This window comes from Myotis yumanensis, unplaced genomic scaffold (assembly GCF_028538775.1).
Source record: "Myotis yumanensis isolate MYYU_CA2020_CCGP unplaced genomic scaffold, mMyoYum1.0.hap1 SCAF_7, whole genome shotgun sequence".
Taxonomy (NCBI): Eukaryota; Metazoa; Chordata; class Mammalia; order Chiroptera; family Vespertilionidae; genus Myotis; species Myotis yumanensis.
In genome coordinates this window covers 32,531,283-32,660,781 of record NW_027223758.1, presented here as the reverse complement: position 1 = coordinate 32,660,781, position 129,499 = coordinate 32,531,283, and the positions used below count along the sequence as shown (strand labels likewise).

Below are 129,499 nucleotides of genomic sequence, written 5' to 3'. Positions count from 1 at the left end.
GGCTCTGCTGTCCGCTGGTCTGGACCTGGCCCAGCCCTTGGAGAAATGACAAGATGGGGCCCTAAGTCCTGTCTTCTACCCGTCTCTCATTTCCCTCTTTTTCCTATGCAGCCTTGAGAGAGTCACTTTACTTCTGTGTGCCTCCATTTCCCCATCTGTCAAATGAGAGGAAAAGAATGAGTGGAAGGGGGGGGGGGGTCAGGTGTCTGCTCAAAGGCCACCTCCTCAGGGAAGCCTTCCTTCATTGCTCCAGGCAGACTTGGTTAGAGCAACAGCTTAGAGTATCAGGGAGGATAGTGGCATTTGTGTCTTTCATTTCACAGCAATCCACTCAGCAGATTCTTGTTCAGAGTCTACTATGTGCCAGGCACTATGCCCCTCTCAAAACTGACATAGTGGCCAGAATGTAGTTATTCTCTCCGGCTCCAGCAGCTGGCCCAGAGTAGCTGCTAATAAACACTTGCCATGTGGATGAATGAATGAGTGGGTGGATGTTAGAGAAGATGAGGTGCTGCCTCATGGAACCTGCATCACGGGGTGAGGGTGGGAAGTGGACATAAGATGATGTGGGTGAATGGCAACAAGGAACAGTCTATATTCATGGGTCCCGCATCCACAGGTTCGACCAAATGCAGATTTAAAATAATCCAAGAAAGCTGATCCCTAAACAATACGGTATAACAACTAGAGGGTGTCCCAAAAAACGTATACACACTTTGAATAATTATAAAGGCAGTGTTTATTCAAATATATCTCATTTCCAAAATGTAAGAGCTATCAGCTGTTAAAGTATGTATACATTCGTTTGGGGGACACCCTATATTTATGTAGCATTTACATTGTATTAGCAAATTATAAGTGATCCAGAGATGATATGGCAGGATGTCTGTAGGCTGCATGCAAATACTATGCCATTTTATTTAAAGGACTTGGACATCTGAGGATTTGGGTGTCTTCAGGAGTCCTGGAACCAATAGGGGATACTGAGGAGGAGAGTGTGTAATAACAACAAATCCAAAGTGAGAAAGTCATTCTTTTTTCAGAATCTCCCAGTCCTTCCAATGGGCTAAGCAGAAGGTCCCCAATGGTGCCAATAACACCTTTCTAATATCGGGGGGCTTCTCTTTCTCTTCTTTCTTTTTCTAATTTGGAAAAAGCTGGTCTTGGGCTCAGAGTTTCTATAGACAATGGTATCCACCTAGAATCTGAGAATATTATTTTGTTTCCACTTTTTATCTTGGTCAGCTACTTTTTAGTTGTGATAAGAGATCCTGATTCTTCATATATGTTTGGATATTGCTGGGGGGGTTGCCAACTGGTCCTGGAGAATCTCTGGATATGTGTTTGGCACTTTTCGATAAAGTGATTTTTTTGGGGGGGGGTCTAGGGTAGTGATGGGGGCCTGACTGAAAGGGGGCACAAGGACACTTGTGGCAGGTGATGGAAATGCCCTCTGTGTTGATTGAGGTGGTCGTTTTGTGGGTGTGTATATTTGTCAAAATATATTGCACTGTACACTTTAAATAGGTGTATTTTATTGTATGTTAATTAAACCTCAATAAAGTTATGCAAGCACCCAAGGCTGACTTAAGATGTTATATACATATATGTACTTAAGATATTAAGTACAGCCGAGACCGGTTTGGCTCAGTGGATAGAGCGTCAGCCTGCGGACTGAAGGGTCCCAGGTTCGATTCTGGTCAAGGGCATGTACCTGGGTTGCGGGCACATCCCCAGTGGGAGATGTGCAGGAGGCAGCTGATCGATGTTTCTGTCTCATCGATGTTTCTAACTCTCTATCTCTCTCCCTTCCTCTCTGTAAAAAATCAATAAAATATATTAAAAAAAAAAGATATTAAGTACAGGGAGGAGGCGGAGGGTAAGAGATCAACCGAAGGACTTGTGTGCATGCATATAAGCATAACCAATGGACACAAGACACTGGGGGGTAGAGGAGGCCGGGGGAAGGTCAAGGGAGGGGGGGGGGGAAGGAGACATGTGTAATACTCTTTGTAATACTTTAAGCAATAAAACAAAAATTTTAAAAAAAAGATATTAAATACAGATGCCATGAGGGTGTGACCAAAGTATGAGGTTGTCTACTACACAGTAAATTTGGGGAGCACAGAGTCAATGAAAAATGGATAGACAGGAGACAGATTGAATGAACAAATGGGTAAGTGAGCAAGTCAATGAATAGCTACCGCATGTACGGTACTGAGTCGGTCCCACACAGCCCAACACATGGGGTGGTCCTGATCAAGGGTTGTCCTATCTCAGCTTACATAGCACCTGTGAAAGGGTCCTCCCTACCCCATGACATCGTCCTTCCGTTGTCTGATCACTAGGACTGTGTGAAAGACCCTTCCTCGTATTAAGTTCAGCTTCCTCGTGCGCCCCCCCCCCCCCCCAACCCTCTGCAGCTCCACAGACACATGTGCTCCTCTACCTGGGGACAGGCCCTATTTGGGGACAGCCCCTACCTGGGGACAGCCCAAATGCTGCCTCTCCAAGTCTGCCTTCTGCAGGCTCTTCATCCCAGATGCTTAGCTGCTCTGTCCACCAAGTTCTGCATACACAGAGCTTACGTCAAGGTGAGGCAGCAGGACAAAGAACAAGTATACAGGCGAATAAGGAATACAATTATGCCCTAGCCGATTTGGCTCAGTAGATAGAGCGTCGGCCTGCGAACTGAAGGGCCCCGGTTCCGATTCTGGTCAAGGGCACATGCCCAGGTTGTGGGCTTGATCCCTAGCAGGGGGCCTGCAGGAGGCAGCCAATCAATGATTCTCGTCATTGATGTTTCTATCTCTCCCTCTCACTTCCTCTCTGAAATCAATAAAACATATTTTTAAAAAAGAATACAATTATAAGCCACGAAGGGAAAAACAGGGTAAGAAGAGTGGGAAGACCCTGGGAGGGATGAGGAAGCAGGAGAAGCCTAAGGAATTGACATTGAGCTGAGCCCTGGAGAATCTGAAGGAGCCAGAAGAACCAGAGGAAGGGCATTCTAGCAGAGGCAAGAGCCAGTGCAAAGGCCCTGAGGTCAGAAAGCTCTTGGAATCTGAGAGGCAACCAGCCTGGCTGGAGTGGGATGAGCTGAGGAAGAGCAGGTCATTCAGGGCATTGATGATGAGGAGCCTGGAATTGTTTTCTAAACTTGATCCTTAAGCCAGGGATGATGTGATTCCTCTTCAGTTACACCTGGATTCTGACCACTTTTCACCACTCTGGCCCAATCCACCAACTGTCACCTGGGCCTTGGTGACAGCGGCAGCCTCCCCCTTCACCCCTTCCTGTCCCTCTCCACCCAGCAGCCTCACATGTTTCCCAGGTCAGTTGGAGGAAAAGGCAAGTCCTTACCACCTACAAGGCCCCTCCCAAGTTGACGTGCCCACCTCTCCTGCCTTCTCGCCTGCCAGCCCCGGCCCTTGTCCTATCCGGGCTGCCCCACCACACTGACCTCTTTGCTGTTTCTTGGACACTCCCAGCAGGCTCCCACCTCAGGGCTTTTGCATGAGCTAGTCCTTCTGCTTGACACATACTTCCTTCTAAAATCCATGTGGCTTCTTTCCTCTCTGCTCAGATCAATGCTTTCTCCTCACAGAGGCCCAACCGCCTTAACAAAATCGATATTTCCTATCTCATTCTCGCTCTTTCTCTGCTTTTCCCTAAGAGCACTCATCACGGGATATTGTATTTTACATTTTATACATATTTTGTATGTGTGTTTCCTGCCTGTCGCCCCTGAGTGAATGTCAAGAAGATAGGAGTTTTATAGCTGCTTTGTACTCTGATAGCCCCAGTGTCTGGTACAGTGCCTGGCACACAGCAGATGCCCGGTAGCAGTTTATACAGTGAACATCAAGGGAGGTGTGTGGGTGTGTGGAGGGCGGGGTGGTGGTGGCAGACACTCCCAGCCCTCTCTGCGGCCCCTCGGTCCCCTCTCTGGGCATGGCTTCTCTCTCCTCCTGCCCTCACCCCACCAACCCTAATAGGCACCACAGGATAGTGAAACTTCTCTCTCAGGGGGAAGGTTTCCAGCGGCAGGCAGACCCTCCCCCTATTCCTCTCTCCCCTACAAGCCTGATGGGAGCCTCGGAGAGTCCTCAAAAGACAGGGGGCCCTGGGGGCAGAACCACGCTGGGTGTCCCTGGGCAAGCCTGGGACCTGCTCCCAGCCCCTGTGTCCGCATCTGGAAAGATGTAAGACTTTGAATGAGAGTGACCAGCCTTTGGGAAGTTCTATGCTTGTGTCTGTTTCACAGACAAGGAAACAGGCCCGGAGAGGAGGACTTGCCTTCAGGACAGCTGGCGCCGCGGTCCCTCCTCTGTGAAATGAGGACGCACCCCGCCCGCTAAGGCTGGGGGGACTGATGAGTTCGCCTCTGCAGGCACCGGGGGTCCCGCACGCAGCAGGGGCTCAGGACACGCTGCTTTCCACGCGGCTGTTCCAGGGGCGCCCTGACCCGGGGGCCTACAGCCAGCGGGTGGCAGCGCCAGCGTTCCAACCCCGGTCTGTCTGAAAGAGCCTCCCCCACTCCCCCCAAACCAGCACTCATGGCAGCGGCCACAGCAAAGACAGCGGTGACAGTAACCGCACCACCGGCAGCAACAGCGTTTTCCACTCCATCGGGCAGCACCGGGGTTAGCGTCAGGCTGTCCGTGGCCGCACCTGCCGGTGCTCACCCCGGGGCGCGAGCACGGACTCCCCGCCCTCTGCTTCCTCCTCCGCCGGGGCAGGTGGGCAGCCAGCGCCGCCTCCTGCGGGGGCGCCCCGGACCCCGCCGCCTGGGGGGCCGCGCGGGGACCTGGGCGGCCGGGGAGCCCCCCGGGGGAGGCGGGCGGCTGCGGGGTCTGGAAGGAGCTGCGCGGCCTGGAAGACATTACACGGCTGTCGGCCGGGGGCGTCGCCCGCAGTTCCGGAGGGGGTCCCCGCGGCGGACGCGCCGGGCGAGGGGACGGCCCCGCCACAAAGCGCGCTTTGTTCTGCGCTCCCCCCGGGAGCTGGAACCAATGGATTGGCGGCAGCTGAGGTCATCTGTCAGGCAGCGCCGGGGGTCAGGCCCGGGGAAGGGGCCGCCAGGGCGGGCGGGGCGGCTGGGCCGGGGGTCGGTGTGTGCGGGCCCATTAACCAGGCTGCTCTCCCGGGGGCTCTGGGGCAGGGCGCTGCTGCGCTGGAGGCCGCGGTTTGTCCATCTGTCCCACAGGAAAGGTCATGCTGCCCTGTCCGCCTCTCAAGACGAAGGTGTCAGGGATGGAGGCGATGAGGGTGGTGGTGGTGGTGGTGGTGGTGGTGGTGGTGGTGAGTCTCTGTAAGGAGCAGCCCCCACCTTCCTGTTCTGTGGAAGCGCCACAGTCGGGACCCAAAGGCTGGGTCGGACCCAGGAAGCACCTGTGGTTTGGAGCACACGATCCCTGTGCCTGGCCCAGGGGAGTCAGGGCCCTCCCTGGTTCCCTGCTTTGACCCTGGATGCCAGACGCGGGCTGCCTTTTGCCAGAGCTGAGAGGTGGAGCTATCAGCCCTGAGTCCTGGGATTCCTTGAAGACCAATGGGGGAGGGGAGGGAGGGGGGGCTGTTCCAGGGTACAGCAGGGCCAGAACCCCTTTCCCTTCCCCCCTGATAGATGTTTTTTTCTGACTGGAGACAGACCTGGGTCTGAACACTTTCCTCCACCTCCCATAAAACCAGGTCCCATCTATTAATTCATCCACACCCCATCAGCATGGGCCTCAGCGTTCCCATCCATCTCATGAGATGATTAGGCTTCTAAACACTCACCACAGGGTCCCCTGGGTGGGGGGGGGGGGGGGGGGCACGAGGCCATCAAGTCCAGGAGCCCCAGAAATTGCCCCAAGTATGTGTGTGTGTGTATTTCTGGAGAAAGGGCTCATGCCCAGGATTCTCAACAGTCTTCATGACCCTAAAAAGGTGAAGAAGTACTGCCTGGAGTGTAGGGGAGGAAAGCAGCCCCCAAACTGCTGGAGGGAGAGGACTTGGAATAGCCAGTCTGGTGAGCAATTGACTAGTACCTTGGAAGTTGCAAATTGAGCTGTGTGTTGGCCAGACTGTCCACTCCTAGGTGTACGGTGAGAGAACACAGAGAGTGATGGATGAAGGTGTTCACAGCAGCAAAATAACTGTAAACCCTTAAATGTCCATCGACAGGACAATGACTAATACATTGTTGTGTTCAGACCCTGGGATGCCATGCAGCAATGAAAAGAATAAGCTAAACCTATATGGAATTTATTCATTCAACGGGTGTTTATTGAACACTTACTATGCACTACCCATGGTTTTGGCAATGGGCCTACAGGGATATATAAGACAGATCAAGTCCTGTCTCAAGAAGTTACATCTGAGCGGGTGAGATAGTCATAAACAGACATAGAAAGTGATTTTAAGGAGTGTGAGAAAAGCCAAGAAAATAAAACTGAGTAAGGTGATAGAAAGATGGGGAAGGGGCTGTTTTAGGCATTATGGTCAGGGAAGGCCCCTCTGAGGAAGTGACCAGAATGAGAGAGACTCAGGGAGAACAAAGACCCAGTGAGTGGATGGCTAGGGCACACAGACAGGGAAGAAATGCAATCTGAAAAACAATGTATAAAAGAAAAGCATTCTTTACTTGCACACACTAGCACTACCACAAAGTTAGAAAAGGTTCTGGAAGGGTATATGCCAAATTAATGAAGGTAATTATCCCAACTAGGGAGGCCAAGGGACAATCAACACGAGGCCTCATGGTGGACTTCAGGTTCCCTCTAATATTTAGATTTTTAAATATTTAATTACTCAGCATTTTAATATCTCAATGATTTAAAGGTGCATATACTCACATATAACTTGTAAAATTTTTAAAAAGTGTTTAAATCTACCACGATGAAGAGGGTTGGTTCCAGGGCAGTGAGGGGACTTACACACTGCCTTTCATTGAACCCAAGTTCCTGGGGGCAGAGGTTGGTTTGGGGAGAGGACACACTGTTGGATCAGGGGAGCCCAGAAGAGCCATGTAGCTCAGCCTAGAGAATCAGGAAGCTTTTTGGAGGAGGAGCCACCTTTGCTGAGCCACCAGCTGGCTCAGGATCCCCAGAAATCATGATGTGTATGCAAGGACACAAGGCAAGAGTGGTCAGAATAAGGAGAATCTGAACCTACAAACTCCCAGCTGAGTCTCCTGCTCATGTCTGAACCCCTGCTTCCCTGGGCCTCCTCTCAGGCCGGCCCTTCCACCCACCCCATTCCCATAGCTCTGCCGGCTAGAGGCCTGGCTGGCTCCGTCAGGCCAGAAAGCATCGCCACCTGCTGGCGCAATAGGGAAATGCAGCTCTCACTCTCCACTGAGCAACTAGGTTTCACCCTTCAAAACCCACTTCCTCTTCCTTCAGAATGACCAACCCCTCCCACTCCAAGACTGTTCTGCTCTCCCTAAACAGTGCCTGGCAGGGCCCCTAGCGTTGTCTGCTTGAATCGTATCTGCAGGAAGGAAAAGCCCTTTCAGGAAGGGGCAACCATTCTGTCACTCTAGTCAATGGGTGAGGAGATCATTCATTACTCACCTGAAATGGTGGCACCTCCTGGCAGCATAGTCTACAAATCGTGTCTATAGATTCCTGACCCTTGCTACCAACCTTAGGGATAGACAGTCCATTTGACAGCTTGGAAAAGCCCCCAGGGAAGGGCTTGTCCACTGTCACAGTGAAATGTGTGCACAAGCTGGCCCTAGAACACAGATGCCCTAGGAGTCAGCCCAGTGGGGGTACAGGGCGTGTCACCATGTTTGAAAATAATTGATGCAGCCTAGAGCAGTGATTCCCAGCTTTGGTCACTGAACAGCAGCAGCAGCAGCACCTGGGAACTTGTTAGAAAAGCAAATTCTCAGGTCCCACCCCAGACCTACTGAATTAAAAACTGTTTTAATAAGCCAGTTTGAGAACTGAACCATTGGTCTAAAGCAATTCACTCCTCTTTTTATTAAATAAACTTTTATTTCGGAATGATTTTCGATTTACAGAAAAGTTGCCAAGATAGTACGGAGCATCCCCAGCCAACCCAGAGTCAACATCATACCTAGTACTAAGTTGTTACAGCTAAGAGATGACATTGGTGTGTGATTAACTAAAATCCAGGCCTTGTTTAGAGTTCCAGGGTTTCCACTAATGTCCTTTTTTCCCCCAAGATTCAATCCAGGCTATCACACTGCACTTAGGACTACATTCTTTTTAAATTCTATTGCTCACCTTCGTCATCTTTCCCTGGGACAGGGAATGGGTGGGAAAGCTATTGTCTTCATTACTGGGCTTGGGAAACTGGGACTTGAAAATGCCAAGTGACCAAGATCTGTTGGCCCAAACCAGCTCCCTAAGGCAGGCAGGGAGAGCAAGGCTTGCTTCACTCTACACCCTTCCTCTATGTCTTCCCATCCCCCCAGGACTCTTGGCTTTCAGAGCCCCTTTGGAATGTCCCACCTGACCTACCCCATCCCACCAGCGCAGATAATGAAATGTCCCTAGTGGAGGGAGCCCAGCCCTGGGAGAAATCCACCCTGCCCTATCACCTCTTCCCTGAGATTTGAGGCCCAGGACAATGTCTTAGTGACTTCAGCCAGGGCAGAGAGATGCCCTGTGCAAGAGAGTGAGACAGAAACACTGCTATTTGCCTATGCAAATAATTTGTGAGAGATGAAAAATGTCACAAATTATTTTCAGTTTCTCTAAGAGGAATAGACTGTTTCCCCACGCCTTGAATCTGGGCTAGCCTTATGATTTGTTCTGACCAAAAAAACTTAGCAGAAGTGATGTTATACCAATTCTGGGCAGAGAACTCAAGAAGCCTCACAGCTTCTATTCTCATTCTCTTGGAATCCTGAGGCCATCAGGTGATTAAGCCTGAGCCTGCCTGCTGGAGAGGCCACATGGAGGAGAACTAGTCACCCAGGCAACAGCCCACCAACTGACAGACAAGTGAGTTAGACTATCCTAGATCCATCTGAGATGACAGCTGATTGCAAACAGTCCTGGGAATGACTCTAGGCGACATCGGAATTGTCCAGATTACACCCAGTCCAAACTGCCAACCCACAAAATTGTGGGTAAATAAACGACTTGTCTTTAGCTACTAAGTTTGGGGATGGTATGTTACACAGCAAAGACTAGCTGATACAATTGCTCATTTCTCTCTTTGTAGTGGGATTCTGATTTTACTTCAAGAGGCAGTGTGCCAGTCGCAGGAGATGGGATATGATTGGTCTACTCAATTGTGACAATTCTGTTTCCTGCTGTCTTAGCTTTCTTTGCATCTTGGGGTAGCAATGGTAACTGGTTTGGGCCCAGGAGACCTAAGTGGAACTATGCAGGGCAGAGAGCAGGACAAAGGCCTCTGAAAAAGGTCTGACTTTATGATAGAAGTTGACAGGTCCAGCTGGCTCAGCCCTTCCTTCTCCCCCACTACTTTTCTCCTTGAATATAGCCATCTTGTGACCATGAAGTCACAAGCAATGAGGGAAAGACCGAAAGGACCACTGAGATGTGTGGTCTACCTTCGCTGAGTTGTTAAAGCAATACCGTTAGTCATCTGTCTCCAAAATGGATGCTATGTGGAAAAACAAACCTTTCTTTGTTAACCTCGGTTTTCCTTTACTGACAGCTAACTGTATTCCACATAATAGGATATACTAAGACAAAAATGCAGAAGGATCCTTGTTCTTGGGAATCTGGAGCCAGTCACATGTGGTTCTCCAAACCCATTTCCGTTCTCATTTCATCCTCTTAATAATCCCTCAAAAGCAAAGACATGACCCATTTTCACAGCAGTGGGAACTGGGTCCCCTGCCATTCAGTAGTGAGTCCAAGGTCTTGTAGCTAGCAAAGAGGGGGCTTAGAGTCAGACCCTCCTCCTCCAGGTGCAAAGAGAATGCTCCCCTGCTACACCTTCTGCACAGCCCAGCCCACTGGAAACCAGGTATAACTTCTTCTGGGCTCTTAGGAGTGGTGGCAGGTGCCAAAGAGCCTGCTATTGCAAGTCCGGCGTGGAGGAACCCAGGTACACCCTTAGGTCTGAGATGGTGGACTGGACAAGCTTGGCAGGGATGGTCTCTCGCTGTAGCTGCTGGTAAGCTGCGTAACGGTGGCAGCCCCCGAAGGAGTAGAAGTAGTCACCACCCTGGGCTCCTTTGATCCAGAGGACATCAATGGGGGGGATGCTGTCTGGGTTCTCCTGGAGAGAAAGGGGCACAGGGTAAGTGAACATGGAACAATGCCTGACAGTTTGCAAAGCAGACTTTGTTAACCTGTGCTGAGTTCCTACAGGGTGCGCACACTGGTTCATGCTAGCTTGTGAGAAACACTGTCAAATATTTAGGAAGTTTGTGTGTTGGTTGACATCATCCTAGTAACTTGAAATTCAGCCATGGTGAGAGTATTTACACCAGGGAAATGGGCAGATACTACAAAGCAGGGCTTTTCCTCCTTAGAAACCAGGTTGTTAAACATTTATTAACACACCACATGCATAAATACCTACATATACATACAAATACACTATATATCTACCTGGCACTGTTCTAAACTCTGGGAATAAGGTACAGCCGGAATGAGACAGACACAGCCCTTGCCTTTTTGTTATGGACCTGCAGCCTGCTGAAGGGTGGGTGGTCCTCTAAGTGGGGAAAGCCTAAGGCAGGGCTGGGTGGGGAGTAGAGCACACTGGGGAGACCACTTTTGAGTGTGAGCTGCCTGGGAGGCCTCCTGTCACTGGCCCATGGGTTCTCTCTTATTATGCTACTAGAGGCCCGGTGCACAAAAATTTGTGCACTCGGGAGGGTCCCTCAGCCCGGCCTGTGCCCTCTCATAGTCTGGGACCCCTCAGGGGATGACCACCTGCTGGCTTATGCCCGCTCCCTGGGGGATTGGGCCTAAGCTGGCAGTCAGACATCCCTCTGGCAGCCCGGGAGCCCTTGGGGGATGTCCACTTGCCAGCGGGGAGCAGGCCTAGCTGCAGTCGGACATCCTTAGTGCTGCTGAGGAGGCGGGAGAGGCTCCCACCACCACTGCTGTACTGGCAGCCGTCAGCCTGGCTTGTGGCTGAGCAGAGCTCCCCCTGTGGGAGTGCACTGACCACCAGGGGGCAGCTCCTGCATTGAGCATCTGCCCCCTGGTGGTCAGTGTGTGTCATAGTGACCAGTGATTCCCAGTCGCTCTGCTGTTAGAGTCAATTTGCATATTACCATTTTATTATATAGGATAGAGGCCTGGTGCATGGGTGGGGGCCGGCTAGTTTGCCCTGAAGGGTGTCCCGGATCAGGGTGGGGATCCCGCTGGGGTGCCTGGCCAGCCTGAGTGAGGGGCTGAGGGCCATTTTCAGGCTGGCCAAGCCCCCCAGTGGGGACCCTTACCCCATGAGGGTGTGGCCAGCCTGGGTGAGGGGCTGATGGCTGTTTGCAGGCTGGCCACAGCCCCTTCAGGGTGGGGGGTCCTGCTGGGGTGCCTGGCCAGTCTGAGTGAGGGGCTGATGGCTGTTTGCTGGCTGGCCAAGGCCCCCAGTGGGGACCCTCACCCCATGAGGGTGTGGCCATCCTAGGTGAGGGGCTGATGGTTGTTTGCAGGTTGGCCACAGCCCCTTCAGGGTGGGGGTCCCCACTGGGGTGCCTGGCCAGCCTGGGTGAGGGGCTGATGGCTGTTTGCATGTTGGCCACAGCCCCTTCAGGGTGGGGGTCCCCGCTGGGGTGCCTGGCCAGCCTGGGTGAGGGGCTGATGGCTGTTTGCAGTTTGGCCACAGCCCCTTCAGGGTGGGGGTCCCTACTGGGGTGCCTGGCCAGCCTGGGTGAGGGGCTGATGGCTATTTGCAGGCTGGCCAAGGCCCCCAGCAGGGACCCTCACCCCATGAGGGTGTGGCCATCCTGGGTGAGGGGCTGATGGCTGTTTGCAGGCTGGCCACAGCCCCCAGCCACCCAAGCTCCCAGTGGAGGCTGGCTGGAAGCAGGTATCTGGGATTTATTTTTCTTCTATAATTGAAACTTTGTTCAGAAAACTGCCTGTACTGTACTTTATGGGTGATTGAAAGATTTTGGAAAGTTGTGGTTTTTTTTTAATTGTTTATTTTGCCCTAACCCAGTGGTTCTCAACCTTCTGGCCCTTTAAATACAGTTCCTCATGTTGTGACCCAACCATAAAATAATTTTCGTTGCTACTTCATAACTGTAATGTTGCTACAGTTATGAATCGTAATGTAAATATCTGATATGCAGGATAGTCTTAGGCAACCCCTGTGCAAGGGTTGTTCGACCACCAAAGGGGTCGCGACCCACAGGTTGAGAACCGCTGCTCTATGGGGCTGCTGAAAGCTAAGAAGCTGACACAGAGCGCAAATCACAGCCCGCCTGGTGGAGGGGCCCTAACGAGGGGCAGCCATGCTGGGTGCTAATGGCATGATGGTGGGTGGATGGGCAGAATAACAGCTCCCCCAAGTGTCCACATCCTAATCCCTGGAGCCTGTCCATATGTTACCTTAAGTGGCATAAGGGTCTTGGCAGATGCAATTAAGGATCTTGACAGGGGAGAGTATTCTGGCAGCAGAGGAGGTCTGATGTTGCTAGCTTTGAAGATGGAGCAAAGATGCCATGAGCCAGGGAATGTGGTGGCCTCTAAAATGGGGAAGGCAAGGAAATGGAATCTCCCCTAGACACTCCATAAGGGAATGCAGCCCTGCTGACACCTTGATTTTAGCCCAGTGAGGCCCATTCTGGACTTCTAACTATAGAATAACAAATCTGTACTGTTTTAAGCCACTAAGTTCCTGGTACTTTGGTATAGTAGCCATAGTAGAAAATACCTATAGTAAGCAAAGACAGGTCTGGTTCTCGCCCTCACAGAGCATATGGTTCTAACGAGGAAGACAGGTGTCTAAACAGCCCATTAAAACCCAGTGGGATCAGAACTCTGCTGGTGGGCATGCAGGTGGCTAGGGGCCCACGGGAGGCCTCTAACCCAGCAGGGACTGTCAGGGAAGACACTGACCCTGAGACAGGAAGATGGAGGAGTTAGATATAATAAAGAGAGATGGAAGAGTTTTCCTAGCAGGGTAAAAAGCCCGTGCAAAGGCCCAGGGTGACAGCACGCAGGGCTAGATCCTTCACAAACAGCCAGGCACCATGCTGGGAATGGTCCCTGCTCTTGTGGAGTTCACAGGAAATGGAACAGGCAGACAACAAAACACCCACAAATAAATGTATAACATAATCTCAGGTGGACAGAAGTGCTTCCTGGAGAAATAACTCAGCTTAAGGGGACAGATAGTGCGGTGGCCAGGCTCTGACCTTGCAAAAGTTGCTTTACATCCTCCTGTGCCTCAGTTTCCTCATCTGTAAGAGGAGCAACAGAAGTATCTACCGCATTCTGTTGGCATGAAGCAGCTCAGGCACTTACAACTGCTCCTGGGCCCCTGCGAAGTGCTATTTGTTGGCGATCGTTACTTTAATCCTTTCATCAACCCCTACTTGCTCAAGGGAGGAAACAGAGGCTCAGGGAATCCCAGCCAGTTGCTCAAGGTCACACAGCAAAGGCAGTGCTCGGAAGGAGCCGGGAACCAGCCCCCTCTAGCGTCCAGTGCGACCTGCCTCCTCCGGCGCCCTCCCTCCCGCCGGTGTCCCCGGGGCCTCACCCGGATCGTGTCCACCAGGCTCTGTACCTTGGCCGGGTCCAGCACAGACGGCAGCGGCCGGATGAGCACACTCAGTGGCACGTTGTGCACCGCGGCGATGCAGCCCGAGTGGATGCTGCCACCCTGCGCGCCGCCGCCGGGCCCGGGTCCTTCGCGCGCCCCCCGGTCCGCCCCGGCCCTACCCAGCGCTCCTCCCGCGCGCAGCCCCATCGCACCGCCGCCAGCCTGGCCGCCTCCCCCATCCAGACCTTTAACTCGGCCGGGCCGTACCATTCCCGCGGGCGGGAGGGGGGCCCTGGCCAGGGTGCCTTTCTCCCCCGGCCCCTCGGTGGTCCGGTCCCGTCCTGGCGTCCCGAAACCCGACTCCCTCTCGGCTTGCGGGGCGCCGCGGAACCCGCGGGGGGTCTGGCTCTCCGCTGGGGGCGCCTCGCCGGCTCCCCTCGGCGCTTTGGAGTCCCGGGAGTGGAAGCGCCCAGACTGGCTGACTCAGGGTGAGTCTGCAGGTCGTGGGGCGGGAGAGCGCGGGTGACTCACAGCCCGCGGTGACTCAGGCCTGCGGGGTCCGGGGCGGGGACGAGGGGGAGTGGTGGCCGGACCTGTGGGACAAGGATGAGTCTGCAAAACCCACAGTACTTGGCCGTCTGGCGGTCGGAACCCTATAACCCTCGAGTGATAATAATACAGACAACAGTAAAACGACGAATCTGGTGCTGTGTCAGACACTGTTCTAAGCACTTTGCATGTATAACAACTTACTTAAACCTCAAAACAATCCTGCAAGGTAGGTCTGATTATTATTCCCTTTTTACAGATGAGAAAACTGAGGCACAGTGACTTGTCTAGGAAGTGGCTGACGTAGGGTTCAAATGCAGACAGGCTGGCTCTAGGGGGCGCTCTCTACCCCACCGCTGGCTGCCTCCGTTCAGCAAAGGTAACGAACGGTCACCAGGAGCCCTCTGGAATCGTGCTGACAGTGTGTGCGCACTGCCCCGAAGTTCCACACTGTCTCATCACACCCTGACCCCACCTCTAGGGGTTATTGAACAGCTTGTCCAAGGTACAGCAGGTGAAAATGAAAGTCAGGTCACCTGAGCCTAGAACCCTGGGCCGCTTTGCCACAAACACCTGCTTACAGATGTGGACACGGAGCCTTCAGAGGACGATGATAATGACTTAGGTCCAGACATGCTGACTGCCAGGCCCGCTCTCCTGTTTAAAGCCCTCTGTCCCCTTGTGCCCACGTTCAGCACTGAATGTCCTCCGGGGCCAGAGAGAGGTAGGCAGAGGCCCCTGGGTTAAATTCCAGGTATTTATCAGTGTCTTTGTCAACATTAGGGCTTGGGCACAGATTGGCCTGGGTTCGGGTCTCATCTGGCCAATCCCTAGCTATGTGGTCACTGGCACGTTGCTTAACCTCTCTGACCCTCAGCCTTCTCTTCAGTAAAGTAGTTGTGGGGAGGTTGTGGGGGCATTCAGAGATAATGGCTGATGGAGGGCAAGGTGGGGGGTAAATCAGTACATAGTGGTCGGCCAAGTACATAGTGGTAACCAAGGAAGGTGACTGGTTTTATCATGAGCATCCCGAATGCTTAAGGAGAGGCTAAGTTTGAGAGTATCAGGAAAGGCTCCCTGGACAAGGGGCATTCAGGCTGGTAATTGGCTTGGTCCTAGAGAGGGAGAGGGAAGAAGTGGGTGATGGTTTAGAGTGTAGGCTCTGGAATCACTTGAATGGCATGGATTTGAATCCTGGCTCTATCACCACCTACTAGCTGTGGTGCCTGGGGGCGGGAGTGGTACTCCACTTCTCTGTGCCTCAGCTTCTTCCCTGGATTGCCAGGGAGCGTACATGAGGATAACACAGTAAGTGTTTAGAAAGGTACCTGGCACTAGAAATTGCTGGATGAAAGGTAGATGTGAAGGACATTCCAGCCACAGGATCAGCTTGAGCGAAAGCAGGGAGGTGGGACAGTTCCAGATCTGGTTGAAGGCAGGCTTGTCTGGTTTGGTGTCTTCACCCTAATTGGCACCTGCATGGAGAATGCAGTCCCCCTCTCAGCTGGAGAAAAGTAGGAATGGTACCCACCCGGGGGGGGGGGGGGGGGGGGGGGGCGGGGCGGGGCTGCTGCTACATGGGCCAGTAGCTGACACTTTCTGAACTCTCTGCAAAGTGGGGTAATGCTGCCCATCACTCAAAGTTGTTATGAGTGTGAATTGAGAAGATGCACATAATAAGTGCTCAGTGAATTGTGTAACACCCGTTTTACTGTTGAAGAGCATTCGTCTTGGGTTCTTAGTCTCTTGCAAACCATAGAACGCTGAGGCCATCAAAATATAACCCCTGTGGCCCTGACCAGTTTGGCTCAGTAGATAGAGCGTCGGCCTGCAGACTGAAGGGTCCCAGGTTCGATTCCAGTCAAGGGCATGTACCTTGGTTGCGGGCACATCCCCAGTGGGGGGTGTGCAGGAGGCAGCTGATCGATGTTTCTCTCTCATCGATGTTTCTAGCTCTCTATCCCTCTCCCTTCCTCTCTGTAAAAAATCAATAAAATATATTTTAAAAAATATATAACCCTTGTGAGCACCTAAATCATACTTTGTCTCTGGAAGTACAACTGACACCCACACCTCAGCCCCACAATTATTGAGCCATTAGCTGGGAGGTGATTTGATAGCTGGGGCTGGAATCATCTGGAAGGGACTTCATTTACACACCTGGCAGATGGTACTGCCTGTCAGCCAGAATACCTCCATGCGGCCTGGACTTCCTCATAGCATGGCGCTAGCTTCTAAGAGCTACTGCTTCAAGAGAAGCTGGCAGAAGCTTCATGGACTTTCTAGTCTAGTCTTGGAAGTCATATAGAATCATTTTTGCAGCATTCTATTTGCAGGAGATGAGCCAGGCTCAAGGAAAGGGACAAAGACTCCCTTTCTTTCTTTTCTTTTCTTTCTTCTTTCTTCCTTTCTTCCTTTCTTCCTTTCTTCCTTCCTTCCTTCCTTCCTTTCTTTCTTTCTTTCTTTCTTTCTTTCTTTCTTTCTTTCTTTGTTTCTTTCTTTTTCTTTTTTCAAACCAAGTGTTGTTGTTGTTTTTTAAAATATATTTTTATTGATTTCAGAGAGGAAAGAAGAGGGAGAGAGAGATAGAAACATCAATGATGAGAGAGAATCATTGATTGGCTGCCTCCTGCATGCCCCCCACTGGGGATTGAGCCTGAAACCCGGGCATGTGCCCTTGACTGGAATCAAACCCGGGAGCCCTCTGTCCACAGGTTGACGCTCTATCCACTGAGCCAAACCAGCTAGGGCAAGACTCCATTTCTTAATGGTAGAGTAGCAAGATGCTAAAAGAGCTTGTGGGTGGGAAGTATTGTGACCATCTTAGAAGACACATCTGCTGTAGGAGGTGATCCCAGGAAGGACTGGGGAAGGGAGAAGTGGCAATAGAGGGCACACTGATGAGCAGGTTAACTTGGCGGGCAAACTGGGGCTCACACCTGGGGGCTCTTTGAAGAAACATCATGCATCATGTATCAGCATTGTCCCTCTGAGGGCCAGAGGATAAGGGGCTGGGCATTTACTCACTGACTCCTGTCCCTCATTGGTTGCCTGATGTTAACTCTGCCATTTCTGGGCTGCCTGTACTCCAACTGAGCAAGTGTCTGGGGACCCAGAGGATGAATCTGCCTCCTTATAGTGACCTCAGAGGTGGACTAAGGGAATAAGGGCCAGGACATCATACATTCTCTTTTTGTCCAAACCAGCTGGAGTCCCTGTTTGTTGTTTGCAACCAAAGGCCCTAACTACCTATTCTCCCCATCCTTCTCCTGGGCTCCCTGCCCCTCCACTTCTCTTTAATTTTATTTATTTTTAGAGAGAGAGGAAGGAAGGGGAGAGAGAGAGAGAGAGAGAGAGAGAGAGAGAGAGAGAGAGAGAAACAACAATGTGAGAAAACATTGATCAGTTGCCTCCCGTATGCACCCTGACTGGGGATTGAACCTGCAAACTAGGTATATCCCTAACCTGGACTCCAGCCCGAAACCTTTTGGTGTATAGGACGATGCTCCAACCAACTGAGCCACCCGGCCAGGGCTTCTCTTTCATTTTTGACAAAGAATCTAGTACCTCAAGCATTTGAGTGTGCAAAAGACTTTTCTGGGGAGACAAAAGAATTTCTGTGCCACAAAAGGAACATTAAAATGTCACATTCTCCTACCCCCACATTGCTCAAGTCCATTTCTACAGCTTGGCTTCAGGGCTCTGCCATGTTGCTTGGTGCCATTCTTTCTGTTTTCTTCTCCATTTCCTCTTTGTCCCCTCTACCAACCACTAAGTTCCTGTACTTACTTTAGGCAGAAAGTTTGTCATTTTCTTCTGCAGCTTCAGTGACTGCTGAGCATCTCCTTGGGGTCTTGAAGCAACTTCTCACCCTTTTTAAAAATCAGGTTTTTAATGTGTGAAATCTGAATTCTGTCAATGACATGATACATAGCATCATCAACTTTTTAGGTCAAAGTTGTGGCTAAACTCACTTTTAAATTCACAGTTCCAAGCAGCTGAGCCAGCTCTCTCTACCTTGACAGTCTTTCTTCCCAAAGAGATAAGTCTGCTTTAACAATCTGTACTAATTCCATCATAATATGTATCACATTGTATTTTAATTACGAGTTTATGGGTCTCATCAGATTGGGGTTCCTTGAGAGCAGTGACTTTGCCTTGACGTAAGTACCAAATTATTTACTAAATGAGTAATGAATAATATTTCTATTTCAATGGTATGTATCCATAATTGAGCATTAACCTAAAAATTTTCTATAATTTGATTTAAAATCCTCATAATTTAAACCAGAAATGTATACCAAGACTTTGACTTAGTTTGTGCTAAGTCATTTTTAAAATGTGCAGCTTTGGGACATTTTATTATAAAAAGCTGGTTCTCATATACATAACTAACAAGAACTTAAAATTCATCGTACATTTACTTTATTTTTTTTTTTAGCTTGACCTTCTAGTAAATCTTTAGCTTCATTGATTTGGGCTGCTTTATAAGGAGATCCTCCCTTGTCTGGGTGAATTGTGTTGGAGAGTGAAAAACTATATTTCTCAGACTTCCTTGCAGCAAGGGTACTGACAGGGAGTTAGGTTCTGCCAGTTAGGTGCGCTTTTGTGGGGTCTGGGTGGCAGGAGCGGGCAGGGACCATTTCTTGTTGCCTTGTCTGTTACTACGGGCAGGATGGTTGTGGAGGAACTGAGTTTTCCTCTGACAGTGTCCCAGTGTGGAGCCACCGGGGCAGTAGGAGACGCGAGACAGACCGTTACAGGGGCAGTGGCGGAGCCCTCTTGATCCCTGGGTCTCACCTGCTGTGCTGTGTTCTTGCACTCAGCAGTGCAGCCTCCTGACTGGCCCAGTGTGGCTGCGAAAGAGGCAGCAGCTTTGTTGCTGGGCTAGTACTATGGTGATGTTCGGGGGTCCAGCTCTTCTAACAACTTTGTCAGCAGTCAATTCCCTGCGTTAAATACTTTCCACTTCAAAGGGATTTGACATAGGAATTAGATGTTTATAATATACTGATCTAGCGTGGGTTCTTCTCCCTGAGCCTGAAGCAGATGTAACGGATGCAACAGCCAATTAGGAGCAGTGTGTGCAGTAGCCACAGAGGACTGTGTGTTGTTGGCTAGGGAAGGCAGCAGTGCCTGGGCCCCTCAAAATCCCATTGGAGACTTTGTGGGGGTTCCCACATTGCTGTCATTGCTGGAGACACCTAGCACGCAGCTCAGGGTGCAGGTGCCTGTCCAGAGGTGTGTGAAGGGAAAGGTGGACAGGCACGAGGGTCCAAAGGCAGACAGGATGAGGGGCTCACATTGAGGGCGCTGCCCACAAAAGGAGAAAGACTGAAAGGCAGCCCCAAGAGAGATGGGGTTCCAGCCTTCAGCCCCCAGTCGCTTGCCTGGCATCCAGCCCTCAAAGCACACAGGCCCCACCTCTCAAGGAATCTGTGTTGAGGGTTGGAATTAAGTGACGTGGTGCTGGAGATCCCCAGTGAAGTTTCTAGTAAGGCAAGCACAGATTTGTGTTTTGAAGGATCACCAAGACAGCACGGAAGATGGATTGGTTGTCCAATATCTTCCCGAACACCTTTAATGACAGGTAGCTCATGAGCTCTAGGGGCAGTTCACTGTTTTTGGACAATTTTGAGCCAAAGTCAGCTTTTTTGCCTGCATGCACTTGCTGCTTGTGTGATCAGTAGGGCTGGCCAGAAGCCTGACCAGAGTGGTAGAGCGTGTGGTGGGGAAGAATGTAGGGGCTGTAAGCTGGCTGTCAAGGGACAAGTCTGGCCTTTGTTTGATTTGGAGGGGTCACTTGAATTGCAGTTCTTTAAGCGGAGACACATTCTTTCCTGTTAGTCTCAGGCTCCACCAGTCCACAACGCATTAAGGCAACCTGCTTTATTCACCTATGTTATTATTGTGGTTCTTGAACCCTCTGAGTTGGTGACCCCAGTACTTGAGGAATATTTAGGACTGAGGATGTCAAGGGACCCCTGGATGTGTGCGCCCCCTGGTGGCAGCTACTGGCTGGTCAGGCTACAGGGAGGGAAATGGAGTGGGGAAAAAACCAGTTTCCTCTCAGGAGCGCTCCCCACCCTTTGTCCCTCCATCACAAGGGCTAGAGGCGCTGGAGAGTGGCCAAAGTCCCTTTAATATCCCTGAATTGCGTTACAAGTAGTACTGCTGGAGGTGAGGAGGGGATGGGGCGTCTAGGGCAGGAGACGGGGAGGAGAGAGGGGGGAGCGCCAAGCGCTCATACAAAATATGGCCAAAAGGCTTAGCATGCATGGAAAATTATTGCTGTCCGAAGTTCCTATTTACAGGGTCAACACCCTCCGTAATTGTTTCTGTGAACCCTCTCCCTCCCCCATCCCTGCCGCCTCCCTTCCTGGGTGGGCCGGGAGTGGAGAAGCCATAGAGAAGTGTCCCTGCTCCAGCCCCCCCCCCCCCCCCCCCGCCCCGCCTCCCTTGAGGCTCGGGGGAGAGGCGGAGGGTTGGAGGCTCCAGGACTGCTGTCCCCGAGGTGGCGCCTAGCGATGGGGCAGAGTGTGTGCTTGAAGCAGAGAGGGCCGGCCCGTGAGCGTGGAGGTGTGTGCTTCGATCCTCACCCGGGCAAGCCAAAGAGCGGCGGGGGAGGTAGTGGCGGCCAACCGGGCAATGGCAGCCCTGGCCCCTCTGCCCGGGAGAGTTGCATAGATGTGGCTGGGAGGGAGCGCTCCTCCCGGGAGCGAAGCAGACCGAGGCCCCAGCGGGGTCCGGGGCTCAGTCGGTCCCTGGAACCTGGGGTCCCTCGAGAAGAGGAGTAAATAGGAAACAAATGAGGAGGCTCCTCTCTCCAGTCTCCTGGAGCGGGAGTGGAAGGCTCAGGAGGGTGGGGACCTGCCCCATGACCGGACCTCCTGACACCTCCCCTCCCCCCCAGTGAGGGTCAGCAGGCATAATCCCCCCATTTTCCGGTCCCCTTCCCCAGCGAGTTCAAGCTCTGATGAGGGTGGGGCTGCTCCCTCACTCCCCAAGATGGGGTGAGGGTGTGGGGGGCGGGCAGGACAGCCCTCTATGGCCTTTGCTGTCCTCTCCCTGCCTGGCTCCCTGACCTCCCAGTCCAGCTGGGGAAGCCAGACCGTTCCTGGGTGAGGACAAGAGATTAAATAGAATAATAAATAGATAAATAAATAAATACACGAATAAATAACTGGAGAGGCCCAGCCAGACAGGGGAAGGGCATTTGTGAGGTGCCCCAGACCTCCCCCCCAACAAATAAGGAGGGGTACCTGCCATCCTAGGGATGGGGAAAGTGCTCAGAGAATCTGGGGAGAGGGCAGCTTGAGTTTGGAAGCTCAGGGAGGGGCTGTCCTGGGGTAAGAGAGGGGCTACTTGAGGGGGTGGGGCCTGAACTGCCCCTCAAGTCTGCCCCAGGTCAGGAGAATTCAGAGGGGTGAGAGATGCTAGAGGGATGAGGGGGTCTGGAGACAGTAGGGGTGGGGTGGGGGGTTAGAAGGCCCAAGAGGGTGGATGGGTGGTGATAGTGTGTGAATGGCTGGCCTAAGGCCAGAGTATGGAGGGGATCAGGACGGATACAAGGGAACTAACTCAGCAAAGAGGCCAGAGGAATGGCCTGGGGTTTGAATGTGGTCTGGAGGCTGCAGGGCCCGCATCGCATGGCATTGGGAGTGTGGAGGGGAAACCGAAGGCAGGCGGCAGGGGTGAGTCAAGGGTAGGTTTGGGCCTTAGCTTAGGGCCTCCAATAGAGGAATGGTCACAGGGACTTTGCTGAGCAACGAGAGGAAAGATCTGAACGTCAGAAGAGGAAAGGTGCAGGGTCTGGGTGGGAGAAAATTCCGGCTCTGGGGCCCGGGAGAGGCGCGGACCTGGTGCCTGAGTTGGGAGCCTTGAGGGCATGGACAGGGGGTCAAGGTCCGAGTCTGGGAAGCCAGAAAGGACTATGTGGGCCAGGATGCGTTGGGGGAAACAATGCCGGGAGTCAGGTATGGGTTTGGGGCTGGAGAGAAAAGTTCCGGGCTGGGAGGGGGGGTTCCCACAAGAGTCGCGGGTAGGGAAACGCAGCTGGGGGTTGGAGAGGGCGCAGGTGAGGGGCCCGGGGCGAGCGGAGAGCGCGTTCCGGGTGTGGGCAGGAGGCCGGAGCTCAGCAGGCGGGGCCGGCGGGGGGCGGCGGGGGCGGCTCGGCTCCCTTGACGCAGGCGGCCTCGCAGTGCTTGTGGAGGTAGGACTTGAGCGCGAAGCTCTTGTCGCACTGGCGGCAGCGGTAGTGCTTGAAGGCCGAGTGCGTCTGCATGTGCGCGCGCAGGTTGGAGCGGTCGGCGAAGGCCTTGCCGCAGTGCGCGCAGCCGAACGGCTTCTCGCCCGTGTGCGAGCGCATGTGGCCCTGCAGCAGCCAGGGCCGCGAGAAGGCCTTGCCGCACACCCCGCACTTGTGGCGCAGGTTGTGCGTGAGCACGTGCATGGCCAGCGCGGGCATGGACACGTACGCCTTGCCGCACGTCGGGCACTTGCGCGCCTGCTGGCTGTCCAGGCTGCGGTGCGTCTGCTTGTGGCGGCTCAGGTTCGAGGACGTGGCGTACGTCTTGCCGCACTCGGCGCACGCGTGCCGGTGCCCGCCGCCCGCCGGCGCCCCGGCGCGCCCCGCGCGCCCCCCGGCGCTCGCGGTGTCCCCCGGCCCCGCCGCGTCCCCGCCGGCCCCGCCCCGCCGCCGCCTCGAGCGCCCATCCGAGATGAAGAAGGCGTCCATGGAGTAGCTGTCGGTCACGGCCGCCTCCCCGCGGAAGTAGCGCGCCGACAGGCTAGACTGCGGGCTCTCGGGGTCGCTGTACTCTTCCGGCGCCGCCGCCGGCGGGTACGGAGGCTCCGCGGGTGCCAGCTCCAGGCCCGGCTTCTGGTCCACATCATAGCTGGCGGGGGGAAGGCAGTGCGGGGCGTAACCTGGAGGGGCGAGAAGGTGGCGGGAGAAGGTGAGGCGCTGAAGAGGGCTTCTCCCGTGGGGCAGGTCGCCGCCCAGGCTCTCCAGCTCCGCGTTCCTTGACGGCTCTGGAAAGATGGTGGCGGCTGGTAAGACAGTGGGCGCTGTCAGGCGTCTTTGCTCTCGGTGTCAGGCTGCCTAGGTTCAGAACCCTTTTGTGTAGGCCCCAGTAAGAATAACCCCCACCCCACCCTCATGGAGCACAGAGCCCCCCCCCCCCCCCCCCACGGTTCTACTGGCTTTGTTTTCACTAGCTTCTTAAGTGCTTACAGCCACACGGTGAAGGTCTTATTTTTTATTGCACCCACTTTACAGATAGAGAAACTGAAGGTCTTATTTTTTATTGCACCCACTTTACAGATAGAGAAACTGAGGCACATAGAGTCTAAGCTCACCACTAGGAAATGATGGAGCCAAGATTCAGACCGTGGCAATCTGATAACCAAAAGTTTATGCTTTCTCTCTTCTGACATTATTTTGCCATTCCAGTCCTATAGCTTCTCTGAATCTGTTTCCTCATCTACAAAGTGGAGCTTATAATTGGACACTCCTTCCCAGGGTTTGGAAGTACTAGGTAAAGTGATGAATAGAAACATGTGTTAAGCTCTTACTGTGTGCCAGCTTCTGCCTTGATGCTTTACCCATGTCAACCCATTTAATCGTCACACACCCTACCAAGTAGAAACTCTTATAATCCCCATTGTACATGGAAGGAAATTGAAAGAGAGAAAGGGAGCACACAGTAATTGCTATATAAATGTTAGCTATTATAAGTATGCATTTTACTTGGTTGAGAAAGTGATTTCACTGATGATTGTTTAATTGTCTGCCTTCCCCACCAGACTATGAGCTTCCCAGGGCTGGATCTGTGGGCCCAGACTGTGCCTGGCTCCAAAGAGGTGTGTGATACATAGATGTTGTATGAATGAGTCACAATCCTGTTAGACCCCAGCCCCACTTCAGGGTTGCTGGAAGATTTAAGGGGTCAAGTGTATGGTCTGTAATAAGTGCTCTAGGGAGGGGACTTCCTTGTATTTGCTCTAGAGTCTACTTTGCTCCACTAGAGGCCATCTGATGTCCCTCTGTGAGAATTCAGCTCCACCTCCTCCTCCCCCCTCTCTAGAGTTGTACCAGAAATCCTGTGCATATGGGTTTGAGGGAGTGGTGAGTGTGCAGGCTGGGGCTCTGGGCCACCCCAATTTGTCTCTGCCTCCCAGGGCTTACCGTGGTCTTAGCACTCTCCCGGAGGACCCTGGGGCTTGGGCTCCCAGGGGAGTTTCTGGCAGACATGTACAAACTTGTCATCCTAGTACTAAATTACCAAACGTTTCCATTGTCCTTTGATTCCAGAGAACAATGGAGTTTAGCTCCCTTTGCCTCTCACCTGGCATTTAGGATGGTCACAGGGTGAAATCTGTGCCGACTGTCTGCCAACCCTGAAGGGAGAATGTGTCCTTATGGTTTCCTCTGTCCCTTCAATTGCTTGCACAGGATCCTCTGCACACAGATGTGATTGGGAGTTGTGGGGGTGGAGGACTCAGTAGGGAGGGGCTCTGTGGTCGGATGCAGACAGGGCTGTAGTGGTTTTTTAATTGGGGGAGGTTTGCAAAGCCTCTCAGCATCCTATTCCCCCCTATTTTATGCCTTCAGTCTGGAGATTCTCCTCCTCCAGGAATCAAGCCCCCAGATGTTCAGGGAATATTGTTTCAGACTGAGTTAAATATCTGTTGGGCACTCCTAGATCCCCTTCTTCTTCTTTAGTATTTTTCCCATTGTACTTACTGATGGTAATAATAATTGCTTGTGTTTATTAAGCACTTAATATATGTCAGACTCTAGGCTAAGTGCTTCACTTCCATCACCTACCTAATTGAATCATCACAAAAATTCTTGTATTGCAGATAAGGAAACTGAGGTGCAGAGTAGTGATGGTACTTGCTTAAGGGGTGGAGCAGGGAATAGAATTCACTGCATGCTCCCCAGTTTTCCATACCTTGGGAGGTCCCTGAGGAAGGGGTTGTGGCTGGATTATTCACTTCCTATAAGTGGGACCAAAGCTAGTGGGCACGCAGTATTTGTGGAATGGGTGATAAAGGTTTGCCAGGCCAGCCCAGCAGGGTCTGCTGCAGGCTGTTCTGTCTGCCAGGTTTGGGGATGACTTGATTCCCTGCATAGATTCTAGCTGGGTTACCTTGAGTAAGTCATGCATCTTTCTGTGCCTTAGGTCCTTTCTCTGGATATGGGGATAGAATACAGACTATTTGAAGGGGGTTGCTGACAATGTGACCAGTGCTTTGCATGTTTTCTTATGAAGGGAGGAGGGCATATTGATTAAGTGTACACTTTAGTGCCAGACTGCCTGGGTTGAGTTTCAGTGTTACGATTCCCAGCTATGTGATCTTGGACAAACGACTTGACCTCTCTGTGCTCAGTTTCCCTAGCTGTAAAATGATGGGTAATAAAAGCATCTAATTCATATAGCCCATGAGTAAACAATAAATGAAAAGTAAATAATAACCAATACTCCTAGAGTACGTATGTGTCAGTCACTATTTTAAGGGCCTTACATACATGAATGCATTCTACCCTCATGACTCTAAGGTTGCTGCCATCTTACAGATGGGGACACTGAGGCACAGGTAGTTCAGTAACGTTCCCAGGGCCACACAGCTAGTAACTTAGAGTTAGAATTCCAGCCCAGTGCCTGGCACATTGTAAACTCACAATACATGTTGTCCATTATTGTTAAATAATAACGGTTCCCCAGAGATGTTTCTGTGCTGCAGTTTTCTTGGCATCTGCATGGATAAATCTTGCTGCTCTTCTCTGTTTCCTCATCCAGGAGGTGTGGTTTCTACCTCATGTTCTGATGAGAAAACTTCTGATGGGTAGTAGTTTTCACCCAAGCTGGGCTCTCTGCAGGCATCGCCATCTGGTGGCAGCCTGCAGCACTGCAGCATCTTACTCCTGTCTCTTGGAGGCTCTTTATATAGAAACTAGAGGCCTGGTGCACGAAATTTGTGCACTTGGGGGGTTTTGGGGGGTGGGACTCTCAGCCTGGCCTGCGCCCTCTTGCAGTCTGGGAGCCCTCGGGGGATGTCCAACTGCCAGCATCAGACATCCTTAGCGCTGCCACAGAGGCAGGAGAGGCTCCCACTACCGCCGCTGCGCTCGCCAGCTGTGAGCCTGGCTTCTGGCTGAGCGGCACTCCCCCTGTGGGAGCTCACTGACCACCAGGGGCAGCTCCTGCATTGAGCATCTGCCCCCTGGTGGTCAATGAGCGTCATAGTGACCCGTGGTTCCGCTGTTTGGTTGATTTGCATATTAGCCTTTCATTATATAGGATAGGGGTACCTCCAACAAAGGTTGCTCATCTGCCTAAAGACAGATGTGGAATTCCCTTTGGCACAGGAATTTGTGGGACGAGACCTGACACCCAGCAGCTATGGAGTTTAGCATGGGCTGTGGGGGTAGGGTGGGGATATTAAGAGGAGGTTTGCTTTGTGACCTTGGCCAGGTTGTTTAACCTCTCTGAATTTGATCTGTAAGGATGAAGGTTGGGATGCTCTAAAGACATCTTCTGCATCGTGCTGAATAGATCTGTCAGTGATGCCCATTGTCCTGTCCCTCACCCCCATCAACTCCATCTCATTCTTCTCAGATCCACAGACCTCTCCCTAACTATGTGATCTCTGGCAAGTTATTTAACCTTTTTATGTCACATCTGGATAAGGAAGCTCATAATAGGACTGAGTGAATTAATGCATATAAAGCCCTTAGTACAATCCTGGCACACAATAACTTCTCAAACTGTTATTATTCTCATTATTATTATCCCTTAATTTCTGGTGATATCCTTCCGATCTGCCAGAGAGTAGGAGACACCCATGGGTGTCTCAGGTACAAGGTAGTTACGTAACATGCCCAGGGCACATGTTGTGTGGCCTTGGGCAAAGCACCTCACCTGTCTGGGCCTCAACCCTGGAGAATTCTTTAGGACACTATAAGCCGTGCTCTAACGCTGTTCGTGGGACCTGGATGGGTTTGGGGTGCCTTCCTCTGTCCCACAGGCGACTATAGAAGGTTGAGCTGGTGGTTTCTCAGCTGAAAGGGAGAGACAGGGCTCTCTTGTTTGGGTCCCTATAGAGGCAGGGGGGCCTAGGGACCCAGGGAGAAGAGACCTGGTGTTCATCCTGGCCCGTGTACTCATACCCTAGATCTGTGACCTTGGGCATGTCATGCAGCCTCGCTGGGCTCAGATTCCCCCATTTGAGGGATTGGAACTAGAGACACCCTGCCATGTGGGGTGGCAGGGAAGGCTCAGAAACACTCTAGTGATGTGGAAGGTCTTGTACATGTCACCTGAGAATGACTTCTGGTTTTCCCTGCCTCAGAGTCTTGATAGTTCAGATTGGAGGTCCAGAATCCATTTTTAAACATCCTGCACCCAAAGGAGTGGTGGGAATGGAATTTTATGAAAATTAATAAATTCTCTGCAGACGCTGTCTCATCCAGCTGCGGGTGGGGGAATCTCTGATAAGTGTGGCTAGGACTGCTACGATTCCAGCTCCCACTGAGTCCTCCCCATGGGTACTGCACTAGTAAGCCCAGAGAGGAGAGAGGATTTGCCCAAGGTTACTGGAGGAGGTGTTAGGGTTGAAACCCTTCAAAGTCTGTGGCTTTCTCAAAACACCTGAGTGAACATGGAGACCTGCTGGGGGAGGAAAGATTTTCAATCAGTGGGGAGAAGGGGTGGTGGATTCCTTAAAATAATATCTACCAGTTGACCTGTGGCTGATGGGATGGTGGGGTGATGGGGGTAGGAGAAGCCATTGTTCTAGAAAATGCTGTAGCCCCTTGTAAATAATAATTAATAAAAGTAATGACTAATACTATTGAGCACTTACTGTGTACAAGGTACCCTATTCAGTGCTTTAATTAGCTTGTGTCTTAGGGAGCATGATGGTCACTTCTTCTGGTGCCCTAGTTCTATAGAAACAGGCCCATCTCAGATCACAAAGCAAATTCAAGTCAGAGTGAAGCTGGCCTCCTGCCTCCCAGTCTCTCCCAGATTCCCAGGGTCCCAAACTTCTTCCAGGGAGTTTGCAGCCCTGCTTGCCTGTCTGGAGATGGGCAGAAAAAGAGAGGGCTAAGTGGTGGGCCAGCTTCCCAGGTGGCCCAATTTCCTGAGGAGAGCCCAGCCCTGCTTGGTGGAGGGGGCTGGAGGGGCTGCTGCCTGGGTATATTTAGAGCTGCTTCTTGCTGTGCCAGGGCCTCGGGCCTCGAGAATCAGCTCCAGCCAGCTGAGCAGAAAGCCAGGTCTGTCAGCAGCAAAGCGGGATAAAAATAGTTTCTCCTGTCTGCTCACAGAGCTGGGCAAAGGGCTGGTACCTCCCCTTCCCCTTATTATAGCATCTTTGTTAGCGGTTCCCTGGGCACTGGACCAGATACAACACCCATGTCCTCCAAGGGCCCGGCAGCAGGTACACCTGCCCATTGGGGAGGGGTCTCTGAGTCCAGATGAGCAGAGGCAGGGTGAGGCCTGGCCCACTGTGACCAGGGCTGTAGGGCCTGGTGCTCACGACCCCTGGCCCCTGACCCAGACCCAGGGAGTTTCTAGAGGATTCCAGGGCCCCTTCCCACCAACTCCATCTCCCGAAATCCCCCACATTCTGCTTTTTCCTTACTGTGACCCAGTTCCTGTGGCCCACAGGGAGGTCCACAGCTCTGTAGGAATCAATAGGAAAGATTTTTCAAGGGGTCTGGAGATAGAAGTGGGTGGCTGAGGGTCTTGAATTGCCCAGTACTGGTTGGTGGAGCAGCCTCCTGCTCCTTCAGGGAATCTCCGATAGGTCATTTCTGGGCCTCCGTCTGGAGAACAGGTGTCTTGCACAATGTGTGCCCTCCCTCCAGGCCTCCTGCTTCCTACCCTACCCTCTCTCTGCCCAGAAGGGTGTAATCAGAGAGCCCATTCCAACCTCCCTTCCTGCCCAAAGGCTGGCAGTAGACACTCCAGGAGGGACCACAGCTGGGAAGGAGGCCAGGAGTTCTGGGGGCATCATCTCTCTCTGCACGGTCTCACCATGCCCCCCAGAGGCCTTCAGGCTGAGGGACCCCTGGAATGTGGATGAAGCATCCACCAGGGAGGTGTGGCAGGGTCCACCATTTATGCCCTTGTGACCTTGGGCAAGTCATGGGCCCTTCTAGCCCTAGGTTTGCCTCTGTAGGTCAGAGCTAATACTCCTGTGTGCTCATTGTCTTTTGTCCACTGTGTTTGTGTGTACATGGGGAATCTTTGGGATAGATAGGGTGTCCCAAAAGTGTATACACACACCTTGAATAATTATAAAGGCAGTGTTTATAAAAAGGAATTTCATTTTCAAAATTGAACTATCAGCTGTTAGAGTGTGTATACATTTTTTGAGGACACCCTGTATAAATTGCTGTGCTGACATAGGGACTTGGTATGCTATCCTGTCCTCCCTCAGGAACCAGACGTTTCCAAGAGGGGAGCCTCAGCGCGGACCCCTCATGTACCCCTTGTTGGCCCTAGGCTTTAGGACAGTGGTTCTCAACCTGTGGGTCGCGACCCTTTTGGGTGTCGAACGATGCTTTCACAGGGGTCGCCTAAGACCATCGGAAAACACATATATAATTAATTACATATTGTTTTTGTGATTAATCACTATGCTTTAATTATGTTCAATTTGTAACAATGAAATTGGGGGTCGTCACAACATGAGGAACTGTATTAAAGGGTCGCAGCATTAGGAAGGTTGAGAACCACTGCTTTAGGGGGAACCATGAGCCCCAGATTTCATATCCCACATGGGCCCTGTTATTCCACACTCCCAGGGACTAATTCTTAGGAAAACCAGATTTCTGGGTCCTCAGAAAGTCAGAGCTGAGAGAAATCAAATTCAACTGCTTGATTTCATGAGAGGGAAACTGAGGCTGGGGTAGGGAAGATTAGTCCAAAGCCACAGAAAAAGCTAATGATGGGTCTAAGACTTGAACCCAGCTAGCTTTGAGAAAGGTCCTGGACATGACCTTGGGCTAAAAATTGGACCTGTATTTTGATTCTGGACCCTGAACATTGACCTGGATCTGATCCTGGACATCGAAACTTGAACTTGGACATGGATTTGTTCTGAATCTTGGACTGGACCTATAACCTTAGACATTGACCTTGGACCTAGACCTTGAGCCTAGTCCTACACCTAAGGTTGATTATGGACATTGGACCTGGACCTCAGATCTGGACTTGGACATTGGACTGGATCTTGGACCTGGACCAAGACTAAGATGCCTGGGAAAGTCATGGTTAAAGAACACCCAGATGGGTCTGCTCTGTGTCATTGGGCACCTCCTCAACCTTTTCTGGGCTCCCTCTGCCAAAATATTGGGGCAGCTCTTTTGTATCCCTGCCCCCCAGATGAACTTTCTGAGGTGTGGGGTGTACATGTTGGGGCCTTTCAGCCGGGCTCCCAGGCCTTGCCTGGAGCGACTTCCCGGCGCCATCAGAGGGAGTGAGAGGAAGTGGGCACGGTTGTAATGTGGTCAACTAGATAAGCCCATGGGCAGAAGTAGGAGTGCTTCCTCAGCCTGCTAGCAGGGGAGGCTTAATGTAGCTGTAGAGGGCAGACAGCTGTGTTATTGGATTGGCATTGATCCCTCATCTGCCTGGGTCGGATGCACTCTGAAGGAGTGTGTGTGTGTGTGTGTGTGTGTGTGTGTGTGTGTGGTGGGGTGGGGGGGCCGGCAAGGCCAGGACAGGGTGCAGGGGAAGGGGGACCTGGGGCCCAGCTGGAGTGCAGAGTTAAGGCCCAAGGAAGGTAGACACTCAGTTGGGGTCCACAGAGACCACTGCTGTGCAAAAGGGTAGGCAGCAGTCTCTTCTGGGATGGTAAGACTTCCCAGCACCCCCCAGGAGAGGAACCCAGGCCTGTGAAGGAGTGCGCTTGATGAAGCTGGAGGGACAGGTACTGAGAGGGTTAGGAGGATGTGAGTTGGCATCTCACCCACAGAATGAATCTGTGCTCAGAATTACCCAGGGGAGAGGAAGGGAAGGGAAGGCTTCAAAGAGGCAGAAAACAGTGGAGAAGCAAGAGGAGCAGGAGGAAAGAGGCATTATATTGGAGAGGATGGTGAAATTAGAACTGGTCTTCCTTCTTTGGGGAGCTCTGCAGAGGAACCTGGAGCTTTCCTCATTTGGAGGCTGCCTCTCCCCTATTTATGGGTTCTGTGGTTTGGGGGGAGCCTGGAGACCAGACACCTGCTGCACCCTATGCCTAACCCATGGAAGCGAAAAAGGAAGGGAGCAGGAAGACAAAAAAAGAGCATTGCTCTGTGTGTGCGTGTGTGTGCGTGTGTGTGTGTGTGTGTGTGTGTCCTCCAGGAATTCTCCAGCACTCCCAGGCATTCCTGGCGCTGGGGGTACACCTTTTTCATTTGGGGTCTTGCATCTTCATCAGTTAGGAGCTGTGGTTCCCTTGACTTCCACATTCACAGCCCGCCCGCCTCCTCAATGCCCCCTCCCCCCCATTCCCCTCCCACCATCCTCCTCCTGACCCTGCAGCCCTTGCTGTAAGAATGGCTTGTAAGAGGATCTTTCTTATAACTGGAACTCTCTCCAGCCCCAGGCCCTCCCCTCCCTCCCTCCCTCCCTCTCCCCCCCTTCTTTTCCCTCCCTCCTTTCCTCCTTCATTCTCCTCACCTCCCCCCCTCCTCTCTTTCTCCTTGTTTACCCAGCACACTTACACACGCTGGGAGAGAAAAACGTCAGCTCAGCAATTTTTCACACTTCCCTCAAACGCTCAGCAAGGTTATTTCCGGCAGAGCTGAGACAACGGACCACTAGGAGCTGGCAGGCTCTCCAAGGACCCCCAGCACCCCTCCCAACTGTGGAGTGAGAGAACCCTAACTGCCTCATCTGGCCACACCCCAGGGATGGGAGAGGCCCCTCAAAACAGGGTAAGGTAGACCCTGTGCTTCCTTGGCTGCACCAGCTTGAAGGGTCACCCCCTGGACTCTGGTACCAACTGTCTATACAGATACTGCCAAGGCAGCCAGGCCAGGGTGCCTGTCTTCACCATGGGGCAGGCTGCAAAGACTGAAGCCAAGAAAAATGCCGGGTCTCAAAACCTCTGCCACCCTCAGCCAGGCATCAGATGGTAAATAGAGCCCTATAGAATCCCTGACAATGGCCCCCTGCATTCTGTTAGACCCTCACCCCGGCGTCTCCAGTGCCTCCCACACTTGACCTTCATAGAAGCTGAGCTTGTCAAATTTGGAAGGATACTTAGTTCATGCTATCTAAACTCTTTTACTGCTGGGGAGATGGAGGACCAGAGAAGGGAAGGCACTTGCCCAAGGTCACACAGCAAGTCAGAGAAGTAGAGCTCAGGCCTCCCAGAGTTCCAGGCCAGGTATCAGGCTATCAGGACAGTTTTGGGATTCCCTGCAGGCCAGGAAGCTGGTCTGGAGCCCTTTGGGGAAAGGGCCAAAGATAGAGGTGGTTCTAGAACCTCCACAGGAACACCGCTGCTGATGGCTTTGCCCTGACCCTGCTCTCCACCACTCACTCAGGGGCTCATTGTAAGCTCTTTAGGACTGAATTCAAGGCAAGGCACTCCTGCCTCCCTCCTGAGGAACAACCTTGCAGTTTGGGCTGTGCATGAGAAATGCTCTGGGCTTCTTTGGGTTTCCTCACCTGGCCTGGAGACAGAACCAAGGGCACCTCCCATGGGAGCCCAGGGCTTTAGTCAGTCCCCCATGGGATCCACATTGCAGTCTTGCAGGCATTTCAGTTTCTACCCAGCTCCCAGCACACACACGCCCTAGCCCTGGCATGGCCCCAGGTCCACCCTCTGTCCTGCCAGCACTCAGCCAAGCCCAGCCACATCTCTTGGCTTCTGTCCTGGACCCCAAGAGGCCCTGGGGTCAAGAAAAGAAGACAGTATAATAAGGAGTATGTGGGCAACAAGAAAGGGGGTTGGTTCTCTTGGCAGTCTAGGTGAGGCCAGGGGCTGAGGGACTGTCGCTATATTCCTGATCACTCCCTAATTTCTTTGACCTTGATGAGGTCACAGAGCCCTTTACCCAGCGCCCTCTTGCTACCTGGCTTGGCATAGTGATGGAATGTGGGTGAAGTGCTTGGAAATGCCCAAAGCAGGAGCTCCCACCCTCCTGGGCTCCTGCTTTTGCCGGACCAGCTTCCCCCCTTATCCTCAGCCCTTTCTTCTCTCTCTCTCTCTCTCTCTCTCTCTCTCTCTCTCACACACACACACACACACACACACACACCCCAAAGCTCATGCCACATGTGATGTCAGATTTCTGATTGCCTCTTCTTCAGACACCTGCCCTGGTGGAGCCCTCAGCAGAGACCGGTTTTGTGATCCCCTTGATTGGGGACAGGGGCCACAGAAGCAGTCCCTGGTTCTTCCCCACACCCTTCAGAGATCACTCTCTTCTGGGCCTGAATGACCTCTCTTGTCCCCCAAACCCTTGTTCCTGCAGGAACTTGCTCTGAGAAGAGATGGACTGTGTTGGGGGTGGGGGACTTACAAGGAGCAGCAGGGCTGCCTCTGGAGGAGGGTGAGGAGCTGGAGTGGGGAGGGAGTGCTTCCCAGGGGCCCAGGAGCCACTTTGGGGGAACCCCTCCTAGAAATCCCCTCTTTTTTGCAGTCCCCAGGACAGGCCCTGCCCGTTGGCAGGCATGTGGCTGAGGGTAACAAAAGAGTTGCTGAGAGAGGGGCCTGAGAACACTTGTCTGGCATCGCCAGGGGGAGCAGGTTTAAAGGGAAGAGGAGGTTGCCCCCCGCTATCTCCAGGGAGCCAACCCCATCACCCCAGAGACTGGTAGTCCAGGTTGGCTTACCTTCCCGGAGGGGACGACACTCAGGCAGCCAGTTCCCTTCACTCAACCAGGGAGAGGGGCACCTCAGACCGCCTTGTGCATTAGCTCCCAGCATTAGCCCTTCATGGGCGTCCCTTTCTCTCCTTTCTCTCACCGCCCCTCACTCTCGCCCCTTCTAGGGCCACAACTTTCAAAGTCCGGTCTGGCGCGTATCCTGGGGATGGGCCGACCCTGCGACTTTCCCTTTGTACAGACCTAGCTCCTGCCCCACCCGCCCCGGTCCTCTGGAAGCCCCAGAGGCGCACGCCGCACGGGAAGTCTCCTCCGGGGGTTCCCTTCTGCGCGCAACCCTCCTTGTAGCCCGAGTTGGGGAGAGCCCGAACCCCCTCCTCTTTACCGTCCTTCCCCCGCCCGCCCCCCCCCAACCCCGCCGGGTCCCACTCACCGTTGTCCCCGGGCGGCCCCCGGGCTCCAGGCAGCACGTAGGCGGTCTCCAAGGGGTGGTAAGTGGGGGCCGGCACCCCGCTGCACTGGAAGCCGTCCCCTTTGATCTTCTTTACCAGGAAGGAACGCGGCATGGTGCGACTGGCGGGGGCTCGGCGGGGGCACTTGCGTGGTGGCCGGGTGGGGGAGGCGGCCAGCCGGGCGCGATTGGCTGTCTGCGCAGGGTTTCAGCACTGGACAGCTCCCAGCGGGCGGGCGGGCCGGCAGCAGCGCGGAGCCGGCCCCAGTGGCGGCGGCCCCGGCTCGGCTCGGCTCGGCTCGGGCTCCCGCTCGGGCTTGGCGGCGGTGGCGCGGAGACAGGCGGTTGCTGGAGCTGTGCTCAGCACTCCGGCTGCCGGCTTTATATGGGACGCAAGCTGGAGGAGATCAGGTGGTCCCCTAGCAATGGAACTGTTCAGCGCTCTAATCCATCAAATGTCCCCCAGGACAATCGCTCCGCACACGTTCCCCTGAACCGGCGGCGGTGGGGGCAGGCCAGGCGCAGGGAGCAGTGGGCAGGCAGGAGGGGAGTAAGTGAGGGCGAGAAAGGCGCGGAGATAGAGAAAGAAGTATGTATGGAGTGGGGAGGAGAGAGAGGAGATACACGGAGAAAGACAGAGAGAGACATGCAGAGAAAAAGAGACACACACACTGAAAGAGGTAGAAATAGACACAGAGAGACCAAGATAAGAACAAAAAGACACAAGAAAAGCAGAGAGAAGTAGCAACATACACTCACACACCCATGGGAGGCAACGAGAGATCCAGACACACAAAAAGAAAGCCCCCCAGCGATGCAAAGAAAGGAAAAGAAAAGTGCAAGATAGAGGGAGAAGCTGAGGGGGGAGAGAAGGGAGAGCAGTTCCGAGCAGGTGGAGTTCACACACATGGGGACACAGGGAAGGGGTGCAAAGAAAAGAGTGTGAGCTCGCCAGCGGGGACCCTCCTGCCTCCAGTCCTCTCCTTCGCCCCCAACTCTGAAGTGGCCAATGTGGACACTCAGCTTTAACTAAAGGAAGTCGTCCCCCTACCCCAGCTCAGCTTCCCATTGAAGCCCCCTATTGGGTTTGGGGTTCAACTTTCTTCTCCCAGACTGGTGGGGGGAGCAAGTCCTCCATGCGATGCCTGCCCTGCTCAGCCGGTCCTGTTCCGGTGCCTAGCTCAGGCGGCGCTGCAAGAGGAAGTGAAAATCGTCCAGTAATTAATTTCCCTGCTGCCGGGGGTTGGGGGGGTGGGGGGTGATGGTGGTGGTGGTTTTGACACATCCGAGGCTGTGTCTTTCCCTGAAGCTGGGAACAGACAATAGAGACACGTGGACTGGGAAGGGAGAGGGGGGAAGGGAGGGGGAACGGGGCTCCCGCTGGAACTCTTCGCAGGTCAGCTCCTTTGTCTCTGGGAGGATCTGAGCAGACCCCCCCACCCAATCCAGCCAAAACCTGGGGGAGCTCCCATATCGTGGCAGGACCGAGGGATCGGAGAACTCAGCCCCCAGCCCAGAAGCTGCTTGGCAAAGTGCCACAGCGGTGGGCTGGCCACAGCAGTATGGGGTGGCCAGTGCAGAAGAGCCCCAAAATCAAACTCCAGGAATGCCAAGATCTCAGGAGGCAACAGTATTCTGTTTATGGGCTGCAAGGCTGCGGGAGCAGGGACTGGGTCATCCAATACCAGTTGGGAGACTCAGACCCCGAGAGGGCCTGGAGACGCCCAAGGTCCCACAGTGAGTCAGCAGAAATTTCTGGAGTCCCCTGTGGTCTTTGGGCATCACTGAGTTAGGACCTCACACAGTCTTTGAGGTGTGGCTTAGAAACCTCAGAATAAAATTTTAGTCCCCAATCTGATCTTGCCAAGGCCCCTTGTGATCTGAGGCACCCTGCCCATCTTCCCAGTCATCTTGCCTCTTATTTCATCCTCTGGGACTTTTTCAACTTCAGTCAGTGAGGGCTGAGGTGACCACACCCTCTGACTCAGGGCACACCCCATATTCCCTACTCCAGCCACACAAGCCTCCTCCTAGTCCCTCCGGTTTGCTCCTCTCTCGTTTGTCTCTTGGCCTCCATTCTGTTCAGATTGTCCCTCCCTCCACTTCCCCCTAGCACACCCCTACTCGTCCTCAGGACTTAGCTGAGGCATCACTTCCTCCAGGAAAGACCCTGACTTCCCACATTGTGGACTAGGCCCACTTGCCCATTAGCCCCTTTGCTTCGTGAGGACAGGGACTCGGCCCCATGTTTGGCTCATCACACTTTCCCCGCTCTACATACTAGCCATGGGACCTTGGGCAAATTATTCAACTGATCTGTGCCTCAGTTTCCCCATTTATAACATGCTAGTCATAATTGTTGCTGTCTCAGGGGTTGCTGGGAGCATTACAAAACGTTGGTTAGCATGGTGCCTGGCATATAGTAGGTGCCCAATACATGTGGGTTCTATGTATACAGCTGTGCCTGGAGTACCCAGGGTCCATTTATCACACGTTTGTGGGGTTCTGTGGAATAAGTGGTGACCTTGCCCGTCCTTGTCCCGGCTGTCTTGGAGGTGACGTTCAAGGGACAGTGGATGGATACTGAACAAGGAAACGCGGAAGTTAACAATATCCTTTCAAATAATTGTTCAGTGCTGTGAGGACTATAAACCAGGGCAGGTAATGGACAGTGATGGTACCTTTAGACAGGGTGACCAGGGTCTCCTGGAAGAGGTGACATCTGAGCCCACACTTGAGTGACGAGATGGGGCCAGCCCTGGGAGTTGCCGAGAAAAGAGTGCTCCAGGCTGAGGCTTCAGGAATTCAAAGGCTCTGAGGCAGGAATGAGCTTGGGCCATGGAGGAAGTTGTTGACAGTTATTCATAGTGTATTCATATTTTGGAGTTTGGGTTCTGGGGTCTCTGTCCTCTAGGGGTGCCTAGTCCAGTAAGGTGGATAAGGGAAGTGGGTGCCCGTGAGCTCACCTACTGCCTGATGGTTCTATCTTTCCAAGCTCCTACAAAGAGATGGTAAAACAGAGCTCAGAGAGTTTCACGAGACACTGTGGGTCCATGGCGACTTAGGGACAGAGCTGGGCCAGGGCCCTCCCTCACCAGGGCTTGTGGAAGATGGTGTGGGCATCTTTAGCAGATAAGAAGAAATCTTCAGCCCAGAAGGTGAGGTTCAAAAATACCTCTTTGGGGTGGGGGGGATTAGACATTGTTGAAATACACAATGGCCAGCAGGGTTTCATCACTAGAACATTGAGAAGGGTGTTCCGTTGCCAAGCCTTCTCCAACACCAGCTTACTGGTTTCAGAAAGTCCACTGTTATGCCCAGCCGGTGTGGCTCAATGGATGAGTGTCAACCTATGAACCAGGAGGTCACGGTTTGATTTCCTATCAGGGTACATGCCCGGGATGTGGGCTTGATCCCCAGTGTGGGGCGTGCAGGAGGCAGCCGATCAATGATTCTCTCACATCATTGATGTTTCTCTCTCTCCCTCTCTCCCTCTCCCTTCCTTTGAAATCAATAAAAATATTTTTTTAAAAAAATAAAAGAAAGTCAACTGTTAGGAATGCATTTCTCTAAGTCACATCAGATAAAGTCCCCAAGTTAGAGGAAATGGAAAGTGGTTGTGAAGAAGACTTCGCTGGATGGAATAGTCTCCAGCCATTAAACATTATCGTATGGGGGGAAAGCTCATGTTAAGTGGAGGTTGCAGAATCCAGAAATCTCTCACAGCATGTTTGTAACTGTGAACCAAAGTAAAAATAAACATTCACTGAAAAGTGAAAGGAGGGTAGTAGGACTATAGGTATTTATTTATTTACCCCTTCTTTTTGCACTTTCCAAAAAGACCATGCAATGTTTCAATTCACCAAGCATTTATCTTGAGCACTTGCTATCTGCTCCCTTACTTCTTAAGAGAAGAAATGATAAAGTTCCATGAAACATGTCAGGGTGTTCATTCTTCTGACTTTGGGGAAGATAGCACTGCTGGTGGCAAATTTCCCCAAGGACAACAATAATTGCTATTCTATCAACAGCAACATTACCGAGCAGCTGCACGCGCATAGTACTGTGCTGAACACTTACCCTTCACAGAAGAGGCTTTTCCAGGGCCTTTAGACAGAGGGGTTTGGAGTCAGCCTCTATTCAGTTCACATCCAAGCTCTGCCATTTCCCAGTGATTCTCTGTGCCTCCATTTCCTGATCTGGAAAATGGGGATATTTATAAGGCCCGTCTCACAACATTGTGGTGATGATGAAATGATAATGTACCTAGGAAATGCTTAGAGCAGTGCCTGGCACACAGGAAGTTGACTTGGTAATTGTTGGCTATTTTTATTTACATATCTTCTCTCATCTAAGCCCACCATGGCCTCTTGGGAGAAGGCTCTGTTATTGGCCCATTCAGTAGCTTGGTTCAGGTGAAATGACTGTCTCAAGGCCTCACAGCCACTGTTCGGAGGAGTTGAGGAGGGTCCTGCTGCCTGTCTTCCCAGGAGCCCAGGGCTTGGCATAATGGGCCTAGCTGGTGGGGGCTGCAGGCTCGGCCCTCCTCACCCTGCCTAGTTTGCTCCCGGGTCTTCCAGATTTCAGCCCTGCCCTGCCCTGCCCATCAAGAAGGAGGGTAGTTACTAGTGTCTGAGTGTGAATCTCAGTGCTGTGTGACCCCAGGTGGCTGGCAGAGCTACCCTGAGCCTCTGCATATCTGTAAAGAGGGCATGCAGCATCGTGTCTGCAGGCTTCACTCTGTGGTGTTAGGAAGGAGCACTGCCCTGGGAGTCAGGAGCCAGATTCCAGCCCTGGCTCTCCTCCCTCTGCTTCTCTTCTGGCTCCAGCTTTCTCATCTGTCAAATGGGCATGGGACAAGATGGTCCCTGAACTGCTGTCCAGAACCGATAATGGAATTCTGTATGAATTCCAAGGAGGAGAGTGACTACAAATGCATCCGCTCCACGCTGATGGGGCTCTTTCTCTGGTGGGCGTCACTTCCCCTGCCCAGTTTCTCCAGTGTTGTTTACCCAGGCCGTCCTCCTCGGAGCCAAAGGAAAGGGGGTAGGAAAATACGAAACAAGCTATTTCACAGCTGTGTACACCAAGACTCCCAGAGAAGACTTGGCCATGGGATGCGGTGGGTCCTCTGGAATCTGTTAAATGCTGCAGTCTCTCTTGGGTCACTGATCCTCTGGGAAGCAGATGTGCCAATGGAGGTGGAAGTGCAAAAGATGTACTGGAGATAGCACCTGTGGTGGAGAGGGTGCACAGGTCACCAGGCCAGGCACCGGTCTCCACCTGTGAAAGGAGAGGTGGGAGAAAGGAAGATTGGGTAAGAGGAGCCTCAGACAGTGGTGCAGCTCTAAGGAAGTCTGGGTAAACCCACAGGGAGCTCCAGGGCAAAGAGGAATCCCCTGCTGGACAGAATGGTCAGGCGCTAGTTTTCTGCTGTGCCCAGTCATTGGCCAGGGCTGTCCTGGGCTCAAACGCTGGCGGATTGAGGGGGTGCTGTCGCTGGAGGCTCTCAGTGACTGCAGTCCACCGCAGAGCCCAGTGGCAGGCACCTCCCCATGGCCCCGCATGTTTTGCTTCACTTTATTTATTTAATACACACACCTCTGGGCTATGAGCCAGCTACTGATCTACACACTTTTCAAATATTACCTTAGTTAATCCTCACACTTGCTTTTGAGGCAGACAGTATAGTTAGCTCCATTTGACAGAGGAGGAAACAGCCCAGAGAGGTTAACTTGTCCAAAGTTTCACAGTTCCTAGGTGGTGAGCCACAGGTCCAGCCCAGTTTGCTCCAGAGCCTGGGCTCTGATGTCTGCACCACGCCGCCTCCTCGTCAGCTGCAGAGGCTCTGGCATAGATTTCTGGGAACTTTTCCATTTTTATCCTTCATGGGCTCAGGAGCTCTGAGCCTCAACACACTTCAGGAGGGGGCATGGCAGGGTCCCATGCCCTCCTAAAACTTCTACCCTGCTATCCAGAGCACACTCCTCTTCCCTCTTTGCCTAGTTAATCTCTCCTTCCATTGCTCTCTTGCTTGACCCCAGGATCTAGCCCAGAACAGAGATGATATGTGGTAGGAAGAACCATGTTTCAACGTTCCAGATTATAATAATGCTAGCTGACATTTACTGAGCATTTATTTTATGCCGGGGGCCAAATCCAACCCTTCATGTGGATTAGTTCATTTAACCATCACAGCAAGCTGTGAGGGGCCTACCACTATGCTCATTTTTAAAAAATATATTCATTTTTTATTTTTTTTTTTACAGAGAGGAAGGAGGAGTTGAGGAGGGTACATGCCCTTGACTGGAATTAAACCTGGGACCCTTCAGTCTGCAGGTTGACGCTCTATCCACTGAGCCAAACCGGTTAGGGCACTATACTCATTTTACAGAGGCAGAAATCAAGGCTCAGAGAGGCAAGGTGACTTGTCCCAGGGGACCCAGCTAGGTGTCAGGGTTCAAACCAGGCTATATGGCTGCAAAGCCTTGATTTTAAACCAGAGTTCCTTTCTCTAAGAGACCGGGGCAGGTAGGAGAGGGCCCTTCAAAAGGGGCCTCCCTTCCCTCTTCCTGCCCTGCCACGGCTGAATGCTCCTCAAGTGGGAGCCCACATTCTCCCCGTTCACTGCCACACCCCATCACTACAGTGTTGAGCAGTGATAAGTGCTCAAAAAACACATCTCTTGAATGAATGAATGAATGAATAAACTAATGAATGAAAAACCTCCTGTGACCCTCATTCACCTTGGTCCCTTTTGGCCTGAGTTCCCATTGATTTGTCAACTCTCAAGATTTCCCTTTGCGTTCGGGGATAATTGAGTCCCTCTTCTGATGATCACAGACCTTGACATTCCCCAATTAGTGTCTTTCCTTCAGAGTTGGAGATATTCCTGAAAACGCTAACCACTGCAAGGTTACCCTTCGGCAGCTCCCTGAAACCTCTAGAAAGGACTGGTTGAAGGAATATGATCACCAGGCTTCCTGCTGGGTCAGGGGACTTGGGGATGGGACACCAGATGGGTTGGGGATAGGGTGGCTAAAAGGCCCTTATGCAAGAGCCCCAGCAAGTGAGCTGATTCAAAGTTTGGGCCTGGGTCACCCTGAGCCAAGTTTTAATCCCAGCTCTGCCTCCTCAAGCTGTGTCACTTTGGGGAAGTCACTTTCCTCTCTCTGCCTCTATTTCACCTCCGTGAACTGCAGCCAACAATAGCACCTACAGCATAGGGCTGTACGAGGCCTGGACCGTGGCTAGCCCTTGATAAATAAAAGCTCCATTTGAACAGCCTTTGGCATATCAGCATCATTCCTTTCCCACTCCCACTTGACAGTTGGGGAAACTGAGGCACAGGATATGGCCATGCCTTTGCTGGGACTTTCAGGTTCCTGCCTGCCAGATCAAGGCTGGCTCCCTCACCCCATGGTGGCCTCTCCTGCCTCCCTCTCTTCCACACTCGCCGAGCCCAGAACCATCCCTAGCAGATGCTGAGGCGGCTGTCAGAGCTGCAGAGTTGGCATTTCCGGGCTCCCAGGACTCCTGGAACAGAGGAATCTCCCCCCCACCCCCCCAGCACCCTGGCTCTGCCTCCTGCTCCCTGCCTCTGCTTACCACCAGCTGGGACCCATTGGCTTCTGGAGACAGTCAGGAGGTGGCCCAGGTGTGTGGAGGCAGGGGGCTGTCAGTATTGACCTGTGCCTGACCCCAGGCTGGGTGGGTGGACAGACTCCTAAGGAGTCAGAACACCCATGTGCCCCAGTGCACGCCTTCCCAGCCTCCCCTACATCTCCCCTGGCTGCAGAGGGGCAGGGGAGCAGAGAGGTTAAAAGCACGGAAGGCCTCCGTTCACCTCCCTCCTCTGCTACTTACTAACACGTTATTCTGGGTAACTTACCTATCCCTTTTGAACCTCAGTTTCTCTGGCTGTCCAATGGAGATGCTGACACTAATGGTGCCTACCTCACAGAGCAGTGGGGAAATGAGTGAGGTGCTTAGGATTGCACACAGCTGGTGCTCAATAATACCAGCCATTGTGAACCTCGAGTCCACCCTCTTCCCGTTGACCTCTTGGACCTTTTGGCCCCAAGGAGCATCTCCTTGTTGACCCCTGTGGCTCTAAAGGTCAGGCCCTGCAGTGAAATCCTGCTGGCCACTGCTGCCCAGGCAGGGCTTGTTCAAAGGTCGGCTTGGCTGTGATACCACATGAACTTACAGAATCCTCACAATCATGATGGAGGTAGACAGTATGGTTGTACCCATTTTATAAAGGTGGGCACTAGGCATAGAAAGGTCAAGAAATTTCCCAAGGACTTCCAGCCTTGCTAAGTCCACAGAGATTTACTGAGCACGTAGCATGTGCCAGGCTCTGCCCTAAGGGGTCACAGCAGCGAACAAGACCATGACCTGCTCTCAGGCAGCTCGCAGCCTACGGTGCCGACAGATAATGAACAAGTAGGCAGATATGCCAGCTTCGTGTCTACAAAGCACTAGGACGGTAGGTGTCATGGGACAAAGGTAGGATGGGTGGGGGCTGTTTTAGACGGGGTGCTCCAGGATGACCGCTCTGAGGAGATGACTTTTGTGTAGAGTCCAGAACACTTCAGGTGCTTTAGGTTGGGACATGGGGATTCCTTCTAGCATTGCTGTGGCAGGTTCCGTCTGCGACCCTAGAGACCCCAGGACTGGTGGCACCTGGGTCAGCTTCCAAGTGGGTAATGATACCCCTATGCCAGCTGGCACACCTGCGTGGAGCAGTTAAAAGAACAGGGCAAATGTCAGAGTCTCTGAGCCTCACTTCTCTCATCTGTAAAACACACTGAGAAGCACAGCCACACGCCAGAAAACAGATGACTGACAGAAACAATCCCCGGAAAGTGCTGAGCACAGAGTTGGGCCCACCAGAAGCCCCTGAGCTGTGGTGGCTGGAGTGGACAGGTAACCTTCCTTTCAGCTGCCCAGCGCCTCCAAACACCCTTAGCTTAAGAGACCCCTCCTCCCACTGGTGGGGACTATACTGGCCTTCCCTGCTTCCTCAGCAGCCAGGGGTGGTCACGTGGCCCAGGCAGCCCTGTATCATTTTGGCTACAGAGTGGTAACCTGTCCACTGAGTGTCCAAAAGCAGCAGAGACAAACGTCCAGGTGTCAGTGTCCAGCGTCAGTGTCAGCAGCATGAGCTCTGGCTTTGGGGCGTCATGGTGTTAGCAGTGAAGTCTCCCCAGGACAGGGCTTTGACCCAATTGGGGCGTTTCCCACCCCCCCGACCCCCCCATACGTGAAGCCTCCACTCCTGGTTTCTGGCTCTCTTAGAGAGTCTTCAAGCATGTGTGCTGCTGTGGCCCCTGGACGGTTCAGCCACCCGTGCCGTTGTCTGTATAGTCCAGCAGTAACATTTTTCTCAGGCTGAATAGAATCCCACAGACTCCATCCTTCTGCCCAGGATGGCCCCTTGGGATAATGGGCAGACACCCAGTTCTTTCCACTGTCCTCACTCCAAGGACAGGGGCTGGGCTTGTTCACATTGGTGTTCCCAGTTCCTAGCTCAATGTGGCTCAGAGGGAAATACCCATACATGCGCATCAGATGAATAAGTGACCCAGGAATGGTTTTCACACATCCTGGTTGCTCCCCTGAACCATGTTCCAGTTTTGAAGTTTTTCTGAAAGTGTACAACCCACAACTGAACACAGAAATCCCAGCCATATGTGAGCGGAGTTGAGCAGAAAGGGACTGTCACTTCCCTCACCCTAGATATTGGTTTCAAATGACATGACCAGACATTTCAAAAGCTTATTGGTAACTGCTTGTCCTGATGACATACATTAAGCTTCCATCGAGTGTTCTGTGTTTAGGTTCCCTCCTATGTTGTTGCTAAACCTCATTTTACCACACTTCTCCCATAATCCCATTCTCAGTATGGCATTGCCCACATCCCCAACGCCCCAGAAATGACAAATTGATTACAGCTTACTAGTGAGAGAACCCATGTTGATTGGTTGGTCTCAGTTGCCTGGAACATGGTGTTGAGATGGATTCTGGAGCTGAGCTTGGGCTCGGTGGGAAAGACTGCTGTAATTGACGAAAGACGCCTGCCGAGATACAGGAAGGGAAGGATTGTACGCTCCTGATGTACTTGTTATTCCCTGTCACAGGTGTTCCTAACCTGGGGTCCATAGAAAGAATTCAGGGGTTCCAACATGAACTCGAATAAGAAAAGTATTATGTCTTTAATTTCAGTAGCCTCTCTCTGAAATTTAACTTTCCTTCAATGATGAATACAGGCAACAGACCACAGTGGTTTTAGCAGGACCTGTGACTTTGTCACCAATAGAATCATAGATATTTTCTTATCATATTACAGATGTTCCGGATATCTTGAGATGTCATTTACACTCATGATGATTTAGAAATTATAATAGTTACTTGCTAAACTTGTGTTATAATTATAATAAAGAAGCTCATGTATTATTGTAATGTAAATTTGTTTTTAATATTTTGATAACTGCTTAAATATAATTGGTTTCCTTTGTAAACTATTTATTTATTTATTTTGTTAATTCTTACCCGAGGACATTTTTTCCCATTGATTTTTTTTTTTTTTTAGAGAGAGTGGAAGGGAAGGGGAGAGACAGAAACATGGACGTGAGAGAGACACATTGATTGGTTGACTTCTACATGCACCACGACCAGGGTGGGAATCGAGCCTGCAACCGAGGTATGTGACTTTCTTGACCTGAATCAAACCCATGACCTGTTAGTCTGCGGGCCAGCACTCTAACCACTGAACCGAACTGGCAAGGGCTGTATTTTATTTTATTTATTTAAAAACATTGTTCTGAGAAAGGGTCCATAGGCTTCAGCAGACAAGAGTTCCATGATCTCTGGCCTATCAGGCTTGAGGAGCTCCCTCCCCACCACTTTTCCAACTTCCCTTCCTTATCACGGATCAGGGAGGGGAGCAGGAGGATGAGATGAAGTCTGCCAGACTGAGAGAAGCTGACTACACAGCCAGCTTCTGTGCCAGCTGCCCTGAGGTGATATGGGAGGTGATGGGCCAGCAGAAGCCTTGAAGTTGATGGAAAAGAGGTTGTGCAGACTACTTCTTGGCCAGGGCTGGATTATCTCATGACAGAGTTGAGAAGTTGGTGTTTCCAAAGGTGACAAAAAGGAAGGAAGCTGAGCCTGACCTCCTCGAGGTCCGAGGGAAGTTTTAGCCCCAAGGAGGCCTCCCTTCTGAGCTCAGAGGCCCTGCCCTGCAGGAACCTGTTGCATGGGAAGGAAGAGGCCCATGGGAAAAGGAGGCCTTAAACCCCTTCATCCCACATATGCAGCTTAACAGTCGTCACTCATTCATTCACTTATTCATTCATTCAGTCCCTAGTAAATGGCCTAGAGCTGTGTCAGGGCCTGGGCTGGGCTCTAGGCAAAGGAAGATGTGTAAGCCTCAGTTGTTCCTTCAAAAGACACAAGCAAAAAGGCAATGACAACATAAAGGCTTGATGCTTTCAAAGAAGAAAGTGCATGAGGTACCTAACCCAGCCCAGAGGGGATCAGGGAGGGCTCCCCAGAGGAGCTGACCTCTCAAATGTATAGGAATTAACCAGGCCCTTGGGTGCTCAGGAAGAGAGTTCTGGAAGCAGGAATGGTAGCATGTGCAAAGAAGCTGGGGAAGGAAGAGCAGATAGGGGATTTGCAAAACATTCAATTAGGGAGTGGAAGTGGTGAGAGATGGCTGGAGGGGTTGCACAGGAAGCCTGGAAGCCATGCTTGGGCAGTTCCCTGGCTGTGGTAAGGAAGTGGGGCGGGCCCCATCTGTCAATGGCACTGAGCTGTGACTTCAGTGGCCTGGGGAAGTTCAAGGTCACTGTCTGGGGTGGAGACCATCTCATCAGGGCTGGCCAACTGGGAAGCTGGGACCCGTGCCTGCCTCATGGCAGTGCCACGAAGGTCCTTCTGCTGCGAAGGCTGGAGTGGGCCCTGTTTCTTTATTGATGGGCTGTGTGAGCAATTTGCTCCTTGCTGGCCGGCTGGCTGGGTGTGTGATGCGGAGATTACTCACGCCCCAGTTGTGGTCCGGCCTCTGCAGGCTTTGGGGTAATGAGTGAGGTAATTAAGTGTAAAAGACAGGAGTGAGCAGGGGAGGGCTGAGGGGGGCGAGCAGTCACTGGTTCTTTTCAGGAGCAGGGGAGTGAGATAATGTGGGATAATAGCTCAGCCAGGCCCTGCCCAGGCAGCCCAGCCTGTGCCGAGAGGTGCCCCCCAAACGGCCAAGACAATTCAGCCTTTTCAGGGAAAATGGAGGGGCTCAGGCAGGGCCGGGCTCCTGGGGACAGCTGTATGGAAATGACAGCTCCTCTTCTTGGTCCTGTCCTGTGTTGGCTGAGGGTGGGGAGCAGGCTCCTCTGGCTGGGGGTGAGGCTGAGAAGAAGTGGATAAGGCCAGGAAAGTGTGACAGGCAAGATGAGGGGTCCGTGAAGGGCTGGGAGACGGATCTGTGTGTGGGGAGAGAAGAAACGTGTTGAGATCAGTAGGTGCGGTGGTTAGAGTCTGACTCGGTGGGTGGGAACTTGGCGTGGCCTTTGGCTAGTGTATGACAGCAGCCTGGTTGTGCTCCTTCTCTAGGCCTCTGGGCTCTCATCTTTAAAGTGATGCTGTCAAAACAGTCCCTACCTCACGGGGGAGTTTGGAGGATTGGCAAGAAGAGGCCTAGGACCTAGCACACAGTGAGCACTGTGTACACCAAGCATGTCAGACTCAAAGGCTAACACGGGCCAAATAAACAAGGCTTAAGTTCATGTGGGCCACAAAAAAACAGAAGCTCCAATTTTCATAGAAATGTAGGTTTATTTCGATAGAGACATGCTGAATACGAAGGGCTGAAATAAATGAGTCATCGTTAACATAAGATAATAGAACATTTTAATAAAAATTAATATTTTTTCTTGAACATTAACTTACCAGACACTGAATAACTGCACAAATTAATAAGCGTAACGCAAATAAACCTATTTTTCTTGTTCTCCGAAAGCAAAATATTTCCTGTTGCGCACACCAAACAAGTCAGTCCAAGACTAATGACGTGGCAATCGGCTGCTAAAATATTCGCTGCTAGTATTAGTGGAGAGAAATGGTGCGCCTGCACATAAGGCACGTAAGAGAAATGAATGCAACACGATTATAGTAATCAGTCATTAGCGAATGTTGTCGTTTGTTATTCATAATTATGTATAACAGGATATTGTAAAGATTAAGTTATGAAATTTTTATTAAAATATTTCTTGCATACAGTTATATTGGCTGGGCTGCAGAAATATTTGTTGTGGGCCATGAGTTTGACATGCTTGATGTAAACGCTCGAGACAGTCAAGTTCAGGATCAGAGAGCATTGGTCATTGGTTCGTTTAGTGACCACATTTTATTGAGTGCCTCCCATATTCTGATGGTTTCTGATGCTGGGGAAATAGCAGGGAGTAGATCATCCATCCATCCATGTGTCATGCATATGCATGAAGAAAGAGCTCTCTTTCTGACAGTAGAATGTCTAATAACGAAGCTAGAAGGGAAGATGGAAATAGATAATTGATTCTGGCAAGAATCATCACTGGATGCTAAATGAAAGCCATTGTGCGACATGTGTTGGGGGACAGGATCTTTCCATAGCCTTAAAGTATTTCACCACAGATAACGTATTAATTACAGAGGGAAGGAGAGTAACTTTAGAGTGGAGAAAGAGAGCAGATACCACCTTAATCAAGCGATCCAAGGCAACTTCGCCTGCTATGGGACAGACTGGCATGTGCCTCCTGGTAGGCTACACAGAGAATCACTTCTGTGATGTCCCTGCTGAAGATGCAAAACCTACACCTAATCATGAGGCTCCATCAGATAAACTCCAATTGAGGAACCTTCTACGGAATAACTGGCCCATAATCTTGGTAACTGTCAAGATAATGAAAGGCAAGAGAAAAACGGAGGGACTGTTCCAGATGAAAGGAGATGAGAGAGATAAGACAGCTAAGGACATGAGTATTTCTGGACGGATCTTTCGGCTTATTACAAAGGACGTTATGAGTAGGACAATTGACAATCTTTGACTGGCATCTGAAGATTAGGTGATAGCAATGTATCAATGTCAGTGTCCTGATTTGGATGATTTTATTGTGATTAATATGTAAGAGAATTTCCTTGTTTGTAGAAAACACGGACTAAAGTATGGCAGTGGTCACGGGCGTTGGATCAGCAACTTAACAAATGGCTCAAAAAAATAATCTCTCTATACAAAGAGAGAATGATAAAGCAAATGTGTTAAGTTTACATGTCAACATTTGGGGATTCTGGGTGAAGGATAGATGGGAATTCTTTGTACAGTGTTTGCAACTCTTCTGTAAGCTTAAAATTATTTCAAAATAAAGTTTAAAAGTTATTCAGATGATACTTAAATCATATAATGTCAGGCAGTGATAAGTGATATATAGAAAAATGAAGTGGGCAAGGGAATAGCAGAGGAAGGGGTGGTGGTATTCTAGGTGGTGTGGTCAGGCAGGCCTCTCTGGGAAGGGACATGTGAGCCGAGACCTGGGTGAAGGGATGGAGTGAGTCCTGTGGATATCTGGGGAGAGCCTTCCAGGCCGAAGTACCCATCAGAGAAAAGGCCCAAAGTGGAGCCTGCTTAGCACGTGTATTACTTTCTATTACCACGTAATAAATTACCACACACTTAGTGGCTCAAAACAACACCCATTTAGCTCCCAGTTCTGTAAGTCACAAGTCTGGCACAGTAACCTGTGCTATATGACATAACCTAATCACATCAGTAAACGCCATCATGTTCGCAGTTCCGGGGAGTATGTCGGGCAGTTACACCTGGGGCAGGGGTTGGGGGGACTGGAAATCTCGGGGGTCATCTTAGAGTTCTGCCTGCCATGGAGAGGGGGTTTGAAGAACGTGGAAGCCAGTGTGACGAGAGGAGAATGAGAGAAGGAGTGAGGGGTAGGAGAGAGCAGAGTAACGTAAGTAGAGCTATATAACCCACTAGGAGTGACTTTGTGCATTTTTGGCTCCTGAGTGCGGGGAGGATCCCTGCCGATGTCCCATGGACTCACTTGAATTAAGGAGCATTCCCAGGGTAGAACCCTAGAGATGATTTAAGTCAATGGACTGCCTACCTACGTGTAGCCTGTGGGGGATCTGGGCTGCGGGGCATGGGTGATGACATGCACGTGGCCCTGTGGGCACAGTGGCCCTGCAGGCACAGTGCAGGAAGTCACAGACTCTTCAAGGGTCTGTGGAAAAGTCTGAAACCTAAAAAATGTTGGCTGGAAAACAAAATAACTTACCAGAGTTGAAAGCAATATGACTTAATTGTCTACAAAGTAGCATTATGCCAACTGGTGACCAGTAACTGATTCAACCCTCATAGGAGTTATACATGTGTTATATCTAATGGGACTGTATTTTGTTTCCATTTTTTAATGACTATTTTCCCATAGTGCCACATGCAGTGTACAAAATAAAAAGGCACAAAAGGGGATGCAGTGAAAAGACTCTCCCACCCCTGAGGTGAGTTTCTGTGCTCAGATGTATGTCTGCACGTCCAGGTATATATACACCTAGCTTCTCCTCCCCCACCGTTTTCACAATGGTAGCGGCTCAGCTGCTTTTTTCCCCTTGGCAATGGATCTTGGAGATGCTCGGATTGGCTCCTATGGAGCCGCCATTCTTTTTCACTGCAGCAGAGCAGTCTGTTATGTGGATGAACTGTCATTTATGAGCTAGCCCTACCTGCAACCCTGCCACCTCTTCTCCTAATACCCTGAGCACTCCTGGCCTCTCCCTGGCCCCCAGGACAGTCACTGAAGCTCTAGCTCATCCTGCTGTTTCCACTCAAATGATGAGCGTGGGATCTGGCTTGGCCAGTGGCTGCCCTGCAGGGCTGGGTCCCCTCACCCAGAAATTGGGAGAGTTAAAGTCCCAGCCCTGAAAGTCACAAGTCTGGCACAGTAACCTGTGCTACATATCGTGATCTAATCACAGCGGTAAGCGCCGTCATGTTCACAGCGCAGGGGAGTGTGCTGGACAGGTACCCGCCCCTGAACGGCGAACGTTGCCCAATGAAAGTTAAAAGACACAGTGACAGGAAGGTGGATTTATCAGGGACTGAGGGCAGGGCTGAGTCCTGCCAATATAAACATCGTTGCCCACACCTCCTGTGCTTATGCACGTTTCTCTAGAACAGCGGTTCTCAACCTGTGGGTCGCAACCCCTTTGGCGGTCAAACGACCCTCTCACAGGGGTCGCCCAAGACCACCCTGCATATCAGATATTTACATTACGATTCATAACAGTAGCAACATTACAGTTATGAAGTAGCAACGAAAATAATTTTATGGTTGGGTCACAACATGAGGAACCGTATTTAAAGGGCCAGAAGGTTGAGAACCACTGCTCTAGCATGTCTCCAGGAAGGGGATTGCTGGGTTGTAGAGTATGGTAAATGCAAAAAATGGCAAGTTGTTCTCCAAAGTGGTTGTCCAAAGTGACCCCCCATCACCAGTGTCACAGAATCCTTCTTGTTCCACACAGGTGGTTATATTTAAATTTGTGCAGCTTTTAGGTTTTGCCAATCTAATGGACATAAAATGAGCTTTTAATGAGGATTTCCCTAATTGCTAAGAGGTTAAGCATCTATTTATATGCTTATTGGCTGTTCATGTTTTCTATCCTTTATGTCTTCAAATCTTCAGACTATTTTTCTTTTTGATTGTCTTTGTTTTATTGATCTGTAGGAGCTCTTTATATATTTTGAGTACTAACTTTTGCTAGATTGTTGCAAACATTTCCTAGCTTGTGGCTTATCTCTTTATTTCTTTTGTGGTGAACTTTGAACAGAGTCATAATTCTAAGGTAGATTAAGTTATTAATATTTGCCTTTATGGTTTGGCCTTTCATTTCTTGCTTAAGAAATTCTCTGCAACTCAAATCCATCCCAGTCTTTCATTTATGTGTGTATGTAGTGATATTATGCATTCTATTTTGTAGCTATTTTTCTACTTAACAATATAACATGAACATTTTCTCATGTCAAAATATTCTGCAGCACCATTGGTAAATGGTTGCATACGTTTCCATTGTATGGGATATGCTATTTACTGAATTCCCTATTGATGAACATTTAGGTTTTAAACTTTTCACTATTATCAACGATGCTGCAGCTATTGTGGTTCACATTCATGATGATTTCTTTTAGATAAAGTCTTAGGAGAGAAACTGCCTACCCAATTAAAGGTTTCTGATAACAGTTTACCAAATTTGCAGGGGGTCTTGTTTTTGATACCTTTCCTGGAAACAATATCCCATTGTGTTGAATTGCCCTTCCCAAGAGTCTGGAATCGGCAAAATGGACGGATGGCATTGGACAGGGGTCCTGGAGCCTGCTCCCGGGTGGCAGAGGGCACGTGCGTGTGTGGTCACGCTGACGGATGAAGACCTTTCCCACTCTCTTCCTTCCCAGCCCCCACTGGTAAGATACCTTTATTGAGTGGTGTTGAGAGGAAAGAACCAAGAAATGCCTAGTGAGGCCGGTATGGGTAATGATTGTCTACTAATTAATTGTATTTTGAAGGGCATCAGTTGCCACCTCAACGAGGTCCTCTGTGTTGAGGGCTGGAAATGGAGTCACTTACGGCTGCTGCCACCTGGGCTGGGCACAGACTAGTAAGGTTCTCATGAAATGTTTGTCCAGTGAACGAAGGAATTTTAAAAAGTTCCCCAGAGAACTCTCAGGCTGAGAACTTGAAAACCTTGCGGGGGGCATCAGACTTTTAATACTTAGGCATTTATTTTAGGGAATATCAGCATATATTTTTTTTATAGCAGTTGATAATAATTTTAATGTATGGCAGTGGAGTAAAGCTTCCCATTAGCATGAATTGACTTTCTTTTTTTAAATGAGGCAATTTAAAGAAAATATTACTTATAATGAAACTAGGGGCCCGAAGCATGAAGATTCGTGCAAGAATAGGCCTTCCTTCTCCTGGCTGCTGGCACCAGCTTCCCTCCAGCACCTGGGACCCGGGCCTTCGCTTTGGCTGCTGCCTCCCACCTTTGCTCCAGGCCGGAGCTGCCTCCCACCAGTTCCAGCCAGCTCTGTGGTCACCGCCCAGAGGCCGGCCCTCGGCGGCTGGCCGGGGCTTGCAGAAGGCTTGGCTTCCTTTGTCGCTGAGGCGATGAAGGAAGCCAAGCATCCCGCCCGAAGGAAGCCAAGAGTCCTGCTTGCTCCAGCCGGCGCCACCATCTTTGTGGCTATGGGCACCGCCATCTTGGTCTCGGAGTGATGGTTAATTTGCATATTACCCTTTTATTAGTATATATACAGGCAGACAGCAAATGGGAGTGGGGGGAGGAGGTGGTATGATTATGTCAAAACTTCGAGAAACCTTCCTCAGTGGAGACCTCGTCCTTGGAAGAAGCCTAAGATGTGGCTGGGTTGGGTCAGGAAGCAGCAGGGCCCTGGGAAGGATGGGAGAAATGGGAGGAGAGATGGATGGAAGGAAGGAGGGAGGGAAGGGAAAGGGAGTGGTAGGCAAGGAGTAATCTCACATTTCGGGGGGGGGGGGCAGGCCATCGGGAGACACGTGCAGAGTTATTTGTATCATTGAAATCATATTTCGGAACTAAAAAGTGTCTTCCTCTTGATGTCACTTGACACTCATAACAGCTCTGAAGTTTCAGGCAGGGAGGAGCCAGCCCGTCGCTTTACAGAGGGATAGAAAGAAGCGGCAGTTTGCAGTGTGGTCACGGCGGAAGTCAGGGGGAAGGAGGACTTGGCCCCGGTGTTGGGTTTGGAATTTGTGGAGGAGTGTGTCCCGAGTTAGACTCCTGGCACCAGGACACCAGCCCTTTCATGGAGGACAATAACAGCAAAACCCATTAGCATTTATTGAGCGCTTACTGTGTGCTGGCTCTCTGCTAAGCAAATTTGGCTTTCTCGATGAAGGCTCTACACTACCCCTATGGCAGGGCATCCGTCATTATCTCCCAGAAAGTGTCGAGGGAGGAGTTATTGATTCATGGTGCCTGCCCTTGTAGAAACTTGCATTCCAATAAGGGAGAGGGGAGACAGGAAATAACCACAGGAAGACATAAATAAATGGGACAATTTCACGTAACGCTAAACGCCATGAAGAAAAGCAACAGGGCAATGTGACCTGGTCTCTGGCAGCAGGGAAGGGACTGCTCCACTAGGAGACCATCAGGGGAGGGTTCTTTGAGGAGGTGCCATTAGAGCTGGAGCCAGGAATGTATTGGATTTGAACCTGGGCCATTCCAGAGCTCTGCCTGTGACCCCGAACCTACTCCACCTCTGTCACAGAATGCTTCGGCCAGAGATGTCTTGCTCCCTTCTTAAGAATCCCGGAGTCGTGGCTTAAGGGTGGGAATGTCTGGGGCTGAGGAATGGAAGGATGGTAGGATATATGAGCCAGAAGAGGTCTCACCCTGGGGGCTGCCGTGGCCAGCTCCAGAGCCCTGTGTTCTTGGCCTAAGCAGACCAGTTGTGCGGTACTTGGAGGTCTCTCGAGGTGGTTCCCCTGGCCAGAGGGGAAACCGAGTCCCGAAGGGGAGACTGGCTGCCAAGAGCTGTGGCTTACAGTGCGCGGTGTGCTGGGCTAAGAGGCTGCCTTGCACCAGGAAGAAGGGGTGCCTATTCCTAATGCACACAGCGGGATTCTCTGGGCCAGTGGCAGCCTGGAGCCTGGTGGAGGATGTGGTAGAGATTGGCCCCCAGGCCGCCTGCCCTTTCCTAGCCTGCCTCCTGGCTTTGTCCTGCCAGCCCAGGAGGGTAGGAGGGTGAGGATCACCACCGAGGATTGCAGCCCTCCATAACTGCAGCACGGGGACCTTCACGGGTCCATCACAGGCCTTATGGGCAGCAAAGAGGAAGGGCTGGACTCCCTGGGGTCTTTGTGGAGCTGACAGTATGAGGAGGGGGCGGGGCCCGGGGTGGGGGTGGCCCAGAAACGCCTTATCTCTCTGGGCCAGTGTCAGCTCATGCCCCCAGCCGGCAGCACAGGCTGGAGCGGCCAGCCTGAGACCGGGGACTGCAGCGCATTTGCATTTATATTGGAGACTTCTGTTTCTAGGGCCCGTGGGGAGGAGGTGGCCACTTCGGTCAGCTGAGCAAGATGCAGGAGAGGAGGGGCCTACAGCCCTGTCCTGCCAGGGCCACGGGAAGTGGCCGGTGGGCTGGGCCTGCCTGGCCGAGGAACAGTGGCACAGAAGGTTCTCTGGGCACAAGGCCGGCCCTGACAGCCTGCCCGTCCACCCTCCCCGCCGCTTGCCAACATCAGCTGAGAGTTGGCTCTGCCCCACGGGCCTAGGAGAAAGGTCAGAGGCCCGTGCCAGCAAGGGACCGGGCAAGGCAGAGCACACACTGCGTGCAACTGTATGCCGTCCATCTTCTCCTCCTCTCCACCCGGGCAGTTGTTTCAGCCAAGAAAACCAGGGCTCAGAGGGGCTTAGCAGCGGGTCCAAGGCGATCGACTCATTATCCAGTGCCCCCCGGAGCTGCCTCCCAGTGACACCCAGAAGACACCCTCTCCCTTTGGGGCACAGAGGAGTTGACACCCTATTACATCTGAGAGTCGAAGGCACTCCTCACGGACTCAGGACGTTGTCAGGACTGGTTTTGTGATGGCTGAGGAATCATGTTTCACTTGATGAAGTCCACGGTCATGACCAGGCTTCTCCTGCCTTTGGGGAACGCAGCTTCTCCCTGTGAGACTTCATAATGGGGAAAAAATGGAAGGAGGGGAGAAGGGAGGACACGAGAAATGGAAGGGGATGGGTGGAAGGAAGGAGGTCAGGAAGGGAAAGGGAGTGGTAGAGAATAGGAGAAAAGTCAAGGGCAGAGGGTGCAAGTGTGCGGGTTGCCCTTAGAACCTGGTGCTGTTGGGCATACCCTCTGTGATCCTTCCTGGCTGTTATATGGATTGGTGCTCCCCCCTCTGTCCTCCTGCTCCTCCCCCTACCTCTGAGCCTCCAGATCACCAGTAACACCCTGCTCCATGTGGTGGAGCACTGATGGCCTGGTAGGGGCTCCAAGGAGTAGAGGTCAGGGCCCCTTCTTTATCCTAGAGCTCATTTCAAGGTGACTGGTGACCAGGCTCTATCTCCATCCCTCAGTGCTTAGCTGCCTCTGGAGGGGGGCTCTGCCTTGCTCTCTGGGTTCTCTTCAGTCTCTCCCTCCCCCATCTCACCAGACGGAGGGCTTGGCCCCATTCCCCCAGCCTGTGACTGTGGGCTTGCAGCCGACACACCTCCTGGCCCTGGCTCTCCGTCCTGCAGTACCAGCCCTCCCTGTCTGTCACCAAACAGTCAGGATGTCCTGTCCCACCTGGCAGGCTGGCTATTGCCCAGCTTGGTCTTAGGAAGTGAGGACCAGCTCTGAAACCCACTGCTTAGGTTCTCATCCTGCCTGTGCCTCTTCCTAGCTGTGTGGCCTAAGGCAAGGTCCTATGCCTCTCTGAGCCTTTGGCTTCTCATCAATAAATGGGCATAATGATGGGACCTGCCTCTTGGATGATTGTGTGGATTATATAAGATCATGCATAGAGTGCTTGGCTCCGTGCCTGGCCTCTAGTAAGCACTCAAGGCCTATTAGCTCTTTTTATCTAAGTTCTATCTTTCAGTGCCTCTTCTAGAGTAGTGGGGATGTCAGGTTCGGGGACCTGCCCTTGTGCCTCCTCCATTAACCCCTTTATGCCCAGGGTCACCCGATATGACTGTTTCAATACATACGGGATTGAACCCTTTGCTATTGTACTATTGCTGTTTCTCCCAGCTAACATTTAATGAGTGTTTATGGTGACTCAGCCATTGTTCAAGCCCGTTTTAAAGTCTGACCCCAAATTCCTTGACACGCCTCCTGCCAAGAGGTGGGGTTTATGTCCCCTCCTGTGATTGCTTCCAGGACTAAAAGGGGGCAGAAGTGACATTGTGTGACTTCTGAGAATAGGCTAGAAGTGGCCAAGCCACTTCTGCTTGGGTCTCAGGGGCCACTCACGCTTGGCATCCTGCCACCACGCTGTGAGGAAGCCCAGCACCCGAGCCACAGGGGTGGTCTGGCCGGTAGCCTCAGCCGAACTAGTCTTGACTGCCAGACGCGCAGGGGAAGACATCTCGAGAGGATTCCAACCCCCAGCCTTCAACTCTTCAGCGGAGGCCCCAGACGTTGTAGAGCCGAAGGAAGCCATTGCCATGTGCTCTGTCTGAATCCTGACCCGTAGGAAGCTGTGAGCATAAGACAGTGTTCAGCGGCACTGTGTTTGGGGTGGTTTGCTGTACGGCAGTCACTGGCATCTCCACGCTCACGCACTGAGGCTTCATGTACGCAGTAGTTGTTAGAGTCATCTCCATTCCACAGAGGAGGAAATGAAGGCCCAGAATGCTGTAGCAGGTTGCCCGAAGTCACAGAGCTCATAGGAGCTGGAATCTGTGCTCATGGGTGTGCTTGACGCTGGGCGTTGAAGAGTCAGCCCCATCCTACAGGACCTGAGGGGCCAAAGAGGTGATTGGATGTCCATTTGAGGACCCTGGGGGCTGCGGGAGGGCACCGACATGGGATTTGTGAGGCCAGAAGCTCTCTTGGGTGCCACAGGGAGGGTGGGTGAGAAGGGGCTGGAGGTGGCCCACGAGAATGGACAGTGCCATCCTGCCATTGTCCACTGTCCTCTCTCTTCCCTGCCTCTCAGAGCTGCAAAGGCAGCAGCAGGAGCCCTGGTCTTAGGCCCCCATGCGCTTTGCACCTGTCACCGTTTGGCCCAGCCAGGGACACCAGCCAATTGGGCTAACCTGGGTTTTGCCCTCAGATGGCAGAGCTGGGTGGTAGAGGCCAGCAGTTTCCGGGCCAGTGTGAGCAGGAAGATGTACCAGGAGAGTCCTCTGCCCTCTCATGTCAAGGTGGGCCACAGAGCTCCAAGATCATCTGTACCAACTGGACCTGTTTGTGTTGGGTTGACCGTGAGTGGCAGAGAGCCCAAAAGAAGAGTGACTTAAATGAGACAAATACTGATTTCTCTTTCTTATAATCAGTCTGGAGGCAGGCAGTTCACGGCTATCAAGGTTGCTCCTTGATCTCCAAAGGCCCAGCCTCCTTCTATCTTGCTGTTTCATTCTCCTCAACACCTCATGGTTCCAATTGGCTGCTCGCCCTCCAGCCATCATGTTCACCCCCACCCAGAGGGAAGGAGGAAGTGGTAAAGAATGTTTTCCCATCTTTAAGGACTTCTTCTGGAACAGCGGTCGCCAACCTTTGGGACCTCACGGACCACCAGTGGTCCGCGGACCTCCTACAAAATGAATGTGATACGACTTCCCTCCTCTTGGCCAGAACGGAGACACATGGCCACACATAACTTCAAGAGGCCAGTGAGTGTGATCTCCGTTCTGGGTGTCCATGTGCCCAGCAACTTTGGGGTTCCTGTGGTCACAGAGCCCTTACTATGTGCCAGATACATACATACATTTTCTCACTTTAATTCTCACAACAGCCCCTTGAGGTTGGTATGATCCAGAACCCCTTTAACAGATACACAGAAACAGGCTGGGCTGAGCCATGTTGTGACCGCCTGGCTGCACTGCTCTGCTGGTGAGAATGGCCTCTATGGGCAAGGCGTGTCACCGCCTGCACTGTTTTATTTCCCTTTATCATCTGATGTAGTCCCCACAGTTTCTGTGGCCCTTTTGCAAATAAGGAAATGGAGGCTCCGAGAGGGACAGGGTGGTAGCTACCTCCTGCTTGGAACCCAGGTTTGCCTGCCCTTTGCCTCCTGGCAGCGGCCCCACTTGCCTCCCCTGGGGAGTGAGTGAGGATGGGCCACACTTGGGCTTTCATAGTCCTGATGAATGTGGCAGGGATTCCAAAGTCCAGCTTTCAGATGAGGAAACGGAAGTTCCTTCCCCCAGAGGGAACTTGCCCAGCGTCCTATATACCACCAGGGATGTCGCTGGGAAGGGACCCCGGTCTGCTGACTCTCAGTGCAGAGATCTTGCACACTTGGTTCATTAATGCAACAAATACGTATTGAGCACCTAATGTGTGCCAGGCACTGTGCTGGTGATCACAGTGGTAAGTGTGGAGCTGCTGTTCTAGGGGTAGGGAGGGGAGAGGGAAACAGACTCTAACTAAATAAATCATCAACAGCTGCTGCCTTCCCTTTTTATTTCTTTCCTTCAACAAATATTTATTGAGACCTATATTTCTATAAGACAGACATGGTCCTGGCTCTAGCAGTGGAGACAGGCACTAAATGAGGAGACACATAAATAAACAAGATTAATTCAGATTGTAATAAGACTGAGAAGCAAACAAGGTTAAGTGGAGGGAACAGGAAGTGCAAAGGTTCGGAGGCAGGACTGAGCTTGGGATGTGGAAGGAACTGAGAGAAGGGCCAGGGCAGCTGGAGCAGGGTGAGAGGGGACAGTTCAGAGGGGAAGACTGACAGGAGGGAAGGGGCTTAGGAAAGGCCAAGGTGCCACTGAGGGGCACTGAATAGAGAAGGGATAAGGGAGGCCAGTCATCCCTGCATCTGGGGGTTTCCCAGCCAGACCCCCGAGGGGCAGGGGCCCAACACCTGCTGGCCTGGCACAGCCTGCCTCTGTGCAGATAAAGGCCCCCAGCCCCCTGCAGTGGAGCCCCCTCTGCATGCCTCCACCTGCACAGCCGGGCAGGGCATTGTGTGCTGGCTCTGATGGCACACCTGGTGTTCTCACCAGCCTGCTGGCTGTCCTGATTTAGGGGGTCGTTCTGGCTGGTTCCGGAGCCTGTTCCTGAAGTCCACCAGCTGCGACTAGGCTGGCTGAGGGGAGGAAGCAGGCTCTGGTGGCCAGGGAAGAAGGCACCCCTCACCCTGGAGCCCACTGGACCGAGAGAGGTTTCCTGAGCATCTCTGAAACCCCAGACCTCCCTTTTTTGGCCCTCCTTCCCTGGTGGCAGAGAGCAGGGACTCAGGTAGAAAGCAAAGTTCAAGTTGAGCTGCTGCGCTTCGAATTCCTCTCTCCCTCTCTGGGGCTCAGTTTCCTTCTCTGTATAAGTGGTAATTGGCCTAGCTAAACTCATGGCATAGCCTCTAGAGCAAGCATGTCAAACTCAAAGGCTAACACGGGCCAAATAAACAAGGTTTAAGTTCATGTGGGCCGCAAAGAAACAGAAGCTCCAATTTTCATAGAAACGTAGGTTTATTTCGATAGAGACATGCTGAATACGAAGGGCTGCAATAAATGAGTCATCGTTAACATAAGATAATAGAACATTTTAATAAAAATTAATATTTTGTCTTGCACATTAACTTACCAGACACCGAATAACTGCACAAATTAATAAGCGTAACGCAAATAAACCTATTCTTCTTGTTCTCCGAAAGCAAAATATTTCCTGTTGCGCACACCAAACAAGTCAGTCCAAGACTAATGACGTGGCAATCGGCTGCTAAAATATTCGCTGCTAGTATTAGTGGAGAGAAATGGTGCGCCTGCGTGTAAAGGTGTGTAAGGGAAATGAATGCAACACAGTTATAGTAATCAGTCATTAGCAAATGCTGTATAAAAATTGTGTATAACAGGATATTGTAAAAATTAAGTTATGACATTTTTATTAAAACGTTCCTTACATACCGTTATATTGGCTGGGCCGCAAAAATATTCGTTGTGGGCTGCATGTGGCCTTTGGGCCGTGAGTTTGACATGCTTGCTGTAGAGCCAGACCATCTGAATTTCTTCACTCTACCATGTAGTGGCTGTTTGAACCTAGCTGCGTTACTCTCAGTTTACCCATTTATAAAACGGGAAGTATAATAGCACTTATTTCAAGGGTCGTGTGAAGATTGAGTTATGTGTATCTGCTGCTTAGAACAGTGCCTGCCCCATGGTAAGTGCTATATTTTAACTCTAATTTTTATTATTATCCAAGTCTTTAGAGGACTGGAAAGACAGCGGGGATAACTGGGTCCATTTGCAAACTTTTTGTCTTTGGTTTTAACAGAGAAGCTCTGCATTGCTCAAGAGAAATTTTACTCAGAGCCCCAGCTGTTAGGAGGGGATGGAAGGGGGGCGCCTGCCCCACCTGCTCTCCCATCTCAATGTCAGTAGTCCCCAAGGGGGCTACTGAAGCATGATATGAAAACTCCTGCCAGTTTGACTCCTTCGGCTCACAGTTAGGGAAACTGAGACTCAGAGAACGGCAGGGACCAGGCCCCACAGGGAGTGAGTAGCTCAGCCTATCCTAGAACCCAGATCTCCCGGTTTTCTCAATGCAAGACAATGGGCAGGGCTGGGAGAAAAGCAAAGACCAGAAGCCGCTTAGGGGACTGGGTACATTGTGGTGTCAACTCATTAGCATGCAAATGACATGCAAACGAATGCAAAACAGCATGTTTTATGCTAATTTGCAGAGTCGAGAGCGACATTTTTGGTAATAGGGCAGCAGTCCTAGTCCCTGGGCATCGCCGAACACGCATCCTTTTTTTCTTTCTTTCTTTCATTATTATGATTGGGCCCATAAATCTTGGTTTGGCTGTGATCCCACCCTTTTTTGCAAGCCTAGTTCTTGTCACGCTCAAGGGCTCCCTCTCCAGTTCCCTGGTCCTGTCTGGGCCCAGAGACAGGCCTGGACAGTGGGTCAGAGAACCAGGACCCAGGAGCCATCAGTCAGTGCGAGGAGCTGAACCTGTCCTGGAAGCTGCTTCTTGGCAAGAGTCTGATGGGACTGGGGATCAGGGCAGGTGCTATTCTGTGTCAACTGGCCCATGGGCATCTGGGACATGACTGCCAGACTTCCCCAAAGCTGTCCTTAACCTCAGGTCCGGCACTTCCTCTGAGCTCCTAGGGCCATTGTGGCTTCTGTGCCATTGTCCTCGCAGGATGAGCTGCTCAGGGAGGGCAGGGCCTGTTCCTTTTCTTGTGGGACACCCAGGGCCTGGGACACAGGTTTGGACTGTGTTGGGTGCTGGAGAACTGAATCCACACACGGAGATCTGGCAGTGCACCTGGGGGTGAGTGTGCAGGCTCCGAAACCATGCAGCTTGAATTCAAATCCTGACACCACTACTTTCTGAGAAAAAAATGAATCCTCATAGCACCTACCATGTTCACTGTGCTTGCTTTGTGCTTGCCGTTTATGGTCTCACTGATAACAGCATCCTATAAGGTATTACTATGGCTTCCATTTTATGGAGGACAGGTTAAATGACTTGCCCAAGGTGATATGGGGTGGGGTGGGGTGCCTAAGGGGCATTCATAGTTACTAAGGATGAGCTCCTCACTAGGCAGTGACTCTAAGCCGCCCAGGAAAGCTGCTGTTACAGGGTACCTGGGCTTCTACCCTTGCTATCAGCTAACCTTTTGACAATGTTTAAACTTGGCTCCTGGAAAAATGATGGTTAAGAAATCCCCCACCCTTTTTTTTAAATTGCTGGTACCATTTTGTGTTCAGGGAAATGGCTGACCGCAAGGGACCACCTTCCCCATGTCACTTAGATAAGACTGTCTGTCTTTCTCTGGACTCCCAGTAAGGCTCAGGGATGACTCTATTGTTTGCCTGTGACCTTTCCCCTTTTGCCTGAACCTGCCGATAAGACCAGACAGACCCTCCCACTTCCTATTCTTTGTCTCATGGTTGATTGGCTGAGATTAGAACTGTTTGTCCCATCTGAAACTAGACGCTGAGATAAACATTTCCTGTGCCGCTGGCTGACCAGACTCCCCATTGCCAGACAATCCCAACGCTAAACTCCCCCGCCTGTAACCTGTCTGCACCTCCCTGTGAAAGACTAATGCAGACCTACTCCACCCACAATCTCCGATCTGGGGGCCCAGGTTGCTCCTCTATTGCAAGAGCTTGAATAAAATCATCTTCCCCATTGTTTGATGTATTTTTATTTTTTGTCTTGGACACATTCCACCGTGCCATTTTCCCCCTAAGGCCCTGGGGCTGTGTGAGGGCCCTGTGTTTGACCTTGGAGCACTTCCTGAGCATCTCTGCAACGCGGCACCTCCTCTGCAACGCGGGATGCTCACTGGCCCTACCTCCTCAGGTTGCGACCAGAGGAGATAACGCCAGAAAACGCTTGGCGCAGAGCCCGGCCCAGGGCGAGCGCTCCAGAAATGTCAACCATTGTGCGTGCAGGAGAGGAGAGGAGAGGAAACTGGACGGGACCTGCGCCGGGGATGGGGTTGGGCGGGGGTTAAGGGGGAGGGGGGGGACAAGGCGGGAGGAAGTTGGGGGTGAAGGTACGTCTGGAGACCTCCGCCCCCTCTGGCGCTGGGGGTGCCCCGTGTCCCCACATCGTACCCCCCGTGGATCGCAAGCTGGGGCGGGGGGCACAATCCCCACTCCTCCCCTCCCCGCCGCCCGCCTTTGATTGTGGCGAGCAGCGAGTCGCGGAGCAAATTAACTTTTTGCACACTTCATTATGCGCCGCCCCGCGTCCCCCGGGGCCGCGGTCCCGCCCCCGCCCCGCGCCGACAACTTGATTGGGCAATTAATCTTCGAGCCCCCACCCCACCGCCCGGCCCGGGCCTTTGTGAGCCCGATCGCGGGCTGCGGGCGCCCGCCCGACCCAGCGGTCTGCTAGCGCTGATAAGGCGCCCCTCGCCGCCCGGCCCCCGCCTTTGTCAGGGCGCCGCTAGGCCCGGCCAGCGCGCTGCCGTCTCGCACCCCATCAGCGCGCCCCCGCCCCTCCGGCTCGGTCCATCTGTTTGAGCTCACAATCCTCCAGCGGCTGGGGCTGGGGGAGGGGGCTCGCTCTTGGGCAGGAAGCCAGCACCCCCTCCACCCGGCGCCCCATGTGTGAGGAGTGAACCCCACCCCCCTGACACACACGCGCGCACGCGCGCGCGCCCTTTGCCCAATTAAGCAGCGTCGAGGTAATTAAGAAGGGGGTGGGGGGCAAGCACAGCGGCAGCAGTCTGAGGAATGGGGAGGTGGGCTTCCCAGCAGTGCCCCAAAAGAGGGATCCGGCCACCCATCCTGTACCCCCAGGTGTGTAATGCCTGGTTCCTGGCTTGGGGGTCTTCAGGCTCCAAGGACTGTGGTGGTGGTGGTGATGGGAAGAGGGGTGGAGAGGAGGGAGGGAGTGTCCCTGGGAATTTGGCTGATAATTCGTGCCTCTTTGTGCAGTTTTTCTGGGGTTTTGTCAGCAGTTGACCCAGCCTCAGAAAGGCAGCCTGTGATTCCTGTAGGGTTGAGAACCTGAGTCCTAAATGGAGGGTCAAACCGGGGCTATTGCAGAGGCCAATAACAGGGTGTTCAGAAAGAGGTGCAGAAAGTGCCCCTCCCCCCTTACTGTGAGGGGTGGTGTGTCGGTGACAGCTCTGTGCCTGGGTGGTGGAAGTGATGGGCTGAGACCACCTTGGTGCAGTATGTACTCACAAGTGTTGGTTCTTGGTAGTTTCTGTGGTTTTCCCAAGATAGGGCCAAGGCTGAAAACGGATGGATGTAAGATGGTGCTGGGAATGAGCCCCTGCGTTTCATTCTACTCCTGAGCCAGTGAAATAGAATGGTGCTGGGGCGTGGGCTGCAAACCTGTGGGCTGTGCAGGCCTTGGGGCTGGTGTGTGTGAGTGTGTGGTCCTTGGGAAGTGTCTGCACCAGTGTCTGAGGGGTGTGAGTTTTGGGTAGGGAGTTGACAGCCTTCATTAGTTCTCATGAGAGGGGCGTGGCCCAGTGTGTGCACAGAATCTTTGTGTCCAGGTACAGTCCACCAACACTGAACACTCACTGTATGTGAGTCTCCGTAGTAGCACCACTTGGGACAGCATGAGCCAAGTAGAAGCTGTTGGATGCCCTCACAGACTCACCGTCTAGTTTGGGAGATGGACGAGAAGATCAACATAAGACATGAGGTTCAGTGGATGATAAGAGCTGCAGATAAAACAAACCAGGACAACTGATTAGGTGTGTGCCCCACTTGCTAGACATCCCCACCCTCACCCCCACCAGGAAGCCCCATTGTCAGAGCAGCGAAGGTTACACTCCTGGGCCCAAAGACATAAGGCCACCCCGATTATGTGCAGCCCATCTCCACAGTCCCTAGGACCCATTTCAGCCAGTTCCATGGCCATGGGGTCTCTGGGGTGATGGGCAGGCCTCAGGCTGCTGTGGCTTCTCCCCCTTATTCCTGTGGAGGTGGTGGGTGGTTCCTTCTGATAATGACAACCTCCAGTCTTGCATGACAGAAAGGCCTTATGGGCCCACCGTCCAGAAGGGGCCCTGTCAGCGGGAGCTGAATTAAAATGGAGAAATACAGCCTCCCTCCCCCCTCATCCTCTCCTCACTCCCCTCATTGCCAACCCCTGAGGCCATGGGTGAATAGTTTTGCAGTCCCTTTGCCTTGCTGAGCTGCGTTAGTTAGCTGGGTGTAAACCTCCCTATGGGTATTAAAGATAGGGAACACCAGGACCAGCAGGTGGAATTTTAAAAAGTACTGTTTAACAGAACTCCCCCACCCTCTAACAACCTCCAGGTTTAAATCCCTCATCAATTATGCTACCTGATTCTAAAGTTCTGGCTTTAAACATCCCAGAATTCTAACATTGTAGGCTTCAGACTATTAACATCCTATGCATCTTATACAAACATTCTACATTTTTATGATTTCTACCCTTGTGTTCCAGAATTCTGGGTCTCCTATATTGATTTTGTTGGGGTCTGTGCCTTGAAATGGCAATAGAGAAAGACTACATGCAGAGTCACGTAATAGAAGTCATAACAGCAATGAACAGACTTTCAATCATGTTTTTTTTTTTTTTTTTTTTTTGACTTTAAATCTTTATTGTTCAGATTATTACATTTGTTCCTCTTTTTTCCCCCCATAACTCCCCTCCTTCCAGCTCCCACCCCACCCTCCACCCTCACTCCCCACCCACTGAGTTCATCCATAGGTGCATGATTTTTGTCCAGTCTCTTCCCGAATCTCCCATTCCCCTTTCCCCCCCAAGAATAGTCAGTCCATTCCCTTTCTATGTCCCTGATTCATTATAGTCACCAGTTCATTCTGTACATCAGGTTATTCACTTGATTCTTAGATTCATTTGTTGATAGATGCATATTTGTTGTTCATAATTTGTATCTTTACCTTTTTCTTCTTCTTCCTCTTCTTAAAGGATACCTTTCAGCATTTCATATAATACTGGTTTGGTGGTGATGAACTCCTTTAGTTTTTCCTTATCTGTGAAGCTCTTTATCTGACCTTCAATTCTGAATGATAGCTTTGCTGGATAAAGTAATCTTGGTTGTAGGTTCTTGGTATTCAGCACTTTGAATATTTCTTGCCATTCCCTTCTGGCCTGCAAAGTTTCTGTTGAGAAATCAGCTGACAGTCGTATGGGTATTCCCTTGTAGGTAATTGAGCCTCTTTCTCTTGCTGCTTTTAAGATTTTCTCTTTGTCTTTTGCTCTTGGCATTTTAATGATGATGTGTCTTGGTGTGGTCCTCTTTGGATTCCTTTTGTTTGGGGTTCTCTGCGCTTCTTGGACCTGTAAGTCCATTTCTTTCTCCAGGTGGGGGAAGTTTTCTGCCATTATTTCTTGAAATAGGTTTTCAATATCTTGCTGTCTCTCATCTTCTGGCACTCCAATGACTCTGATATTAGTCCGCTTAAAGCTGTCCCAGAGGCTCCTTACACTATCTTCACACTTTCGGATTCTTTTTTCATTATGCTTTTCCAATTGGGTGTTTTTTGTCGAATCTTTGGTTTGATTCTTGCACTCCTCTGGTCTGCTATTGGGTATAATATTCTTTATTTCAGTCCGTGTATGCTTACTTTCTAATTTCTTTATCGTAGCATCGAGGGTCTCATTAGTTTTCGTGAGGCTCTGCACAAATTTATGGCAAGCCCTCAAAATTGCGATTCTTAGCTCCATATCCTCCATTTCTGTCATGTTTTTTTGTCTCCGCATCTTTTATGCTTTCTTGGTGCACCCCCTTGTGGTCTCTGTGCGCACTCTTGTTCTAGCGAAGCCTTAATTGTTGTAGTTAACACTAGAGGGATTTGACCACCAGACCAACTGGTGGTGGAAATCAGCTGTGGGAAAACTTCAGTCCTCAGGGGAGGTGCTAGTCCAGCCCTTGCCTGAGGCGGTCGGCAAATGGTTGTGCGCAGGGTTTGGGCGGGGCGGGCTCAACAGGGCGGGGGGGAGGGAGCAGCTATGGCCGCTCTCAGTCCGTCCCCAGGGGCTCTGCCTCTCTGTCCCAGCAATCGCTGCAAACCTTGGAGGGGCCGTAGCCAGACAGTCCCGCTTCTCCCGTTTGAGTCTGGGTCCCTAGAGACTCGCCCGGATCTGTAGCCCAGAGTCTGAGATTCGCTCCTGATTGAAAACGACAATCGCGCCCTCAGCCGCCAGCCCGCTTTGCGCGCGCACCCTCACCACCGCACTGCCGTACCTTTAAATTTTCCACACTGCGCCTCCTCTGAGCGTCGGAATGCTGTTGTTTTTGCTTCTAGTTGAAGAGACTCTCCTCAGCCAGCCTTCCCGTGGTTCTGGTTGATGTCCGCTCCGACTTTTAGTTGTATTTTTGAAGTGGTTGTCCACGGCGGCAGTCTCCGGTGTTTACCTATGCCGCCATCTTCGATTCTCCCCAGGAGAGTTTTTTGTTATTGTTTTTTTTAAACTTCCTAATTATTCAACACTGAGCTACTTCTCTTCGTGTAAACCTTGACTCAGTAGGAAAGAGTTGGAGTCCAGAAATCGGAATGTTTAACAAGCACCCGGGTGATTTCATTGCACCGCATGTAGGTGTTGCCATATGGTGTCCTTTTCCAGGGTGTGGTATACGTAGTCTCCCAATCATGTTTTTATGTAAGTATTTTTCTTTTTGAGAATCTTCTAAGTACCAGACTATTCTAGGCATTATACAAATACTAGAGGCCCAGTGCACGAAATTCGCGCACTGGGCGGGGGTGGGGGGGTTTCCTCAGCTTGCCTGTGCCCTCTCACAGTCCAGGAGCCCTCATGGTATGTTCAACTGACAGCTTAGGCCCATGTGGGGAGCTGGCCTAAGCTGTCAGTTAGACATCCTTAGCACTGCCACAGAGGCGGGAGAGGCTCCTGCCACTGCTGCTGCGCTGGCCAGCCATGAGCCCAGCTTCTGGCTGAGTGGCGCTCCCCCTGTGGGAGCGCACTGACCACCAGGGGGCAGCTACTGTGTTGAGCATGTACCCCCTGGTGGTCAGTGCACATCATAGCAACCGGCTGTTCTGCCATTTGGTTAATTTGCATATTAGCCTTTTATTATATAGGATATGAATTAACATAAATAAATAAATATTTTGTTAGAAGGTGGTGTGTGCAGGAGAAAGGGGTAGGGAGTAAGAGGTGCAATTAAAATTGATGGCCAAGGTAGGATGCACTAAGAAGGTGACATTTGATTTTCAGTCTTTTTTTTTTTTAATTTAAATTTTTTATTGTTTAAAGTATTACATATGTCTCCTTTTCCCCCCATTGACCTCTCCCCGGCCACACCCATTCCCCCAGCACATGTGATTTTCAGTTTTTCAATTGCTGAGATTTGCGATCTCAATCTATAATTGTGGATTTATTTCTCTTTGCAGATCTATCAGTTTTTTGCTTCATGTATTTTAAGTATCTGCCATTAGGGGAATAAACATTTAAAACTGTTATATGTTCTTGGTTATTTGACCTCTTAATCATTATGAAATGACCGTATCTATTCTTGGTAAGATTCTTTGCTCTGAAATGAACTTTGTCTGATATTAAACTAGCCACTCCTGTGTTCTTTTGATTAGCGTGGTCTGTCTTTTTCTATCCTTGTACCATTAACTTGTGTCTTTATATTTAAAGTATGCTTTTTTGTAGTTGGCATGTAGTTGGGTCTTTTAAAAAAATCCAATCTGAAAATCTCTGCTTTTTAATGGGGGTGTTTAGATCATTTACATTTAATGTGATTATTGATGGTTAGTTGGTTTTTTAAAATATATTTTATTGAATTTTTTACAGAGAGGAAGGGAAAGGATAGAGAGTTAGAAGCATCGATGAGAGAGAAACATCGATCAGCTGCCTCCTGCACACCCCCCACCGGGGATGTGCCCGTAACCAAGGTACATGCCCTTGACTGGGATCAAACCTGGGACCCTTCAGTCCTCAGGCTGACGCTCTCTCCGCTGAGCCAAACCGGTCAGGGCTGATGGTTAGTTTTAATCTATCATCTTGCTATTTGTTTTCTCTTTGTCCCATCTACCCTCTGCTTCCTTTTTTTCCTTTTTCTGATTAATTGAGCATTTTTTACAATTCCATTTTACCTCCTTTGTTGGTTTATTAGTTATAATTCTTCCTTTTGTTATTTTATGGTTGCATTGGGATTTATAGAATGTATCTCTAACTTATCACAGTCTATTGTCAAGTGATACTATATCACTTTATATGTAGTGTAAGAACTTTACAATAGTGTACTTCTATTTCTGTCTTCCTGACTGTGATGCTATTATTGCCATACTTATGTAAATGTTAAACTCCATAAAATATTATCATTATTTGAGTTTAAACAATAAATTATCTTTGAAAGACATTTAAATGATAAGAAAAAAATCTTATATATTTACTTAGGTAGTTAACATTTTCAGTGCTCTTTATTCCTTTGTGTGGATCCAGATTTCCATCTGATATCATTTTCCTTCTGCCTGAAGGATTTCATTTGTCATTTCTTATAGTGCAGGTCTGTTGGTGAATAATTCTTTCAGCTTTTGTATGTCTGAAAATATCTTTATTTCGCCTTCATTTTTTGAATGATATTTTAAATAGGTATAGAATTCTTCATTGACACATTTTTTTCTTTCAGTAAGTTAAAAGATGTTGTCAACTATTTTATTCTTTATATCATGTTGAACATGAAATGTCATTATCCTTATCCTTGTTCCTCTGTACTTAACAAGTCTTTTTTTTAATGACTATTTTAAAAAATATTTTCCTTTTTGTCACCAGTTTTGAGCAATTTGATCATGATGAGTAATTTTCTTCCTATGTTTTGTGCTTGAGGTTTGTTAAGCTTCTTGGATTTGTGAGTTTATAGTTTTCATCAGATTTGGAACATTTTCAGCTCCCCCCCTCCCCAGATATATCCTTTCCTTTGGGGACTTTAATTATATATTAGTCTGCTTGAAGTTGTTGCACAGCTCTTGATACTCTTCTTGTTTTTTCTTTTAACTTATTTTTTGCTCTATGTGTTCCATTTTGGATAGTTTCTATTTGCTGATTCAGATTATCCTTTTTTCTTGCTGCTCTTAGTCAGACATTAATCCTAGCATATTTTTCACTTCAGACATTGTAGCTTTCATTTCTAGACGTTCAATTGGATCTTTTTTATATCTTCCATGTGTCTCTTTAACTTTTAAAATATGTATATTTTTATTGATTTCAGAGAGGAAGGGAGAAGGAGAGAGAAAGAGAAATATCAATGATAAGAGAGAATAATTGATTGGCTGCTTCCTGCACTCCCCCTACCAGGAATTGAACCTGAAACCGTGACCTCCTGATTCATAGGTCGATGCTCAACCACTGAGCCACACTGGCCAGGCTGTCTCTTTAACTTTTAAACATATAGAATACAGTGTTAATAATTATTTTATTATTCTTATTCACTACTTCTGTGTCAGTTCTGGGTCAATTTCAGTTGATTCACTATATTCTTTATTATGGGCCATTATTTCCTTGCTTCTTTGTATAGCTCATAATCTTTATTTGGATACCAGACATTGTGACTTTTACCTTTGTTGGGTGCTGTATATTTTTATAACTATATTTCTATAAATCCTCGAGTTTTGCTGAGAGTCAATGAGATTACTTGGAAACCATCTGATCCTTTCAAGTCTTGCTTTTATGATTTGTTGGGTCCAGAGCAGTGTTCTGTTGAGAGCTAATTCTTTACCAATAGTGAGAAAAGACCTTCCTGAGTACAGCAGTCCACCCTTATCCACAAGTTCACTTTTCAGTTTCCACTACCAGCGATCCACCATGGTCTTAAATAGTAAATGAAAAAGTCCAGAAATAATTCGTCAGTTTTAAATTGTGTGCTGTTCTGAGTAGCATGATGACATCTCGAGCTGTCCTGCTCTGTCTGGTGTACCTGTATCTATGCTGTATATGTCCCCACCCCCCCACCCCCCACCCCCACCCCACACCCCATTGGTTAGTCACTTAATAGTCATCTGGGTTATCAGATCGACTGTCTCGGAACTGAAGTGCTTGTATTCAAATAACCCTTAGTTTACTTAATAATGGCCCCAAAGTGGGAGCGTAGCGATGATGGCAATTTAGATATGCCAAAGAGAAGCCATGAAGGGCTTTCTTTAAGTGAAAAGGCATGTGTGTTTAGGAAAAAACATAGTATACATGGGGTTCAGCTACTATTTGCAGTTTCAGGCATCCATTGGGAGCCTTGGAACGGATCCTCCATGGATAAGAGGGGGACTACCCTACTCCAACCAGTGTGCCATGAATTAATGAAATGTTTTCTATTTTGGCACCATTTTGGTCCTGTGTGAGTGCTGGGCACTGTTTTCTAATCTCTCCCCATGGTTTTTTTCTAGCCCAGAATAATTTTGTCACACACAAGTGCCAACTAGTGCTTAGCATAATGCTCCAGGGAGACTTTCTGCAGATCTCTGGAATCCTCTCTCGGTGCAGATCCTTCCTCCTGGACACTCTGTCCTGCATACTCTGCTCTCCTTGGTCTCCCTGGACTCTCAGCCGCATCTCCTTAGCTCGGGGAGTCTGCTGGACTCCACCTGGGTTCCCTTCCGGCACTAGGATCTGGAAACTCCTTCCAGGTTGTAACTAGGGCAATCCCAGGACCCACCTCAGAGACATTAGAACACAGACTTAAAGGGGGTGATAGAGTGAACCGTGAGGATATGGGGGTGAGGGAGAGGATACCAGGTAGCAGGAACAGCAAGTACCACGGCCCTGTGCAAGTGTGCCTAAGAGTGTTTGAGGAACCGAAGAGAGCCGTATGGCTGGAGCAGGAGTTGCTGGGGGAAGGAGGGGGAGAGGGGATGAGGTGCCAGTTTGTCAGGATCTTGCAAGCCGACACAAAGTCTTTTAGACCAAATGAAATGGGAGCTATGGGAGGGTTTGGGGCAGAGGAGGGATAGCTTTTATTTACCTTTTATAGGATCTCTAAATTGACTGAATTAACGGAAAGGAGCAAGAGTGAAAGCTTGAGACAGCGGGGAACCAGTGTACTAAACCAGGCGAGAGAGGATGGTGACTGACACACATAAGAGGGCGTACTGTTAAGGGGGTTATTAACTAGTAGGGGGGTTGAGGGGGGCGGGGGAGCTGTCAGTGTTCTATGTCTTGATCTGGGTGGAAGTTACATCATGTGCTCACTCACTGTGTGCAGATTCATTAAGCTGGGTTTACACATCCAGTTGTGTTCATCTACATGAATGTAATGCCTCAAAAAATGAAAAACAAAAAAATACAGAGATGAGGATGACTTGGGACAGGCTGTTATCAATGCGAGTGAGGAAAAGTGGGTAGATTCCAGATCTCTTCTATAGGAATATTCCACAAGATTTGAGGATAGACCTAATGTTAGATGTGAGGAAAAGAAAAAGGTCCAGGGTAATGGCATGTGAGGGTTTGAGAATCTTTCTTTGCCTTCAGGAGTGTAGTTTGTGTGATCGATTCTAGAGCAACTGGTGGCCGCCTTTGCCTCATGAGGTTACAGAGCCTCCTTGAGAGTGAAATCAGTGATGAAGAAATCAAAGCAAAGATAGAGGGAGAGGCAGGGTCCTCACAATAACATGTCAGCTCCTGGATCTAGCCATATCTGAAGTCAATACCCTGGGCTTCTCAGTTATATAAAGCAATAGCCCATTTCCCCAGCTTTCTTTCGCTTATAACTAAAATATCCTCACTGATGCAGCTTCCTCACATGCTTTCCTCTGGCTACATCATCCCGGGGACCTGAAGCCATATCCTCTCCTCATTTTTAACTCCTGTCCTGAACTTCCTTTTCTCTGAACCTTTGCTAATGTGGGTCCTCTTTTTTAGCGTACCCCTCTTTCCCTTGCCTTTTACCCTCACATCAAAACTGTCCTCCTGTTCAAATCCATTCTGACTCCACCAGGTGAAAGTTAGTGCTGACAGGGCCCTTAGACACCAACCCTTCACCCTCACTCCCATTTTACAGATGGGAACATTGAGGTCACTCTGTGAGACAGGGGCTGATATGTGGCCAGGACTGCAGTGTCCTGACTCCCTCAGGGGCCTTCCATAATCCTCCCTATTCAGCTTTTTCTGTCCCCACCCTCACTCATAGAACTCTTTTTTTAAAAAAATATATTTTTAGTGATTTCAGAGAGAGGAAGGGAAAGGGAGAGAGGGATAGAAACATCAATGATGAGAGAGAATCATTAATTGGCTACCTCCTGCACACCCCCTACTGGGGATCGAGCCCTCAACCTGGGCATGTGCCCTTGACCAGGAAGAGTTTACAGGTTGATGCTCAACCACTGAGCCACACTGGCTGGGCCTGAACAGAACTCTTCACAAAAATTTACATTCTCTTTCACACTGCTGGCCTTTGCACACGCTGTTTCCTCAGTTTGGGAGGCCCTGCTCTACCCTGTCCTTCTGGAAAAGTTCCTACTTGAACTTAAAGTCTTGACTCAAGGATCAGACTTCCAGAACCTTCCCTTATTCCCAGGGTGGGCGGTGACTTTCCAGGTGCTCCCACAGCTGCCCCGGTACCTCTGTGAACCTGTTCATCCTTCTCTGTTGCGGTGTCTGTTTCCTGTCTGCCTCGCCGTTTGGGCAGGGACACTGTGGGGGTTGTTCTGGCAAAGAAGGCTCCAGTCAGTGCTTTCTAATCACGAGTGAGAAAGATCATCGATGGGGAGGGGAGCCAGCAGTGGCCTTGGAGGCAGGAGATCCGAGCTGTGTGGCCTTCACCACCATCACCATCGCGCCCCTTCCAGCTGTGTGGCCTTCAGGAAGTCATGTCCTCAGGTTTTTCAGCTACAGAAATAGGCCATTCTAGTGCTTAGAACATCAGGGTGCCTGCACTTGAATCCTGGCTGTGTGACTTGGGCAGATTACTTGAGCTCTCTGTGCCTCAGTTTCCTCACTTGCGGCGTGGGGATAATAAATGTATCTGCCTTGTAATTGTGAGCATTAAACGGGCTCGTATTTATAAAGCCTTTAGGACCATATTGGGACAGCACATACGCTCCCCAACATGATAACCATCACACAAAAGAAACCCTTGCCTTCCCGACAGGAGAGCTTGACGAGTGGTAAAGTGCCGTAGAATGAACTGTGATTACTTTCCCGAGGGACAGCTGACTCTGACACTCACCGGTTGTGTGTCTTTGAGGAAATCGTGTCGCCTCTCTATGAATGGAGGGAGGGGTTGGTCTAGGTCAGTCAGGATTAAGCACTTAGCCTCTGAGTCCCATGCCCTTATCCGGGGAGTGGGCTCCTGGTGAGGATGCCATGGGACAGTGTCTGCAGAGCAGGTACCCACCATGCCTGTCACAGTGTGAGTGCTCAATACACGTGCCTGTTGTCACTGCCACTTATTCTGGCCTGACATTCCAGGGGTCCCTAAGGTGGGGCTGGACAGGGATGAGCTGGGCACCCAGGAAGGAAGGTGCTAATGTTATCACCCTACTGCCAGCTTAGGAAAGCACAGGCAGCTACGTGACCCCTGGCTAGTGTCTGCCTGACTCTGAGCGTTAGCTGATGGGCTGCGACATCAGCAAGAAGGACGGGGATCACGCCTCCTGGAGAAAGGCGAACACCATGGTGCCGTGATGGGCCGTGGCTGCTTTAGTGAGTCCTTGAAGGCCTCGGATCTTCCAGGGTCAACTATGTCCCTACCACACGTCACCACAAAAAAATTGTCACCTGCCACCTGCTGGGGCCTGGGCCTGGGTGACTCAGGGGGGAAGAGAGAGCAAGGTCCCAATCCTGGCTGTGTCCCCCTCTTGTGGAGTGACCTCAGGCCAGCCTCTGCGCCTTTCTGTCCCCCATTTTCTCACTTTTCTGGTGAAGCTTTGAGCATCTTAGAGCAGTGATGGCGAACCTATGACACGCGTGTCAGAGGTGACGCGTGAACTCATTTTTTTGGTTGCTTTTTCTTTGTTAAATGGCATTTAAATATATAAAATAAATATCAAAAATATAAGTCTTTGTTTTACTATGGTTGCAAATATCAAAAAATTTCTATATGTGACACGGCACCAGAGTTAAGTTAGGGTTTTTCAAAATGCTGACACGCCGAGCTCAAAAGGTTCGCCATCACTGTCTTAGAGGGAGATATTGATCCTGGTGAGGAGGGGCCACTGTCGCCCGCCCTGGGACAGGGAGCCCGTAGCATGAACCATTCTCCTGGACCTCTCCCCAAGAAAATGAGAAACGGTCGGGAGCATAGAGGCCTCCCTCTCTGGCTCCTGAAGGTGGAGCGCAGACTGGTTGGTGGAGGCAGGGGCTCATCCTGGAAGGGAGACAGATTGGCAGACAAAGGGGAGGCAGGTGGGTGTGGCCGGGGTGCCCCTGGGGACGGAGGGAAGTGGAGGGGCAAGGAGCGGAGGGAAGAAGGCAGGGCTGTGTGCAGCCTCACAAACCCAGGCCTGCGGTCTCTACCTAGAGGCTGGGAGTGGATCCTTCCCCTGAGTGGGGTGGGGAGGAAGGCTTGTTGGGTCACCCTGCTGTATTCTCAGAATAAATGAAGGAGGGACTTAGTGGTGGGGAATGGCTAAGACTGATAAACATTCCCCCTTCCCACAAAGCACACCCCTAGACACATTGCTACTAGGATAGCTCCCTTGTATGACAGCAATTCTCAAAGTTGAGTGTGATGGCTGGGCCCCGGTCCCAGGTCTGGGGTGGGGCCTGAGAATGTGCATATCGTATAGGTTCCCGGGTGATGTTGGTGCTGCTGGTTCTGGGGACACACTTTTTTTTCCTCCCCGTTAATCCTCACCAGAGGATATTTTTCCATTGATTTTTAGAGAGATTGAAGGTTGGGGGAGAGACCGAGAGAGAGAAACACTGATGTGAGAGAGACACATCAATTGGTTGCCTCCCACATGCGTCTGGACCAGGCCTGGGGATCCAGCCTGCAACTGCGGTATGTGCCCTTGACTGGAATCGAACCTGGGACCCTTTGGTGCGTGGAAAACACTCTTGAGTTACGTGGGCCAGGGCCCATCTCTTCTACTTTCCAGGTGTTGTCTCTTGACTACTTTCTGGGGGATGTGACAGCAGAATCTTGGGGCTGGAAGAGGCCTCCCTGGAATCTGACCCGTGGGGACACAGGCCCAGGGAGGTCGTCAGCCACGCCTCAGTGCCTCTCTGTGTTCCAAAGGGGCTCCTGTTGTATGTGGGGTGTTTCCCCTCCATCGTTCATGCATGTGGCACACAGCCATGGGCCGGGGTGGGTCAGCCTCCAACCCAGGACACTTCTGGGGCCTGGGGCAGGCGGACGCGAGCACATGGCCTGCAGTTGACCGAGTAGACAGTTTAAGGGGAAGAGGTGAGAGCCCATTTGTGTCCAGGCCGGCTTCTCCAGCGAGCTCTGCTTGCCTCGCCCAGGACAGAGGGTGGGGAGTGGAGGCTGAGGGAAGCCTCTGAGCCGGGCAGCGAGTGGACCCTGCCCTGGCTCACCAGCCATGTGACCTGGGGCTTCCCTGGCCTTTTCGACCTGGGCTTCTTCAACTTCGAGCTGGAGAAAAGCCCCCGTGAGGGGTGGCGGTGGTGTGGAAACCGGCCCTCCAGCCAGGCACACAGCGGGGGCTCCTCGCTGGCAGGCCCTCCTGGTCTGTGGTTGTGACCTCCCCTCTCCAGCTCCCGGCGGCTGCTGGCCCACCAGCCTCTCAGGGAGGCCACTGTTTCCAGAGAGCCGTCCTCTGTTGGTGTGACCTCAGGGCTCTCCCAGGGGCCTGGTGAGACTGAGGAGCCGCAGTGTCGGTGGGGGAGCGGAGGGACAGGACCCAGAGCAACTCTTCTCCCCCAGACTCCCCACCGGATAGGCCTCCGTCCCTCCTGAACGTTCACTTCTCCCTCCTCAGCTTTGTCCATGGCTCCCTTCTTCCTCCCTCTCTCCTCTCTCCTTCCATCTTTTCTCCCTTTTCTTTCACTCCTTCCTCTCTTTTCTCACCCCCCACCCTTTCATCTTCTCTCCACCTTTCTTTTGTCTGGTCTTCTTCCTCCCCCCTCCTTTCCCTCCTCTTCTTCATAACGATTAAGAACATGGACTCTGGCGGCCTTGGGTTCGAATCCCAGCTCTGTCACATCCTGGCAAGTTACTTAATCTCTCTGTGCTTTCGTTTCCTGAGCCGTGAAATGGGATCGGGACAGTATCTTTCTTGAAGGTTGTTATGAGGAATAACTTAGACCAGGGCTGGGCTCCAGTGGGTAGCTAGGGGAGTCTTAGCTGCTCACCATTAATGACCTTCTATCCACTCCTCTTCTCCTCACTGTCTGTGTGGTCTCCTTTCCTCCGCCCCTCACTCCCTCAAGGCCCAGTGCTCCTGCTCTTACCCCTTCTCTGCCAGACATCTTGGGCCTGTCTGCTGCCCCTGCCATCCCGCTGCCCCCTCCTCTCACTGCGCACGGAGCAGGGAGCTCAGGCTTGAGGCCAGGCTGCCCCAGGAGCAGTTGCAGAGCCAGGTGGTTGGAGCTCTTCCCTGGGCTCCGCCCACAACGAGCGCCTTTGTGCCACCGGGTGACAGCCTCTCTTGGCGCCGCGTTTGGCAGAACCGTGCATCTGGCCCGGGCACAGCTGAAACGCTCCGCCTGGGAGGCAGTGGCCTCGGAAAGCGGGGTGCTCGGGGTGTCCTTGTCATCTACCTGCAGGAGCTCAGAGGAAGGTGTTCCCAGGACCCTGTGCCTAGCCTGGTGCCCACACACAGCAGGCGCTCCCCCAGTGGGTGGTCACGGAGAGTAGAGCTTGGCGCCAGTCACTGCTGTCCACACATTCTTTTTATCTTCACAGCAACTCTATGCTGTGGGGACTCTTCTTACCCTCATCCTAGAGGTAAGCAAATGGAGCCACAGAAAAGTGTGGGAAATTGCCCAGGGGTGAAGGAGTGAGTGAAACGACAACCTTAGGAGGAGGGAACCGAGACAATGACTGGCCTACGGTCACACAGGGCTTGGCCGGGGAAGAACGCTGCCTCTTACCTGTCTAACCACCATCAGGACAGTGTGGCTGGTCCTCGGGCACACCTCCCTCGCCAACTGGGCCTGGGCCAGGAAGAGCGCTGACCGGAGGCAGCACCGCCACGCTAAGGGTGGCTCAGCTGGTGTCGCAGCCCTCTCCACAGTTCATTGAGAGCATTAGTCCTATTTTCCAGGTGAGAAGCCTGCGGCCCAGAGGAGGCTAGCCACATGCCCAGGGTCACACAGCCAGTAGTGTGACTCCAAAGTCCCACTTTCTTCCAGCGGGGAGGCCTGGGTGGGAGGCAGAGAGAGAGGGGCGTGCCCCTCCGTTCCATTTCTGCTTTCAGAGCTCTATCTTGGTGCCCCTCTGCCCACTGTTTGCAGAAGACCTGGGCACGCACGGCACAGCCTCTTCACTTTTTCCTGGAAGACAAGCTGGACAGAGATCACGGTGCTCATCTTTCTCTCTACCCCTCCCTCCCTGCTTCCCTTCCCCACTTCTTTCCTGCCTTTTATTTTCTTTCTACCCTTTTATTAATATGTAAAACACACACAATAAAGTACCTAGAGCACACACATCTAAAGTGTGCATTTCAGTAAATTTGTACATACTGTGTAACTACCACTCAGATCAAGATATAGACCATTTCCACCCCCAACAACTCCCTCTTGCCCACCCCTCAGGTAACCACTACCCTGATTTTTATCAGCATAAATGCTGCTTGTTCTCGGAATTCATGTAAGTGCAGTTGTGTTCACTGCGCCCACTTGACAGAGGAGGAACGAGTAGACCACAGAGGCGAGGTTGGCTCGCTGGCAGCTCAGAGCTCAGCACTCACGTGTGTAGCTTTGAGCAGAGACACGCCTGTGCTTTACTTGTCTAATAAGAGGAAATGCAGCTCCTAGCTGCCTGCTGCGAGGACGGACAGACACCGCCTGACAGAGCTCGCCCAGAGGAGATCCTGGGGTTTTTGCAGGATCATCAGCTAGATGTTTGTCTGTACTGAGTTGAATAGCATCTCCCTTCTCCACTGCCCCAAATTCCTGCTCACTCGAAACCCGAGAATGTGACCTTACTTAGAAATAGGGTCTTTGCAGATGTAATCAAGTTAAGATGGCCAGGGTCCTTATAAGAAGAGGCAGATTTGGACACAGACACAAGAAGGGAGAACTTCCTGTGATGATGGAGGCAGAGGTTGGAGTGATGCGGCTACGAGCCAAGGAACACCAAGGGTTGTGGGCAACCTCAGAGACTAACGGAGAGACGTGGAGGTTCTCCCTCAGCCCCCGGAGCACAGGCCCTGCCGACACCTCTACTTCAGACTTCTCGCCTCCAGACTGTGAGACGACACATTTCTGTCCTTTGGATCCACTCAGTTTGCAGTACTTTATTTTATTTTTTTAAAATATATTTTATTGATTTTTTACGGAGAGGAAGGGAGAGGGATTGAGAGTTAGAAACATCGATGAGAAAGAAACATCGATCAGCTGCCTCCTGCACACTCCCTTCTGGGGATGTGCCCGCAACCAAGGCACATGCCCTTGACCGGAATCGAACCTGGGACCCTTCAGTCCGCAGGCTGACGCTCTATCCACTGAGCCAAACCAGTCGGGGCAGTTTGCAGTACTTTGTTGCCACAGCCCCAGACAACCAGCACACAGTCTAAGACTGAGGTTTGGGGAGCTGCCACCTTTGACCCCAGTTCTGTGCGGGGTCCATCCCAGGACAGAAAACCATAGACACACAAAGAAGCTGCTTAGCATGCCCCAGCAAGAGCTTGGAGCTCAGGGCACGAATTCAGCTTGTTGGGGGTGGAAGCAAGAAAAAATACTTCTCTCCGGTGCCACTTCTAAAAGGAAGAACCAAAATGGTATCTCAACAGCAGCCCCTGATGCGCGACACGGGTGTGCATCATACAACCACAAGGCGGACAGTTTGCAGCTGCCACAACAGCTGACCCCTCTGCCAGACAGTCTGCTTTCAGCTGTTATTCCCATTTTACAGACGTAGAAATGGGGGGTCTGAGGCATTAAGTGATGGAGGCAGCAGCAGCGACAGCCCAGGCTCTGGGACCTTGCGACTTTGGGTTCCTTACTCCCAACCCTGAGCGTTCTGGTGCGGAACCACAAGTAACAGGCTGTTCCACGATTACACTACACCTATTTCCACACAGTCCTGGGGCAGCTGTCACCACCCCCATTCACAGTCAAAGACCCTGAGGCTCAAAGAGGGAAGGGACTCCCAGAGGGACACGTGCAGAAGGACACACAAAAACTGGAAAAATGTAAATGCAAATCTCATCTTACAGTGTTGTGCAATTTGAATTGAATAAGAGATAAGAATGTGAATGGGCCTGGTACACAGTTGGTGCTTAATAGAGTCAGGTGCCTCAGGCAGGCTGATCAAACAGTGCTTTAATATGACATTGAAGGAGACACGGACTTCTTTTTGTCTTATTTCCAAGGTTTTGGCTTTTTCTTTTTATCCTCACCCAAGAATATGTTTTTTATTGTTTTTTGTTTGTTTGTTTGTTTTAGAGAGAGAGAAGGGGGGGAAGAGAGAGAAACATTGATCAGTTGCCTCCAGTATTTGCCCCTACCGGGGATTGAACCTGCAACCTTGTAGTGTATGGGAGGACATGTCAACCAACTGAGCCAGGCCAAGTTTGGATATTTTTGAATCTTTACAGCTGCTATTGTTATTATTATTATTACTAGAGGTCTCACAGCTGGTGGGTGGCAGAGGGGAGTTCACACCCAGAGCTGTCTTACTCCAGAACCCACCTCTCACCCTCTTCTCCGTGTGAAGCTGTGTGTAGATGGTGCCTGGCACAGAGTGAGCCTTCCAGAAACGTTAACTGAGTCAAAGTTATTTTCAGAAAGTTGAAAACATGAATCTTGTACAAATATACAGTGAGCACATGTCAAAGGCTTATTTAACTCATTCGCGACGGAACCAGCAAGATGGAAAAGCTGGCCTGATGGAGAAGTTAGGTGCAAAACTGGTTCGTGTCTTAACAGGGCAGCAAAACCACAGCCTTAGCGTTATTTTTACTTCAGGGCAGAAATAACTTGCAACTGTGCGTCTTTTACGAGTCAACGTGGAACTTCACTGAGTTGGGACTCTGATCAGTAATAAAGGGCAAAGTCAAACAAAGGTGCGTTGGCTAGAGAGTCAGGTGACTCAGGCAGGCGGATCAGGCAGTGCCTGAATATGACATTGAAAGGACACACAGACTTCCTTTTGTCTTATCTGCAGGTTTTGGATACTTTTATCTTTACAGCTGTTATTGTTGTTTTGTTATTATTATTCCACTTCTCTCTGCTGAAAGGCAGCTCACAAACCTCCTAAGTTCCCAGAAACCCAGGAACACACAGACCCCACCCCACCCCCACTCACAGGGGGTGCTAGGGCAGAGCCTTGGGTAACAAATGATGGCGGTCCGGGCACACGCAGGCCAGACAGCGGATCGCACCCAGGCTGGAGGGGGTGGGGTGGGAGCCGACAGGAGGGGCCTGTGGCGAGGTTGTTTTGCAAACACCCATGCGGTGAACAGATCTCTACCACATTACTTGTCAAAGAAAATAAAGGGACCCATAGATAATAGGCACGGTGATTCCATTTCGCTAACACGTGTGTGTGTGCGCGCGCGCGCGCAGGTACACTTAGGAGTGTGCATACAGAGAAAGCTCTTTGGAGAAATCCCCCCAAACTGACAGTGGTGAGTGTGTGTGGGGGGGGGGTGGGGGGGGTGGCGGCGAGGACGAAGGGGGAGCCATCCTGGAAAACCCACAGCAGTGTTTAAATGGGGTACCTCCAGCTCGTTTTCCTGAATGACTCATACCCTCTTTAAAATATGTTCCTATATGTGCAGATATTTGATAGATGATTTCTGGGAGGTTTTCTCAGGGGACGGGATGGGGGGTGGGTGTTTCACCGTTTCCCTCCTGTACTCTTTGGCTTCCCAGCGTAGTTATCATTTCTGTCATGAACGCACCTCCACCCGCCATCTCTGGGGACAGACCCAGGCTGGCTTGCGGGGATCCCGGCCGCCTGCTCCCTGGGGTCCCGCGGGGCGGAGTGGAGGGAAGAGGTGCGGGCTTCCCTGGGAGCTCCCGGGGCCTACGGGCTGGATCGCGTCCGCAGCTGACCGGGCGGGTGGGGATGGGGAGCAGATGGACGAGGCGCCGGACGGCTCGGGGTCCCCCGGTCCCGTCCAGGTGGCGTGATACCATTTCAGCTGCGGGGGCCGGGCGGGGAGAGCAGCCCGGATGGGGAGGAGACCCCGCTTTCCATGACAATGCCGAGGCAGCGCGTACAAAGGCGCCGCAATCAGCGTTTTATTGGTTCGAGTTAATTATCTGCAGCGGGTGGGGGTGGGCGGGGCCAGGAAATTCCCTCGTGGGGCGGGGAGGGAGGTTCGGGAGGGATTGAGAACCTAGAAGGGGGCGGGAGCGGTGGGAGAGCGGCTTTCCCGGTCCCGCCAGCCCCAGGTTCCTTGGCGAGCGCCATCGCCCCCTGGTGGGTACCTCATTCATTCAGTCATTCATTTGTTCACTCACCCCTTCAGGATTTCTGTGCGATAAGGGCTGAGCACAGGGCCTGGCAAACGGGTCACCTTTTAAAATGCCGCATCCGGGGCTGGGCGCCTTGGTCCCCATCCTCACCAGCGAAGAGCTGTCAGCCTAGTGCTGCAGGCCGACTTATACACAATTACAATGCAGCCTGGCAAAGGCTAGAGTAAGGGCAGCAACAGGGCACGGAGGGCCCAGAAGAGGACCCTGGGGAGAAGGGAGAGTCCAAGAGGACTCACCGGAGGAGGCCCAGTCTGAGATACGACCTAAGAGAGGTTGGAAATTAGCCAGGGCCATGGGAGATTCAGACCTTTCCAGAAAAGCAGGTGCAGAGGGGTTGCAGTAAGAGCAGGCACGGTCCACTCTGGGGAGAGCAGCACCCCCTAGTTGGGGAGGGTCCTGGGACTTACTGTGCAAAGCAAACATGTCAAACTCGCGGCCCGCAGGCTGCATGCGGCCCACAACGGATATTTTGTGGCCAGCCGATATAACGGTATGTAAGAAACGTTTTAATAAAAATTCCTTAATTTTTACAATATCATGTTATACATTATTAATAACGAACTACAACGTTCACTAATGACTGATGACTGTCATCGTGTTGCATTCATTTCCCTTACTCGCCTTGCACACAGGTGCACCATTTCTCTCTACTGATACTAGCGGCGAATATTTTAGCAGCCGGATGCCACGACATCAGTCTTGGACTGACTTGTTTGGTGTGCGCAACAGGAAATATTTCGCTTTCGGAGAACAAGAAAAATAGGTTTATTTGCGTTACGCTTATTAATTTGTGCAGTTATTCAGTGTCCGGTAAGTTAATGTTCAAGAAAAAATATTAATTTTTATTAAAATGTTCTATTCTTTTATGTTCACGATGACTCATTGGTTTCAGCCCTGCATATTCAACATGTCTCTATTGAAATAAACGTACGTTTCTATGAAAATTGGAGCTTTTGTTTTTTTGTGGCCCACATAAACTTAAACCTTGCTTATTTGGCCCGTGTTAGCCTTTGAGTTTGACATGCTTGGTGCAAAGGAAGGAGGTGAGCAATGAGCTGAAGAAGTGAGCAGGGCCAGATGAAAGTGTGGGCTGTGGGTGGGGCGGGGTGGGTACACCCCTCAGACCATTTCCAGGGTAACATTCTCTTCCTTAGGTTTGGAAAGAAGTTGGCCGCCCCCACCTCCACCAGAATTGCTCCCAAGTGGGTTCAGGCCTTATCATTCTCCCCCCTTGACCACTGTCCAGTTGTCTCCCTTTACTTTGCCCTTTAGTCTGTCTGCACCCCCCCCCCCACTACACCCCAAATGCCCTTTCTATAAGCCGAGTTATGTGGCACAACTTTTTCAAAACTACAAATGCATAGGATCTGTAACCCAATAGCTGCATATGACAGAAAACACATAGTAATAGTGGCGTAAGTAAAGTAAGGCATTTCTCTCTCACGTAAATAAAATCCGAAGGCAGGCAGGCCAGGGCTGGCGTGGCACTCCATAGTTCATGGAACTGGACTCCTTCTATCTTATTATTGCACCACCCTCAGTATATGTCTTCTACTTCATGGCCCAATGCAACTGCTCAAACACCAGTCATCACATCTACATCCCAGATGGAGAGTCTTCCAGTCATTAGACAGGAGAAAGGAGTCAGAAAGGGAGGGAAGCCCAGCCAGTGTGCTCAGTGGTTGAGTGTTGACCTATGAACCGGGGCTCACAGTTCGATTCCAGGTCAGGGCACGTGCCCGGGTTGCAGGCTCAAGTCCCATTACGGGGCATGCAGGAGGCAGCCAATCAATGATTCTCTCCCATCATTGATGTTTCTCTCCCTCTCCCTTCCTCTCTGAAATCAATAATTTCAAGGACTACATGGACTTTATACAAATGTTCACAACAGTTTAATTTGTAATAGACAACAGTAGGAAACTGCTTCGTGTCCACCAACTGGTGAATAGGTAACAAATGGGTGAGTCCATACAGTGGAATACTACACTGCAGTATAAATGCGTGAACTAGTGATACATACAACACGTGGACAAATCTCAAAACGTGCTGAGCAGAAACAAGCTGGACACGAAGACCAGCTGGCTGTAACGATGCCATTGATACGACATTCTAGAACAGGTGAAACTGATGAATCCGGGGTGCTAGAAACCAGACCAGTGGCTTCCTCTGGGATGGGGGATTGATTCGGAAGGGGCATGAAAGGACTTCGTGGGGTGCTGCAAATGTTTTGTTTTATGATTGGGTGTTGGTTCCACTGCATGCAAATTATACTTCAATCTTCTTATAAAGCTAGGTGCAGAACAGAGTGTGGATTATGCTACCCTTTATGTTCAAAAGAAAAGAGAATTGTTTGTAGCTCCATAGAGCAGCGGTTCTCAACCTGTGGGTCGCGACCCCATTGGGGGTCGAACGACCCTTTCACAGGGGTCGCCTAAGACCATCGGAAAACACATATATAATTAAATTACGTATTGTTTTTGTGATTAATCACTATGCTTTAATTATGTTCAATTTGTAACAATGAAAATACATCCTGCATATCAGATATTTACATTATGATTCATAACAGTAGCAAAATTACAGTTATGAAGTAGCAACGAAAATAATTTTATGGTTGGGGGTCACCACAACATGAGGAACTGTATTAAAGGGTCGCGGCATTAGGAAGGTTGAGAACCACTGGCATAGAGTCTCTGGACGAGGCTGGTCACAGTGGCTGCCTGCTGGACTGGGGGCTGGGGAAGAGGAAGGCTTTTGGCTATTTCCTTTACAACTGTTGACTCTTAAAGACATAGGTGCATGTACTACCTGATAAAAAAAAAATGAAGGAATCAGTTACATGCAAATTCACACCAACACACCCCTGCTTTATTTATTTATTTTATTGTGTGTTTTTTTTAAGTCCTCACCTGAAGATATTTTTCCATTGATTTTTAGAGCAAGTGGAAGAGAGAAGGAAAGGCAAAGAGAAACATCGATGTGAGAGAAACATATTGATTGGTTGCCTCCTGCACCAGCCCCGACCATGGCCGCGGGCCGGGAAGGAGCCTGCAACTGAGGTACGTGCCCTTGACTGGTATCAAACCTGGGACCCTCCAGTCCACAGGCCGATGCTCTATCCACTGAGCCAAACCAGATAAGGCAACACACCTCTGCTTTAAGAGTTTCAGTTCCATCCCATCACCATCAGGGCGGAGCTCAGACTCTCAGCTGTTCCTGCTTATCTGGCCCCATCCAGGCAGCATCCTCTGTGGTGCTCGGCAGCCACTGGCCGCCAGCTCAGTACCCAGGCTCGCGGAGACCGCTGTGCCCATGCTGTTTCCTCAGCCACTCCTCTCCCGTGAGGCTCAGCTGCCTGGTGACAGTCTCCAGTCTGAGTTGGTTCCTCTGGCTTTCGTGGTGCCCTCTCTTCTTCCTCATCTGTTCAGACCACCTGTTTACTGATGCTCCCGTGCGCTGGGCTCCAGGGACCCTGGAGATGGATGGAAGCCATCTTTAGCGACAGACCTGCCTCCTTGTCTGTTCCTGGCCCGGCACTCTTAGAACACCCAGAAAAGCACACAGTCCTGGGATTGTGTGATGTGTTCAGTTCCCGCCCCTGGTGCCTGTGAATGTGACCCGCTGTGGAAATGGGGCCTTTGCAGATGGAATCAACCCTGAGATCGTACTGGACGAAGGAGGGCCTTGATCCGATGGCTGATCATAAGAAGAGGGAAATGTGGACACAATCGCAGACACAAGAAGGAGGAAGGCCAGGCGACAACAAAGCGGGGGTTGGAGCAATGCGTCTTTAAGCCCAGGAGCCCCAGGAGCGCGGAGGATTGCAGGCAGCCCTCCCAGCGAGGAAGACGCAACGGGCATCCTTTCCTGGAGCCTTTGAAGAGAGCATGGCCTTGCCGACACCTTGGTGTTGAACTTTGAGCCTCCAGACTGAGACTTTGACCCTGTTGCCTTAGCCACCCAGCCTGTGGTCATTTGTTCCTTCAGCTCTAGGAAGTGAATACATTCACTAAACCAGTCAGCACCTAAGAGAATTCTAGGTGCTTTGAAAAATAAAACAAAGCATGAAAGAAAACGGGGCCTGTGGTGGAGAATGACCGGAAGCAGCTTCACATAAGCCAGGGTGGTCAGGGAAGGCCTCTTGGAGGAGGTGACGTTTCCGTGGAGACCTGCAGAATGAGGAGCCTGCCCCATGAGGATGAGGCAGAGGTGCTGGGGGCAGGGGGACCAATGGGCTTGTCATGTTTGAAAGCTCCTGGATGCAGCTCTGGCAGTGAAGGACACTTGGCGGGCATCTCTGTGGAAGTCCCCAGGAGTGACCCAGGAAGGGACTGTTCTCTCTCCACCTCCCTAAGGCCTCAGAACCTGCTGGATGGCTGATGCGGGTTCGTCAGCCCGGCCGGCTGGCAGCCGATGGGCTGGCGGCGGAGGCCAGCTTCACAGCTGACACTCTGAGCTGTAATTGTGATTAACTACTGGGTCCTCTTCCCTGCGCAGGCCTGAGGCTGCGGGTGTGACAGCTGCGGAGTGAAGCAATGAGGCCAGGAAGGGGTTAATGGGCTGCCCCTCCATCTGAGCCCTTCAGACAATGAGAGGGGGTGGGGAGGCCTCTGGTGGGGGTGTGTGGCATCAGCTGGGGTGAGTGAATGGAGGGGACAGAGGCCTGGTCCCCAGGGACTGGGCGTGAGTGCTCTCCGGGAGAGGGGTCAGGCTCCCCCCCTGCTATTATTTCCATCCATCCGAATCAGCTTCTCCCCTCCCCCGCCTGGCCAGAGCATCCCAGACGACTGCCCTCTTCGCTCCAGAGAGGGCAGCATCTCCAGCCCCACGGAATTCTGAAGTCGAATCTGAACGCCAAGGAACTGCAGAATCCTGAAATGTCAGGGCTGTGGGGGAGCTCATCTATTCCTGTCATTTTCAAACTTGTTTGCTTAATTATTAGCAGTGAAACCCAGGAGCCCCACCCCCACCTCATTCTGTCCTCAAATAATAAATAGTGCATTGATTACATTCAGAACAGACTGGGTGCCAGTCTGTCTCCTTCGTCCCCAGTTCTGCTCCTTAAAACTGGGGCACCTGCCTGGCCAGTGTTGCTCAGTGGTTGAGCGTCGACCCATGAACCAGGAGGTCATGGTTCGATTCCTGGTCAGGGCACACGCCGGGGGTTGCGGGCTCTATGCCCCCAGTAAGGGGGCATGCAGGAGGCAGCTGATCAATGATTCTCTCTCATCATGGATGTTTTCAACTCTCCCTTTCCCTTCCTCTCTCTGAAATCAATAAAAGCATTAAAAAAAAAAAACCTTAAAGAAAAAAAAAAAAAGCTGGGCACCTTGGGAGACTCCTGACAAATGTACAAACTATGTAACCACCACCCCAATTGATATGTAGAACATCTCCAACACCCCAAAGTCCCCCAATGCCCCTTTGTGGTCAGTATCCTCCCCGCTGACCTCTGGTGTAGCAGATTGAACAATGGTTCCCTAAAGATATCGAGTTCTAATCCCTGAATGTTGTAAATTTTATCTTATTTGGACAAAGGATGTTTGCAGCAGTGATTAAATTAAGGATCTTCAGATGGAGATTAGTTGATTATCCAGGTGCACCCTGAAGGCCATCACAGTGTTCTTATAGAGAGAGTCCCATATGCGAGGAGGAGGCGATGTTACCACAGAGGCAGAGACTGGAGTGATGTGGCCACAGCCAAGGAATGCTGGTGCCCCCAGAAGCTGGAAGGGGCAAGCAAGGGCTTCTCTCCTGGAGCCTGGGGAGGGAGTGTGGCCCTCCTGACACCTTCATTGCAGACTTCTGGCCTTGGGATGGTATAAAAACAAATTTCTGTATTTTAAGCCATCCAGATTTTGTTACTTTGTTACAGTAGCTCTAGGAAATGAACACACCTGACAACTATGACCTGTGGTCTGTCTGGATAGTTTTGCCTTTGCAAGAAGGTTAGATAAATGGAATCCTACAGGATGGAGCCTTTTGAGTCTGGCTTCTTTCACGCAGCATAACACATTTGAGATTCATCCATATTGTTCCATTGATCTGAAGTCCGTTCCTTTTTATTGCCGAGTGGTATTCCAGTGTGTAGATACACCATGGCTTATTTATCTACTAGAGGCCTGTTGCACGAAAATCGTGCACTTTGGCGGGGAGGGGTTCCTCAGCCTGGCCTGTGCCCTCTCACAGTCCAGGAGCCCTTGGGGGATGTCCGACTGACGGCTTAGGCCTGCGCCCCCACCTCCACCGCTGCGCTCACCAGCCGTGAGCCTGGCTTCTGGCTGAGCGGCACTCCCCCTGTGGGAGTGCACTGATCACCACGGGGCAGCTCCTGTGTTGAGCGTCTGCCCCCTGGTGGTCAGTGCGTGTCATAGCGACTGATTGTTCTGCCATTCGATCGATTTGCATATTAGCCTTTTATTAGATAGGATTGATCAGTTGAAAGGTATTGGGTCATTTTCAGTTTTTGGTGATAATAAATAATGCTGCTATGAACGTGTGCCTACAGGTGTTTGTGTGGACATAGCTGTCATTTTTCTAAGGTATATACCTAGGAGTGTGATCACTGGGTCATACTGTAGGCGTTTCTATAATTCTGTAAGAGACCTGTTTTCAGATGTGACTGTACCATTTTGCATTCTCACGAGCACTGAGTATTGTCCAGGTGTGTGTGTGTGTGTGTGTGTGTGTGTGTGTGTGTGTTAATTTGGTCTTTTTAATAAGTATATAGCGATCATAGAGTCTTGGGATTTTATTGGGAGGATTAAATAAATGTATTGCTGAGAATAATGCCCAGCACATTAACATGTGGCCGCTGCCTTGGAAGTGTTAGCTTCCTTTTTGTTACCCCTCTGGGAGGCCAGGACATAGCCAGCAGTGGAAATCTCAAATGCCAGGTGGGCCAGGTGGGGGCCTTGGGGGGCTGGCAAGTACATGCTCTTCTTGAAGGTCACAGTCCCTGGGAAATAGACCATGAGCTGGAGACTTGGGTGTCAGGTGGTTTTCGAGGGAATGCTCTTGAGATCTGGGGGGAGTGAGGAAAGCGGGGTCAGGCAGTTGCAACAGAGGCCTTGGGCAGTCCCTCAGGAGCTGGGGAGCTGGGACAGCCTGCGGAGATGTCACATTCTGAACAGGTCAGGCCTCTGTGCTGCTCACTGACCAGTCTTTGGAATGACTGTCTTGAGGGAGATGTAATCTTGGTACAGCAGCCTCTCACTTGAGCCATCAGCAGCCAACACTGAAGGCATGCGGATGCTGGGGCCTGATCCAGGTGACATCCACCAGCTGGGAAAGCAGGCCCTGTGGCCAGAGCTTTCATTTTTTAAGAGTAGCTGTAAATCTTCATTTTGATGTTGTCTGCCAATTGTTTTAAATGCTGGGAACTCGCCCAGCTGGCATGGCTCAGTGGTTGAGTGTGGACCTATGAACCAGGAGGTCATGGTTTGATTCCCGGTCAGGGCACATGCCCAGTTTGCTTGATCCCCAGTGGGGGGCATGCAGGAGGCAGCCGATCAATGATTCTCTCTCATCATTGATGTTTCTATCTCTTTCTTCCTTCCTCTCTGAAGTCATTAAAAAATATATTTAAAAAAATTAAATCAGTAACTTTTATGTTATCTGTATTTTACCACAATTTAAAAGTAAAACAAAAAGAAAGAAAAATTTTCTCTCTGTGGTACAGCTCCAAGATGGCCCCAGTGATCCGTGCCTCCTGCCACCCATGCCCTGAATGATACCCTCTGTCACTGAATGGGCTTCCTTATGGAACTGGCAGGATAGCGTAGAAACAAGACAATGTCTTGTCTGAGGCTGGGTTATAAAAGGCACCGTAGCTTCCATCTTGTCCCGTCTCGGGGGGCAGGCAGCCACCAGGTCATGAGGACACCCAAGTAGCCCACGGACAGGAACTGAGGCTCTTTGATAATGACCTTGAGCGAGCACTTCAGTGAGTCATCCTGGAGGCGAGTCCTCTGGCCCCATCCAGGCTGGACTTCACGAAAAATTTTAGCCTGAGCCACCCGGCTAAGCGACTCCTGAACTCCAGACCCACAGAAATGGTTTGTGACGTACATGCTTATGGTCCTCTTAAGCCACTGTTTCCAGTTCACTTGTTATGCAGCACTTGATAACTAATGATCTTATTACAGAATTGTGTAACATGTGTGCCTCATGATTACAGTATCTGCAGGGGATTGGTTCCTGGACACCTCCCTCCCACCCCCCAGCAGATACCCAAATCCGCAGATGCTCGAGTCTCTCTTTGATAAGATGACGTGGAACGATGCATACAGTTGGCTCTCTGCATTCACGGATACCCAACCACAGATGGAAACAACCGCGGGCAGACACAGAGGGCCAACTGTATTTTTAAAAAATTTTCTGTGTCATCAGATCCTAACCAGAACCTGGGACCAGAACTTTGGCTGGAGATCCTGGCTAGAGGTCCTGACTAGGCTGCTGATCAACTGAAGGCTGTCTCCGTGTCATTCCTTCTTCGCCGACTCCGTCCACACCTTTGGGGTCCCCTGGACCCGCTGGGGTTGGACCCCAGCAAAGTTAGAAACCAAAATTTGGTAAATTCTCGTAAATGTCTCAAAGAGAGTTAATAAAAGGTGCAGGGAATACTTACAAAAAAATAAAATTTTCTGTGTATAAGTGGACCCACACAGTTCACACCTGTTTTGTTCTAGGGTCAACTGTATATTTTATTGCATGTAACAATTTCTCTCACACCCACACATCAAATTCTGTTAGCTTCCCTGGCCGCTGGGGGCTGTGAGAGGGGAAGTCTTCTCCTCCCTTTCCCAGGGAGACGGCTCCTGAGATGGCCAGTCAGAGGGTGGTGTCGGGGCCAGGAGGAGTGTGCCTGTGGCCCTCTTCACTCCCAGCACCCAGGGGACCGCCCTCCGTACAGTCAGGAGCTGCCGTGGCTGAGCATGTGAGTGTGAGAGTGGGTGTTCCCATGCAAACCTGAATGTCTGTTCCCGGCAGGCCCCAAGCAGCAGACGAGTGCGGTGGTTTAGAGCAGAGACTCTGGAGTTAAAAACCCAGCTCTTGTGCTCCGGTCGCGCTCTGGCTGTGTGGCCTTGGGCAAGTTGTCTAACCTCATAACTTGAGACTAAAACATTTTTAAAATATATTTCTTTATTGATTTCAGAGAGGAAGGAAGAGGGAGAGAGAGATAGAAACATCAATGATAAGAGAATCATTGATTGGCTGCCTCCTGCACGCCCTACTGGGGATCGAGCCCGCAACCCAGGCATGTGCCCTTGGCCAGAATCGAACCTGGGACCCTTCAGTCCACAGGCTGACGCTCTATCCACTGAGCCAAACTGGCTAGGGCGAGACTAAAAGTATTAATACCTACCTCATAGGACTCTTAGGAGGAATTAATGAGTTAATACATGCAGAAGGCCTGGGGGCAATATTAGCAGGAAGGGTTGTTGGTGGTTATTATTATGGGCATTGGTAATCCCAGCTCTGCCAAGGGTTGGTGGTGGTTATTATTATGGGCATTGGTAATCCCAGCTCTGCCATGGTACAGGTCACTTTGCCTCTTTGGGCTCAGTTTCTTCACCTGTAAAATGGGTTCTTCTTGGTACTATCCATAGGACAGAAAGAGGATTCAAGGAGATTGTGTATGGGAAGGACTTGTTCTGTTTCAAGATTAGTCCTTGGTTATGCACGTATATGAGCCTCTGGGTGTCTGCATATGTGGGCATGGGAGCACACATGGATTCCTGCCTTCCCTCTGAATGCTGCCCCTCCTCGCCTGCAGGATCCTAGGGATCAACCCTCCAGGCACCCCCCCTTTCTTGGCTCCCTTTTCCTGCTTCTTGGGCCACAGTGTCACCTGCTGGCCCAAAGCTATATGGCACCTGGAGCCCATTGCCTGCATAACTAGGTTATAGGGAAGGGAATCTACACTTGAGCGCCTGCTGGGTGCAGAATATGATACATATTTATGCCTCTATTTTATAGAGACTGAGCCTCAGGGAGGTCACACAGAGCCAGCTGAGAGCTGGGATTTGAATCCACATTCCATCTCCCCCCACTCCAAACACCCTCCTAGGGTGAGTTCAAGTTCTGGGTTAAACTAGCCCTTCCCTCTACTCAGAGGGGAGCCAGGAGCTGAGGTCAGGGGTCTTTGGGAGAATGTCAGGGTTGTCCCCCAAGGTCAAGATTGCAGACGAAAGAGCACTGGACTGAGAGTCCCCCGGCTGGGGTCTCCCTCTGGCTCACCCAGCCATCAGCTGAACAACCTTTGGAAAATGCTTACTTTATTTATTTATTCTAGCATTTATCATCTTGGAATATAGACACTGTGGAGAGAACACTTAATGTGGGTGTTGGGCTCTAATGTGAGGAGAAACTCATAAAAATAAACAATTTTTAAAAATATGTATTTTATTGATTTTTTACAGAGAGGAAGGGAGAGGGATAGAGAGTTAGAAACATTGATGAGAGAGAAACATCAATCAGCTGCCTCCTGCACAGCCCCTACTGGGGATGTGCCCACAACCAAAGTACATGCCCTTGATGGGAATTGAACCTGGGACCCTTCAGTCCACAGGCTGACGCTCCATCCACTTAGCCAAACCGGTTGCAGCGGTTCTCAACCTGTGGGTCGCGACCCCTTTGGCAGTCGAACGACCCTTTCACAGGGGTTGCCTAAGACCATCCTGCATATCAGATATTTACATTACGATTCATAACAGTAGCAACATTACAGTTATGAAGTAGCAACGAAAATAATTTTATGGTTGGGTCACAACTTGAAGAACTGTATTTAAAGGGCCAGAAGGTTGAGAACCACTGGGTTAGGGCAAAATAAACAATTAAAAAATTGTTTCAAAATCTTTCAATCGCCCATAAAGTACAGTACAGGCAGTTTTCTGAACATGATCCTTTGCAGTAATAAATACACTAACATAAAGAGGGGCAGTATGTGGTAGCAATTGCATAGATTGCTATAATTTTAGGTTCAGCTCTCACTCAGTTGTGTGGGATTGTGAACAGTGGGCCCCTCCACTCCCTGCTTCTCGCCCACAATTGGCTCCTGTCCAGGCAGCGCCAACTCTACACCCACGCCGTGTATATCGTTCTCTCTTCTCTCTCTCTCTCTGGGCACACGTGGTTGCATTTCTGAAGTTACATAATAAAAGCAGCTAGTATTCCTGGAGCATTTGTTATGCACTATTCTAGGCACTCTTCTGAGCTCTCTACTGGCATTAATTTGTGTCATCCTCCTCACTGTGCTATGAGGTAGGTACTGTTATTACAGATGAGGAAACTGAGGCACTGAGAGGTTAAGCAGCTAATCCAGGGTCACACAGCTAGCAAATGGTAGAGCCTGGGCTTGAAACTGGGAGTCTGAGACCAGAACTCACACTCTCAGCCATGATGCTACCCACTTGAATGGAGGCGCCACGGGAGCCACGCGTATGTGTCTGTGTGTTCACTGTAAGCCCACAAGCCCCGTTAGGCAGGCCAGAATCTGGTCTGGGTCATCTTTGCATCCCCAATACTGGTCCTTTCATCCGGGGCCCACTCTGGGTGTCTGCTCAGTAATTGTGTTTGAACAAAGCATGAGGCTTGCTGAGCCCCAGGTCCTGCATCTGAAAGACAGGAATAATCGCACTTCAGATTGCCCCAGTGATCTCTTAGGTGAGAAAGCTCTTGTCAAAGACCCTTTGCTCTCCCTTGCCCACCTCCTGTTCACCTTTGCCCAATTTAGGGCTGCACCAGCTCAGGAGAGCTGATTGTGCACATCTTTTCCCAGCTTTGCATTCAGTACCATCATGTTTGTAGCTTGAAATCAGCAACCATGAGAATATTTACACCATGGAAATGGGCAATGGAAACAGGAGGTTTTTGTTTTGTTTTTTCCTTTATAGATGTTAAACACTTACCACTACCAGGAGAAAATAGATCCTCTAATGATCACCTTCAGGCAGCAGTACAGTGGAGTGATCCTGCCTATTGGCTCTGGAGCCAGACTTCCTGGGTTCAAGCTCCAGCCCTATCACTTACTGTGTGACCTGGCTCAGTTACTTAACCTCTCTGAGCCTCATTAGTCTCTTTCATAAGAAGATTACCTATTTCATTAGGGATTCCATGCGATTGTCCATACAGATGCTCTCTCAATACTAATTAGTGTTACATATCAAGCTAGGAGATGGGGAAGCTCTCTTGTCTCCACATGCTAGAAAAGGTGGTGATGGGAACGGGACTTGCAATGTCACAGAGGACCCTCAGCAGGGACAATGTGTAACCAAGGTCAAGGCCGCAGGGAAGGCTGTTTTGAGCACTGGCAGGCCAGATCTCTATGAGTCATGGACCGTGTACCTGATGTTTGGGGAAAAGGGGCCTCCTCCAGTTCCTCAGAGGGAAGGCTGCTGTTAGCTAGCCGTGGACCCCGGAAGAGATCTTGGAGGAAGCTGGTGATCTAACCGATGATTCCTGCTGCTCTCCCCTCCCCTCTCTTCTTGCTAGTGAGCACACCCAGAGGAGTGTTGTGGGGTTTATAACATGAGATGTAACACATATAACAAGAGTAGTACAAATAGAGAGAAGGAAGCATAGAGCTATATAGGAGCGACATTTCTATATCTCACTGTAATTAAGTTAGTATAAATCTGAAATAGATTCTGATAAATGAAGATGTATATGGTAAGTGCAGAGCATTCATTTAAAAAAGTGAGAAAAGACTATTAAAAAATTAAAATGTTACACTAGAAAGTACTCATTTAATGTAAAAGAAATCTGTAAGGGAAAAATAGAGGGAGGGATAGACACAAGATATATAGAAAACATAAAGTAAAATGATGGGTGTAAATCCAACTCTACTTATAACAGTATTAAGTGTGAATGGAACCAATCCAAAGGCAGAGATTTTCTGAGTTGATAAGAGACCAAGCTCCAACTGCTGTCTCTAAGAGACACACTAGATTCAAAGATACAAATAAGTTGAGAGTTAAAGGATGGGAAAACATATATTATCCAAAAGCAATCATAAGAAAGCTGGATTGGCCATATTAATATAAGAGAAAATAGACTTTCCTTTTTTTGAATTTATTGGGGTGACACTGGTTAACAAAATTATACAGGTTTCAGGTGCACAATTCTACAGCACGTCATCTGTACACTGTATTGTGTGTTCACCTCCCAAGTCAAGTCTCCCTCCATCACCATTTATCCCTCCCTATACCCTAAGCACCACCCTCTCCCCTGGCCTTCACCACACAGTTGTCTGTGTCTAAAAAATAGACTTTAAAACAAAATATGTTACAAGAGATAAAGCAGGATATTTTCTAATGTTCAAAGGGTCCATCCATCAGGATGATGTAAAAAGCATAAACATATATGCACCTCACAACAGAGCCCCAAAGTATACGGAGCAAAAATGGACAGAATTGAAAGGAGAACTAGAGAATTCAGTAATAGATGGACACATTGACATTCCACTTTCAATAATGGAAAGAACATCTACGCAGAGGACCCAGAAGGAAATAGAAGGCTTGAACAACACTATCAGCAACTAAACCTGAAAGACATCTATCTATTGAACACTCCACCCAGCGACAGCAGAATACACCTTCTTCTCAAATGCACATGGAAAATTCTCCAGGGTCGACCATTTGTCAGGCCACAGAATGAATCTCGATAAACTTTAAAAGGTGGAAATCATACAAGTATCTTCTCTAACCACCACTTCTAAGAAGACTGTGGAAGGGCTCCATGTGAAGCTTTAGCCAGAGGATTTCCTGCTGGTTGTGTGAAAGCTGGAAGCTTCTAGAAAACGTTCAGAACATCTTTCACCCTCACCCTGGTGAGCATGAACTTGGCTAACTCATGGGAAGCATTTAGAAAAGTGCCTGACGTGCAGAAATCACATGATACATCTTATTTGTTATTATCCTCATAATAATTGCACGGGGCAAGCTTCATTATTTTCCCTATTTTACAGCGGAGGAGATGGAGGCTCGGATGCACAGTAAGTTGAGGTCGCACAGATTAAAACCCAAGTTTGTGAGACTTCAAAGCCTTGTATAGATGCAGAGAGGCAGGTCTGAGGACTTTCATTACTGCGTGTGTGTGTGTGTGTGTGTTTTCAGTAGCTTAAAATTGGAAACAGTATAGATTTCCATCAGCGGAAACCATTCAGTAAAGGCCATTCAGAAAGGGCTTTGTGGTGGTTACAAGAAATAAGGTCACCCTATACACAGGGACACGGAACCATCCCCAAGACATTTTGTTCAGTAGAAAGAACGTCTGAAAAAAAAGTTCTATAACCCACAGGAAACAAAGCCAACTATTCCGTAAGATCTAAGTGTGTGTGTGTGTGTGTGTGTGTGTGTGTGTGTGTGTGATCTTTGGAATATGAAGCAAATGAAGGTGATTTTAAACAATAGGATCTATTTTTAGGAGCCTTCCTTTCTTTAGACTTCATTGAGCTTTAAAATAACACACGCTTGGAGAGCACAGCGAAGTGTCAAGAAGAAAAAAAGAAAACCACAGATATCCCTCTCTCTGGGTTCACTGGGCTAACGTTTTTATATATATCATTCCAGTCCCCTTCCTGTGTGATCGTACGTGTGTGAGTGTGTGTGTGCACCTCTATATACATCTAGAGGAACGCACGTTTAAGGATATGAGAATTCTGCTGTTAAACCACATAGAAGCTTATTTCTCTGTCACATTAAATCCGGGTCCCAGTAGGAATGGTGCTCACAGTCATGATTTCAGGCTCTTACTATATGTTTCCTATTTATTATTCTCGACCTCTGGCTTCCTCCTCATAGTCTAAGACAGTTGCTCCAGCTCCAGCCATCGCATCTGCATCCCACCAGCATGAAGGGGTAAATGGGAAGTGGAGGTCCTGCTTCTGCCTTTTAAGTACACAACCTGGAAGTCATACACATTACTCTTGGCAATGTTTGTCTGATGTAAACACATGGCCGTTAATAGCCGCAAGGAATCCCAGGAAATGTGTTCTTTACTCTGGGCTCCCATGTGCCAGCTAAACCTCAGGGGCTCTATGACTATAAAGAAACAGGAAAGTGGACTTTATAGCAACTAGCAGGGCTTCATTCTCTCAATAATAATATCTTTCCTCAGCAAAAGAGAAAGTTCTGTATCTTATCTTTCATTCTAACCATTGAACCCTGTGAGAGAACAAACCCTCCTCCCCCCAGGCCAAACTACAAGTTGTAATAGAGCAACTTTCTTAAGGCACACCCAGGAGCCAGCTGCTCCCAGCAATTTCCAAATGAAAGGGCACTTCCCCCAGATTTGACCTTTGATAAATATATTGAGAGAATCAGAAAAGGCCATCCCATTGCAAAACCAGAATTGCAAGACAAGGTGTGTGACAGACCTCTGGTGAGCGAGTTTCAGCCCCTCTACTAGTCATTCTTAAAGTGATACATTAGACTGTGTGTGTACAAATCACATCCTGTTACAAAAGCACTAATTTCTCGTCCTTCTTCTCACTTCCAGAGGAATTTGAGTGTGTGGGTTATGGAGTGGAGACCATAGGACTGGATTGAAGTTTTCTATTTATCTCTTTCTCTTTAAGTTTATTAATTTTAGAGAGAGGAAGGGGGAGAGAGAGAGAGAGAGAGAGAGAGAGAGAGAGAGAGAGAGAGACATGAATTTGTTGTTCCACTTATTTATGCATTCATCGGTTGATTTTTGCATGTGCCCTGACCGGGGATCAAACCCGCGGTGTTGGCATATCAAGACCATGCTCTAACCAAGCGAGCTACCCAACCGGGGTGAAGTTTTCTATTTTTATTTCAAACCAGAAGACAGTGAGCCAGGGGAGGCCCTTTATCTCCACCTGAAGCCAAGGTTTTCTTGATTAGTTCACATGCTTTGAGACTCATGCCTCTGGCACAGAAATACCAAGTAATGCAGAGTCTGGGTGGCCTGGGTCCAAGGCCTGGCTCTGCCACTCACTGGCTGTGTGACCTCAGCCACGACACTTAACCTCTCTGTGCCTCAGTTTCTTCATTTGCAAAATAGTGCTCGTAATAATAGACAGTACTTTTAGGGCTTCTGTGAGATTAATTCAGTAAAGTCTCAGGAAGAACCCAGGGCTTGGGGAGGCCCTTCCTCAGCAGATGACCACAGGAATGTTCCCCACCCCCTGGCCTGGCATCTGGCCAACCAGGAAGGGTGGCAGTGGGAAGGCTCTTTAGGGCTATCAGGTTGATGGTCACCGTGGTGGACATCAGTGAGGATGAAGGGTAGATGCTCCCTTTTCGGGGGGGCATTCCCGTGCTGACCAACCCCGAGGAAGCGTGTGGTGTAATCCCTACGGATTCTCTTTCCGATGACTCTGTGGGCCTCTCCTTAAAGTCCCGGCCCGATTTTCCATTTCCAAGTTCCCGGGCCACTTCCTCCAGGATAAATGTGCAGTGTGGTACCTTGGTACTTATGCCATCAGTTCATCAGAAAGAACCCTGGATTCAGAGTGAGTGTCTGTGCCTTGACTCTGCGGTCCATTTTTCGGGGGGCTCTGGCTGGGTCATTCCCCACCTGGGCCACTGCTAGCGCATGAGCCCATTTGCAGGGCCTGGCACACACACAGAGGCGCAGGCCCTATGTCTGAAGCATTAGAAGGTGCTCACTTAAAAACAAAAAGGCCTATAAAATGGGAGGGAGGTGCTTTTATCATCCCCACTGTACAGAGGAGGAGACAAGGCTAACTGAAAGGTTGTACGGCCATCAAGACTTCTGAGGATGGTGAGTGAGAGCCAAGCCACAGAGGGGCATGAAAAGAAGGCGCCTTCTCCATATCCTATCGCTCGCCTTCTCACCTCGTCCTTGGCAGCAGATACCAGTGTGACCAGCTCTGTACTGTACACGCTCTTCTGCATCTGCTCTCCGAGTGTGTCATTAATCTTGGAGCATCTTCCTGAGTCAGCAGAGAACTTCTTGCTCATTATCGACTCCAGCCTTCTTTCTGCGAGGGAATGCCCTGAAACCACCCGCACGCCCTGGTAGAGGCTGTGCTAACACGAATGGGAGAACTTCTCCCTGCTAAGGAGGGAGACATCCCTTCTCCCTTTTCTTAGAGCATTTACTTTAGAAAACCCAGCACCCTCTCACCTGCAGTGCTAGTCTTCCAGTTGCAAAACAACCTCCCCCGTAAAGATACGAGCTTCTTTTCCCCTGTGGATAAGGACAGCTAGCTAACACAGAGCCACCCCAAACAGGTGAATTCGGGATGAACTGTGACAATTGGTGCTGCCTGGCCGTCCCGCAGGTGTAATCGGTTGTATTTGCTTGTATAGAAAAGAGAGGGGTTCCTCTCCGCCTTTGCATGTCATGGGTGGACTGCCTGTGATGTGCACCACAATCGGTTTAATGTTTATTCAGTAAAAAAAACTGTTTTCTTTCTCTTCTACTTTTGTGGAGAGGCTTTCTGGGTTAGTGGGAGACTTGAACACGGTAAGCGCCACGCCTGTTTTGCCTTCCTTTCCGTTTAGCCCGAGATATCCGATTTCACTGATACGCTGGCGGCACCAGTGGCCGACCGGTCCGGATGGAAAGTATGGTGTCCGTCACCGGTGACTGACATGGCGTTTAACGTGTTAAAATAAAATTTGTCTCCAGCACCTTCAAACATCTTCCTGCAGAGGGCTGGCTAAGTGAATGTGGCACCTCCATATAGTGGAATACTATGCAGTCCTGACAAAGAACAAAAAATGCTCTCTTCGTTGTCATTGCTGAGTCAAAGTGCAAGCTTCAGAGTAGTTCATATTTTTTCTGTAAAGACTCTGTATTTTCTTACATTGGCATAAGTTCTGGAAGAGTAGAGAAGGGACAAAGGAAAAGTGCTCATGTGTGTTAAGAGGAACTGGGTGGATGGGGGAGGGAAGAGGGATGGGATTTTTTTTTTTTTTGCTGAGCACCATTTTATATTTTCTGATTTTTGAAACATGTGACTATATTATCTATTAAAAATAAAAGGAAGGGGTGGTAGCAAGCCAATGAAACAAACCAGGAAGGAAAGAAATCCCAGATGCAGACATTCTCTAAGCATTTGATTCTGTTCGTTTCTGAGCTCAGTCTTGACCTTGAAGTCAACTGAAAGCGAATTAATTATATTGATACATTTTCAGGGTTCATGGTGGACTTTTTCTTGGAAGGCTGACCTTAGTGTAAAAGCAGGGAATGTCTTTATTTTAAAAAACACACAAAAGGTAGAATAAAAAAAAAACCATCAGGTAAAACAACAGTCAGGTAACTAACGCCCTCCCCCATCCTCCTCCTCCCTCCAGGCAGCAGACCTGCTTCCCGGGGTCCTCGGGGTCCAGTGGTCGGCCTTGCTGAGCTGGGGGCGGGCACTTGGTGTCGCCCCTCCCCCATCACCTCTCTCTGCCTCTCAGGAGGTCATGGGTCAGGAGGGATGATGGGAAGGGGTGAGTGGGGTACAGTGTCCCTCCATACTGGGAATCAGGGACCCCTTCCCCGAGATTCCCCCATTAGCCGTGTCTTCCAGAAGCTCCTCTGAGGACAGTGGGGAAGGGACATGGGGCAGGGGTCATCTCGCAAGCCCTGGCCACTGTAGGTCACTCTTCTCATTACTGTTGGGCATCAGATCAGGAAGTGGCCCAGGCGGTTTTGCCACACGCGGGTGTCTCCCTTTCAGCCCTCTGTCAGGTGTATGAGGTAGGTGCTATGTATTACAATCCCCGTTTTATGGATGAGGAAACATAGGCACAAAAAATCAGGTGACTCCCCAAGGTCGCACAGCTGGTCAGAGCCCGCCGCCAGCTGGGTGCCCCAAGTCAGTTCCCTCCCAAGCCTGAGGGAAGGAGGCCCTGAGAGAGTGGAATTGCAAGCACCTGACTCAGAGCTAGGGGAGGGCTGTGCTCTGCATTTCCAGGCTCTCTGGGAGGCCTGTGGAATCAGCCACCTTCAGGAGGGGGGTTTGTGTTGATGGTTCAAGTCCTCAGGCTCTGCTTCAGAGACCCCACCCCCCCACCCCAACACTTTCCCAGTGACCTTGGGCCCTTGCCTTGTCTCCCTGGGCCCCCGTTTTCAGTTGGCCTAGGCCCTAGGCGGAGCACTGCAGGCTGCAGAAGTCCGCGGAGGAGAAGATCCGCCACACGTTGACCAGCGGGAACATGAGCAGAGCTCCGAGCAGCGAGCCCAGCTGCACCGCCGCCCCACACCACAAGAGGGCGCTGCGGCTACGGTCGCGCAGGATCACGCCCAGCATCACCTTGACATAGCTCAGGCAGCCAATGAAAAGCACCCACGAGGCCACCTGCAGGGACAGGGTGGGAGAGATGCAGAGTGCTGGGGGCTTTGGGGCGACTCCTAGGGGCCAAAGGTGTAGGATGACCTAATAGGGCTAAGGGAACCCCATGATTTGACCCCTCCCCAAGGGCAAAGGGGAGCTCAGTGGTTTTCCCTCCCGCACGCTCAAGTCAAGGGCCTGTGGGAGAAAGCCACTGCTGACCAAGACAGGGTGGGAAGAGTCTGGCTTTCCTAGGAGAGGCTGAGCCATTACCTTGGACCGCCCACCTCGGCTTCCCAAGTCTCCTCTCCCAAATGAGAAGCAACCCCTCACCACCATCACCCCCACCCCCACCCCCTGGGGCTTCCCAAGGGAGCAACCAGAGACTTTGCTCAATAGAAAGGGCTATAGCCCGTGTCTCCCAGGCCCGGCTAGGTGAGGGCACCTGTGGGAGCAGATACTTACGATGGCGACTTCTCCACTCCAGTGGCCCTGCATGAGGGGGCAGGGGCTCATCACCGCCATCGCCATGTTGTAGGCCCCGAAGCCGGTCCCAAGTACTGTGAGGACCCCCAGGAAGAGCAGAGACCTAGGGCAGAGCGGGGGAGGTGAGTGGAGTTGTGAAAAGCCTGACCTCTGCCCGCCCCCTCGCCCCCCGCCCCTAGCCACATGGAATGGTCAGCATCTCCAGGGTTAGAGGTTGAAACTTCCAGGCCACCAGGCTCCCGTGGGTCAGTGAGGCTCCTAAGGGACAAGTTACCCTGAACGTTGGTGGCAGGCCCAGCATCCCAGCAGGAGGCAGAATGACTGGCGCTACACGGACCTGGTTCTAATCCCAGTCCCACCATTTAAGCTGGAAGATTGGTCCCTGAGCCTCAGTGTCCTCACCTGGGAAACGAGCCTTGGGGGACCTGTGGGAGCAGAGCGTGCAGTGTCTGGCCCTGGCCATGGGCCCTACCTAGTATTTCACCAGCTGCCATTTCCTCCCGCAACACCCCCAGCCTTAGACAGGAAGCTGGGCTAGAGAGAAGGTGGCTCTGTTCAGGGCACTGGCGCTGCAGGTGTGGTGTGTGACCTCGAGAATCCCTCTCTTCTGGCCTCAGCTACCATCTATAACGGAGGCTCGCAGGATCTGGGGGCTCTGGGGCCAGCTTGGATGCCTTCCATTCCGAGTCCAGGTCTGACATTGAGGGCCCTGTCCTTCCTTCATTGGAGGTCTTGCCCCTGGGCTCCTCCTAGCCTATGTTCAGAACACCAAGGCTGCCCTGTGCGGGGTGAGAGTGAGGGTCTGCCCCTGCCTCTGAGGAATCTTTCGGCTCCAGGATTCTTGGATTCCTTGACTCTCAGATTCTGTATTGCTAACATTCTGGGCATCTCAGGTTCCACAGCTCTGTGGTCTCTGGTCCTGCTTCCCCAGAAATCTCCAGCCTCCATCAGTTTTTAAGCCCCAAGGAAGACAATTCAGCTTTCTGGCAAAATGGCATTTTCTGTCTTAACTCTCCTGTACTCATTCTCTCTCCTTCCGGGGCTGGGGAGGTGGGTGTGGCAGGTTGTTGTGAGACGGGCTGGAGGAGGTGAGTGTGGGAGGTAGAGGTGGGCAGGGCTGGGGAGGTTGGGGTGTGCAGGTGGTTGTGAGAAGGACTGGGGAGGTGGGGGTGGCAGGTGGGGGTGAGAATGGCTGGGAAGGTGAGTGTGGCAGGTGGGGGTGGGCAGTGCTGGGGGCAGTGGGTGAGGCAGGTGGAGGTGGGCAGGGCTGGGGGAGGTGGGTGAGGCAGGTGGAGGTGAGAATGGCTGGGGAGGTGAGTGTGGCAGGTGGGGGTGGGCAGGGCTGGGGCAATGGGTGAGGCAGGTGGAGGTGGGCAGGGCTGGGGGAGGTGGGGGTGTGGCAGGTGGGGGTGGGCAGGGCTGGGGGAGGTGGGGGTGTGGCAGGTGGGGGTGGGCAGGGCTGGGGGAGGTGGGGGTGTGGCAGGTGGGGGTGGGCAGGGCTGGGGGAGGTGGGGGTGTGGCAGGTGGGGGTGGGCAGGGCTGGGGGAGGTGGGGGTGTGGCAGGTGGGGGTGGGCAGGGCTGGGGGAGGTGGGGGTGTGCAGCTCTGAGGCCAGTGAGGGCATGCAGGGCAGAGGGGTAGATGGGAGGCTATGGGACCTAAGGTTTCCAGACCCCAAGGTGAGCTTCTCTCCCAGGTGGGCCTGAAGCCTTTGCATCAGAACCACTCGAGTTGCTCATTAGATTCTGAAATCCCCGGTGCTGTCTAGGCTGGCTCGGTCTGCATCCCACCAGTCTGTCCCCCATTCTTTAGAGCTGCGGCTGTAAGGAGCCAGCCTGGGCTGGAGGCCGGAGGGCAGGTGGGGTGAGAAGGGCTGGAGGCAGGAGGGCAGAGCTGAAATCCTGGCAGTTAAGCAGGGCCTGCCTTTCTCTGAGCCTCAGGGGTCCCATTCATCAATGGAACCTCACTTCCTGTCTGGTTGCTGCTTCTCAGGGGCCAATGGCAGTGATGGCGGACACACTGGACCTGCCATGCTCCGAGCTTTACAAAATCAGCTCATCTCCTGCTCCTGGCCACCTCGGAGGTAGAACAATTATTATCCCCATTTTTCAGATAGGAATCCCTGAGGCACAGAGGGGTGGAGTGACTTGTCCAATATCACACAGCTAGTAAGGGGCAGAGCTGGAATTTGAACCCAGGCCATCTGGCTCCAGAAGCCATATTATTAACCACTACACTATTAACCACTATAGCTGAGGGTGGGGCCTGGAATTCTGGTTTTTGAACTGAAGTACATCCCCAACCAGAGCTCCCCGGGGCCAGCAGGCGGCAGACCTGTTCGGCAGGAACATGGAGAGGAAGCAGGCCAGAGGGTTGGCCATGGCGCTGAGGGTAGCGGACAGGTGGTAGGCTACTGGCCCGTAGGACAGGCAGGAGTACGTCTGCACGGAGGGCAGCACGCCGTTGGTGAGTGCGTTCACAAAGGCCACCAGCCCGTAGATGAAGAGCAGGTGGGCTGGGTAGCGGGAGGCCGCTTTCTCCTCCGCGGGCTCCTGGCTCGTACTGGTGTCCGCCGGGCCCGAGGGGCCCAGGTCCTCTGTCAGTGGCCGGATAGAGTAGAGGGTGACCTGGGAGGTGAGGAGGTCTTCTGTGGAGGTCTTACAGCGCCTGGGGTGGCGCTGGAGGAGGAAGAAGGCAAGGAGGGAGCAGGTCATCATGAAGGAGAGCAGCAGGAAGAAGACCAAGGGCGAGAAGTGAGCAGGGAGGTAGCGGCTTTCCAGATGGACCATGGTGGGCGCCGTCCCCGTGAGGCCAGGCACAGGAGTGCTGTCATTTCCCTGGGGAAGACGAAGCAATGGTTATCGGACCCCTGGGTGACGCTGGGACACAGGGGAAATCATTAATAATGATAATACACAACAAATTTGATGCATTATTATTAACTAGAGGCCCAGTGCACAAAAATTTGTGTACTTGGGGGGCATCCCTCAGCCCAGCCTGCCCCCTCTAACAGTCTGGGAGCCCTCATAGGATGTCCTACTGATGTCCCTGTGGGGAGCGGGCCTAACCCGCAGTCTGGCCTCCCTCTGTGGAAGGCAACTGGCCGATCAGGTATACAGTGGGGCCTTGACTTACGAGTGTCCTGACTAACGAGTTTTTCGAGATATGAGCCGTCTCTTGGCCGATTTTTTGCTTTGAGTTGCGAGCTAAAATTTGGGTTACGAGCCAGCTTCAGATACCCCACCGCTAGTGGTGCAGCGAACGTCACAGTGAACGCCACAACATCAGCCCAGCATCACGTGTCTCAAATTGATTTGACATACGAGTAATTTGAGTTACGAGCTCCGTCACGGAACGAATTAAACTCATAAGTCAAGGCCCCACTGTTTAGATACTTTCTGAAGGCAGCACAGACTCCTTCCTTATTTCTTTCCTCTGTGGTTGGAGAATAGGGGACTAAAAGGTGGAGACAGAACTGTGGCTGGGCCTGGTGCTCTTGTAGGCAGCAGAAAGAAGGAGAGGGCTGGGGAAAGTCTAGACACGGTTTTCTTCAATTGTCCTCCCTTCTTCTGGGCCCCTCGGTCTGTCCTTTCCTTGTTGTGGTGGACGCTTGGGCCTTGGACTGACAGGAGCCCAGCGATGGTGGAGTTCAGCCCCCTCACTTCTCAGTTGAACATACAACCGCCTCACATTCCAAGTGGAGCTGTTTTCAAGTGGCTAAAGTACTGGCAATTCATGCCTCCTGGCCTTTCCCCTCTGGGGTTTCCTCCTTGGGTCAGTTGCAAACTTCACGGAGACACCGAAGCAACTCTGCCCTGGTACTTCTGCACCGGCCCCTGCACTCTTCCTTGAGGTCTCTGGGTCCACAGTCTGAGCTCAGGGAGGTCACCCAGAGCCTGTTGCCCTGGACAGGTGGGGCAAGGGGGCTAGCTTGAAGAGCTGGAGGAAGATGGCAGAGTAAGAGTTGGTATGAATCAGCACCTGCTTAGCCAGACTTCCTAAGGTCCCCACCGGGCCCAGGCTGGGCCCCTTCCCCACACCAGGAGGATCCCAGCTGAGGTCCCCTCCCTGCACCCAGCGCTCTCCTCCCTGTTCTACCACTGGGGGAAGGGAGCAGCTCACCTGCTCTGGAACCTGCCAACCTGGCAGGCTGAGGCACAGGCAGTGCAGCCTAGGGTGCTGGTGGCTGCGAGCCTTCTCCCCCTCCCTGAAGTGTGGGGCGGGGTTGCAGCAGCTCACAGCCGCCCCTGGGCACCATGCATGGAGACACCGCTCTCCACTGAGCCACCATCCACCCAGGACCTATGGGGGTTGGGGTGGCCTCAGGCTCCCACTGGCCCCACTGAAGCCAGACTTGGCTTGGCCGGCCACCCCCGCCGCCCGAGGGCTGTGCATGCCCCACGGGCCTCATTGCCCTCATGAATCGCCATGATCTGGCTGTCCCCATCCCAGGAAGTGGCCATCCCGATCGCCATGGCTCACTCCCAGGTGCAGTTGGGCCTGCCCAGCAAGCATGTAAGCAGGAGCTGGGCCTCTGAGGGGAAGGAGGAGGGATGCTCGGGCCAGGGCAGAAGTGGGAAACTTGGCGGTGTAAACACAGCCCCCCGCCCCCGACGTCATGCCGGCCCCTCACACTGCATTCCCGAACCCCCAGGTGCCCCTGCCCAGCACTGTGCTCTCGGGCCTGGGGTGGGGGTGAGGGCCCTGGAGCTGGGGCCTGAAGGCAGCCCTCGCTGGCTTGGAATCGCAGTGGTCGATCAGGGAGGGATGCGGGGTGCCAAATTCCACCTCTCTCTCTCTCTCTCTCTCTCTCTCTCTCTCAGAGAGGGCCCTGTGTCCCTGGTGGGCGGGCAAGGCTCAGGCAAAGGCAAGCGATGACGATTGCCTCACCTGAGCCCCCGCCCGCCCCTGGGTCGCACACAGGAGTGGGCCCTGTCCCTGGCGGGCGGGCAGGGCTCAGGCGAAGCGCATGCTGTCCCACTCTGCCTGCAGTATGCAAATTAGCCGCCATCTTTGTTGGTGGTTAATTTGCATATTGCTCTGATCAGCCAATGGTGGGCATAGCAAAGGTATGGTCAATTACCATGTTTGTCTATTATTAGTGTAGATTAGTATGTGATGAATAATATACACATAGCAACGGAAGTCATGATAATCAATGCTCATATTGACCGACTGCTTCCTGGGCACCACACCTCGCATGCAACAGCTGGTGTGCACCTCCTAACAGCCCTGTGCCGTGGGGACCATTACCCCGGTTTACAAGGCACAGAGGTGTCAGAACAGATTCGTCTTACCTGAGGGTCACGGGAGTATGTGGCAAAACCAGTCCACTTGGTTCTTTCTGACTCAGCTCTGCCTCTTGCTACTCTATAGCCCTCCAAGGCTGGCAACTACATATATGTTCAGAGGAGGGCGGGCTGGGGACCAGCCAGTGGGAGAGCAGCCCCCTACACCCGGCCCCCCCACCCCCCTGCCCTGACTCACTCTGTGGTGATGTGGCCTGGTGTGGCCAGAGAGATCTCTTTCAAGAACTACCTGCCCGGCCAGTGTGGCTCAGGGGTTGAGCAGTGACCTGTGAACCAGGAGGTCACCGTTCAATTCCAGGTCAGGGCACATGCCCGGGTTGTGGGCTCCATTCCCATAGTGGGGCAGGCAGGAAGCAACTGTTCAATGATTCTCTCACATCATTGATGTTTCTATCTCTCTCTCTCTCTCTCTTGCTCTCTGAAACCAATTTAAAAAAAAATTTTTTTAAAAAGTGCTACCAGCCCTAGCTGGTTTGGCTCAGTGGATATAGTGTCAGCCTGCAGACTGAATGGTCCTGGGTTCAATTCCAGTCAAGGACACATGCCCGGGTTGCAGGCTTGATCCCCAGTGGGGGACATGCAGGAAACAACCGATCAATGATTCTCTCTCATCGTTGATGTTTCTATCTATTTCTCCCTCTCCCTTCCTCTCTGAAATTATATATATATATAATATATATATATATATATATATAGAGAGAGAGAGAGAGAGAGAGCTATTCTTAGAAAATCCTCCAGGTGGATAAAGATTGAGGTAACCCAGGGAAAGAGCAAAGAAAGGTTGTTGCTACTTCTAATTTTGGCTTTTTAACTGGATTGCTTACCGAGAGTCTGAACAAAATCTTTGCTAGTTAAATGAGACCCTGAACTCTCTTTGGTTCAAAAAGAGAAAGGATAGAAAGAGAAAGGATACTTGCATCCCCAACCTGAATAGCCAATGGGGTGACAATAGCTGGTGCAGACCCCGAATCTGGAGTGGTAGAGAGGGGCACCAGGGGCCGTTCTGTGTGGAAGGGCAGCTGGTTTGGGGGAAGCTGGTGGGAGCCCCAGGAGCAGGGCAGGAGGCCTTAGAATGGGTTCACACAGAGAGAGGGTCTGGGCCTTGGGGTGGCGTGGTCCTGGTGGTGCCTGGTAGGCCCTTGTGGGCCCTTGCTCAGGTATTCCTAGGTGACTAAGAATCTTTGTGGGGTGGCCCAAAGAAAATTTCCTACAGGGATGTAGGGATATCCTATAGCAGTGATGGCGAACCTTTTGAGCTCGGCGTGTCAGCATTTTGAAAAACCCTAACTTAACTCTGGTGCCATGTCACATGTAGAAATTTTTTGATATTTGCAACCATAGTAAAAAAAAGATTTATATTTTTGATATTTATTTTATATATTTAAATGCAATTTAACAAAGAAAAATCAACCAAAAAAATGAGTTCGCGTGTACCTCTGACACGCGTGTCATAGGTTCGCCATCACGGCCCTATAGGGATATTCACTACATTTGGCTCGTCTGAACACGTGTACCTAAAGGCTGGTTTTTCCCAAAAGTCTGTTCAGACTCTATGGATCTCAAAGAAAAACTAAAATTAACATGGGAAACCACACCTCCAAGGCCAACAAGCCCATGACAGCCAGCCTCCCACTGATGCTGAGGTGGCTGAGGTGAGGAGCCTTCGGGACTTACATTAAACGCTGGGGCACCCAATGAGGAAAAGCTGGCTGTAAACGAGGCAGAATGAATGGAAAACACATCTAACTGGTCTCTTGACGCTTCAAAACGAGGATTTAGATAAATGGATCCACCTGCGATGTTGGTTAGGCGTCAACCCAGTTCTCTGAGGTTAAAAATGGCCGTCCTGGTTCTAAAAGGGGGAAGGTCATTTGGGACATGTCTCATCAGCCGCAGATATAAATTGTAAATGTCTCCGAAAAGAATGGGATCCAGCTGTTCTTTTGTAAACTAGTGTGCCTATATCTGTCTGTTGTAAATGTGAAATAACTTTCTACCTCTGGATGATATTGCTAACATTAATTTAAAGGCAAGCGCTTGTAAGAATCGGGTATTCTAAAATTCTCAGAAATATGGAAACTAAATCAAATGCTTCTCAAGTTCTCATGATCTAAGAGTAATTCTTAGTTAATAAAGTTAGTTAAAGTCTGTTGGTTTGAGTAGAACATTTTTTTTAGTTATTGATTTTAAATATAATATTTATACAGGGTATTCCCCCAAAATGTACACACTTTAATAGCTGACAGCTCAATTTTGAAAATGAATACACTGACTTTAGAATTATTCGAAGTGTGTGCATACATTTTTTGGGGGCACCCTATATTTTACCTGGGTTTACAAAAATAAATTTATGTTAATAATTGAATTTGATGTCTACGAAATGTGTTTCTAGAATAAAATATCTTCATAAATTTAAGCTAAAGAATGCTAATTGCTTACTTCTTAGTTTTCATTAGAAATTGCGGTTTTAAGGGTTAAAATCTTAGTATGTGTCGGAATACATCTGCAGTGTTCCAGAGGCTCACTGGAGCACCTAGGAGGTTTGTTTCTATGTTAAATGGCATGGAAAGTATTGTGAAATAAACAATGAACAAACGTCTAGGGTAATTGTGTGGTTAAACAACGCTTGTAAATTAAATAGCCGGGGCCATGGAAAACCCAAGACAGCCTCGTGGTTCTATATGGCTCCCTACCAATGGGTGTTAACTCAGAAACCAATTGTCCCCACGCTCAGAGTCTCATTTAATTGGTCTGGCTGTGGGGGCCCCAGTAGTGTGTTTCAGTAGCTCTCCCAGGTAAGCTAAGGTGTAGCCAGGTCAAGGGCACGGGGCCACCCAACACTTCGGAAACCCAAGCCCTCCGTGTGCCCTTGCCGTGACCGAGTGCCGAGCGCTGCGCCGGCTCTGGGTGGGGTCGGTACCTGTGGGATGCTGGTCTTCCTCACGATGCTAGGGCTTGAGGTGTTGTAAGGTGTCTCGGTGACGTTGACGCAGGTGGTGAGCCCCGAGCCCTGGGCAAGAGCCACCAGGGCAGGCAGGAGGCCGCTGAGTCCTTCACCCACAAAGTAGGTGGTTAGGTAGTGGGTGGACAGCTGGCTCATGAAGGGCAGGAAGGTGACGGAGGAGGTGCAGTCCACCAGGGCCAGGAAGAAGGTGAGGACCATGAAGGTGATGCTGCGGAGGCTGCCCAGCACCCAGGAGGTGACATTCCAGAGGAAGGCAAAGAGGGTGCAGGAAATGGTGCCCACACACAGCACGGCGAAGATGACGGGCACCTCGGACACGCAGCCAGGCCGGAAGTGGTGGAGCAGGGTGAAGAGGAGGGGCCCGACGTTGGCCAGCTGGATGATCACCGTGAGGTAGGAGGGCAGGTACCAGCCTTCCGGCAGCTCCGTCACCAGCAGGGGCAGCTCTACCCAGATCCCGTTGATGGCCACCCAGGAGCCCATCCCGAAGGTGCAGACAAGCAGGTGTATCAGGAGGGCCATGGTGATATCTGTCCTGGGTCAGAGGCTGCCACCTCCCAGATCCGCCTGCAGCAGGGCCTACAGAGCAAAAGACCAGGTGAGCAATGTCAGGTTCACTATCTAGCTCAGGGGTGGGGAACGTCCCGCCCACAGGCTGCATGAGGCCTGAGAAATCATTTGGCCCGGCCCTGACAAGGCATTAGGGGTGAGTTAATTAGATGTTTGACCAAAATAGCAGGCACATTTTTAAGTTGATAATTTTGTAGAATGATGTTATAAATATCCAAATGGCCCTTGGCAGAGAAAAGGTTCCCCACCCCTGGTAGCAAAAGACTGGGCTTTAGGCCCATAGTTTTCTCATATCATTCCCTTCATGAACAGTGGGCTTTTTGCTGTTTTTTCTAAGCAGGAAACATGAACAAATTCCTTTATAACTAACCTTCCAGTGGGAAAGACTTTTTAACCATGACTTGTAAAGCCAGAGATCACCAAAGAAAAGCGTGATACATTCAACTGTGTAAATATCAAAACAGAAAAGCAAACAAGAAAAAACCAACAAAAGCCATGGCCAGGTCGCTCGGTTGGCTGGAGCGTCAGCCCATACACCATCCACCAAAAGGTTTCGGTTAGGTTCCCCACCAGGGCATGTACTTAGGTTGCAGGTTCAATCCCTGGTCAGGGAGCTCTTTCTCTCTCTACAGGCAGTGAAAGCATATCCTCAGGTGAGGATTAAAACAACAAGAAAGTACTCCCTGCAAAAAATGCAACAGCAAGATCAGAAGACTGATGACACCCTGGGGGGAAGGATTTGCAAAATGCTCGTCTTCCTAATACATAGAGTTTTTAGAAAAGTAAGAACAGAGAGACCCAACAGTGAGGTGGGTAAAGGACGGGAAAAGTTCAGAGGAAAAGTACAAGTAAGTCTTAAACATGGGAAAAGATGATCACCTTCACTCATGGGAAATGTCAATTAACAATGACTCCAAGGTGCCATTTCTCACCAGGAGATTGTCCCAAAGGTTACCTGCCCCAGACGAAACCATGCCTGCATGAGGTTTCTGTTTCCTGTGGCCTTGTTGGTAACAGCAAAATATAGAAAACTAGAGGCCTGCTGCATGAAAAGATTCATGCACTAGGCCTTCCCTCCCCCTGGCTGCCGGCACCGGTTTTCCTCCCTCCGGCACAGGGACCCAGGCCTTCAGTCTTGGTTCTGCCCTTTGCGCCTATGTATGCCAATTAACCGTCATCTTTGTTGACAGTTAATTTGCATATCTTGCTGATTAGCCAATGGGAGGTGTAGCGAAGGTACAGTCAATTGCCCTGTTTGTCTATTATTAGATAGGATGACCCAGGTGCCTGTCAGTAAGGGAGGAGCTACAAAAAGGAACGTTTGAGTCGGAATGCTCCACACCAGCAAAAGGAATGAGGGATGCGGGAGCCCTCCCTGGCTGACAGGGACAGGTTTCAAGGTTATGCTGATAAGGGAACAAAATCGAGGCAGGTAGACAGTGTGCTGCTGCCTTTTGGATTCAGGAAACACAGAGGAAGATATGTTCTCTTTGCTTGTATTTGCACAAAGCAGAACACACAGGAACTACTGGGGTGTTGGTGGCGCCAATACAAACAGATTTCTAGCCCTGGCCGGGTGGCTCAGGTACTTGGAACATCGTCCCGTACATCAAAAGGTTTCGGGTTCGATTGCCAGTCAGGGCACGATTGCCGGTTGTGGGTTCTATCCCTGGTCGGGGTGCGTGAGGGAGGCAACGGATGGGTTTCTCTCTCACATCGATGTTTCTCTCTCCCTTCCTCTCTCTCTCTCAAATCAATAAACATATTCTCAGGTGAGAATTAGAAAGAAAGATTTGTAGACCTTTTTATATCGTGTTGACTATGTAAACAACTAAACATGTAAACATACTATTACAAAGAAGCTTCCTTAACATAGAATTCCAGCCTGGCATTTTCTGGTGACATTATAGACCCCCCTAGCTGGACAGGCCCTCAGAGACCGCCTAACTCTGACCCTTGGGAGGACCATCCTGTCACCTGCTTACCACCTTCCCAGTGAGCTGTGTCACACCTCCTGTGCCCTTCTTCTCTTTGATCTCCCCTCAGTATAAGGGGAATAAATAGAGGAGAGGCCAGAAGCGAGACCGTGGAGCCAGCTGCCTGGGCCTGAACCCAGCTCTGCCACTCACTAGGGTGACTTTGGGCACGTGACCGCCTCTCAGGACCTCATCTTCCTCCTCTGTAAACAGAGGACGGTGACAGCATCCGCGGGATCCTAATATGTTAGAGAGTTGCCGTTGTCTCGGACTGTGCCTGCCACACAGTGAGCACTGGCTGAGGGTCAGCTGCTATCCTTATGGTGAAATGCCAGGCTTGGGGACATCGTCATTGTTTTCTAATTCACATGAAAATGGACACATGACTATTCAAATTTAAAAGGGAAAATAATTCCCCATGAGGAGCCACATGCAGTCGCCAGCGGTCTATGCACCATCCTGGAGGAGAGACAGGCCGAAGTCCATCCATCCTTTTACAGATGGGACGCAGGGTGGGTCTGCAGGGACGGAGGGGTTCTCCGGAGACGGAGACGGAGGTGAGGTGTATTTGGAGCCAGTCCCCGCCCCACATGACCCTGTGGTGACCCCTGATCCTTTGGTTCTATGCAGTTCACACTGTCAGTCTTTAACTCCTGGTCTCTATTCTTCTAGAACGTGCAGGAGTCTCTCTCTCTCTCTCTCTCTCTCTCTCTCTCTCTCTCTCTCTCTTTCTCTCTCACTCTCTAATCCTCACCTGAGGTTATGTTTTCACTGACAGAGAGAGAGAGAAAATGAGAGAGAGAGAGAAAGAGAGAGAGAGAGCTGTGAGAGACAGAGATCGGCTGCCTCCCATAGGCTCCCCGACTGGGGATGGACTGGCAACTAGGTATGTGCCCTGACCCGGAATCAGAATCGAACCTGAAACCTTTTGTTACCTGGGACAACGCCCAACCAACTGAGCCCCCAGGCCAGGGTGCGGGAGGGTCTCTCCTGGCCTGCCTCCCTCGGGAAAGTCTTGACACCACAGCAAGGTGTCCACACCCAGAATTGACTCTCAGGTCCCCCTCTCCCTTCCTCCTTCCTCCTTCCTCCTGGGAGGAGACCCAATCCACCCTTCTGACTCGCTTCTCCTCCGCCCTGGGAAGCGCTGCAGCAGAATGCAGTCTGACCTGCTTTCAATCGCTCCCGATCCGTGGCCTCCGGTCCGGGCCTTAGCTCAGCCACTTAATAAGCTCTGTCTCTCACCTGTGAAGCTGGCCTAACCGCCCAGGACAGCCTGGCTGTGGGGCACCACAGGGGCCCGTGGAGAAGAGCAGCTCCAGGCAATGGCCGCCTGCCCGGCTGCTCCCCTTTGCCTGTGCTGTGCTGAGCCTGGAGCTTTCCGCAGGGCCCCGTCCCCAGGATGCGCAGCACTGGGCCCCAGGTGCCCTTCATGTCAGCGTTTCTGGTGTGGACACATCCAGGCACATTTCTGGGGAGACTGAGGGCAGAGAGCTGCTTGGGGATCTGGCTCTGAAGGCAGAAGAGCTTTGCAGATGACCTAGCTCAGGATTTGTAAATTGGTCACCCTTTGGCCATAGCCAGACAGCAGACGTGTTCTTTTGGTTTCCTGTCTGTTATAAACACTTAGCAAGTTGGGAAGTGGCATACAAAACTCAAGATTTCTGGGTCCCTGGAATGTTATGTCAAACCTCACAATAAAAATTGGGGTGGGGGTGAGGTGTATTTTATGTCTTCAGTTTTAAAATGTTAATTTCTCTAGTAATTCATTTTTACTGTAAAAGTAAAAAATCAAGAGTTTGCAACAGATTGGAAATAAAGACTAGAGCTTGCCATGGGGGAATACGAGATGTCTGGTTTGTCAAGAATATTCTGGAAGACCACACCGGGCCTACATGCCCACTGGCAACCACCACTCTTGGCCCTCTTTCACTTAGGGTACTTGCCTGGGCCCCACTTGGCCCCATAGGCCCTGGGACCCCTTATTTCTGAGCCCCCAGGATCCCTCACTAGCTGGGGGCAAACTGGGGCCTGGAATCCAGTCGTGGGCCTCTCTCTCAGTCCCAGACTCCAGGCACTGCCTCCAGCCACCTTACTGCTCTCTCTCGCAGTAAAATTTGGAGCCAGACGCCTAGGTTCAAGCCCCAGCTTCAACCCTTCCACGCTGAGCAAAGGCCAGCCTCCCGTGCCTGACACCTCTTCTGCAAAATGGGGAGGCTCCCAGGACCAACATCGGGACTGTAATGACCATGAACTTGCAAAGTGTTAGAATAGTGCCTGACACAGAGTAAGTGCTCAGTGAAACGTTAACTGTTCTGATTCCTGTTTTTCATATTTCAGCAAATATATGAATTGCATTTGAAAACAGGCAGCTGCCCTGAACACACTTTTGGGTACAACACAAGTAATTCCTGGTGGCAAGATTTTGTCATCACTTCCTCTTTACCAGTCCATTAGGGATGACTAATGTTGTGTTCAGAGCTCTGAGAGATGAAAGCAGAAAAGCCACAGGGGATTTCCCCAGAGAAAGGTATGAGGAAGAGGTGTATGGGCAGCAGAACTCAAGTGCCACCACTAAGTCTAAGGTGGAGGTGTGCTGGGTAGGTGTGTGTGTGTGGGGGGGTGGGCAGGGGGCGCAGGGTGTCTCACCCTACCTTGGCCAGGGCAGGTAACTCGATGGCTGCAAAATGGGGGCAGGTCTTCCTGGAGGATCGGTGGAGAGGAGGAGGGAGAGGATCTCTTTCAAAGACCAAGAGCTCTGGGATGTGCGGGCAGTCTGGCTGCGACACCTGTTACCCCATGGCTGGTGAGGCGGGTGTCCCCATCCTCCCTCACCGGTCCATGTGCATCCCCCCCGGAAGCTGCAGGGTCCCGGGCGAAGAGGACAACCTTCCCTGACAGAGGAGAGGGCCACTCTTTGGTCCTGGACATACGAGTGGCTGCGCCCCCCTTCTGGAACCTCCAAACCAGCTCTCAAAGCCAGGAGCTCTGGTGTGCATCTCAGCTCCCCACTGTGCTGTCCGAGACCCAGAAGCAGGCCGCGGCTGCCCTCTCCGCCTGAGACCGGACTCGCGTGTAGAGCAGGCAGAATCCCATGGAAAAAAAGCTGCCCTGTGCCAACTCGGGCAGAGTTCTGATGACCGTCTGTGAAACACGATGGAAGGAAGAAACAGGTAGAGCATGTGTGATAGTCCAAGGGGAAGGCTGCCAGATGCTCATTAGCTATTCTTTCCTTCTTCCTTAGTTGTTCCTGAGACCAGGATTTTGGTTGGGCAAACAGCCATGGAGCTAAAGGGTTACATTTCCCAGCCTCCCTGGTCGCTAGGCATGGCCATGTGATCAAGCCCGGACTATGAGGTGGTAAGGGACTTGAGAACTCTCCTTAGAGAGAAGGGAGGGTGCCGTTCTCTTCCGCTATCCTGCTGTCTAGAACTCGGATGTGATGCCAGCACTCCAGCAGCCACGCTGCCCCACGGGGGACGGTGTGGGGCTGGATGGAGACTAGATCTCCCCTGGACTCCGTGGCCGGGAGCCGCCACACCACCCCGCTCTGCCTGCCACTGAATTATTTTGCTTATTTAATGATGTTTAAGCCGTAAATAAGCTTCTATTTTGTTAGACACTCTTATTTTATATACAGCAAAACACCGCCTAAAGTGTACAGAGAGGTATACTCAAGGTTGTCTATTGACCAATTATAGTAACCAAAATTGAATGAGTGTACTTATCTCCTTTACTGCTGATGCCCCAACTAAGAAACTCAGGTCCTGCCCCAACTAGGATTTGATAAAAAACCAAAATCAAACAAAATCAGTGATCGAGAGACATCTTACAGAGGCCCCAAAAGATCAGGAGTAAACTTGGGGCAAAGGTCTGTCCCAGCCCTGACAGCAGAAGGTGCTGGATGTCGAGGTGATAAATGCTACGCCTGATCAATAGGAATAAGTAAACAATTAAAGAAGGAGGCGAATGCCCAGGAGCCGGTTTACCTTTATCATCCGAGAAGCTATTAAACTAATGAGAGAGTTCAGCAAGGAGGCGGGTTACACATTTACGAACATGCAGTTTTCCTGCATAGAACCACCTGCAGAAAGCAGGACTTGCTATGGAGTCGCCATTGGGGAAAAGCAGATAAAGCTGGGTTTCTTTCTTACTTAACCCCACGCCCTCCAAAAGAAGTCCAGTGCAGATGGATCACATTTTTTTTTTTAAATTAAAAAAAGAATACGGTGTTCCCATTGGATTCTAATGAGCTGAAAAATTCCTACCGCCTCGTGACGTCACAGCGCAACACGTTCCTCATGTGTTCGTGGCGATGCTGGTGTAAATGAAGCTGGTGTGCGGCCAGCCCAGTGAGAGAGTACAGCTCACACAAGTGTGCACAGTGCATAATACTTGACAATGATAATCAACGACTGTTGCTGGCTTATGCATTTACTATACTATACTTTGTATTATTTTGGAGTGTACTCTTTCTACTTATTAAAACAAAAGCTTTCTGTAAGGCAGTACGCCATGTTACGTCGGCAGCAGCCTCATACATCTTGTTTCCCTCATCTCTTGGTTGCATCATCTTCTCTTGTACGTGAATCAGTTTAGTGAGGTTTTGTACAGTAACACTCGGAACAGGCTTGTAGCCTAGGTGCGTAGGTTATATATACCCTCTAGGTTTGTGTAACAATAACAACATCGCCTAAAGACCCTTCTCAGAATGTCCCTGTTGTTAAGTGGCACATGACTGTAATAAAAATACCTAGAGAACATCAAATAGATAACAGATTTTGCAAAGGACCTGGGGCAGAAATGAGCCTGGGCCAATATGGCTGGAGTAGGGAGTGGGCTTGATGGGAAGATGGGGGCAGGCAGGAAGGTCAGGAGCCTGGGTTCCATTTATGGGCAATGGGTCCCTTGCACTGAAAGCCTGAATCCCCACGCCCCCCAGAGCCGAGTTCTCTGGATTCTGATCTAGGCCCTCGCATAGCTGTGTGATTTGGCTCTTTGAGTCTCTGTTTCCTTATCTGGAAAACAGGACAATGGTGGGCCCAGCATGACCCACCTCCTTCATGGCTCCCCTGCCTTGGCCCACGCTCGGCCAGCCACAGCAAGTGCCACGTGCTTTGGACGGAAGGACACAGCCATCAGTGACAAGGAGAGGGGCAACGTCGATGACAGTGGGCGAGGGAACTGCATGCAAGAGGCCTGGTCGCTTTCAGAGAACTAAGGAGCTGCTCAGCATGACTAATACTCAGAGAATATTGAATGACGATCTCTGTTTTCTATTTCTTAGATATAGTGACCTTCCAGCTCTTGTTCATTCACTTAACCGGTATTTGTCGGGGACTTGCTGTGAGCTAGACAACAATCTCTGCTCTCAAGGAAGCCTGAGAAGCAGGCACTAAGCAAAACAACAGAAATATCAAGCGAGTCAGCCACCGATAAGGGCTGTGGAGGAAGCGGAAGCTGGGAGGGGCGGGCGATCCTGGAGGCTGGCTGCAATCACAGTTGGAGTTGTCCGGGGGAACTGAAGGAGAGGTGGGAGTGAGCCCTGTGAGGGGAAAGAGGACTCCAAGGGGAGGGAACAGCCAGTGCCAGGGCCCTGCGGTGGGGCCTCGCCTGCCAGGTCCCAGAAACAGATCTTGGTGTGGGAAGAAGAGCCGGGAGCTGCAGCAGTGTGAATGGAGATGGGCTGGTCACACCGGGCCTTGTAGGCAAGAGTGTGGGTGTTTTCTCTGAGCCAGAATCCTCATTGCTAGGCAGAGGTGGGACCAGAGAGATTTTAAACACACACACACACACACACACACACACACACACACATATATCCTATTTAATAATAGACAAACATGGTAATTTGGTAATTGACCATACCTTCGCTACGCCTCCCATAGGCTAATCAGCGAGATATGCAAATTAACTGCCAACAGAGATGGCGGTTAATTTGCATATATAGGCACGAAGCAGCGAGCGAAGACTGAAGGCAGCTCCAGCAGGAGCAGGGAAGGCTTGAAGGCGGCTCCAGCTGCAGCAGTGAAGGCTTGAAGGCGGCTCCGGCCGGAGCAAAGGCCTGGGTCCTGGGTGCAGGAAGAAAACTGGTGCACGCAGCCAGGGGAAGGGAAGACCTATTGCACGAATCTTTTCATGCAACAGGCCTAGTGTGTGTGTGTGTGTGTGTGTGTGTGTGTGTGTGTTTGTGTGTGTGTGTGTGTATATATATATTTCAGAGAGGAAGGGAGAGGGAGAGAGCGATAGAAACATAAATGATGAGAATTATTGATCAGCTGCCTCCTGCACACCCCACACTGGGGATCGAGCCCAAAACCTGGGCATGTGCCCTGACCGGGAATCAAACCAATACCTCCTGGTTCATAGGTGATGTTCAACCACTGAGCCACACCAGCCGGGCTCTAATTTAGTTTTAACAGAATGTGGGGCCAGGGTGGAAGCAGAAGTGAAACCTATTAACCTGTTAGGAAGCTGGTGTAGTAATTCAGGTAAAAAAAAAAGATAATATAGCCCTAGCCAGTTTGGCTCAGTGAATAGAGCATCAGCCTGTGGGCTGAAGGGTCCCAGATTCAATTCCAGTCAAGGGCACATGCCCAGGTTGTGGGCGAAATCCCCAGCAGGGGGCCTGCAGGAGGCAGTGGATCAATTATTCTCTCTCATCATTGATGTTTCTATCTCTCCCTCTTCCTTCCTCTCTGAAAGCAATAAAAATATATTTAAAAAGATAATATAGTAACAATAACAATAATAGCAACTACAACAATAGTTTTATTGGCTACTTATTTTGCCAGGCCCTGTGCTAAGCACTTTATACACATTATCCATCAAATCCTCGCAGCAATCCTAAGGCAGGCATTGTGATTATCTCCATGTTATAGATGACAAAACTGAGGCACAGAGAGGGCAAGTGATTTACCCGAGGTCACACAGCTGGTCATTGGGGAGCTGAGATTTGAGCTCGGGCAGGTCTGACTGTGGACTCAGCCCTCTTAGCCAGCCTGGGGTGAGGGCATGATGAAGGCTGCAGGGACCAAGCTGACCAGGATCCTTTTTCACTAACCCCAGCCTCCGCAGCATGTGGGCCGGGAAGGCGGCAGGCCCTCGAGAACCTTCTGCCCAATATGGTGGGAGACCAGAAACCTAAGGCTGTGCTTTGAATGAGACACTCAAAGGCACTCCCATAAAAGTCACTCTTGGCGAACAGAGGAGCCAGGAGAGCCCCAGGCAGGAGGTCTCCTTTGCACTCTTGCATCAAAAGCCCAAGGGAGGAAGGGCTGGGAGGAGTTCCTGCCCGAGGGCCAGGGCGCCTTCAGGGAGTGCCTGGGACATCTCCTCCCCCACCAGCTGGAAGGGTCCCATCTGACCTTGACCATCAGAGCCCTAGCAGCCTCCTCTCCTGGATTCTTTCCTGCTCTCCGCTTTGTTCCTTCACAGCAGCAGTTCTCAACCTGTGGGTCGCGACCCCTTTGGGGGTCGAACAACCCTTTCACAGGGGTCGCCTAAGACCATCGGAAAACACATATATAATTGCATATTGTTTTTGTGATTAATCACTATGCTTTAATTATGTTCAATTTGTAACAATGAAACTGGGGGTCACCACAACATGAGGAACTGTATTAAAGGGCCGCGGCATTAGGAAGGGTGAGAACCACTGCTTTACAGTGTGAAGGTGCATCAGCTGCTACCAGAGTGTATCTGTGTCTATCTGATGGGCGATGGTCCTCCCACATGGAGTGTCATCTCCAGGAGAGCAGAGCCCTGTCCTCTCCCCCAGTGTCCAGGTGGCCATCTGGACCGCCAATGCCTGGGCCACCAACCGAGCCTGCCTTCGCCATGTGAGCTGAGTTGGCCAGGGTGGCCCCGGTCAGTGCCAGGGTCTGACAAGGTCTGGACAAGGGTCTGAGTCAATGTTGTCTCAGGTGTCAAGCTGCTGGAGAAGTTGGTCCGGAGCCTTCGGTGAGTCCTGCAGGCCCCTCCCCCTCTCAGGACCTGCCCCCCCTCTCAGGGCCTGCTGAGCCCCCCACTCACACCCCCCTACAATAAGGGTGGAGGGGAGGTTGTCTGGGCAGGAGCAGGATGACTTTGAGTCAACAGAATAGGGAGATTGAGAGCATCAAAACCAAAAACCTGGGAGAGATGGAAAAAGAGAGAGACCGAGACAAGAAGAACCAAAAGTAGAAGCAGAAATGGGCAGAAAGAGACAGGGACATAGGCTGGGCAAAAAGAGGCGCTGGAGTGAGGAGGAGATGGAGGCAGGAGAGCAGCTGGATGTGTGGAGGCCTGGCCTGGTGCAGCCGCCCAGCTGCTCACAGCTCACATCTGCTTGTATCAAGAGGCCTTCTCTACCTCTCCTCGCCCCCGAGTTCCCCAGGGCCTCAGTCACCTCAGTGTTCCCCTCTCACAGATGTGGGGAAACTTGCCCACATCCTGTCCAGCCCCCAACCCCGCCGCCAGTCATCCAGGCCTGTGCTTACTGCTGTGTGTCCTCAGGCCAGCTGCTCACCCTCTCTGGGCTAAACTTTCACCAAAGGCTCTGAGGATGCCCAGGCTCGTCAGGCTTGGGTGTCAGGGAGGAAGCAAGGAGATAACAGAGCCCAGGATGCCAGATGGGACTGTGAGTCCTATCCTCCCTGTCCTCCCTTCCAGGGCCTGGAAGGGCTTCAGGCCTCCCACAGGCCTGGCCTTGGCTGGGTTCCCCTCCCCTCGGTGCCTATCCCAGCTCCCAACCCCCAGTCCTGGTGCCAGGCTGGTGAGGCTCCAGGCCCAGCCTGCAGGAGCCAGCGTCTAGAGGTCCCATGAGCTGCAGCGGGGCAGAGGTCATGGGGGCCCAGGGTTTGGTCAGCACAGAAGGAGGCCCTTCTTCCCTCCTTCCCTCCTTCCCCTCCCACCAGGCAGGCTGAAACTAGGGGAAAGGCCACGAGCCACCTCTGTCCCCAGACGAGGGCCCCTCCTCCACCCTGTGCCAGGCCCCCCCTACCAGCGACCGGCCCCTGGTACCTGCAGCTGTGCCCTCACAGTCCTGAGCTGCCCAGCTCTGCCCGTCTCCCTGCAGGTCTAGTTCTCGTTCTCCAGCAGCTCTGCCTGGGAGGGCGGGAGGCAGCTTGCTTAGTATTAACCTGTCCCCGCCCCCAAAGTGGGGGGGGAGGGGAGTGGCCGGGGCTCCCAAGGCCTCCAAGAGCCTACTGTGTGCCTGGACTCTCCCTAGCAGCCCAGCTGGGCGGCAAGTCCCGACGATCACAGGGACAGGAGCAATAAAGGGCTGACCTTACCCCGTGCTTGCTGACATTCCCATGTCCTGAGGGCTGATCTCCAGAAGGCAGAGGACCTGCCCAGGTTGCTGGCTCTGGCCCCACCCTACGGCTACTGTATTTTCTTTGCTATAGGAACCTGGCTCCAGGGAGCAGAAACTCCTGGCTCTTAAGCCAGTCTCTTGGAAAGTGGGGGTAATCATAGCGCCCTCCGCATAGGGCAGAAGTCCTGGCAGCTAGCGTGTGCTGAGCCAACTCCGCCAGGCCCGGCTTGATATGCACGTAATCTTCACCACCACTTTTTGGGGAGATTCTATAAATGTCCCCATTTTATAGACGAGGAAACAGAAGCCCAAAGGAGTCAAGAGCCCTGGCAGAGCTGGTCTCTATGCCCAGTGACAAATATTACTTGGACCAGCTGTAATAGTTCCTGTCTGATTACACCTGTCCATCATCCTAGGCAGTAAGTGGGTGCCACTTCACAGACGGAGAAACTGAGACTCAGCGGTTAAGTGACTTGCTCAAGGCGCTAAAGCCAGTAGGTGGTCAGGATTCGAACCCACTCCCACGGTGTTCATTTTACATTGAAAACAACATCCAATGAGCATTGACTAAGTGCCAGGCTCTTAGTAATAGTTCTCCAGCGGCTCTGCCTGGAAGGGCGGGAGGCGGCTTGCTCAGTATTAACCTGTCCCCGCCCCCAAAGTGTGTGTGGGGGTGTGTGGCCGGGACTCCCAGAGCCTCCAAGAGCCTACTGTGTGCCTGGAATCTCCCCAGCAGCCCAGCTGGGCGGCAAGTCCCAATGATCATAGGATGATCACAGGGACAGGAGCAATAAAGGGCTGACCTTACCCAGATTCAATGCTCACTGAATGTGATTTCTACCAATAATTCCGGCTCACTGTTTGTTTGCATCATTCTCCGAGACATGCATTTACTTACCAAGCGATCCTTCTCCCAGATGAATGCTCGGGATGAGAGGTGAGCCGGCCCGGGATCCCTCTCTCAGCCGGCGAAGGCTCAGGAGGTATTGGTAGCAAACGCTTTGGGTCACAGGCGCCCAAGAATTTGCTGCCAGGGAGCCCGAAAGGCTTGGCCTCCACCCACAGCGAGGCTGCTCCAGGCCCCAGTCCCTCCTCCCAGAGATGCGCCCCCGCCCCCCCCACAACAGGAAGTTCTCCCTTAGGGGGGACCCACTCCCTGCTGATAGGGCCTCACTCCGGCAATCTCACAGGTGCCGCTTGTGTTATTTCAATTTTAAAATTGTATCTTTATTCTCAACTTACAAAGACTCCTCTGTTGCTTATCAAGTCAAGAAAAATGCCCAGGGCTCACGTTTCCGCCCTTTCTCAGCTGGGACCAATGAGCCTGGACCACTTTATCACTCGTCGTCCTGGAGTGTAGCCTTTGCAGCTTACGGCCAGAACTGCTTGCCATTCAGTGATTCCCTCTCATCATTGATGTTTCTATCTCTCTCTCTCCCTCTCCCTTCCTCTCTGAAATCAATAAAAAACATATTAAAAAAAAAAAGAAAAGAAAGAAAGAGGAGGGTGAGGAGACCTGGAGTGGGCAGGTCGAAGCCAGTAGAGACACTCTGAGGGGGACAGAGACCCAGCCTGGGAAGGGCTGGACTTAAACATGTTCCATTATCCTAATGCACCCGAATGAATTTAGCTGGCCTCCTTGCCGGGTGCATTGAATTTGCCATCAAGAACAATGTTGTGCCGGGCGTGGCTCAGTGGGTGAGCATCGACCTATAAACCAGGAGGTCATGGTTTGATTCCAGGTCAGCGCACATGCCCGGGTTGTGGGCTCGATCCCCAGTTTGAGGGGGGAGGGAGGGAATGCAGGAGGCAGCGTATGGATGATTCTCTCTCATCATTGATGTTTCTATCTCTCTCTCCCTCTCCCTTCCTCTCTGAAATCAATAAAAATATATTTTAAAATTAAACAAAAGAACAATGTTGCAACAAACACGCTGGCAATCTGTTTTCCCCCCCATGTGGCAGAGTACTAGAGACTCAAGCCCCAGCCGCGAACTACAACATACTTGAGAGGGACCACCCAGTTGCCCTCCAAAGGCTCTGCACCAGGACCTGAGCTTCCCACAAAGCGCTTCCCCGAGCACTCTCAAACAGGTAGGTTCTGGCAGGTCATGAGTGCACTCACATTCCACTGGAGAGTTTCTGGAGATGAGCTCATCTGTGGCCACGCCCCCAGGGCAGGCACAGGTAGGTTCAAGACAGGTGTGTTCCTGAATGAATTGACGGATGAATGGATTAGGGGGCTGACGGTGCTACCGCAGTTACTTAGAGAAACCACCAGGCGGCGCAGGGAGCCCCAAACTCCGGAGATGAACCTTTTCAAGGGCATCTGGTGGCTAAGGACCTTCTCACAAGGGGGTTGGTTGTGTGGAACCTAAGTACCAAGGTGAGAGGAGAGTGGTAGGTGGGAGGAAGGAGAGCGGGGGAAAGGAGACGCGGGAGCAGAGGGTTCGAGGGGCTTCCGAGGGGCCTCCAGACAGTTAGGGGCTAGTTCACTTTTCATAAGGGCTTGCAGCACGATGCAGCTCCCCATCAAAGTGAGTCCCATCTCATATCCATGAATTGAACTCAAGAGTCCAGAACAGAGAGGAGAAAAAATTCATGCGGTAAATATGTACAGTATGATTCTACTTGTATAGAAAAATAATCCTAGTAAGTAAATGCTACATATTCTTTAGGGATGTGTGTGTGTGTGTGTGTGTGTGTGTCCACATATACATCCAAAGGAAAAATTCTGCCAGGATAAATTTCAAATTGACAACAGTGGTTGTCCTCTGCTCAGGGGGTCTGGGAATGGGAAGGGGGATAGGGAGTGATCAAAGAGGACTTTAGCTTTAATTGAAATATTTTCTGGGATTCCATAACCCTAATAGTTGTATAATGTAAAATGAAAAATTACTTCAAAAAAGAAACATGAAGAAAAAGAAATTAAAGAAACATCAAATGTCATCTTGTGTTGCATCAACAGAGGTCTTACGTGCAGCTCAAGGGAGGTGATAGTCCCCTGTGCTCTGCTCAGAACACACCTGGGACCTCCTTTCATCTCCTTAGTTCTGTCCTGTGTAAAGAACAATGACAGCTCCAGGAACACCGAGAATTGAAGGTAGGAGGAATCCTGGTGCCGTTTGAATGGGGAGCCGATGGGGGAGCATGCCCTTTACTGAGACTGGAGGAACTGAGCTGGGACGGGGGCAGGTGCCAGGTGTGTGTGTGGGAAATGGGTTCTTGCTGAATGCTCTGGAGCAGGATTCCAGGAGTGGAGGACAGTGGAGATTCTAACCCACAGGGTTTCAAGGTTTCCCTTCCAGCTAAGTAGAGATGCTATGGGCTAACGGGGGTCTTTGGGGTGTGCCTAGACCTGGGATGTATGCAGGCCCACGATGCTTCCTGGGAACATAGGAAGGCAGTGGATGAACTTCCAGCATCAGTATCATCATCTGTTAAGTGGTTAAGGGGTGGAATGTGGTCTCTGATTTTATCCAGCTCGGGATCTTCTAGGGTCCGTTCTTCATTCCTTATGGCCCTCAACGTGGGGGTTTGCAGTTTCAATAATTAGCCACCAGAGGTCGCCGTCTGACAGGGCCGAAAAAGAAAAAAAGCCAGTCCGGTCTGAAGGGAGAACCTGAGACGGGGATTCTTTTTTCCTTCCTTTATTTGCTCTTTCACTTTCTGTAACGATTGATTTAGGTAAACTCTGTCCTGTGCCCTGGGGATGCAGCAAGGAGCATGGTGTCTTACATAGCGTTATCTCCCCTCCCTACCCCCCCCCTCCCCCCACTTCATCTGATCCCTGGGCAGGTCCAGAATTGGGCCCCTCGGTCCTCCTCCACTGCCACCACCCCACCCAGCGTCCTTCATGTCTTGCCCGGACTCTTGCAGTAGCTTCTTCACTGGCCATTCTGCTACCGCCCTTTCTCCCCTTCACCTCATTCTCAGCCGAAGGAAAGCTGTTGTAACATAAGCTAGAGCCTGTTCTGCTTCTGCTTAGAATCCTCTCGGCCCTGCTCAGTTCCTCCTCACCGGAACCCCATTCCACCTGACCATGTCCCCCTCCCACCACCCCTCACTCTCGGCTCCAGTCACACTGCCCCCCTTGCTGCTCTCTGGGCGGCAAACTCACTTCCTGCCTCAGGGCCTTTGCACTTGCCATTCCCTCTGCCTAAGGCCCCTCCCCTCCCCCTCCCGTAGCCCCATGCCTCTGCCTGCTCCTTATTCAGCTCTTTGCTCAATCTCCTCCCCCAGGGGTGACCCCCTTATTAAATTAGCCTCTTTGCTATCACTCCCTGCCTCCTCATGCCCCTCAGTTTTCTTTCCTTAATGTGCCCCTGATGGTGTGTTATGTATAGTTCACTTACGTATCTTGATTCCCTCGCTTCAGAGATCTCAGACTTCTGGGCTCCTGTCCCCTACCCTCTGCCGAAGACCCTGACTCCTGGGGGCCAGAGGCCTGCTTCTGACCCTTTCGGTGCCCCGGGCCTTCTCTTCGCCTCTTCCTTCTGCGGGATTGTGTGTCCTTGGTTCTTAGGAAGAGCGTCGGCCCTGGAAACGGGACCTCCGTCAGGCCTGGGGCTCAGTTTCCCTACCTGTCCAGTGAGGTGGACAGTGAGAGGACAGAGGCCTAGGCCCAGGCCCGGGCCAGGAACGGGCTGAGGTGAAGGGGCTGCGTCCTTCTGCCCCTCCCACTCCAGACACTGGCAGAGTAGAGGGGCCAGGCTCTCAGAGGGGCAGTGACGCTGTCTCCTGCCGGGCCCCAGACCGGAGAGCTGAGATGCCGAGGAAGCGGGGCGGTGAGGGGTATGGTCGCAGAGCTGCTCAGAGGTGCAGAGAAGGAGAAGGGGTCCCAGGGGAGGGGCCGCAGACAGGAAGGGCAGCTTTTCCCAGCCCAGAAAGCCCTCCCTGCCCCGCCCGTCTTCCTCCATGCTGGTTTCGTGCTCACAATATTGGCCTTTCCCAGGGTCCTCCATAGTGATGGTTTCTTAATGCCTTTTCTTAAAATCTATGGGCTTACATGGAATTGGATAATTTTAGATGCACAGAAAAATAGAGAATAACATTATGACATCGATATCCAACCCCCAGATTTAACATTAGCATTTTTCCCCGTTTACTTCACCGACCTCTTTCTGAGGTATTTTAATGTGGGTTGTAGATAGCATGAATTTTCACCCCCTCATTCCGTTTCTACATCTATCTGTTGGGCATTGGTATATCTTTTTTAGAGAAATGTCTATTTAAGGGTTGTTTCTCTTTTTGCTATGGAGTTGTATACTTTTTTTCTGTATTTTGGATATCAATCCCTTATCAGATATATGATTTACAGATATTTCATCCCATTCCTTAGGCGGCCTTTTATTTTGTCGTTTGTTTCTTTGGCTGCGGAGAGCCTTTGGTTGGATGTAGACTCACGTGTTGATTTTTGCGTTTGCTGCCTTGCTTTGGTGTCAGATGTAAAGCATCATCGCCAGGAGCGATGTCAGGAGCTTGTTTCTTCTGGGAGTTGAATGGTTTCTGGTCTTACGTTTGTTTACGTCTTTAACCTGCTTCTAGTTAGTTTTTGTGAGCGGCGTAGGATGGGGTCCAATTTCATTCTTTTGCGTGTGGTTACCCAGTGTTCCCAACAACGTTTATTTTACTTTATTAATTAAGTGTACTAAGGTCACATTGGTAATGACCTTATGTAAATTTCAGGTGCACAGCATTATAATTTGACATCTGTGCACTCTATTGCACCAACACCATTAGTTAGAGCAGTGGTTCTCAACCTTGGCTGCACATTAGAATCACCTGGGAATCTTTTTAAAATCCTGATTTCTGGGCCTCATTCCAGAAATCAGGATTTTAAAAAGATTCCCAGGTGATTCTAATGTGCAGCCAAGGTTGAGAACCACTACCGTCGAGTGTTCTGGGCCCCCTTGTCAAGTATCAGTTGGCCACATCTGTGTGGGTTCATTTCTAGGCTTTCGGTTCTGTTCCACTGGTCTATGTGTGTGTTGATGTCAGCACCTACTGTTTTGATTACTATAGCTTTATAATGCTGATTTATGCTTTAAAAGTTCTGCTTGAATTTTGTTACGACAATGTGAGAGAGACATAATTAGCCTCATATTACATAGGAACCAAGTGAGAATCAGAAAGTTAAAATTTCTAGTGAGCTGGGGGGAGGAGGAGGAGGGTGGGATGTGGGAAGGAGGGAGAAGGGGAGGAGGAGGATGGGAGTGGGGAGAGAGCAGGGGTGGCCCCAGGTCTGCTGCAGCGTCCAGGCAGAGATGGGTCAGGTGCGGCCGTTTCATGTCTCTGCCCTAGACTCTAGGATCTGAGGATCTGGGCCTGGGATGTGGGCCTGGGGCTTCATGGGTGTCTGGACCTGTGGGATGGGCCCCAGCAAGAGGAAAGGGAGGCTGAGCCCCGCAGCAGCCAGGCTCATTTGCATCTGGCTGCATGTGGAATGGAGGGGTCAAGTTGAAAGCTGGAAAGGCCTGCACCAGCCCCTGGGGTGGGGGGTCTTGGCAGTTACGTTTCCACAAAGATTCTGTCTCCAGGCTGTGACCTTCCCGTTCAGGAGGGGTCCTACCTCCCCCAGCCCCTCCGGCTTGGCCCTGCCATCTGGGGTTGGAACATTAGGAGGACAAAGGCCCTCACTCCCAGAATCCTCTTCCCCTGCAGATCCCATCTGTCAGGCCCAGCCTCTGACCTTGGACAGCCCAGTCAGCGCAGGCTGCAGAGTGGGGGAGGGGAGAGCCCCCAAACCCTAAGGGAGACCCCAGCCTCCCCTCTCAGCCTCCGCCATCTGCTGTGGGCCGCATGGGCCTCTGCCGCCTGCTGCATCCTCTCCAGGCCAGTCGCCGCCCCTTCCTGGGCCTCGGTTTCCCCACGTGCCACGTGCAGAGGTGGACCTGGGTGGCTTTTCCAGTGACTTCTGTCCCACTTATGTAACTGTTGCCGTATCCATGATCCACCTGCTCTGTTAATGACTTAAGGTTTTTTAAGTGAATGTACCCTCCTTAAACAGATTCAATTTAAAAGAAATTTCACACTATATCTCTAACCCATTATCATTTGCCACAATTAGAAAAATGTGGGGAAAATAATGGAATGGGAATAAAACAGAGCCATTAAATTCTAGTCTAGCTTCAAGGGGAAGAAGCGGGGCACATGTCTATGATGTTCTAGAAAAGGCAAAGCGACAGAGAAAAAGAACGGATCAGTGGTGGCCAGTGAGGGGAGGGAATCAGCTGTGACAGGCATGGGGGCCACGTTCCAGGCAACAATTTCTTGATTGTGGTCCTGATTACAGACTACAGAAATTTTTCAAAAATCATCCAAATGTACACTTGATGTTGGTGAGTTCTATTGTATTTACATTTACCTCCACAGACGAATTTTAAAAAGGA

The 129,499-nt window shown here is 51.1% G+C and overlaps 3 protein-coding genes and 1 long non-coding RNA gene across 5 annotated transcripts; 1 reads left to right on the top strand and 3 right to left on the bottom strand.

The window, feature by feature from the left end:
• Nucleotides 1-7,968: 7,968 nt before the first annotated feature.
• Nucleotides 7,969-13,866, bottom strand: SRXN1 (sulfiredoxin 1). 2 transcript variants are annotated; one of them, XM_070420082.1, is made up of 2 exons: nt 13,657-13,866; nt 7,969-10,215 (listed from the first exon to the last, which is right to left on the bottom strand). In XM_070420082.1, exons 1-2 carry the CDS (start codon nt 13,864-13,866, stop codon nt 10,012-10,014), a joined length of 414 nt encoding a protein of 137 aa, XP_070276183.1. In that variant the 3' UTR covers nt 7,969-10,011. The 2 variants fall into 2 exon arrangements, with proteins under 2 accessions (XP_070276183.1, XP_070276184.1); XM_070420083.1 differs by having other exon boundaries at nt 13,684-13,866.
• Nucleotides 13,867-14,022: 156 nt separating this feature from the next.
• Nucleotides 14,023-90,859, top strand: LOC139013777 (uncharacterized). The gene is made up of 3 exons (XR_011472121.1): nt 14,023-14,147; nt 45,095-45,205; nt 90,639-90,859. It is a non-coding gene; the product is annotated as an uncharacterized lncRNA (long non-coding RNA).
• SCRT2 (scratch family transcriptional repressor 2) lies at nt 21,172-34,612 on the bottom strand. Its single transcript, XM_070420081.1, has 2 exons — nt 34,480-34,612; nt 21,172-23,136 (listed from the first exon to the last, which is right to left on the bottom strand). Exons 1-2 carry the CDS (start codon nt 34,610-34,612, stop codon nt 22,343-22,345), a joined length of 927 nt encoding a protein of 308 aa, XP_070276182.1. The 3' UTR covers nt 21,172-22,342.
• A 9,287-nt stretch (nt 90,860-100,146) lies between the features above and the next one.
• SLC52A3 (solute carrier family 52 member 3) lies at nt 100,147-121,880 on the bottom strand. The gene is made up of 5 exons (XM_070421474.1): nt 121,814-121,880; nt 110,220-110,843; nt 104,325-104,827; nt 101,971-102,094; nt 100,147-101,532 (listed from the first exon to the last, which is right to left on the bottom strand). Exons 2-5 carry the CDS (start codon nt 110,784-110,786, stop codon nt 101,320-101,322), a joined length of 1,407 nt encoding a protein of 468 aa, XP_070277575.1. The 5' UTR covers nt 110,787-110,843; nt 121,814-121,880; the 3' UTR covers nt 100,147-101,319.
• Nucleotides 121,881-129,499: the final 7,619 nt, after the last annotated feature.

What these genes read in the sequence shown, in the direction of transcription:
- SLC52A3 (XM_070421474.1), bottom strand. Translation starts at nt 110,786, where the DNA reads ATGGCCCTCCTGATACACCTGCTTGTCTGCACCTTCGGGATGGGCTCC. An exon ending in TCCATGTTCCTGCCGAACAG is followed by an intron (nt 102,095 to 104,324) that starts GTCTGCCGCCTG and finishes GCTCTGCCCTAG; the next exon opens with GTCTCTGCTCTTCCTGGGGG. An exon ending in GGAGTGGAGAAGTCGCCATC is followed by an intron (nt 101,533 to 101,970) that starts GTAAGTATCTGC and finishes CTGTCCCTGCAG; the next exon opens with GTGGCCTCGTGGGTGCTTTT.
- SRXN1 (XM_070420082.1), bottom strand. Translation starts at nt 13,866, where the DNA reads ATGGGGCTGCGCGCGGGAGGAGCGCTGGGTAGGGCCGGGGCGGACCGG. An exon ending in GCCTGGTGGACACGATCCGG is followed by an intron (nt 10,216 to 13,656) that starts GTGAGGCCCCGG and finishes CTTTCTCTCCAG; the next exon opens with GAGAACCCAGACAGCATCCC.
- SCRT2 (XM_070420081.1), bottom strand. Translation starts at nt 34,612, where the DNA reads ATGCCGCGTTCCTTCCTGGTAAAGAAGATCAAAGGGGACGGCTTCCAG. An exon ending in GGGGCCGCCCGGGGACAACG is followed by an intron (nt 23,137 to 34,479) that starts GTGAGTGGGACC and finishes TCGCCCCTCCAG; the next exon opens with GTTACGCCCCGCACTGCCTT.